The following is a 144179-nucleotide window of genomic DNA, read 5'->3' on the forward strand; positions in this document are numbered from 1 at the left end:
CCCAGAGCTAAGTTCCGTCGGTTCAACCATAGGTTGAAGACCTTTTCTGCTTACTTAAAAAAAAAACACTTCCAACCTCCTCCAACCTGGCTGGAATGGTATTTATTTAAATGTAATTACCCCCTGTTTCAGGCTCCACAATCCCTCACTTATGAACTCACATTGTTAATCAGATATAATAAAACAGAGTATAAGTTTACTTAGTTACAGTTCTATTTAAAATGGGGATATTGTTTAGTCATTTATTCATAAAATTCCTAACACAAATCAAAATATATTATTATTTGAGAATCTTCAATGTAGCCACTCTTTGCCTTGATGACAGCTTTGCACACTGTTGGGATTTTCTCAACCAGCTTCATTAGGTAGCCACCTGGAATGTATTTCAATAACAGGTGTGCCTTGTTAAAAGTGTGCCTTAATAACAAAACTGTATGCCATCTGTACATATGAATACAATTGTTGAATTACAAGCCTTGTTGGTTAAGGCTAGCGCTAGCGGGACAACGGTTGACAACTTCCTCTGATTTGCAATCCAAAGGGTCCCAGCTACAACATGTATGGTCGTTTTGTTAGATAAAATCCTTTGAAAATCTGAAAACGTAGCTAGCTAACGTTAGACTATCTTACCTGTATATATCAACATGCATCATGGAAGTGTCTCCATGTCAGGAATGCCATAGCACGGTTGCCCTTAGTTTGAAGATGTAATCCGGAGACAGGTGTTTTCTCCATCTCTTTAGCTTTCATACTCTAATTCCACTGATTTAAAACTTGATCCTCCTGAAAGAGGAGAGCAACACTTTTGCAGCTCCAATACACAATACATTTTTTTTAAAGCAGTGTTCGACAGGATTACCAACACAGAATGACGAGCTCAAATACACAGAAACCTTCTATATGGAAGACCAATCCGAACTACTCTCTCGGCATGTCCAGTCCACTCATTATCTCAGCCAATCATGGCTAGTGGGAAGGTTGCTGGCTTTTTCTGTGGATTAACCAACAAGACTCATAATTTAACCATTTTATTTAAATTTACAGATGGCATACAATTATATTATTAAGGGACATGAAAGGTCACATGTTCGAGAAGACATTTCTGACAAAAAACGCATTTGGATTAAAAAAATGTCTCTCCTGTGAAATCGTAACTTGCGACATACGCCTAGTTTCCTGAATCGGGTCACTGTCACTGCTCTCGTTCTACCTCCCTGATACAGAGGTACTGTCACTGCTCTCGTTCTACCTCCCTGATACAGAGGTACTGTCACTGCTCTCGTTCTACCTCCCTGATACAGAGGTACTGTCACTGCTCTCGATCTACCTCCCTGATACAGAGGTACTGTCACTGCTCTCGTTCTACCTCCCTGATACAGAGGTACTGTCACTGCTCTCGATCTACCTCCCTGATACAGAGGTACTGTCACTGCTCTCGATCTACCTCCCTGATACAGAGGTACTGTCACTGCTCTCGTTCTACCTCCCTGATACAGAGGTACTGTCACTGCTCTCGTTCTACCTCCCTGATACAGAGGTACTGTCACTGCTCTCGTTCTACCTCCCTGATACAGAGGTACTGTCACTGCTCTCGTTCTACCTCCCTGATACAGAGGTACTGTCACTGCTCTCGTTCTACCTCCCTGATACAGAGGTACTGTCACTGCTCTCGATCTACCTCCCTGATACAGAGGTACTGTCACTGCTCTCGTTCTACCTCCCTGATACAGAGGTACTGTCACTGCTCTCGATCTACCTCCCTGATACAGAGGTACTGTCACTGCTCTCGATCTACCTCCCTGATACAGAGGTACTGTCACTGCTCTCGTTCTACCTCCCTGATACAGAGGTACTGTCACTGCTCTCGTTCTACCTCCCTGATACAGAGGTACTGTCACTGCTCTCGTTCTACCTCCCTGATACAGAGGTACTGTCACTGCTCTCGTTCTACCTCCCTGATACAGAGGTACTGTCACTGCTCTCGTTCTACCTCCCTGATACAGAGGTACTGTCACTGCTCTCGATCTACCTCCCTGATACAGAGGTACTGTCACTGCTCTCGTTCTACCTCCCTGATACAGAGGTACTGTCACTGCTCTCGTTCTACCTCCCTGATCAAGAGGTACTGTCACTGCTCTCGTTCTACCTCCCTGATACAGAGGTACTGTCACTGCTCTCGTTCTACCTCCCTGATACAGAGGTACTGTCACTGCTCTCGTTCTACCTCCCTGATACAGAGGTACTGTCACTGCTCTCGTTCTAGATACAGAGTACTGTCACTGCTCTCGTTCTACCTCCCTGATACAGAGGTACTGTCACTGCTCTCGTTCTACCTCCCTGATACAGAGGTACTGTCACTGCTCTCGTTCTACCTCCCTGATACAGAGGTACTGTCACTGCTCTCGTTCTACCTCCCTGATACAGAGGTACTGTCACTGCTCTCGTTCTACCTCCCTGATACAGAGGTACTGTCACTGCTCTCGTTCTACCTCCCTGATACAGAGGTACTGTCACTGCTCTCGTTCTACCTCCCTGATACAGAGGTACTGTCACTGCTCTCGTTCTACCTCCCTGATCAAGAGGTACTGTCACTGCTCTCGTTCTACCTCCCTGATACAGAGGTACTGTCACTGCTCTCGTTCTACCTCCCTGATATAGAGGTACTGTCACTGCTCTCGATCTACCTCCCTGATACAGAGGTACTGTCACTGCTCTCGTTCTACCTCCCTGATACAGAGGTACTGTCACTGCTCTCGATCTACCTCCCTGATACAGAGGTACTGTCACTGCTCTCGTTCTACCTCCCTGATACAGAGGTACTGTCACTGCTCTCGTTCTACCTCCCTGATACAGAGGTACTGTCACTGCTCTCGTTCTACCTCCCTGATACAGAGGTACTGTCACTGCTCTCGATCTACCTCCCTGATACAGAGGTACTGTCACTGCTCTCGATCTACCTCCCTGATACAGAGGTACTGTCACTGCTCTCGTTCTACCTCCCTGATACAGAGGTACTGTCACTGCTCTCGTTCTACCTCCCTGATACAGAGGTACTGTCACTGCTCTCGTTCTACCTCCCTGATACAGAGGTACTGTCACTGCTCTCGATCTACCTCCCTGATACAGAGGTACTGTCACTGCTCTAGTTCTACCTCCCTGATACAGAGGTACTGTCACTGCTCTCGTTCTACCTCCCTGATACAGAGGTACTGTCACTGCTCTTGTTCTATAATAATAATATAATAATATATCCCATTTAGCAGACGCTTTTGTCCAAAGCGACTTACAAGTCGGCTGGGGCCACTACTTTTACATATGGGTGGCCCCAGCGGGAATCGAACCCACGACGCTTGGCGTTGCAAGCGCCATGCTCTACCGACTGAGCCACACAGGACCCTCCCTGATATAGAGGTACTGTCACTGCTCTCGTTCTACCTCCCTGATACAGAGGTACTGTCACTGCTCTCGTTCTACCTCCCTGATACAGAGGTACTGTCACTGCTCTCGATCTACCTCCCTGATACAGAGGTACTGTCACTGCTCTCGTTCTACCTCCCTGATACAGAGGTACTGTCACTGCTCTCGATCTACCTCCCTGATACAGAGGTACTGTCACTGCTCTCGTTCTACCTCCCTGATACAGAGGTACTGTCACTGCTCTCGTTCTACCTCCCTGATACAGAGGTACTGTCACTGCTCTCGTTCTACCTCCCTGATACAGAGGTACTGTCACTGCTCTCGTTCTAACTCCCTGATACAGAGGTACTGTCACTGCTCTCGATCTACCTCCCTGATACAGAGGTACTGTCACTGCTCTCGTTCTACCTCCCTGATACAGAGGTACTGTCACTGCTCTCGTTCTACCTCCCTGATACAGAGGTACTGTCACTGCTCTCGTTCTACCTCCCTGATACAGAGGTACTGTCACTGCTCTCGTTCTACCTCCCTGATACAGAGGTACTGTCACTGCTCTCGATCTACCTCCCTGATACAGAGGTACTGTCACTGCTCTCGTTCTACCTCCCTGATACAGAGGTACTGTCACTGCTCTCGATCTACCTCCCTGATACAGAGGTACTGTCACTGCTCTCGTTCTACCTCCCTGATACAGAGGTACTGTCACTGCTCTCGTTCTACCTCCCTGATACAGAGGTACTGTCACTGCTCTCGTTCTACCTCCCTGATACAGAGGTACTGTCACTGCTCTCGATGTACCTCCCTGATACAGAGGTACTGTCACTGCTCTCGATCTACCTCCCTGATACAGAGGTACTGTCACTGCTCTCGTTCTACCTCCCTGATACAGAGGTACTGTCACTGCTCTCGTTCTACCTCCCTGATACAGAGGTACTGTCACTGCTCTCGATCTACCTCCCTGATACAGAGGTACTGTCACTGCTCTAGTTCTACCTCCCTGATACAGAGGTACTGTCACTGCTCTCGTTCTACCTCCCTGATACAGAGGTACTGTCACTGCTCTTGTTCTATAATAATAATATAATAATATATCCCATTTAGCAGACGCTTTTGTCCAAAGCGACTTACAAGTCGGCTGGGGCCACTACTTTTACATATGGGTGGCCCCAGCGGGAATCGAACCCACGACGCTTGGCGTTGCAAGCGCCATGCTCTACCGACTGAGCCACACAGGACCCTCCCTGATATAGAGGTACTGTCACTGCTCTCGTTCTACCTCCCTGATACAGAGGTACTGTCACTGCTCTCGTTCTACCTCCCTGATACAGAGGTACTGTCACTGCTCTCGATCTACCTCCCTGATACAGAGGTACTGTCACTGCTCTCGTTCTACCTCCCTGATACAGAGGTACTGTCACTGCTCTCGATCTACCTCCCTGATACAGAGGTACTGTCACTGCTCTCGTTCTACCTCCCTGATACAGAGGTACTGTCACTGCTCTCGTTCTACCTCCCTGATACAGAGGTACTGTCACTGCTCTCGTTCTACCTCCCTGATACAGAGGTACTGTCACTCCCTGATACAGAGGTACTGTCACTCTCTAACTCCCTGATACAGAGGTACTGTCACTGCTCTCGTTCTACCTCCCTGATACAGAGGTACTGTCACTGCTCTCGTTCTACCTCCCTGATACAGAGGTACTGTCACTGCTCTCGTTCTACCTCCCTGATACAGAGGTACTGTCACTGCTCTCGTTCTACCTCCCTGATACAGAGGTACTGTCACTGCTCTCGTTCTACCTCCCTGATACAGAGGTACTGTCACTGCTCTCGTTCTACCTCCCTGATACAGAGGTACTGTCACTGCTCTCGTCTACCTCCCTGATTCTACCTCCCTGATACAGAGGTACTGTCACTGCTCTCGTTCTACCTCCCTGATACAGAGGTCACTGTCACTGATACAGAGGTCTGTCACTGCTCTCGTTCTACCTCCCTGATACAGAGGTACTGTCACTGCTCTCGTTCTACCTCCCTGATACAGAGGTACTGTCACTGCTCTCGTTCTACCTCCCTGATACAGAGGTACTGTCACTGCTCTCGTTCTACCTCCCTGATACAGAGGTACTGTCACTGCTCACTGCCTCCCTGATACAGAGGTACTGTCACTACCTCCCTGATACAGAGGTACTGTCACTGCTCTCGTTCTACCTCCCTGATACAGAGGTACTGTCACTGCTCTCGTTCTACCTCCCTGATACAGAGGTACTGTCACTGCTCTCGTTCTACCTCCCTGATACAGAGGTACTGTCACTGCTCTCGTTCTACCTCCCTGATACAGAGGTACTGTCACTGCTCTCGTTCTACCTCCCTGATACAGAGGTACTGTCACTGCTCTCGTTCTACCTCCCTGATACAGAGGTACTGTCACTGCTCTCGTTCTACCTCCCTGATACAGAGGTACTGTCACTGCTCTCGTTCTACCTCCCTGATACAGAGGTACTGTCACTGCTCTCGTTCTACCTCCCTGATACAGAGGTACTGTCACTGCTCTCGTTCTACCTCCCTGATACAGAGGTACTGTCACTGCTCTCGTTCTACCTCCCTGATACAGAGGTACTGTCACTGCTCTCGTTCTACCTCCCTGATCAAGAGGTACTGTCACTGCTCTCGTTCTACCTCCCTGATACAGAGGTACTGTCACTGCTCTCGTTCTACCTCCCTGATACAGAGGTACTGTCACTGCTCTCGTTCTACCTCCCTGATCAGAGGTACTGTCTCCCTGATACAGAGGTACTGTCACTGCTCTCGTTCTACCTCCCTGATACAGAGGTACTGTCACTGCTCTCGTTCTACCTCCCTGATCAAGAGGTACTGTCACTGCTCTCGTTCTACCTCCCTGATATAGAGGTACTGTCACTGCTCTCGTTCTACCTCCCTGATACAGAGGTACTGTCACTGCTCTCGTTCTACCTCCCTGATACAGAGGTACTGTCACTGCTCTCGATCTACCTCCCTGATACAGAGGTACTGTCACTGCTCTCGTTCTACCTCCCTGATACAGAGGTACTGTCACTGCTCTCGATCTACCTCCCTGATACAGAGGTACTGTCACTGCTCTCGTTCTACCTCCCTGATACAGAGGTACTGTCACTGCTCTCGTTCTACCTCCCTGATACAGAGGTACTGTCACTGCTCTCGTTCTACCTCCCTGATACAGAGGTACTGTCACTGCTCTCGTTCTACCTCCCTGATACAGAGGTACTGTCACTGCTCTCGTTCTACCTCCCTGATACAGAGGTACTGTCACTGCTCTCGTTCTACCTCCCTGATACAGAGGTACTGTCACTGCTCTCGTTCTACCTCCCTGATACAGAGGTACTGTCACTGCTCTCGTTCTACCTCCCTGATACAGAGGTACTGTCACTGCTCTCGTTCTACCTCCCTGATACAGAGGTACTGTCACTGCTCTCGTTCTACCTCCCTGATACAGAGGTACTGTCACTGCTCTCGTTCTACCTCCCTGACACAGAGGTACTGTCACTGCTCTCGTTCTACCTCCCTGATACAGAGGTACTGTCACTGCTCTCGTTCTACCTCCCTGATACAGAGGTACTGTCACTGCTCTCGTTCTACCTCCCTGATACAGAGGTACTGTCACTGCTCTCGTTCTACCTCCCTGATACAGAGGTACTGTCACTGCTCTCGTTCTACCTCCCTGATACAGAGGTACTGTCACTGCTCTCGTTCTACCTCCCTGATACAGAGGTACTGTCACTGCTCTCGTTCTACCTCCCTGATCAAGATGTACTGTCACTGCTCTCGTTCTACCTCCCTGATACAGAGGTATTGTCACTGCTCTCGTTCTACCTCCCTGATACAGAGGTACTGTCACTGCTCTCGATCTACCTCCCTGATACAGAGGTACTGTCACTGCTCTCGTTCTACCTCCCTGATACAGAGGTACTGTCACTGCTCTCGATCTACCTCCCTGATACAGAGGTACTGTCACTGCTCTCGTTCTACCTCCCTGATACAGAGGTACTGTCACTGCTCTCGTTCTACCTCCCTGATCAAGAGGTACTGTCACTGCTCTCGTTCTACCTCCCTGATACAGAGGTACTGTCACTGCTCTCGTTCTACCTCCCTGATACAGAGGTACTGTCACTGCTCTCGTTCTACCTCCCTGATATAGAGGTACTGTCACTGCTCTCGTTCTACCTCCCTGATACAGAGGTACTGTCACTGCTCTCGTTCTACCTCCCTGATACAGAGGTACTGTCACTGCTCTCGTTCTACCTCCCTGATACAGAGGTACTGTCACTGCTCTCGTTCTAACTCCCTGATACAGAGGTACTGTCACTGCTCTCGATCTACCTCCCTGATACAGAGGTACTGTCACTGCTCTCGTTCTACCTCCCTGATACAGAGGTACTGTCACTGCTCTCGATCTACCTCCCTGATACAGAGGTACTGTCACTGCTCTCGATCTACCTCCCTGATATAGAGGTACTGTCACTGCTCTTGTTCTACCTCCCTAATATAGAGGTACTGTCATTGTCACTGCTCCCATTCTACCTCCCTGATATAGAGGTACTGTCACTGCTCCCGTTCTACCTCCCCTGATATAGAGGTACTGTCACTGCTCCCATTCTACCTCCCTTGATATAGAGGTACTGTCATTGTCAATGCTCCTGTTCTACCTCCCCTAATATAGAGGTACTGTCACTACTCCCATTCTACCTCCCCTGATATAGAGGTACTGTCATTGTCACTGCTCCCATTCTACCTCCCCTGATATAGAGGTTCTGTCATTGTCACTGCTCCCATTCTACCTCCCCTGATATAGAGATACTGTCATTGTCACTGCTCCCATTCTACCTCCCCTGATATAGAGGTACTGTTATTGTCACTGCTCCCATTCTACCTCCCCTGATATGGAGGCACTGTCATTGTCACTGCTCCCGTTCTACCTCCCCTGATATAGAGGTACTGTCACTGCTCCCGTTCTACCTCCCCTGATATAGAGGTACTGTACCTACTCCCGTTCTACCTCCCCTGATATAGAGATACTGTCACTGCTCCCATTCTACCTCCCCTGATATATAGTTACTGTCATTGTCACTGCTCCCATTCTACCTCCCCTGATACAGAGGTACTGTCACTGCTCTCGTTCCACCTCCCTGATATAGAGGTACTGTCATTGTCACTGCTCCCGTTCTACCTCCCCCGATACAAAGGCACTGTCACTGCTCCCGTTCTACCTCCCCTGATTTAGAGGTACTGTCACTGCTCCAGCTCCACCTCCCCTGATTCAGAGGTACTGTCACTGCTCTCGTTCCACCTCCCCTGATATAGAGGTACTGTCACTGCTTGCGTTCTACCTCCCCTGATACAGAGGTACTGTCATTGTCACTGCGCCGGTTCTACCTCCAGCGATACAGAGGTACTGTCATTGTCACTGCTCCCATTCTACCTCCCCTGAGATAGAGGTACTGTCACTGCTCCCGTTCTACCTCCCCTGATACAGAGGTACTCTCACTGTCACTGCTCTCTTTCTACCTCCCCTGAAACAGAGGTACTGTCACTGCTCCCGTTCTACCTCCCCTGATACAGAGGTACTGTCACTTCTCCCGTTCTACCTCCCCTGATACAGAGGTACTGTCACTGCTCCCGTTCTACCTCCCCTGATATAGAGGTACTGTCATTGTCACTGCTCCCGTTCTACCTCTACTGATACTGAGGTACTGTCATTGTCACTGCTCCCGTTCTAGCTCCCCTGATATAGAGGTACTGTCACTGCTCTCGTTCTACCTCCACTGATACTGAGGTACTGTCATTGTCACTGCTCCCGCTCTACCTCCCCTTATATAGAGGTACTGTCACTGCTCCCGTTCTACCTCCTCTGATATAGAGGTACTGTCATTGTCACTGCTCCCGTTCTACCTCCCCTGATATAGAGGTACTGTCACTGCTCCCATTCTACGTCCCCTGATACAGAGGTACTGTCACTGCTCCCGTTCTACCTCCACTGATATATAGGTACTGTCACTGCTCCCGTTCTACCTCCCCTGATATAGAGGTACTGTAAATGTCAACTGCTACCGTTCTACCTCCCCTGATATATAGGTACTGTCATTGTCACTGCTCCCGTAATACCTCCCCTGATACAGAGGTACTGTCACTGCTCCCGTTCTACCTCCCCTGATATAGAGGTACTGTAACTGCTCCCATTCTACCTCCCCTGATATAGAGGTACTGCCATTGTCACTGCTCCCGTAATACCTCCCCTGATACAGAGGTACTGTCACTGCTCCCATTCTACCTCCCCTGATATAGAGGTACTGTCATTGTCACTGCTCCCGTTCTACCTCTACTGATACTGAGGTACTGTCATTGTCACTGCTCCCGTTCTACCTCTACTGATATAGAGGTACTGTCATTGTCACTGCTCCCGTTCTACCTCCACTGATACTGAGGTACTGTCATTGTCACTGCTCCCGTTTTAGCTCCCCTGATATAGAGGTACTGTCATTGTCACTGCTCCCGTTCTACCTCCACTGATACTGAGGTACTGTCATTGTCACTGCTCCCATTCTACCTCCCCTGATACAGAGGTACTGTCACTGCTCCCGTTCTACCTCCCCTGATATAAAGGTACTGTCACTGCTCCCATTCTACCTCCCCTGATATAGAGGTACTGTAACTGCTCCCGTTCTACCTCCACTGATACTGAGGTACTGTCACTGCTCCCATTCTACCTCCCCTGATACAGAGGTACTGTCACTGCTCCCGTTCTACCTCCCCTGATATAAAGGTACTGTCACTGCTCCCGTTCTACCTCCCCTGATATAGAGGTACTGTCACTGCTCCCGTTCTACCTCCACTGATACTGAGGTACTGTCATTGTCACTGCTCCCATTCTACCTCCCCTGATATAGAGGTACTGTCACTGCTCCCGTTCTACCTCCCCTGATATAGAGGTACTGTCATTGTCACTGCTCCCGTTCTACCTCTACTGATACTGAGGTACTGTCATTGTCACTGCTCCCGTTCTACCTCTACTGATATAGAGGTACTGTCATTGTCACTGCTCCCGTTCTACCTCTACTGATATAGAGGTACTGTCATTGTCACTGCTCCCGTTCTACCTCCACTGATACTGAGGTACTGTCATTGTCACTGCTCCCGTTCTAGCTCCCCTGATATAGAGGTACTGTCATTGTCACTGCTCCCATTATACCTCCACTGACACTGAGGTACTGTCATTGTCACTGCTCCCATTCTACCTCCCCTGATATAGAGGTACTGTCACTGCTCCCGTTCTACCTCCCCTGATACATAGGTACTGTCACTGTCACTGCTCCCGTTCTACCTCCACTGATACAGAGGTACTCTCATTGTCACTTCTCCCATTCTACCTCCCCTGATATAGAGGTACTGTCACTGCTCCCTTCTAACTCCCCTTCCTCCTCTTCTACTTCCTCTCTACCTCCTCCACCATCTCCTCCTCTCCCTCCTGCACCTCTACCTCTACTTCCGCCTCTATATTCCCCCCTCCCTTCTTACCCCCTCTACCTCTACATCCTCCTTTACCTCATCCTCCTCTATATCCTTACCTCCTCTACTTCCCCCTCTACCTCCTTACCCCCCTTACCTCCTCCTCTACCACCTCCTTTACCTCCTTTCCCCCCTCTACCTCTACATTCTCCTTTACCTCCTCTACCTCCTTACCCCCTCCTCTTCCACCTCCTCTGCCTCCTTTCCCCCTCTACCTCTACATTCTCCTCTACTACCTCCTTACCTCCTCTACTTCCTCCTCTACCTCCTTCCCCCTCTACCTCTACATTCTCCTCTACCTCCTCCTCTTCTACCTACTTACCCCCTCTACCTCTACATTCTCCTCTACCTCCTCCTCTTCTACCTCCTTACCTTCTCTACAGCCTCCTCTACCTCCTTACCCCCTCAATCTCTACATTCTCCTCTACCTTCTCCTCCTCTACCACCTTACCCACTCTACCTCTACATTCTCCTCCACCTCCTCCTCCTCTACTTCCTCCTCTACCTCCTTACCCCCTCTACATTCTCCTCTACATCCTCCTCCTCTACCTCCTTACCCCCTCTACCTCTGCATTCTCCTCTACCTCCTACTCTTCTACCTCCTTACCTCCTCCTTTACCTTCTCCTCTACATCCTACTTTACCTCCTCCTCTATATCCTCCTCTACCTCCTTACCCCCTCTACCTCTACATCCTCCTCTCCCTCCTAACCTCCTTACCCCCTCTACCTCTACATCCTACTCCTCTACCTCCTAAACTCCTTTTTCCTTCTCCTCTACATCCTACTTTACCTCCTCCTCTACCTCCTTACCCCCTCTACCTCTACATCCTCCTCTACCTCCTCCCTCCTAACCTCCTCTACCTCCTTACCCCCTCTACCTCTACATCCTCCTCTCCCTCCTATCCTCCTCTACCTCCTTACCCCCTCTACTTCTACATCCTCCTCTACCTCCTCCCCCTCTCCCTCCTATCCTCCTCTACCTCCTTACCCCCTCTACCTCTACATCCTCCTCTCCCTCCTATCCTCCTCTACCTCCTTACCCCCTCTACCTCTACATCCCCCTCTACCTCCTACCCCTCTCCCTCCTTACACCCTCTACCTCCTCCTTCTCTACCTCCTCCTTCTCTACCTCCTTTACCTACTCCTCTACATCCTCCTCTACCTCCTTACCCCCTCTACCTCTACATCCTCCTCTCCCTCCTAACCTCCTTTACCTCCTCCTCTACGTCCTTACCCCCTCTACCTCTACATCCTCCTCCCCCTCTCCCTCCTATCCTCCTCTACCTCCTTACCCCCTCTACCTCTACATCCTCCTCTCCCTCCTATCCTCCTCTCCCTCCTATCCTCCTCTACCTCTTTACCCCCTCTACCTCTACATCCTCCTCTACCTCCTCCCCCTCTCCCTCCTATCCTCCTCTACCTCCTTACCCCCTCAACCTCTACATCCTCCTCTCCCTCCTATCCTCCTCTACCTCCTTACCCCCTCTACCTCTACATCCTCCTCTCCCTCCTAACCTTTACCTCCTCCTCTACATCCTACTTTACCTCATCCTCCTCCTTCTCTACCTCCTCCTTCTCTACCTCCTTTACCTACTCCTCTACATCCTCCTCTACTTCCTCCTCTACCTCCTTACCCCCTCTACCTCTACATCCTCCTCTACTTCCTTGTCTACCTCCTTACCTCCTGTACCTCCTCCTTTACCTTCTCCTCTACATCCTACTTTACCTCCTCCTCTATATCCTCCTCTACCTCCTTACCCCCTCTACCTCTACATCCTCCTCTCCCTCCTAACCTCCTTTACCTCCTCCTCTCCCTCCTAACCTCCTTACCCCCTCTACCTCCTCCTCTACCTCCTAACCTCCTTACCCCCTCTACCTCTACATCCTCCTCTACCTCCTACCCTCCTCTACCTCCTTACCCCCTCTACCTCTACATCCTCCTCTCACTCCTATCCTCCTCTACCTCCTTACCCCCTCTACCTCTACATCCTCCTCTCCCTCCTAACCTCCTTTACCTCATCCTCTACATCCTACTTTACCTCATCCTCCTCTACCTCCTCCTTCTCTACCTCATCCTTCTCTACCTCCTTTACCTTCTCCTCTACATCCTCCTCTACTTCCTCCTCTACCTCCTTACACCCTCTACCTCCTCCTTCTCTACCTCCTTACCTCCTCCTTCTCTACCTCCTCCTTCTCTACCTCCTTTACCTACTCCTCTACATCCTCCTCTACCTCCTTACCCCCTCTACCTCTACATCCTCCTCTACTTCCTCTTCTACCTCCTTACCTCCTGTACCTCCTCCTTTACCTTCTCCTCTACATCCTACTTTGCCTCCTCCTCTACCTCCTTACCCCCTCTATCTCTACATCCTCCTCTACTTCCTCTTCTACCTCCTTACCTCCTGTACCTCCTCCTTTACCTTCTCCTCTACATCCTACTTTACCTCCTCCTCTACCTCCTTACCCCCTCTACCTCTACATCCTCCTCTCCCTCCTAACCTCCTCTACCTCTACAGCCTCCTCTCCCTCCTTTACCTCCTCCTCTATCTCCTCCTCCTCTACCTCTATGTCCATCCAAGAGCAAACATTGTCAATGCAGCTGATATAATTTTTTACGTAATCTAAAACTCTGAATGATTTTACTGTCTAACCCTGTTTCCTAAATCTGTATAAATCTACCTGCTCCTCCTCCACCTACTCCTCCACCTCCTTTACCTCTTCCTCCTCCTCTAACCCCTTTACCTCTTCCTCCTCCTCCTTTACCTCCTCCTCCTCTACCTTTGTCCTCTACCTCCCTACCTCCTTCTCCTACTCTGTCTCCCACTGTCCAACTGGGTGAGTCAGTAGCACTAAACACCATCAGTCCACAACGTGTTTGACTATGTGAAAAGACAAACAGAAACGTCACCCACCGACAGTTGAAGTCAGAAGTTTACATATACTTAGGTTGGAGTCATTAAAACTCGTTTTTCAACCACTCCACAAATTTCTTGTTAACAAACTATAGTTTTGGCAAGTTGGTTAGGACATCAACTTTGTGCATGACACAAGTCATTTTTCCAACAATAGTTTACAGACAGATTATTTCACTTATAATTCACTGTATCACAATTCCAGTGGGTCAGAAGTTTACATACACTAAGTTGACTGTGCCTTTAAACAGCTTGGAAAATTCCAGAAAATTATGTCATGGCATTAGAAGCTTCTGATAGGCTAATTGACGTAGTTTGAGTCAATTGGAGGTGTATCTGTGGATGTATTTCAAGGCCTACCTTCAAACTCAGTGCCTCTTTGCTTGACATCATGGGAAAATCAAAAGGAATCGGCCAACGTTCAACTGTACACGTTCAACAAACAATAGTACGCAAGTATAAACACCATGGGACCCCACAGCCACCATACAGCTCAGGCAGGAGACGCGTTCTGTCTCCTAGAGATGAACGTACTTTGGTGCGATAAGTGCACATCAATCCCAGAACAGCAGGAAAGGACCTTGTGAAGATGCTGCAGGAAACAGGTATAACAGTATCTTTATCCACAGTAAAACGAGTCCTATATCAACATAACCTGAAAGGCCGCTCAGTAAAGGAAGAAGCCACTGCTCCAAAAACGCCATAAAAAAAAGCCAGACTACGGTTTGCAACTGCACATGGGGACAAGGATCGTACTTTTTGGAGAAATGTCCGCTGGTCTGATGAAACAAAAATATAATTATTTGGCCATAATGACCATTGTTATGTTTGGAGGAAAAAGGGGGAAGCTTGCAAGCTGAAGAACACCATCCCAATCGTGAAGCACGGGGGTGGCAGCATAGCATCATGTTGTGGGGGTGATTTGCTGCAGGAGGGACTGGGTGCACTTCACAAAATCATCATGAGGATGGAAAATTCTGCAGATATATTGAAACAACATCTCAAGACATCAGTCAGGAAGTTAAAGCTTGGTCGCAAATGGGTCATCCAAATGGACAATGATCCCAAGCATACTTCCAAAGTTGTGGCAAAATGGATTAAGGACAACAAGGTCAAAGTATATTAGTGGTCATCACAAAGCCTTGACCTCAATTCTATGGAAGATTTTTTGTCAGAACTGAAAAAGGGTGTGCGAGCAGGGAGGCCTACAAATCTGACTCATTTACACCAGCTCTGTCAGGAGGAATGGGACAAAATTCACCCAACTTATTGTGGGAAGCTTGTGGAAGGCTACCCGAAACATTTGACCCAAGTAAAACAATTTAAAGGCAATGCTACCAAATCCTAATTGAGTGTATGTAAACTTCTGACCCACTGGGAATGTGAAGAAAGAAATAAAAGCTGAAATAAATCACTCTCTACTATTATTCTGACATTTCACATTCTGAAAATAAAGTGGTGATCCTAACTGACCTAAAACAGGGAATTTTTACTAGGATTGAATGCCAGTAATTGTGATAGACTGAGTTTAAATGTATTTGGCTAAGGTGTATGTAAACTTCCGACTTCAACTGTACCTCTCTTCTGAGCTACATTCCTGGTGTTCCGTATCAGACAGGGAAATCCTTGTTTGGCACCATGCCAGTTAAAATAGTTTTGAAATACTAGATGAGGTGGACAAACAAGGATATGAGTCAATGTTTGACGGTCAATGACGGAAAGCTAGAACAATATTACATCCTTGATTGGCCGATTACCAGGTTGTGATCATACATTGTTTATTGAGGATGTCCGCCCTGACTGACGTACTTTGTAACTTAATTTCAACTCCCTCAATGAACTGGCTTTCACTAATGCATTGACATCAACATGTGCGTTTAACCAGAGAGAGAGCCCAGAACACTAATGCATTGACATCAACATGTGCGTTTAACCAGAGAGAGAGACCAGAACACTACTCCTCTCACTGGGAAGAGAGCCCAGAACACTATTAGAACACGACCAGAACACTAATGCATTGACATCAACATGTGCGTTTATATTTATCTGGCAGGGGAGACACTTTCATCACAAAAGAGGTCCACCCAAGGCGAGGCTTGGCCATTACACTCTGGTTGTGCTGACCCCTGAAGTAGTAATGGTAGTAGAGGTAATGGTAATAGTAGAAGTACTGAGGCTTGGCCATTACACTCTGGTTGTGCTGACCCCTGCTAAAAAACAATACATTAAATAAATAACTAGGAAAGGACACTTCCTGAAGGAAATAATGGTAGTAGTAGTAATGGTAGTAATGGTAGTAGTAGTGGTTGTAATTGTAGTAGTAGTAATGGTAGTAGTAGAAGTACTGAGGCTTGGCCATTACACTCTGGTTGTGCTGACCCCTGCTAAAAAACAATACATTAAATAAATAACTAGGAAAGGACACTCACTGAAGGAAATGTGGTGTGCATGCTGGTCCTGAAGTAATTATGGACATAAAATAGTAGTAGTAGTGGTAGTGACAGCAGAGTATTGGTAGTAGTAGTAATAGTAGTAATGGTAGGCCTGATCACCGACAACAACGAGACAGACTATAGGGAGGAGGTCAAAGACCTGGCAGTGTGGTGCCAGGAGAACAACCTCTCTCTCTCAACATGATCAAGACTAAGGTGATGATTGTGGACTACAGGAAAAAGAGGACCGAGCACGCCCCTATTAACATCGACAGTGCGGTAGTGAAGCAGGTTGGGAGATTCAAGTTCCTTGGTGTCCACATCACCAACAAACTAACATGGTCCAAGCACACCAAGACAGTCGTGAAGAGGGCACAACAAAACCTATTCCCCCTCAGGAGACTGAAAAGATTTGGCATGGGTCCTCAGTTCCTCAAAATGTTCTACAGCTGCACCATCGAGAGCATCCTGACTGGTTGCATCAATGCCTGCCTGGTATGGCAACTGCTCGATCTCCGACCGCAAAGCACTACAGAGTGTAGTGCATATGGCCCAGTACATCACTGGGGCCAAGCTTCCTGCCGTCCAGGACCTCTATACAAGGCAGTGTGACTGTTTGAGGTTGTGGACAGGTGTCTTTTATACTGATAACAAGTTCAAACAGGTGCCATTAATACAGGTAACGAGTGGAGGACAGAGGAGCCTCTTAAAGAAGAAGTTACAGGTCTGTGAGAGCCAGAAATCTTGCTTGTTTGTAGGTGACCAAATACTTATTTTCCACCATCATTTGCAAATAAATTAATAAAAAATCCTACAATGTGATTTTCTGGATTGTACCTATGATGAAAATTACAGGCCTCTCTCATCTTTTTAAGTGGGAGACCTTGCACAATTGGTGGCTGACTAAATACTTTTTTGCCCCACTGTATGTCATGCAATAAAATGCAAAATAATTACTTAAAAATCATACAACGTGATTTTCTGAATTTTTTTTATATATATTTTTTTAGATTCTGTCTCTCACAGTTGAAGTGTACCTATGATAAAAAAAATTACAGGCCTCTACATGCTTTGTAAGTAGGCAAACCTGCAAAATCGGTAGTGTTTCAAATACTTGTTCTCCCCACTGTATGTTACATGTTTTATTCTCAACCTAGTTTCTAAACAGGTTCCAGAGAAGAAAGAGGAAGTTGATATTTCACCTGAAACCCCACCTCTTCAAGGAATACCTAGGATAGGATAAGTAATCCTTCTCACCACCCCCCCCCCCCCCTTAATGATTTAGATGCACTATTGTAAAGTGGCTGTTCCACTGGATGTCAGAAGGTGAATTCACCAATTTGTAAGTCGCTCTGGATAAGAGCGTCTGCTAAATGACTTAAATGTAAATGTAAATATTTCTGCTTACTCTACTTGACACTTTCAGTGTCAATGTGCTACTAACGTGTCACGATGTGGATGAGGAAACTATCCACATACAGGTACCACAAGTTGAGCCACTCCGCGTGGACACAGTACGTTTCTACCAACTGGTGTAAACACCGTGCCTATAGACCATGCCCACTAAAGTTAATGATCACACCTCTCCTTTTAAACTGAGGTGTAAGAGATGTGAGTCATTTACTTGAGCTGAGGTCGAGTTGAGACACATTCAGTTGAGCAGTAGTCTTCTTTGCGGTGGTTTCCATTGATACTAATATCAGATAAAGAATAATAACAAGACATCATAGAAAGAGAATACCAGACTAGTAATGGCTGCAGTTTCCTTGTCCAGATCTCAGAGAGTGTTCAGGAACTTGTCTCTGATTCTATTGAGTGGATCAGTCTCTCTGCTCCTGTGGATGGCTCTCAGACATCCGCTGGGCTCAGACAGGGGTCCTCTCCCCGCTACAGACCTCCTCCCCTCGGACTACGCTGCCGACCTGCAGGCCTGCTCAGCCATAATCCGAGGAGACATGGAGGGTCTGGAGAGGGAGCAGCTCAGCCTCCTGCTGAAGACCAAGAAGAAGCAGCAGCTGCTTTCAGAGGAGTTCTACCACAACGTAACTCAGGACTGTCAGAGGTACGTTGCAGACAGAGGGTTCATCACTGTTCCTCTGAGCCAGGAGGAAAAGGAGTTCCCCATCGCCTACTCCATGGTCATCCACGAGAAGATTGAGATGTTTGAGAGGCTCCTGCGTGCTTTGTACACTCCTCAGAACGTCTACTGCGTCCACATCGACCAGAAATCATCCGAGGACTTCAGGAGTGCAGTGAGAGCTATCGTGTCCTGCCTACCCAATGTGTTTGTGGCCAGTAAGATAGAGAGCGTCATCTATGCCTCCTGGTCCAGAGTGCAGGCTGACCTGAACTGCATGGAGGACCTGCTAAAGTCACCTGTCCAGTGGAGGTACCTTCTCAACACCTGTGGAACCGACTTCCCCATTAAGACCAATGCTGAGATGGTTCAGGCCCTCAAACTGCTGAACGGGAAAAACAGCATGGAGTCAGAGGTCACCAACGGCTACAAGAAGGGCAGATGGCAGTTCCACCACAACGTCACCAACACCGTGGTCAGGACAGCGGTTAAGAAGACCCCTCCACCAATCAACACCCCTATGTTCTCTGGCAACGCCTACTTCGTGGTATCCAGGGCCTTCGTCCGTCACGTGATGAAGAGTCAGGAGGTCCGGGTTCTGCTGGAGTGGGAGAAGGACACCTATAGCCCTGATGAACACCTGTGGGCCACTCTGCAGCGCATGCCCGCTGTCCCAGGCTCCAACCCCCCCAACAGTAAGTACCAGCAGTCTGATATGAACTCCATGGCCAGGGTAGTGAGGTGGAGCTACCTGGCTGGGGACGTGAGGAGTGGAGCCCCCTACCCCCACTGCTCCGGGACCTACAGGAGAGCTGTGTGTGTCTATGGAGCTGGAGACCTGCAGTGGCTCCTAAACCAACACCACCTTATCGCTAACAAGTTTGACCCTGAGGTGGATGATGTGGCGATCAGGTGTCTGGAGTCGTACCTGCGCTTTAAAGCAACGTACAGTGTATCAGTAAGGACAGTGGAATCTGGGAATATCTTACAAAAACTATGAAGGTAGTAAATACAATCGTGTAGCTGTTTTTACCCCTTGAACTCTATTCTCAAACAGAGAGAGCGTGTTTTATTTCTGATTATACTGTATATTTCTGATGTTAATGTAAGAGGGTTGTAAATAAAATGTAGTTTTTCTTAGATGTTGGGGTTGCACTGTATCGTTGTGATTGCCATGAATATTCCAGACATACACCCTCCTGTAGTCTTGAATTAGTACTGCATCTAGTCCAATGGCTAGTTTCACTGAACACATCAGTTCTGTAACAGTTATAACCATCGTTATTACAGTTCTACATGTAGTCAACAATGCCAGGCTATAAAGTTTTATAACATTATATATACATACTTGGTGTATGAGGGAACGACAAAACCTATGTGTATATATGACTAGTGTGCCTGGAGTCTTTCATGATTTTTAGGGCCTTCCTCTGCACCACTACCTGCTATGACAACTGCTCGGCCTCCTACAGAGGGTAGTGCGTACGGCCCAGTACATCACTGGGGCCAAGCTTCCTGCCATCCAGGACATCTATACCAGGTGGTGTCAGAGGAAGACCATAAAAATTGTCAAAGACTCCAGCCACCCCAGGCAGACTGTTCTCTGTGCTACCGCACGGCAAGCGGTACCGGAGCACCAAGTCTAGGTTCAAGAGGCTACTAAACAGCTTCTACCCCCAAGCCATTAGACTGCTGAACAGCTTCTACCTCCAAGCCATAAGACTGCTGAACAGCTTCTACCTCCAAGCCATACGACTGCTGAACAGCTTCTACCCCCAAGCCATCAGACTGCTGAACAGCTTCTACCCCCAAGCCATCAGACTGCTGAACAGCTTCTACCCCCAAGCCATAAGACTGCTGAACAGCTTCTACCCCCAAGCCATAAGACTGCTGAACAGCTTCTACCCCCAAGCCATATAACTGCTGAACATCTAATCAAATGGCTACCCAGACTATTTGCATCCCCCCCATTTACACTGCTGCTACTCTGTTATTATCTATGCATAGTCACTTTAATAACTCCTAATACCTACATATTACATCAATTACCTTGACTAACCGGTGCTCCCTGTCTATCGCCTCCACATTGTTACGTCACTGCTGCTCTTTCATTATCTGTTACTTTTATTTAGTTATATTTTTCTTAAAACGGCATTATTGGTTAGCGCCTGTAAGTAAGCATTTCACTGTAAGGTCTACACATGTTGTATTCGGTGCATGCGACAAATAAAAGCTGATTTATGTATTTTATAAAAACATGCACATATATACACATACACTGAACTATAATTCATATAAAACCAACATGCAACAATTTCAATTATTTTAATGTACAGTTCATAGAAGAAATTCAGTCAATTGAAATTAAATCAGTCAACTCATTAAGCCCTAACCTATGGATTTCACATGGTGGGCAGAGGCGCAACCATGGGTGCTCATCCAATCAGAAGGAATTTTTCCCCACAAAAGGGCTTTATTACAGACAGAAAAAGCCCTCAGTTTCCCGCAGGTGAAGAAGCCGGATGTGGAGGTCCCGGGCTGGCATGGTTACACGTGGTCTGATGTGGAGGTCCCGGGCTGGCATGGTTACACGTGGTCTGATGTGGAGGTCCCGGGCTGGCATGGTTACACGTGGTCTGATGTGGAGGTCCCGGGCTGGCATGGTTACACGTGGTCTGATGTGGAGGTCCCGGGCTGGCATGGTTACACGTGGTCTGATGTGGAGGTCCTGGGCTGGCATGGTTACACGTGGTCTGATGTGGAGGTCCCGGGCTGGCATGGTTACACGTGGTCTGATGTGGAGGTCCTGGGCTGGCATGGTTACACGTGGTCTGATGTGGAGGTCCCGGGCTGGCATGGTTACACGTGGTCTGATGTGGAGGTCCTGGGCTGGCATGGTTACACGTGGTCTGATGTGGAGGTCCCGGGCTGGCATGGTTACACGTGGTCTGATGTGGAGGTCCTGGGCTGGCATGGTTACACGTGGTCTGATGTGGAGGTCCCGGGCTGGCATGGTTACACGTGGTCTGATGTGGAGGTCCCGGGCTGGCATGGTTACACGTGGTCTGATGTGGAGGTCCTGGGCTGGCATGGTTACACGTGGTCTGATGTGGAGGTCCCGGGCTGGCATGGTTACACGTGGTCTGATGTGGAGGTCCCGGGCTGGCATGGTTACACGTGGTCTGATGTGGAGGTCCTGGGCTGGCATGGTTACACGTGGTCTGATGTGGAGGTCCCGGGCTGGCATGGTTACACGTGGTCTGATGTGGAGGTCCTGGGCTGGCATGGTTACACGTGGTCTGATGTGGAGGTCCCGGGCTGGCATGGTTACACGTGGTCTGATGTGGAGGTCCCGGGCTGGCATGGTTACACGTGGTCTGATGTGGAGGTCCTGGGCTGGCATGGTTACACGTGGTCTGATGTGGAGGTCCCGGGCTGGCATGGTTACACGTGGTCTGATGTGGAGGTCCCGGGCTGGCATGGTTACACGTGGTCTGATGTGGAGGTCCTGGGCTGGCATGGTTACACGTGGTCTGATGTGGAGGTCCCGGGCTGGCATGGTTACACGTGGTCTGATGTGGAGGTCCTGGGCTGGCATGGTTACACGTGGTCTGATGTGGAGGTCCCGGGCTGGCATGGTTACACGTGGTCTGATGTGGAGGTCCCGGGCTGGCATGGTTACACGTGGTCTGATGTGGAGGTCCCGGGCTGGCATGGTTACACGTGGTCTGATGTGGAGGTCCTGGGCTGGCATGGTTACACGTGGTCTGATGTGGAGGTCCCGGGCTGGCATGGTTACACGTGGTCTGATGTGGAGGTCCTGGGCTGGCATGGTTACACGTGGTCTGTGGTTGTGAGGTCTGTTGGAAGTACTTCCACATTCTCTAAAACAACATTGGGAAGCAGCTTGTGGTAGAGAAATTAACATTCACTCTGGAAATAGCTCATTCCTGAAGTCAGCATGCCAATTGCACGCTCCCTCAAAATTGAGACATTTGTGGCATTGTGTTGTGTGACAAAACTGCACATTTTAGTGTGGCCATTTATTGTCCCCAGCACAAGGTGCACCTGTGTAATGATCATGCTGTTAAATAAGCTTCTTGATGTACCCGTCAGGTGGATGGATTATCTTGGCAAAAGAGAAATGCTCACTAACAGATGTAAAAATTTGCGCACACAATTTGAGGGAAATAATATTTTTGTGCGTATGGAAAATGTCTGGGATCTTGTACTTCAGCTCAAGAAACCAACACTTTACATGTTGAGTTGATATTTTGTGTTCAGTATATTTATATATAGATTGAACATAAATCTGCCATTCAGCACACGCCTTTATGCAAAGTGGCTTTACAGTCAGAAATGTTCTAACTTACTCATTTAGAAGCAGCTCATCTTCTCGGTGTTTTAATTAAAGCCGCTCTAATGTAAAACAATATCTTAAGTAACACCAAGGTATTGAGGCAGCTTTTTCTTTTGACTCCTCATTTAAGAGTAGTTTTTTTGTTGGAACCATGCCATTTTTACTGTAGAATACCTTAGACATGATTGTAACTAATTTGAGTCAAACATGAAACTAAACCCAGTCTTACCATGTAATGTATGGTTAGTATAGTATATCATGTATTAACAATATGTTTTGTATGCCAACTACTGTGGTAAGTATGTGTGTTTTTCTGTTGTACTTGAAAAATTCTTCCTAATGAATAAAGACACATTTGGATTTGGATTTTACTTTAGAGAAATAATGTACAAGAACGTCCCCTCCAAAAACACAGAAACCAACATCCTGATTGACAGTAAGACATTCCAGCATCAACCAATATCTCTTAGGTACTCTGTTTTCACAACGTATACTTTGTTGTCGCTACAAACAGACAGAATCTGGTCCTTCCAGACAGATGACAGAAACTTTTTCATGTAGGATTCTTTCAAAGACATTAGCAGTAAACCGTTTCCAGGTCATGTGAAACCTGCTCTATTTAACATCACTCTGTGGGGTCATGTGACCTAAAATAAGGATCAAAAAAAACAACAACATAAAAATATATATTAATCTTTGTCCTTTCTCACCTGTTGAATATAAATATATATTTAAATGTAATGAAGAACAAGCATCAACCCTCAGTAACAGAGTGCCTTAAATACATTGCAGATACAAAAAGTAACTATGACATCAACATTTCTATGTTTGGCTTGATACATAAAAGGTTACAGAGCACGGTGGAGAGATTGACCAGAGAGAGAGAGGGTCGCAACAATGAGAGAGGGAGAGAGAGGGTCGCAACAATGAGAGAGGGAGAGAGAGGGTCGTAACAATGACAAAAAGAGAGTTAGAGGGTTGTAACAAAGTAACAGGGAGAATGGTCTCAGAAAGGCACTCATCTTCTCCTGCACCTGGGCTCTCTAAGTCTCTCGAGTTGCAACACCTATTATCAACAGTAAAGGCTGATCAGCTGTGGTTCTGAACATTCGTCATCGGTCTGGAGCTGTGCAGGGCAGACAGAGCAGAGCTAGCAAGCCGCCCAGGTAGTCTTACTCTGTCTCTGGCATGGCTGCCATCTCCACTCTGACGGGTTTCTCCTGGTCGAGCCTGAGGAAAGAGAATAATTGTCAGAGCTCTGGGACTGGAACCAAACCCCTAACTGGCCTCCACTATACTAAGAAGTAGAACACCATGAGGACTGGAACCAAACCCCTAACTGGCCTCCACTATACTAAGAAGTAGAACACCATGAGGACTGGAACCAAACCCCTAACTGGCATCCACTATACTAAGAAGTAGAACACCATGAGGACTGGAACCTAACCCCTAACTGGCCTCCACTATACTAAGAAGTAGAACACCATGAGGACTGGAACCTAACCCCTAACTGGCCTCCACTATACTAAGTAGAACACCATGAGGACTGGAACCAAACCCTAACTGGCCTCCACTATACTAAGTAGAACACCATGAGGACTGGAACCTAACCCCTAACTGGCCTCCACTATACTAAGAAGTAGAACACCATGAGGACTGGAACCTAACCCCTAACTGGCCTCCACTATACTAAGTAGAACACCATGAGGACTGGAACCAAACCCCTAACTGGCCTCCACTATACTAAGTAGAACACCATGAGGACTGGAACCTAACCCCTAACTGGCCTCCACTATACTAAGAAGTAGAACACCATGAGGACTGGAACCTAACCCCTAACTGGCCTCCACTATACTAAGTAGAACACCATGAGGACTGGAACCAAACCCCTAACTGGCCTCCACTATACTAAGTAGAACACCATGAGGACTGGAACCTAACCCCTAACTGGACTCCACTATACTAAGAAGTAGAACACCATGAGGACTGGAACCAAACCCCTAACTGGCCTCCACTATACTAAGAAGTAGAACACCATGAGGACTGGAACCAAACCCCTAACTGGCATCCACTATACTAAGAAGTAGAACACCATGAGGACTGGAACCTAACCCCTAACTGGCCTCCACTATACTAAGAAGTAGAACACCATGAGGACTGGAACCTAACCCCTAACTGGCCTCCACTATACTAAGTAGAACACCATGAGGACTGGAACCAAACCCTAACTGGCCTCCACTATACTAAGTAGAACACCATGAGGACTGGAAACTAACCCCTAACTGGCCTCCACTATACTAAGAAGTAGAACACCATGAGGACTGGAACCTAACCCCTAACTGGCCTCCACTATACTAAGTAGAACACCATGAGGACTGGAACCAAACCCCTAACTGGCCTCCACTATACTGAGTAGAACACCATGAGGACTGGAACCTAACCCCTAACTGGCCTCCACTATACTAAGAAGTAGAACACCATGAGGACTGGAACCTAACCCCTAACTGGCCTCCACTATACTAAGTAGAACACCATGAGGACTGGAACCAAACCCCTAACTGGCCTCCACTATACTAAGTAGAACACCATGAGGACTGGAACCTAACCCCTAACTGGCCTCCACTATACTAAGAAGTAGAACACCATGAGGACTGAAACCTAACCAACCTCCAGTATACTAAGAAGTAAACACCATGAGGAGTGGAACCAAACCCCTAACTGGCCTCCACTATACTAAGAAGTAGAACATCATGAGGACTGGAACCAAACCCCTAACTGACCTCCACTATACTAAGTATAACACCATGAGGACTGGAACAAAACCCCTAACTGACCCCCACTATACTAAGAAGTAGAACACCATGGGGACTGGAACCAAACCCCTAACTGACCCCCACTATACTAAGAAGTAGAACACCATGAGGACTGGAACCAAACCCCTAACTGGCCTCCACTATACTAAGAAGTAGAACACCATGAGGACTGGAACCTAACCCCTAACTGGCCTCCACTATACTAAGAAGTAGAACACCATGAGGACTGGAACCTAACCCCTAACTGGCCTCCACTATACTAAGTAGAACACCATGAGGACTGGAACCAAATCCCTAACTGGCCTCCACTATACTAAGAACAGTGCTCCGGGCAGCCGAGCGGAAATGGAGGAAAACTCGCCTCCCTGCGGACCTGGCATCCTTTCACTCCCTCCTCTCTACATTTTCCTCCTCTGTCTCTGCTGCTAAAGCCACTTTCTACCACTCTAAATTCCAAGCATCTGCCTCTAACCCAAGGAAGCTCTTTGCCACCTTCTCCTCCCTCCTGAATCCTCCTCCCCCTCCCCCCCCTCCTCCCTCTCTGCAGATGACTTCGTCAACCATTTTGAAAAGAAGGTCGACGACATCCGATCCTCGTTTGCTAAGTCAAACGACACCGCTGGTTCTGCTCACACTGCCCTACCCTGTGCTCTGACCTCTTTCTCCCCTCTCTCTCCAGATGAAATCTCGCTTCTTGTGACGGCCGGCCGCCCAACAACCTGCCCGCTTGACCCTATCCCCTCCTCTCTTCTCCAGACCATTTCCGGAGACCTTCTCCCTTACCTCACCTCGCTCATCAACTCATCCCTGACCGCTGGCTACGTCCCTTCCGTCTTCAAGAGAGCGAGAGTTGCACCCCTTCTGAAAAAACCTACACTCGATCCCTCCGATGTCAACAACTACAGACCAGTATCCCTTCTTTCTTTTCTCTCCAAAACGCTTGAACGTGCCGTCCTTGGCCAGCTCTCCCGCTATCTCTCTCAGAATGACCTTCTTGATCCAAATCAGTCAGGTTTCAAGACTAGTCATTCAACTGAGACTGCTCTTCTCTGTATCACGGAGGCGCTCCGCACTGCTAAAGCTAACTCTCTCTCCTCTGCTCTCATCCTTCTAGACCTATCGGCTGCCTTCGATACTGTGAACCATCAGATCCTCCTCTCCACCCTCTCCGAGTTGGGCATCTCCGGCGCGGCCCACGCTTGGATTGCGTCCTACCTGACAGGTCTCTCCTACCAGGTGGCGTGGCGAGAATCTGTCTCCTCGCCACGCGCTCTCACCACTGGTGTCCCCCAGGGCTCTGTTCTAGGCCCTCTCCTATTCTCGCTATACACCAAGTCACTTGGCTCTGTCATAACCTCACATGGTCTCTCCTATCATTGCTATGCAGACGACACACAATTAATCTTCTCCTTTCCCCTTCTGATGACCAGGTGGCGAATCGCATCTCTGCATGTCTGGCAGACATATCAGTGTGGATGACGGATCACCACCTCAAGCTGAACCTCGACAAGACGGAGCTGCTCCTCCTCCCGGGGAAGGACTGCCCGTTCCATGATCTCGCCATCACGGTTGACAACTCCATTGTGTCCTCCTCCCAGAGCGCTAAGAACCTTGGCGTGATCCTGGACAACACCCTGTCGTTCTCAACTAACATCAAGGCGGTGGCCCGTTCCTGTAGGTTCATGCTCTACAACATCCGCAGAGTACGACCCTGCCTCACACAGGAAGCGGCACAGGTCCTAATCCAGGCACTTGTCATCTCCCGTCTGGATTACTGCAACTCGCTGTTGGCTGGGCTCCCTGCCTGTGCCATTAAACCCCTACAACTCATCCAGAACGCCGCAGCCCGTCTGGTGTTCAACCTTCCCAAGTTCTCTCACGTCAACCCGCTCCTCCGCTCTCTCCACTGGCTTCCAGTTGAAGCTCGCATCCGCTACAAGACCATGGTGCTTGCCTACGGAGCTGTGAGGGGAACGGCACCGCAGTACCTCCAGGCTCTGATCAGGCCCTACACCCAAACAAGGGCACTGCGTTCATCCACCTCTGGCCTGCTCGCCTCCCTACCACTGAGGAAGTACAGTTCCCGCTCAGCCCAGTCAAAACTGTTCGCTGCTCTGGCCCCCCAATGGTGGAACAAACTCCCTCACGACGCCAGGACAGCGGAGTCAATCACCACCTTCCGGAGACACCTGAAACCCCACCTCTTCAAGGAATACCTAGGATAGGATAAAGTGGTCCTTCTCACCCCCCCCTTAAATGATTTAGATGCACTATTGTAAAGTGGCTGTTCCACTGGATGTCAGAAGGTGAATTCACCAATTTGTAAGTCGCTCTGGATAAGAGCGTCTGCTAAATGACTTAAATGTAATGTAAATGTAAGTAGAACACCATGAGGACTGGAACCTAACCCCTAACTGGCCTCCACTATACTAAGTAGAACACCATGAGGACTGGAACCTAACCCCTAACTGGCCTCCACTATACTAAGAAGTAGAACACCATGAGGACTGAAACCTAACCAACCTCCAGTATACTAAGAAGTAAACACCATGAGGAGTGGAACCAAACCCCTAACTGGCCTCCACTATACTAAGAAGTAGAACACCATGAGGACTGGAACCAAACCCCTAACTGAACTCCACTATACTAAGTATAACACCATGAGGACTGGAACAAAACCCCTAACTGACCCCCACTATACTAAGAAGTAGAACACCATGGGGACTGGAACCAAACCCCTAACTGACCCCCACTATACTAAGAAGTAAAACACCATGAGGACTGGAACCAAACCCCTAACTGGCCTCCAATATACTAAGAAGTAGAACACCATGAGGACTGGAACCTAACCCCTAACTGGCCTCCACTATACTAAGAAGTAGAACACCATGAGGACTGGAACCTAACCAACCTCCACTATACTAAGTAGTAAACACGGTCAGGACTGGAAGCAAACCCCTAACTGACCCCCACTATACTAAGAAGTAGAACACCATGGGGACTGGAACCAAACCCCTAACTGGCCTCCACTATACTAATAAGTAGAACACCATGAGGACTGGAACCTAACCAACCTCCACTATACTAAGAAGTAAACACGGTCAGGACTGGAAGCAAAGCCCCTAACTGACCCCCACTATACTAAGTAGAACACTGTGAGTACTGGAACCAAACCCCTAACTGACCCCCACGATACTAAGAAGTAGAACACCATGAGGACTGGAACCAAACCCCTAACTGACCTCCACTATACTAAGAAGTAAACACGGTCAGGACTGGAAGCAAAGCCCCTAACTGACCCCCACTATACTAAGTAGAACACTGTGAGTACTGGAACCAAACCCCTAACTGACCCCCACGATACTAAGAAGTAGAACACCATGAGGACTGGAACCAAACCCCTAACTGACCTCCACTATACTAAGAAGTAAACACGGTCAGGACTGGAAGCAAAGCCCCTAACTGACCCCCACTATACTAAGTAGAACACTGTGAGTACTGGAACCAAACCCCTAACTGACCCCCACGATACTAAGAAGTAGAACACCATGAGGACTGGAACCAAACCCCTAACTGACCTCCACTATACTAAGAAGTAAACACGGTCAGGACTGGAACCAAACCCCTAACCGACCTCCACTATACTAAGTAGAACACTGAGTACTGGAACCAAACCCCTAACTGTCCCCCACGATACTAAGTATAACACCATGCATACTGGAACCAAACCCCTAACTGACCCCCACTATACTAAGAAGTAGAACACCGTGGGGACTGGAACCAAACCCCTAACCGACCTCCACTATACGAAGTATAACACCGTGGGGACTGGAACCTAACAGTCGTGGCCAAAAGTTCTGAGAATGAGTTTTGAGAATGGGACAAATATTCATTTTCACAAAGTCTGCTGCCTCAGTTTGTATGATGGCAATTTGCATATAGTCCAGAATGTTATGAAGAGTGATCAGATGAATTGCAATTAATTGCAAAGTCCATCCGTCAATTAAATGAACTGAATCCCCACGAAACATTTCCACTGCATTTCAGCCCTGCCACAAAAGGACCAGCTGACATCATGTCAGTGGTTCTCTTGTTAACACAGGTGTGAGTGTTGACAAGGACAAGGCTGGAGATCACTCTGTCATGCCGATTGAGTTCGAATAACAGACTGGAAGCTTCAAATGGAGGGTGGTGCTTGGAATCATTGTTCTTCCTCTGTCAACCATGGTTACCTGCATTGAAACACGCCTTCATCATTGCGTTGCACAAAAAGGGCTTCACAGGCAAGGATATTGCTGCCAGCAAGATTGCACCTGAATCAACCATTTATCAGATCATCAAGAACTTCAAGGAGAGCGGTTCATTTGTTGTGAAGAAGGCTTCAGGGCGCCCGAGAAAGTCCAGCAAGCGCTAGGACCGTCTCCTAAAGTTGATTCAGCTGCGGGATCGGGGCACCACCAGTACAAAGCTTGCTCAAGAATGGCAGCAGGCAGGTGTGAGTGCATCTGCACGCACAGCGAGGTGAAGACTTTTGGAGAATGGCCTGGTGTCAAGAAGGGCAGCAAAGAAGCCACTTCTCTCCAGGAAAAACATCAGGGACAGACTGATATTCTGCAAAAGGTACAGGGATTGGACTGCTGAGGACTGGGGTAAAGTCATTTTCTCTGATGAATCCCCTTTCCAATTGTTTGGGACATCTGGAAAAATGCTTGTCCGGAGAAGACAAGGTGAGCGCTACCATCAGTCCTGTGTCATGCCAACAGTTAAGCATCCTGAGACCATTCATGTGTGGGGTTGCTTCTCAGCCAAGGGAGTGGGCTCACTCACAATTTTGCCTAAGAACACAGCCATGAATAAAGAATGGTACCAACACATCCTTCGAGAGCAACTTCTCCCAACCACCCAGGAACAGTTTGGTGACGAACAATGCCTTTTCCAGCATGATGGAACACCTTGCCATAAGGCAAAAGTGATAACTAAGTGGCTCTGGGAACAAAACATTGATATTTTGGGTGCATGGCCAGGAAACTCCCTAGACCTTAATCCCATTGAGAACTTGTGATCATTCCTCAAGAGGCGGGTGGACAAACAAAACCCCACAAATTCTGACAAACTCCAAGCAATGACTACGCAAGAATGGGCTGCCATCAGTCAGGTCTTGAAGAAGAGGGGTCACTGCAAATATTGACTCTTTGCATCAACTTAATTTAATTGTCAATACAAGCCTTTGACACTTACGCAATGCTTGTAATTATACTTCAGTATTCCATAGTAACATCTGACAAAAATATCTAAAGACACTGAAGCAGCAAACTTTGTGGAAATTAATATTAGTGTCATTCTCAAAACATTTGGTCACGACTGTAGAGAGAATGATTTATTTCAGCTTTTATTTCTTTCATCACATTCCCAGTGGGTCAGAATTTTACATACACTCAATTAGTATTTGGTAGCATTACCTTTAAATTGTTTAATGCAGTCTGTTACAGAGATATACTACATAGACCTAATCTTTAATGCAGTCTGGTATAGAGCTATACTACATAGACCTAATCTTTAATGCAGTCTGGTATAGAGCTATACTACATAGACCTACTCTTTAATGCAGTCTGGTATAGAGATAGACCTAATCTTTAATGCAGTCTGGTATAGAGATATACTACATAGACCTAATCTTTAATGCAGTCTGGTATAGAGCTATACTACATAGACCTACTCTTTAATGCAGTCTGGTATAGAGATAGACCTAATCTTTAATGCAGTCTGGTATAGAGATATACTACACAGACCTAATCTTTAATGCAGTCTGGTATAGAGATAGACCTACTCTTTAATGCAGTCTGGTATAGAGATATACTACATAGACCTAATCTTTAATGCAGTCTGGTATAGAGATAGACCTACTCTTTAATGCAGTCTGGTATAGAGATATGCTACATAGACCTACTCTTTAATGCAGTCTGGTATAGATAGACCTACTCTTTAATGCAGTCTGGTATAGAGATAGACCTACTCTTTAATGCAGTCTGGTATAGAGATATACTACATAGACCTACTCTTTAATGCAGTCTGGTATCGAGATAGACCTACTCTTTAATGCAGTCTGGTATAGAGATATGCTACATAGACCTACTCTTTAATGCACTCTGGTATAGATAGACCTACTCTTTAATGCTGTCTGGTATAGAGATATGCTACATAGACCTACTCTTTAATGCACTCTGGTATAGATAGACCTACTCTTTAATGCAGTCTGGTATAGAGATATACTACATAGACATACTCTTTAATGCAGTCTGGTATAGATAGACCTACTCTTTAATGCAGTCTGGTATAGAGCTATACTACATAGACCTACTCTTTAATGCAGTCTGGTATAGAGATATACTACATAGACCTACTCTTTAATGCAGTCTGGTATAGAGATAGACCTACTCTTTAATGCAGTCTGGTATAGAGATATGCTACATAGACCTAATCTTTAATGCAGTCTGGTATAGATAGACCTACTCTTTAATGCAGTCTGGTATAGAGATATACTACATAGACATACTCTTTAATGCAGTCTGGTATAGATAGACCTACTCTTTAATGCAGTCTGGTATAGAGATATACTACATAGACCTACTCTTTAATGCAGTCTGGTATAGAGATATGCTACATAGACCTACTCTTTAATGCAGTCTGGTATAGATAGACCTACTCTTTAATGCAGTCTGGTATAGAGATATACTACATAGACCTACTCTTTAATGCAGTCTGGTATAGAGATAGACCTACTCTTTAATGCAGTCTGGTATAGAGATATGCTACATAGACCTACTCTTTAATGCAGTCTGGTATAGATAGACCTACTCTTTAATGCAGTCTGGTATAGAGCTATACTACATAGACCTACTCTTTAATGCAGTCTGGTATAGAGATATACTACATAGACCTACTCTTTAATGCAGTCTGGTATAGAGATAGACCTACTCTTTAATGCAGTCTGGTATAGAGATATGCTACATAGACCTACTCTTTAATGCAGTCTGGTATAGATAGACCTACTCTTTAATGCAGTCTGGTATAGAGATAGACCTACTCTTTAATGCAGTCTGGTATAGAGATATGCTACATAGACCTACTCTTTAATGCAGTCTGGTATAGATAGACCTACTCTTTAATGCAGTCTGGTATAGAGCTATACTACATAGACCTACTCTTTAATGCAGTCTGGTATAGAGATATGCTACATAGACCTACTCTTTAATGCAGTCTGGTATAGATAGACCTACTCTTTAATGCAGTCTGGTATAGAGCTATACTACATAGACCTACTCTTTAATGCAGTCTGGTATAGAGATATACTACATAGACCTACTCTTTAATGCAGTCTGGTATAGAGATAGACCTACTCTTTAATGCAGTCTGGTATAGAGATATGCTACATAGACCTACTCTTTAATGCAGTCTGGTATAGATAGACCTACTCTTTAATGCAGTCTGGTATAGAGATAGACCTACTCTTTAATGCAGTCTGGTATAGAGATATGCTACATAGACCTACTCTTTAATGCAGTCTGGTATAGATAGACCTACTCTTTAATGCAGTCTGGTATAGAGCTATACTACATAGACCTACTCTTTAATGCAGTCTGGTATAGAGATATGCTACATAGACCTACTCTTTAATGCAGTCTGGTATAGATAGACCTACTCTTTAATGCAGTCTGGTATAGAGCTATACTACATAGACCTACTCTTTAATGCAGTCTGGTATAGAGCTATACTACATAGACCTACTCTTTAATGCAGTCTGGTATAGAGATATACTACATAGACCTACTCTTTAATGCAGTCTGGTATAGATAGACCTACTCTTTAATGCAGTCTGGTATAGAGCTATACTACATAGACCTACTCTTTAATGCAGTCTGGTATAGAGATAGACCTACTCTTTAATGCAGTCTGGTATAGAGATATGCTACATAGACCTACTCTTTAATGCAGTCTGGTATAGATAGACCTACTCTTTAATGCAGTCTGGTATAGAGCTATACTACATAGACCTACTCTTTAATGCAGTCTGGTATAGAGATATACTACATAGACCTACTCTTTAATGCAGTCTGGTATAGAGATAGACCTACTCTTTAATGCAGTCTGGTATAGAGATATGCTACATAGACCTACTCTTTAATGCAGTCTGGTATAGATAGACCTACTCTTTAATGCAGTCTGGTATAGAGCTATACTACATAGACCTACTCTTTAATGCAGTCTGGTATAGAGATATGCTACATAGACCTACTCTTTAATGCAGTCTGGTATAGATAGACCTACTCTTTAATGCAGTCTGGTATAGAGCTATACTACATAGACCTACTCTTTAATGCAGTCTGGTATAGAGCTATACTACATAGACCTACTCTTTAATGCAGTCTGGTATAGAGATATACTACATAGACCTACTCTTTAATGCAGTCTGGTATAGATAGACCTACTCTTTAATGCAGTCTGGTATAGAGCTATACTACATAGACCTACTCTTTAATGCAGTCTGGTATAGAGATATACTACATAAACCTACTCTTCAATGCAGTCTGGTATAGAGATATACTACATAGACCTACTCTTCAATGCAGTCTGGTATAGTACTATACTACATAGACCTACTCTTTAATGCAGTCTGGTATAGAGATATACTACATAGACCTACTCTTTAATGCAGTCTGGAATAGAGACGTATTCCATAGGAACCAGTTCCGAAAGGTCTGTCAAGTTGAACACAAATTGGATCTTCTGGCTGAACTTTGAGCTGAAACAAGGAAAGCAGAAGACATTTAGGGAATGATCTGATAGGTCTTTATTTTCCAACATCTTAATTATGAAAACACAGAGGCACCTGCTGTACCTTATGAAAGATTATTACCTAACTTAGGAAGTGTTTGGTGACGGTTATGAAGAAGAGTTATAAACACATGACCACCTACCTTATAAAGGGTTTGGTAAGGGCCAGGAGGGTGCGGATAAACCAGGAGGGGTGGACAATAATCAACGACTTCAAATTCTTCCTTAACCTGAAAGAGGAGAAAGGGCATGTCCATAGTGAACATCCAATGGTTCGGCAACGGGCATCCCCGGCTGCTTAGGGCAACGGGCATCCCCGGCTGCTTAGGGCATCCCCGGCTGCTTAGGGCATCCCCGGCTGCTTAGGGCATCCCCGGCTGCTTAGGGCATCCCCGGCTGCTTAGGGCATCCCCGGCTGCTTAGGGCATCCCCGGCTGCTTAGGGCATCCCCGGCTGCTTAGGGCATCCCCGGCTGCTTAGGGCAACGGGCATCCCCGGCTGCTTAGGGCAACGGGCATCCCCGGCTGCTTATGCAACGGGCATCACCGGTTGCTTAGGCAACGGGCATCACCGGTTGCTTAGGCAACGGGCATCACCGGTTGCTTAGGCAACGGGCATCACCAGTTGCTTAGGCAACGGGCATCACCAGTTGCTTATGCAACGGGCATGGACTGAATGCCAAATCTTTGATAGGTGTAAGTAATATATTTTTTTACATTTATTTTTTATTTCACCTTTATTTAACCAGGTTGGCCAGTTGAGAACAAGTTCTCATTTACAACTGTGACCTGGCCAAGATAAAGCAAAGCAATGCGACACAAACAACAGAGTTAAACAAACAAACATACAGTCAATAACACAATAGAAAAATCTATGTACAGAGTGTGCAAATGTAGAAGAGTAGGGGGGTACAGCAAAAAATAGGCCATAGAGGTGAAAATAATTACAATTTAGCAACTAAACAGGGGAGTGATAGATGTGCAGAAGATGTGCAAGTGGAGATACTGGGGTGCAAAAGAGCAAGAACCTAAATAACAATATGGGAATGAGGTAGTTGGGTGGGTTATTTACAGATTGGCTGTGTACAGGTACAGTGATCGGTAAGCTTCGCTGATGCTTAAAGTTAGAGAGGGAGATGTAAGTCTCCAGCTTCAGTGATTTTTGCAATTCGTTCCAGTCATTGGCAGCAGAGAACTGGAAGGAAGGGCGGCCAAAGGAAGTGTTGGCTTTGGGGGTGACCAGTGAAATACACCTGCTGGAGCGCATACTACAGGTGGGTGTTGCTGTGGTGACCAGTGAGCTGAGATAAGGCGGTATCTTCACCTAGCAATGACTTGTAGATGACCTGGAGCCAGTGGGTTTGGCGACGAATATGTAGCGAGAGCCAGCCAACGAGAACATACAGGTCACAGTGTATACAGGTCATTCGTAGTATATGGGGCTTTGGTGATGAAACGGATGGCACTGTGATAGCAAACTGGATGTAGTCTGAGTAGAGTGTTGGAGGATATTTTGTAAATGAGCCAAAAGCCAATGCTAGATTTCATTTTGGATTGTAGATGTTTAATGCGAGTCTGAAAGGAGAGTTTACAGTCTAACCAGACACCTAGGTATTTGTAGTTGTCCACATATTCTAAGTCAGAACCGTCCAGAGTAATGATGCTAGTGGGGCGGGCGGGTAAGGGCAGCAGTCGGTTGAAGAGCATGCATTTAGTTTTACTAGCGTTTAAGAGTAGTTGGAGGCCACGGAAGGAGAGTTGTATGGCATTGAAGCTCGTTTTGAGGTTAGTTAACACAGTGTCCAAAGAAGGGCCAGAGGTATACAGAATGGTGTCGTCTACGTAGAGGTGGATCAGAGACTCACCAGCAGCAAGAGCGACATCATTGATGTATACAGAGAAAAGAGTCAGCCCGAGAATTGAACCCTGTGGCACCTCCATAGAGACTGCCAGAGGTCCGGAAAACAGGCACTCTGATTTGACACACTGAACTCTATTTGAGAAGAAGTTGGTGAACCTGGCGAGGCAGTCATTTGAGAAAGGATATTGTGTATGCCGATAAGAACACGGTGATTGACAGAGTCGAAAGCCTTGGCCAGGTTGATGAAGACGGCTGCACAGTACTGTCTTTTATCGATGGCGGTTATGATATCATTTAGGACCTTGAGCGTGGCTGATGTGCACCCATGACCAGTTCGGAAACCAGATTCAAAATGGTTGGTGATCTGTTTTTTAACTTGGCTTTCGAAGATTTAAAAAAAGGCAGGGTAGGAGAGATATAGGTCTGTAGCAGTTTGGGTCTAAAGTGTCTCCAACATTGAAGAGGGGAATGCCCGCGGCAGCTTTCCAATCTCAGACAATATGAAAGAGTTTGAACAGGCTAGTAATAGGGGTTGCAACAATGGACATTACACACATACACCACTTATCTTTGCAAACTGGAATCCACACATCCTGAGGCTGCATTCATTGTAGCTGGGGATTTTAATAAGGCTAATCTGAAAACAAGACTCCCTAAATTCTATCAGCATATCGATTGCGCAACCAGGGCTGGTAAAACCTTGGATCATTGCTATTCTAACTTCCGCGATGCATATAAGGCCCTCCCCCGCCCTCCATTCGGAAAAGCTGACCACGACTCCATTTTGTTGATCCCTGCCTACAGACAGAAGCTAAAACAAGAAACTCCCACGCTGAGGTCTGTTCAACGCTGGTTCGACCAATCTGATTCCACGCTCCAAGACTGCTTCCATCACGTGGACTGAGATATGTTTCGTATTGCGTCAAACAACAATATTGACGAATACGCTGATTCGGTGAGCGAGTCCTTTAGAACGTGCGTTGAAGATGTCATTCGCATAGCAACGATTAAAACATTCCCAAACCAGAAACCGTGGATTGATGGAAGCATTCGCGTGAAACTGAAAGCGCGAACCACTGCTTTTAATCAGGGCAAGGTGACCGGAAACATGACCGAATACAAACTGTGTAGCTATTCTCTCCGCAAGGCAATCAAACAAGCTAAGCGTCAGTATAGAGACAAAGTAGAGTCGCAATTCAACGGCTCAGACACAAGAGGAATGTGGCAGGGTCTACAGTCAATCAAGGATTACAAAAAGAAAACCAGCCCAGTCACGGACCAGGATGCCTTGCTCACAGGCAGACTAAATAACTTTTTTGCCCGCTTTGAGGACAATACAGTGCCACTGACACGGCCTGCAACGGAAACATGCGGTCTCTCCTTCACTACAGCCGAGGTGAGTAAAACATTTAAACGTGTTAACCCTCGCAAGGCTGCAGGCCCAGACGGCATCCCCAGCCGCGCCCTCAGAGCATGCGCAGACCAGCTGGCTGGTGTGTTTACGGACATATTCAATCAATCCCTATACCAGTCTGCTGTTCCCACATGCTTCAAGAGGGCCACCATTGTTCCCAAGAAAGCTAAGGTAACTGAGCTAAATGACTACCGCCCCGTAGCAGTCACTTCCGTCATCAAGTGCTTTGAGAGACTAGTCAAGGACCATATCACCTCCACCCTACCTGACACCCTAGACCCACTCCAATTTGCTTACCGCCCAAATAGGTCCACAGACGATGCAATCTCAACCACACTGCCCTAACCCATCTGGACAAGTGGAATACCTATGTGAGAATGCTGTTCATCGACTACAGCTCAGCATTTAACACCATAGTACCCTCCAAACTCGTCATCAAGCTCGAGACCCTGGGTCTCGACCCCGCCCTGTGCAACTTGGTACTGGACTTCCTGACGGGCCGCCCCAAGGTGGTGAGGCTAGGTAACAACATCTCCACCCCGCTGATCCTCAACACTGGGGCCCCACAAGGGTGCGTTCTGAGCCCTCTCCTGTACTCCCCGTTCACCCACGACTGCGTGGCCACGCACGCCTCCAACTCAATCATCAAGTTTGTGGACGACAACAGTGGTAGGCATGATTACCAACAATGATGAGACGGCCTACAGGGAGGAGGTGAGGGCCCTCGGAGTGTGGTGTCAGGAAAATAACCTCACACTCAACAAAACTAAGGAGATGATTGTGGACTTCAGGAAACAGCAGAGGGAACACCCCCCTATCCACATCGATGGAACAGTAGTGGAGAGGGTAGTAAGTTTTAAGTTCCTCGGCGTACACATCACAGACAAACTGAATTGGTCCACCCACACAGACAGCATTGTGAAGGCGGCGCAGCAGCGCCTCTTCAACCTCAGGAGGCTGAAGAAATTCGGCTTGTCAGCAAAATCACTCACAAACTACAGATGCACAATCGAGAGCATCCTGGCGGGCTGTATCACCGCCTGGTACGGCAACTGCTCCGCCCACAACCGTAAGGCTCTCCAGAGGGTAGTGAGGTCTGCACAACACATCACCGGGGGCAAACTACCTGCCCTCCAGGACACCTACACCACCCGATGTCACAGGAAGGCCATAAAGATCATCAAGGACAACAACCACCCGAGCCACTGCCTGTTCACCCCGCTATCATCCAGAAGGCGAGGTCAGTACAGGTGCATCAAAGCTGGGACCGAGAGACTGAAAAACAGCTTCTATCTCAAGGCCATCAGACTGTTAAACAGCCACCACTAACATTGAGTGGCTGCTGCCAACACACTGACTCTACTCCAGCCACTTTAATAATGGGAATTGATGTAAAATATATCACTAGCCGCTTTAAACAATGCTACTTAATAGAATGTTTACATACCCTACATTATTTATCTCATATGTATACATATATACTGTACTCTATATAATCTACTGCATCTTTACATAATACATGTATCACTAGCCACTTTAAACTATGCCACTTTGTTTACATACTCATCTCATATGTATATACTGTACTCGATACCATTTACTGCATCTTGCCTATGCCGCTCTGTACCATCACTAATTCATATATTTTTATGTACATATTCTTTATCCCTTTACACTTATGTGTATAAGGTAGTAGTTTTGGAATTGTTAGCTAGATTACTCATTGGTTATTACTGCATTGTCGGAACTAGAAGCACAAGCATTTCGCTACACTCGCATTAACATCTGCTAACCATGTGTATGTGACAAATAAAATTTGATTTGATTTGATTTCTTAACGGTGTATGTTGTGGTAGAGTAGTGTGTTGTATTGTAGATATGTTGTGGTAGAGCAGTGCGTTGTATTGTAGATGCAGTTGAAGTCAGAAGTTTACATACACTTAGTATGGAGTCATTAAAACTAATTTTTCAACCACTCCACAAATTTCTTGTTAACCTCTCTGCGCACGGAACCCGGTAGCGGGATGAAATTCGACAACATACGGTGATCGCTACATAAATAGTCATCTTGCTAATCCAACTGAATTGTCAGATTTAAAAAATGATTTACTGCGAAAGAATACGATGCGATTATCTGAGGATAGAGTCCCATAAAAAACAACTATTTCAACCAGCACAAACTGCAATAAAATAAATGGTTTACCTTTGACGATCTTCCTCTGTTTGCAATCCCAATGCTCATTGTTACACAATGAATGGTCTTTTGTTTGATGAAATCCATTTTTATAGCCTAACACGAAACATTTTGTGAACCGCTTGTCTCATATACCATTTTCAATGACACACTCGAGGTAAATACACACGGAACGTTTACATTTACATTTAAGTCATTTAGCAGACGCTCTTATCCAGAGCGACTTACAAATTGGTGAATTCACCTTCTGACATCCAGTGGAACAGCCACTTTACAATAGTGCATCTAAATCATTAAGGGGGAGGGGGGGTGAGAAGGATTACTTATCCTATCCTAGGTATTCCTTGAAGAGGTGGGGTTTCAGGTGTCTCCGGAAGGTGGTGATTGACTCCGCTGTCCTGGCGTCGTGAGGGAGTTTGTTCCACCATTGGGGGCCAGAGCAGCGAACAGTTTTGACTGGGCTGAGCGGGAACTGTACTTCCTCAGTGGTAGGGAGGCGAGCAGGCCAGAGGTGGATGAACGCAGTGCCCTTGTTTGGGTGTAGGGCCTGATCAGAGCCTGGAGGTACTGCGGTGCCGTTCCCCTCACAGCTCCGTAGGCAAGCACCATGGTCTTGTAGCGGATGCGAGCTTCAACTGGAAGCCAGTGGAGAGAGCGGAGGAGCGGGGTGACGTGAGAGAACTTGGGAAGGTTGAACACCAGACGGGCTGCGGCGTTCTGGATGAGTTGTAGGGGTTTGATGGCACAGGCAGGGAGCCCAGCCAACAGCGAGTTGCAGTAATCCAGACGGGAGATGACAAGTGCCTGGATTAGGACCTGCGCCGCTTCCTGTGTGAGGCAGGGGCGTACTCTGCGGATGTTGTAGAGCATGAACCTACAGGAACGGGCCACCGCCTTGATGTTAGTTGAGAACGACAGGGTGTTGTCCAGGATCACTCCAAGGTTCTTAGCGCTCTGGGAGGAGGAAACAATGGAGTTGTCAACCGTGATGGCGAGATCATGGAACGGGCAGTCCTTCCCCGGGAGGAAGAGCAGCTCCGTCTTGCCGAGGTTCAGCTTGAGGTGGTGATCCGTCATCCACACTGATATGTCTGCCAGACATGAAGAGATGCGATTCGCCACCTGGTCATCAGAAGGGGGAAAGGAGAAGATTAATTGTGTGTCGTCTGCATAGCAATGATAGGAGAGACCATGTGAGGTTATGACAGAGCCAAGTGACTTGGTGTATAGCGAGAATAGGAGAGGGCCTAGAACAGAGCCCTGGGGGACACCAGTGGTGAGAGCGCGTGGCGAGGAGACAGATTCTGTCAGGTAGGACGCAATCCAAGCGTGGGCCGCGCCGGAGATGCCCAACTCGGAGAGGGTGGAGAGGAGGATCTGATGGTTCACAGTGTCGAAGGCAGCCGATAGGTCTAGAAGGATGAGAGCAGAGGAGAGAGAGTTAGCTTTAGCAGTGCGGAGCGCCTCCGTGATACAGAGAAGAGCAGTCTCAGTTGAATGACTAGTCTTGAAACCTGACTGATTTGGATCAAGAAGGTCATTCTGAGAGAGATAGCGGGAGAGCTGGCCAAGGACGGCACGTTCAAGAGTTTTGGAGAGAAAAGAAAGAAGGGATACTGGTCTGTAGTTGTTGACATCGGAGGGATCGAGTGTAGGTTTTTTCAGAAGGGGTGCAACTCTCGCTCTCTTGAAGACGGAAGGGACGTAGCCAGCGGTCAGAGATGAGTTGATGAGAGGGGGGAGGTAAGGGAGAAGGTCTCCGGAAATGGTCTGGAGAAGAGAGGAGGGGATAGGGTCAAGCGGGCAGGTTGTTGGGCGGCCGGCCGTCACAAGAAGCGAGATTTCATCTGGAGAGAGAGGGGAGAAAGAGGTCAGAGCACAGGGTAGGGCAGTGTGAGCAGAACCAGCGGTGTCGTTTGACTTAGCAAACGAGGATCGGATGTCGTCGACCTTCTTTTCAAAATGGTTGACGAAGTCATCTGCAGAGAGGGAGGAGGGGGGAGGGGAGGAGGATTCAGGAGGGAGGAGAAGGTGGCAAAGAGCTTCCTAGGGTTAGAGGCAGATGCTTGGAATTTAGAGTGGAAGAAAGTGGCTTTAGCAGCAGAGACAGAGGAGGAAAATGTAGAGAGGAGGGAGTGAAAGGATGCCAGGTCCGCAGGGAGGCGAGTTTTCCTCCATTTCCGCTCGGCTGCCCGGAGCACTGTTCTGTGAGCTCGCAGTGAGTCGTCGAGTCGCGGAGCGGGAGGGGAGGACCGAGCCGGCCTGGAGGATAGGGGACATAGAGAGTCAAAGGATGCAGAAAGGGAAGAGAGGAGGGTTGAGGAGGCAGAATCAGGAGATAGGTTGGAGAAGGTATGAGCAGAGGGAAGAGATGATAGGATGGAAGAGGAGAGAGTAGCGGGGGAGAGAGAGCGAAGGTTGGGACGGCGCGATACCATCCGAGTAGGGGCAGTGTGGGAAGTGTTGGATGAGAGCGAGAGGGAAAAGGATACAAGGTAGTGGTCGGAGACTTGGAGGGGAGTTGCAATGAGGTTAGTGGAAGAACAGCATCTAGTAAAGATGAGGTCGAGCGTATTGCCTGCCTTGTGAGTAGGGGGAAGGTGAGAGGGTGAGGTCAAAAGAGGAGAGGAGTGGAAAGAAGGAGGCAGAGAGGAATGAGTCAAAGGTAGACGTGGGGAGGTTAAAGTCGCCCAGGACTGTGAGAGGTGAGCCGTCCTCAGGAAAGGAGCTTATCAAGGCATCAAGCTCATTGATGAACTCTCCGAGGGAACCTGGAGGGCGATAAATGATAAGGATGTTAAGCTTGAAAGGGCTGGTAACTGTGACAGCATGGAATTCAAAGGAGGCGATAGACAGATGGGTAAGGGGAGAAAGAGAGAATGACCACTTGGGAGAGATGAGGATCCCGGTGCCACCACCCCGCTGACCAGAAGCTCTCGGGGTGTGCGAGAACACGTGGGCGGACGAAGAGAGAGAGCTGTTTCGTTGATTGGCTGTATTTTGTCGCTCTGTCGTAACCGGCTGCGACCGGGAGGTCCGTGGGGTGACGCACAATTGGCCCAGCGTCGTCCGGGTTAGGGAGGGCTTGGGCGGTAGGGATGTCCTTGTCTCATCGCGCACCAGCGACTCCTGTGGCGGGCCGGGCGCAGTGCATGCTAACCAAGGTTGCCAGGTGCACGGTGTTTCCTCCGGCTGGCTTCCGGGTTGGATGTGTGCTGTGTTAAGAAGCAGTGCGGCTTGGTTGGGTTGTGTATCGGAGGATGCATGGCTTTCAACCTTCGTCTCTCCCGAGCCCGTACGGGAGTTGTAGCGATGAGACAAGGTATTAGCTACTAAACAATTGGATACCATGAAATTGGGGAGAAAAAGGGGTAAAATTCAACAACAACAAATTAACATCTTGAATCTATGGGGGCGCTATTTCATTATTGGATAAAAAAACGTGCCCGTTTTATGCTCAATATTTTGTCACAAAAAGATGCTCGACTATGCAATGGAAAGAAAACACTGACGTTTCCAAACTGCAAAACCTCAGCTGCAAGTATTTTCCCATGTGATTCAGAGAAGAAAGCAGGCTTCCACGAACGATATATCAATGAAGAGATATGTGAAAAACACCTTGAGGATTGATTCTAAACAACGTTTGCCATGTTTCAGTCGATATTACGGAGTTAATTTGCAAAAAAGTTCGGCCTTTTAGTGACTGAATTTTCGGTTTGTTTTGGTAGCCAAAAGTGATGTACAAAACAGAGAATCTTTCAGGAAAAACTGAACATTTGCTATCTAACTGAGAGTCTCCTCATTGAAAACATCCGAAGTTCTTCAAAGGTAAATGATTTTATTTGAATGCTTTTCTGGTTTTTCTGAAAATGTTGCCCGCTAAATGCTACGCTAAATGCTAAGCTAGCTATCAATACTCTTACACAAATGCTTGTTTTGCTATGGTTGAAAAGCATATTTTGAAAATCTGAGATGACAGTGTTGTTAAGAAAAGGCTAAGCTTGAGAGATAGCATATTTATTTCATTTCATTTGCGATTTTCATAAATAGTTAAAGTTACGTTATGCTAATGAGCTTGAGGCTACAGGTTTTTTCATAGCCAAACGTGAACAAAACGGAGCGTTTGTCCTACACAAATATTTTTTGAAAAACTGAACATTTGCTATCTAACAGAGTATCTTCATTGAAAACATCTGAAGTTCTTCAAAGGTAAATGATTTTATTTGAATGCTTTTCTTGTTTTTGTGAAAATGTTGCTGGCTGAATTCTAGGCTTATAGCTATGCTAGCTATCAATACTCTTACACAAATGCTTGTTTAGCTATGGTTGAAAAGCATATTTTGAAAATCTGAGATGACAGTGTTGTTAACAAAAGTCTAAGCTTGAGAGCAAATATATTTATTTCATTTGCGATTTTCATGAATAGTTAACGTTGCGGTATGCTAATGAGCTTGAGGCTGTAAATAGGATCCCGGATCCGGGATTGCTCGACGCAAGAAGTTAATAATATAAAATATTATTTGTGATTTTTTTTTTAATTTTAGAAGCAATATATAAAAATGTAATGTGATGAAATTGTGTAATGTACTGTAATGAAGTGATGAAATGTGTCTGCCGCCCCACCCCAACCCACATGAAATAGCCTATTTGAGACTGTTGAGGGGAGGGCAGGCCCACAACAATGGCCAAAGTGAAATGGAGACAGTAGATACAGCTGGTCTGTTGTAATATAATAAAGACAGTAGATCTGGCTGGTCTGTCATAATATAATAGAGACAGTAGATCTGGCTGGTCTGTCATAATATAATAGAGACAGTAGATCTAGCTGAAATGTCATAATATAATAGAGACAGTAGATCTAGCTGAAATGTCATAATATAAAAGAGACAGTAGATCGATAATAATAATAATTATATATATATATATATATATATATATATATATATATATATATTATCTCAGCAGAACAATATTGTGTAGAGCTTTGGCAAAGTGGGTGGGGTTATATCCTTCCTGTTTGGCCCTGTCCGGGGGTCTCATCGGATGGAGTCACAGTGTCTCCTGTCCCTCCTGTCTCAGCCTCCAGTATTTATGCTGCAGTAGTTTGTGTGTTCGGCGGCTGGGGTCAGTTTGTTATATCTGGAGTACTTCTTCTGTCTTATCTGGTGTCCTGTGTGAATTTAAGTACGCTCTCTCTAATTCTCTCTCTCGGAGGACCTGAGCCCTAGGACCATGCGTCAGGACTACCTGGCATGATGACTCCTTGCTGTCCCCAATTCACCTGGGCTTGCTGCTGTTCCAGTTTCAACTGTTCTGCCTGCGGCTATGGAACCCTAAACTGTTCATATTTACTCTTGAGGTGCTGTCCTGTTGCATCCTCTACAACTCCTGTGATTATTATTATTTGATCCTGCTGGTCATCTATGAACGTTTGAAAATCTCGGCCATGTTCTGTTCTAATCTCCACCCGGCACAGCCAGAAGAGGACTGGCTACCCCACATAGCCTGGTTCCTCTAGGTTTCTTCCTAGGTTTTGCCCATTCTAGGGAGTTTTTCCGAGCCACCGTGCTTCTACACCTGCATTGCTTGCTGTTTGGGGTTTTAGGCTGGGTTTCTGTACAGCACTTTGAGATATCAGCTGATGTACGAAGGGCTATATAAATGAATTTGATTTGATTTTGATTGGTCTACTGGGTAACTGGTCTACTGGGTAACTGGTCTACTGGGTAACTGGTCTACTGGGTACCAGAGTAACTGGTCTACTGGGTAACTGGTCTACTGGGTAACTGGTCTACTGGGTACCAGAGTAACTGGTCTACTGGGTACCAGAGTAACTGGTCTACTGGGTACCAGAGTAACTGGTCTACTGGGTACCAGAGTAATTGGTCTACTGGGTACCAGAGTAACTGGTCTACTGGGTACCAGAGTAACTGGTCTACTGGGTACCAGAGTAACTGGTCTACTGGGTACCAGAGTAACTGGTCTACTGCGCAACAGGTCTACTGGGCACCATGGTAACAAAATAACTGGGCTACTGGGTAACAGGTCTACTGGGTACCAGAGTAACTAGGCTACTGTGTCTCACCTGCGGTCGATCTGCTGATAGCACTTCCTGAGCCAGCCCACACTGGGCATCTTCTTCCTGGACGTGGCGCCGTTCAGATACACTATCATATAGTTCTCTGCTACCAAGAGCTCCAAAGTGCCGATCACATACCTGATAACACACAACAACAACAGAGAGGTGCGAGGGTTAGGTTACAGAGAGGGGTGAGGGTTAGGTTAAAGAGATGGGCGAGGGTTAGGTTACAGAGAGGGGTGAGGGTTAAGTTATAGAGATAATTGTCCACATCTGTTCAGCTGTAGGAGACGTGAGCGTTAAATGCGTCAGGTTATTGACTGAATATAGGCCTATAGCACTAGGGATCCACTGCATATTAATATTAAATATATACAGATGCCGGCTACCACTACCACTATTCCTATACAGATATAGGCTACCACTACTACTATTCCTATACAGACACCGGCTACCACTATTCCTATACAGACACCGGCTACCACTATTCCTATACAGACACCGGCTACCACTATTCCTATACAGACACCGGCTACCACTATTCCTATACAGACACCGGCTACCACTATTCCTATACAGACACCGGCTACCACTATTCCTATACAGACACCGGCTACCACTATTCCTATACAGACACCGGCTACCACTATTCCTATACAGACACCGGCTACCACTATTCCTATACAGACACCGGCTACCACTATTCCTATACAGACACCGGCTACCACTATTCCTATACAGACACCGGCTACCACTATTCCTATACAGACACCGGCTACCACTATTCCTATACAGACACCGGCTACCACTATTTCTATACAGACACCGGCTACTACTACTACTACTGCTATAGGCTACTACTACTATACAGACACCGGCTACCAATACTACTATTCCTATACAGACACCGGCTACCACTACTACTATTCCTATACAGATATAGGATACCACTACTACTATTCCTATACAGACACCGGCTACCACTACCACTATTCCTATACAGATACAGGCTACCACTATTCCTATACAGACACCGGCTACCACTACTACTATTCCTATACAGACACCGGCTACCACTACTACTATTCCTATACAGACACCGGCTACCACTACTACTATTCCTATACAGATACAAGCTACCACTATTCCTATACAGATACAGGCTACTACTACTACTACTGCTATAGGCTACCACTACTACTATTCCTATACAGACACCGGCTACCACTATTCCTATACAGACACCGGCTACCACTATTCCTATACAGACACCGGCTACCACTATTCCTATACAGACACCGGCTACCACTACTACTATTCCTATACAGACACCGGCTACCACTATTCCTATACAGACACCGGCTACCACTATTCCTATACAGACACCGGCTACCACTATTCCTATACAGACACCGGCTACCACTATTTCTATACAGACACCGGCTACTACTACTACTACTGCTATAGGCTACTACTACTATACAGACACCGGCTACCAATACTACTATTCCTATACAGACACCGGCTACCACTACTACTATTCCTATACAGATATAGGATACCACTACTACTATTCCTATACAGACACCGGCTACCACTACCACTATTCCTATACAGACACCGGCTACCACTACTACTATTCCTATACAGATACAGGCTACCACTATTCCTATACAGACACCGGCTACCACTACTACTATTCCTATACAGACACCGGCTACCACTACTACTATTCCTATACAGATACAGGCTACCACTATTCCTATACAGACACCGGCTACCACTACTACTATTCCTATACAGACACCGGCTACCACTACTACTATTCCTATACAGACACCGGCTACCACTACTACTATTCCTATACAGACACAAGCTACCACTATTCCTATACAGATAGAGGCTACTACTACTACTACAACTGCTATACAGATACAGGCTACTACTACAACTGCTATACAGATACAGGCTACTACTACAACTGCTATACAGATACAGGCTACTACTACTACAACTGCTATACAGATACAGGCTACTACTACTACAACTGCTATACAGATACAGGCTACTACTACTACAACTGCTATACAGATACAGGCTACTACTACTACTGCTATACAGATACAGGCTACTACTACTACTGCTATACAGATACAGGCTACTACTACTACTACAACTGCTATACAGATACAGGCTACTACTACTACAACTGCTATACAGATACATGCTACTACTACTACTACTACTACTACTGGTATACAGATACAGGCTACTACTACTACTGGTATACAGATACACGCAACTACTACTACTGGTATGCAGATACACGCAACTACTACTTCTACTACTACTATTACTATACAGATACAGGCTACTACCAATACTATACAGATATAGGCTACTACTACTACTACTATACAGATATAGGCTACTACCAATACTATACAGATATAGGCTACTACTACTACTACTACCAGTACTGCTATACAGATACAGGCTACTACTACTACTACTACTATACAGATACAGGCTACTACTACTACTACTACTACTACTACTACTACTACTACTACCACACAGATACAGGCTACTACTACTACTACTACTATTATACAGATATAGGCTACTACTATACAGATACAGGCTACTACTACTACTACTACTACTACTACTACTATTATACAGATATAGGCTACTACTATACAGATACACAGGCTACTACTTCAAATCAAATACTACTACGGCTATACAGATACAGGCTACTACCAATACTATACAGATATAGGATACTACTACTACTACACAGATACAGATGCTACTACTACTACTACTACACAGATACAGAGGCTACTACTACACAGATACAGAGGCTACTACTACACAGATACAGAGGCTACTACTACTACTACTACTACTACTATTATACAGATATAGGCTACTACTACTACTACTATACAGATATAGGCTACTACTATACAGATACACAGGCTACTACTTCAAATCAAATACTACTACGGCTATACAGATACAGGCTACTACCAATACTATACAGATATAGGCTACTACTACTACTACCAATACTATACAGATATAGGATACTACTACTACTACTACACAGATACAGAAGCTACTACTACTACTACTACACAGATAGAGGCTACTACTACACCGATACAGAGGCTACTACTACACAGATACAGAGGCTACTACTACTACTACTACTACTATACAGATGTACAGATTGAGGCTAATTCGTTAACTTTATATCAGAATATATTTTTCATAACGATAAGCATTATATTGTTAAATTAAAGTGGTAACTCTGGTTGGCCAAAAACAATCTCTCACCTCCCGTCCAACTGTCGGAGTCAGTTGGAGCACTGGTATGCACTGCCTTCCTAGGCCTTCATAGCTAAGCCTAATAATAGCCAGCCGGTGGTCACTGCCTTCATAGCTAATCCTAATAATAGCCAGCCGGTGGTCACTGCCTTCAGAGGCCTGCATAGCTAATCCTAATAATAGCCAGCCGGTGGTCACTGCCTTCATAGGCCTGCATAGCTAATCCTAATAATAGCCAGCCGGTGGTCACTGCCTTCAGAGGCCTGCATAGCTAAGCCTAATAATAGCCAGCCGGTGGTCACTGCCTTCATAGCTAAGCCTAATAATAGCCAGCCGGTGGTCACTGCCTTCATAGCTAAGCCTAATAATAGCCAGCCGGTGGTCACTGCCTTCATAGCTAATCCTAATAATAGCCAGCCGGTGGTCACTGCCTTCAGAGGCCTGCATAGCTAATCCTAATAATAGCCAGCCGGTGGTCACTGCCTTCATAGGCCTGCATAGCTAAGCCTAATAATAGCCAGCCGGTGGTCACTGCCTTCAGAGGCCTGCATAGCTAAGCCTAATAATAGCCAGCCGGTGGTCACTGCCTTCATAGGCCTGCATAGCTAAGCCTAATAATAGCCAGCCGGTGGTCACTGCCTTCATAGCTAATCCTAATAATAGCCAGCCGGTGGTCACTGCCTTCATAGGCCTGCATAGCTAATCCTAATAATAGCCAGCCGGTGGTCACTGCCTTCAGAGGCCTGCATAGCTAATCCTAATAATAGCCAGCCGGTGGTCACTGCCTTCATAGGCCTGCATAGCTAAGCCTAATAATAGCCAGCCGGTGGTCACTGCCTTCAGAGGCCTGCATAGCTAAGCCTAATAATAGCCAGCCGGTGGTCACTGCCTTCATAGGCCTGCATAGCTAAGCCTAATAATAGCCAGCCGGTGGTCACTGCCTTCATAGCTAATCCTAATAATAGCCAGCCGGTGGTCACTGCCTTCATAGGCCTGCATAGCTAATCCTAATAATAGCCAGCCGGTGGTCACTGCCTTCAGAGGCCTGCATAGCTAATCCTAATAATAGCCAGCCGGTGGTCACTGCCTTCAGAGGCCTGCATAGCTAAGCCTAATAATAGCCAGCCGGTGGTCACTGCCTAAAATATAAAAATACCAGGTTACTCAGGAGAAAAGTGATTTATTCTCAGGATTGAACATTTGTAAAATAGTGGGAAAATATTAAATATATTTTTAGCATTGGTGTCCAAAAACCAACACAAGTCAATATTCCGTTTCGCAGGGTTTGCAGCAGGGATTGCACCAGTAGGACTCACTTGAAGAGGTTGTCCATGATGTAGCGGTAGTTGGGTTGGTTGCTCTCAGGCATGTAACACACGGCAAACACTATGATGGCATTCAGGCCATCTCCATAGTAACCTGGAACACATCACAGAGGTTCAAACACGCCACAACACAACCTGCTCTGCATGGGGCATTGTTACTGTAAAAATGTTTTTTTTTTTTTATATATAAATTGGTCCAATACCCTCTTGTAGGACTAGGGTTGTGTGTTAGGGTCTGGGGTCACCTCCGTGGTTGATAACCCAAGTCCTACAAGAGGGTCATGAGTTAGGGTCTGGGGTTACCTCTGTGGTTGATGACCCTCTTGTAGGACGAGGTTTATGGGTTAGGGGTCAGGGGTTACCTCCATGGTTGATGACCCTCTTGTAGGACTAGGGTTATGTGTTAGGGCCTGGGGTCAGGGGTTACCTCCGTGGTTGATGACCCTCTTGTAGGGTTCTATTGCCTTCATGTCGACTTTGTGTTCCTGGTCTCCTATACGGAACACTCTCCAACGCCGCCCCTCCTCCCGCTCCTCGGAGGCCGAGTACACCTGGACCGACTCCACCCCCTTCTGCAGAACCTCCGTGGTCTTGGGCTTCGGCAGGTCGTCTGAGAAGAGAGGTTCTTTTTAACTCTTTTCCTACCTTCCCTTTATGCAATAACACTCCATTTCTATTTGAAACGCTTCGTATTGTGGGGAATTATGACATGCTGAGTGCAACAAATAACCATTTAAATATAATATATGCCCCTGATCAACAGTAATGGCCAATCAGACAAACGATTCAGACATTGATCATACGAATGGTACATCAAACATGCAATAATCAAAACGGAGGAATAATATGGAGGATTTGGTCTTCACATTGTGGACAGACAATGACATGGCATTGGCGCTCAACACTCAAGAAACACCTCACTACAAAATAGACTGCCTTTTATTTAAGTCTAAGCCCTGTCTAAAGCGGGGGAATATGAAACATATAAAAAATATATAATTTACCCTTAACCTATTAGCCCATACAAACACATTGAATAACAGATTCACTACATGGAACAACATAAAAAAATCTAAAGGAAGTTTGTTCTGAAGAGTCTGTCCTATATGTGATAGAAGTCGTACGAGTGATACAAGAAAGATCAGGAAACATGTATTTTTTACATGTATTTAACCCCTTACTTTTGTCACTAAAGTGTCTGCATATATACTTCCATAAATTATTTTGACTGGTACCAGAGGACCTTCAGTCGAGTCTTGTGAGACCTGAGGGCGTCCTAGAGCAAAACATGTACGCGTTCATGAGCGTCTCACCTTTCCACAGAAGGGTCATAGTGGTTTGTAGGCCAAATCGTTCGGCCGCTACAGACGATTTGGTGAGAAGACCCATTTTGGGGATGTCACATGGTCTGACAAACACAGATCTAGCTCTGTCACCGCAAATGCAGAAGTGTTACATAGGCATATGCGGTGGATTGAGATGCATCCAATGCAAAACAAATCACTTGCTTAAACTGACTGATTAACGGGATTAGATTTATGCAGGCATCTACCTTCGGGGGTTAAACATCCGTCCTAGTACCAGGATGCAACAGCATTCCAAAACGGCACCTGTTTTCCTTTTAATATGTCACATCATAGAAACAAAGCTAAATAAGAATAAGAACATGCTTGTACATGACCAACAATGGACACAAAAATGACTCAAAACAGAAGAAATATCCCTTGATTTGTTCACGGTAAAACAGAAGAAATATCCCTTGATTTGTTACCGGTAAAACAGAAGAAATATCCCTTGATTTGTTACCGGTAAAACAGAAGAAATATCCCTTGATTTGTTCACATAGTTGATGCAAAGAAGCAAAAGTATATTTGGTTGAATGACCAGGCAGTATGTCCATGAGACCTTACCACACTTGTTGTTGACCTGGGAACTGTTGCCAAGACAAGGGTAACAGTCCTTCCAGATGACAGAGGCCGGCAGCAGAGCGGAAACACAGAAACAACACAACACCATTTAAACCTGAACCATTTAACTACAGTTAACTGGTTCCCATATCTTGTGTTAGTTATAAAAATCTTCGGTGGTGGCGTCTCATAAAAATGTACGAGCGCCGCGCTCTCTCCTCAGCATCATGAACAACCGAACACCCAAATAATTGTATGATATATGGGACAGTCAGCAGGTCCCTTACACCTAGGGAGTTCTTTCTGGCCACTGTGCTTCTGCACTGCTTTCTCTTCAGGGTCTAGACCGGGTCTCTGTCAAGCACTTTGTGACAACTGTTGATGTAAAAAGGGCTTTATAAAATATGTTTGATTGATTGATTGATTGAACTGGCCCCATACAACTGTCAGTGTTAGGTTCAACCATTTAAACCTTATTGGACTTAACTGGCCCCAGAAATATTGAACCAGGCTTAGTGGTGTCAGCTCCTAGGACAGACCAGTGTCCTGTCCTGGGATAGACTATGTCCTGTCTTGGTTGAGGTACCCAGGCAGTTAGCTGGATAGGTTGAGGTACCCAGGCAGTTAGCTGGATAGGTTGAGGTACCCAGGCAGTTAGCTGGATAGGTTGAGGTACCCAGGCAGTTAGCTGGATAGGTTGAGGTACCCAGGCAGTTAGCTGGATAGGTTGAGGTACCCAGGCAGTTAGCTGGATAGGTTGAGGTACCCAGGCAGTTAGCTGGATAGGTGTATGTACCCAGGCAGTTAGCTGGATAGGTGTATGTACCCAGGCAGTTAGCTGGATAGGTTTACAGTGGGGAGAACAAGTATTTGATACACTGCCAATTTTGCAGGTTTTCCTACTTACAAAGCATGTAGATATTTTTAACATGGCAGTTAGCGGGAGGGCCTTTTTCAACTCTAATGGCTAGGGTTGGATCCTCTGGGGTCCTAAAGCTGAGGGAGAACTTCACTGAGACTCACACACTACTACTATTTTCCCAGGTTAGGACATACAAAGTTGATTTACTATTTAACAGATTTATTTACTTTTAATTGAGGTGAGCGAGCAATTTTTATTTTATTTTTTAAGCATTATTAAAAATAAAGAAATGTGGACCCCTTGTAAATATGAATTTGTTCTTAACTGACTTGCCTAGTTAAAATAAAGGTTGAATAAATACATAAAAATAATCATTATCATGCTGAAACATGAGGTGATGGAGGTGGCTGAATGGCACGACAATGGGCCTCAGGGTCGTCACGTTATCTCTGTTCATTCAAATTGCCATCGTTAAAATGCAATTGTGTTAGTTGTCCGTAGCTTATGCTCTGTACTCTGTTCAAATCGTTGACATCAGCAAGCCTACCCGACGCCATCTGCCTGGTAGAGTTGAGAGAACAGTTTATGAATTGGGTGGCTGGGGTCTAACAATTTTTAGGGTCATCCTCTGACACAGGCTGGTATAGAGGTCCTGGATGGCAGGAAGCTTGGCCCCAGTGATGTACTGGACCGTACGCGCTACCTTCTGACGCGCCCTGCGGTCGGATGCCGAGCAGTTGCCATACCAGGCAGCCAGTCAAGATGCTCAGCTGTAGAACTTTGAGGATCTGAGGTTCCATACCAAATCTTTTCAGCATCCTGGGGGGGAAGAGGAGTTGTCGTGCCCTCTTCACAACTGTGTTTGTCTGCTTGGACCATGGTAGATACTTAGTGATGTGGACACAGAGGAACTTGAAGCTCTCAACCCACTCCATTACAGCCTCGTCAATGTGAAAGGGGGCGTGTTTGGCCCTCCATTTCCTGTAGTCCACAATCATCTCCTTTGTCTTGCTCACGTTAAGGGAGAGGTTGTTGTTCTGGCACCACACTGCCAGGGTTCTGACCTCCTCCCTATAGGCTGTCTCATCGTCATCGGTGGTCAGGCCCACCACCGTTGTGTCGTCTGCAAACTCAATGATGGTGTTGGGAGATTGAATGGCTGTATGCTCAACTTAATACACCTGTCAGCAATGGGGATGGCTGAAATAGCCAAATCCATTAATCTGAAGGTGTGTCCACATACTTTTGTATATATAGTGTACTTTGAACAAGGTTTTAGTTTCAATTAATCGAAAATGTGAAAAGGCAATCTGCATAAAAGCAAAAAGGGCATTTTGAAACAAGGGATGAGCTTTCCTTTAATCTACTTGTGTATAAGTGAAGCTTTTAGAGAGAGGTTTAGTGCTTTTATATTTAATAATCTCAACCCACCCAGTTCATATTCATTATATAGATTGTCTGGGATGCTAAACCAGCCTAAGTGAAACAAAATGGAGCTCATATGATTTGAAAAGCGAATCAGTAGTAGGCAGTAAGTGGGTAAACCGATATGCGGTAGGCAGTAAGTGGGTAAACCGATATGCGGTAGGCAGTAAGTGGGTAAACCGATATGCAGTAGGCAGTAAGTGGGTAAACCGATATGCGGTAGGCAGTAAGTGGGTAAACCGATATGCGGTAGGCAGTAAGTGGGTAAACCGATATGCGGTAGGCAGTAAGTGGGTAAACCGATATGCGGTAGGCAGTAAGTGGGTAAACCGATATGCGGTAGGCAGTAAGTGGGTAAACCGATATGCGGTAGGCAGTAAGTGGGTAAACCGATATGCGGTAGGCAGTAAGTGGGTAAACCGATATGCGGTAGGCAGTAAGTGGGTAAACCGATATGACTAGGCAGTAAGTGGGTAAACCGATATGACTAGGCAGTAAGTGGGTAAACCGATATGACTAGGCAGTAAGTGGGTAAACCGATATGCGGTAGGCAGTAAGTGGGTAAACCGATATGCGGTAGGCAGTAAGTAGGTAAACCGATATGCGGTAGGCAGTAAGTGGGTAAACCGATATGCGGTAGGCAGTAAGTGGGTAAACCGATATGCGGTAGGCAGTAAGTGGGTAAACCGATATGCGGTAGGCAGTAAGTGGGTAAACCGATATGCGGTAGGCAGTAAGTGGGTAAACCGATATGACTAGGCAGTAAGTGGGTAAACCGATATGACTAGGCAGTAAGTGGGTAAACCGATATGACTAGGCAGTAAGTGGGTAAACCGATATGCTGTAGGCAGTAAGTGGGTAAACCGATATGCGGTAGGCAGTAAGTGGGTAAACCGATATGCGGTAGGCAGTAAGTGGGTAAACCGATATGCGGTAGGCAGTAAGTGGGTAAACCGATATGCGGTAGGCAGTAAGTGGGTAAACCGATATGCGGTAGGCAGTAAGTGGGTAAACCGATATGCGGTAGGCAGTAAGTGGGTAAACCGATATGCGGTAGGCAGTAAGTGGGTAAACCGATATGCGGTAGGCAGTAAGTGGGTAAACCGATATGCGGTAGGCAGTAAGTGGGTAAACCGATATGACTAGGCAGTAAGTGGGTAAACCGATATGCGGTAGGCAGTAAGTGGGTAAACCGATATGCGGTAGGCAGTAAGTGGGTAAACCGATATGCGGTAGGCAGTAAGTGGGTAAACCGATATGCGGTAGGCAGTAAGTGGGTAAACCGATATGCGGTAGGCAGTAAGTGGGTAAACCGATATGCGGTAGGCAGTAAGTGGGTAAACCGATATGCGGTAGGCAGTAAGTGGGTAAACCGATATGCGGTAGGCAGTAAGTAGGTAAACCGATATGTGGTAGGCAGTAAGTGGGTAAACCGATATGTGGTAGGCAGTAAGTGGGTAAACCGATATGACTAGGCAGTAAGTGGGTAAACCGATATGCGGTAGGCAGTAAGTAGGTAAACCGATATGCGGTAGGCAGTAAGTGGGTAAACCGATATGCAGTAGGCAGTAAGTGGGTAAACCGATATGCGGTAGGCAGTAAGTGGGTAAACCGATATGCGGTAGGCAGTAAGTGGGTAAACCGATATGCGGTAGGCAGTAAGTGGGTAAACCGATATGCGGTAGGCAGTAAGTGGGTAAACCGATATGCGGTAGGCAGTAAGTAGGTAAACCGATATGCGGTAGGCAGTAAGTGGGTAAACCGATATGACTAGGCAGTAAGTGGGTAAACCGATATGACTAGGCAGTAAGTGGGTAAACCGATATGACTAGGCAGTAAGTGGGTAAACCGATATGACTAGGCAGTAAGTGGGTAAACCGATATGCGGTAGGCAGTAAGTGGGTAAACCGATATGACTAGGGAGTAAGTGGGTAAACCGATATGACTAGGCAGTAAGTGGGTAAACCGATATGACTAGGCAGTAAGTGGGTAAACCGATATGACTAGGCAGTAAGTGGGTAAACCGATATGACTAGGCAGTAAGTGGGTAAACCGATATGACTAGGCAGTAAGTAGGTAAACTGATATGACTAGGCAGTAAGTGGGTAAACCGATATGACTAGGCAGTAAGTGGGTAAACCGATATGACTAGGCAGTAAGTAGGTAAACTGATATGACTAGGCAGTAAGTGGGTAAACCGATATGACTAGGCAGTAAGTGGGTAAACCGATATGCGGTAGGCAGTAAGTGGGTAAACCGATATGACTAGGCAGTAAGTGGGTAAACCGATATGACTAGGGAGTAAGTGGGTAAACCGATATGACTAGGGAGTAAGTGGGTAAACCGATATGACTAGGCAGTAAGTGGGTAAACCGATATGACTAGGCAGTAAGTGGGTAAACCGATATGACTAGGCAGTAAGTAGGTAAACTGATATGACTAGGCAGTAAGTGGGTAAACCGATATGACTAGGCAGTAAGTGGGTAAACCGATATGCGGTAGGCAGTAAGTGGGTAAACCGATATGACTAGGCAGTAAGTGGGTAAACCGATATGACTAGGCAGTAAGTGGGTAAACCGATATGACTAGGCAGTAAGGGGATAAACCGATATGACTAGGCAGTAAGGGGATAAACCGATATGACTAGGCAGTAAGTGGGTAAACCGATATGACTAGGGAGTAAGTGGGTAAACCGATATGACTAGGGAGTAAGTGGGTAAACCGATATGACTAGGCAGTAAGTGGGTAAACCGATATGACTAGGGAGTAAGTGGGTAAACCGATATGACTAGGCAGTAAGTGGGTAAACCGATATGCGGTAGGCAGTAAGTGGGTAAACCGATATGACTAGGCAGTAAGTGGGTAAACCGATATGACTAGGCAGTAAGTGGGTAAACCGATATGACTAGGCAGTAAGTGGGTAAACCGATATGACTAGGGAGTAAGTGGGTAAACCGATATGACTAGGGAGTAAGTGGGTAAACCGATATGACTAGGCAGTAAGTGGGTAAACCGATATGACTAGGGAGTAAGTGGGTAAACCGATATGACTAGGCAGTAAGTGGGTAAACCGATATGCGGTAGGCAGTAAGTGGGTAAACCGATATGACTAGGCAGTAAGTGGGTAAACTGATATGACTAGGCAGTAAGTGGGTAAACCGATATGACTAGGCAGTAAGTGGGTAAACCGATATGCGGTAGGCAGTAAGTAGGTAAACCGATATGACTAGGCAGTAAGTGGGTAAACCGATATGACTAGGCAGTAAGTGGGTAAACCGATATGACTAGGGAGTAAGTGGGTAAACCGATATGACTAGGGAGTAAGTGGGTAAACCGATATGACTAGGCAGTAAGTGGGTAAACCGATATGACTAGGCAGTAAGTGGGTAAACCGATATGCGGTAGGCAGTAAGTGGGTAAACCGATATGACTAGGCAGTAAGTGGGTAAACCGATATGACTAGGGAGTAAGTGGATAAACCGATATGACTAGGCAGTAAGTGGGTAAACCGATATGACTAGGCAGTAAGTGGGTAAACCGATATGACTAGGCAGTAAGTGGGTAAACCGATATGACTAGGGAGTAAGTGGATAAACCGATATGACTAGGCAGTAAGTGGGTAAACCGATATGACTAGGCAGTAAGTAGGTAAACCGATATGACTAGGCAGTAAGTGGGTAAACTGATATGACTAGGCAGTAAGTGGGTAAACCGATATGACTAGGGAGTAAGTGGGTAAACCGATATGACTAGGCAGTAAGTGGGTAAACCGATATGACTAGGCAGTAAGTGGGTAAACCGATATGACTAGGGAGTTAATCGGTGTAATTGTTCTATAAATAAACCGGTATTTACCTCTCCGTGGTTGCAGGATGTCTATTTTTACTAGCTCATTTATATATATTTTGCAGTGGTGTAAAGTACTTAAGTAAAAAATACTTTAAAGTACTACTTAAGTAGTGTTTTGGGGTGTGTACTTTACTATTTATAGTTTTGACTACTTTTACTTGACTACATTCCTAAGGAAATAATGTACTTTTTACTCCATACATGTTACCTGACACCTAAAAGTACTCGATGCTTAGCAGGACAGGATGCTTAGCAGGACAGGAAAATGGACTGATTCATGGACTTATCAAGGCAACACACGGTCTTCCCTTCTGCTTGGCGGACTCACTAAACACAAACGCATCTTTTGTCAATGATGTCTGAGTGTTGGAGTGTGCCCCTGGCTATCCATACATTTTAAAAACAAGAAAAATCTGCTTTACTTTTGATACTGAAGTATATTTTAGCAATTACATTTACTTTTGATGAAGTATACTTAGAAGCGAATACCTTTAGACTTACTCAAGTAGTATTTTACTGGGTGACTTTCACTTGAGAAACTTTCTATTAAAAAGGTATGTTTACTTTTACTCAAGTATGACAATTGGGTACTTATTCCCACCACTGATCTTTTCGGATATGATTATCAAGTACAGTGTATTCAGAAAGTATTCAGACCCCTTGACGTTTTCCACATTGTTACGTTACAGCCTTATTCAAATTATATTTTTTTAAACTCAATTTACACACAATACCCCCATAAAGACAAAGCGAAAACAGGTTTTATGAAATTTTTGGAAATGTATAAATAAAAACACCGAAATATCTTACTTTTATAAGTATTCAGTATCCCTTTGCCATGAGACTTGAAATTGAGCTCAGGTGCATCGTTTCCATTGATCATCCTTGAGATGTTTTTACAACTGGATTGGAGTCCACCTGTGGTAAATTCAATTGATTGGACATGATTTGGAAAGGCACACACCTGTCTATATAAAAGGTACCACAGTTCACAGTCTATGTCAGACCAAGCCATGAGGTCAAAGGAATTGACCGTAGAGCTCCGAGACAGGATTCTGTTGAGGCACAGATGTGGGGAAGGGTACCAAGAACACTGTGGCCTCCATCATTCTTAAATGGAAGAAGTTTAGAAGCACCAAGACTCTCCCTTGAGCTGGCCACCCGGACAAACTGAGCAATTGGGGGAGAAGAGCCTTGGTCAGGGAGGTGACCAAGAATCCGATGGTAGCTCTGTGGAGATGGGAGAACTTTCCAGAGGGACAACCAGCTCTGCAGCACTCCACCAATCAGGCCTTTCTGGAAGAGTGGCAAGACGGAAGTCACTCCTCAGTAAAAGGCACATGACAGCCGCTTGTCAAAAGGCATCTAAAGAACTCTCAGACCATGAGAAACAAGTTTCTCTGGTCTGATTAAACCAAGATTGAACTCTTTGGCATGAATGCCAAGTGTCACATGGTGGTGGCAGCCTCATGCTGTGGGGATGTTTCTCAGCGGCAGGGACTGGGAGACTAGTCAGGATTGAGGGAAAGATGAAGAGAGCAAAGTTCAGAAAGATGCTTGATGAAAACTGTCTCCAGAGCACTCAGGATCTCTGGGGTGGGGCGAAGGTTCACCTTCCAATAGAACAACGACACTAAGCACACAGCCAAGACAACGCAGGAATGGCTTCAGGACAAGTCCCTGAATGTCCTTGAGTGGCCCAGCCAGAGCCTGGACTTGAAACCGATCGGACATCTCTGGGGACCTGAAAATAACTGTGCAGCAACGCTCCCCATCCAACCTGACAGAGCTTGAGATGATCTGCAAGGAAGTATGGGAGAAACTCCCCAAATACAGGTGTGCTAAGCTTGTAGCGTCATACCAAAGGAGACTTGACGCTGTAATCACTGCCAAAGGTGCTTCAACAAAAGTACTGAGTAAAGGGTCTTGATACTTATGTAAATGTAATAAAATGCATATGTATGTATGTATGTAAGTGTATATATATATATATATACATATATACATATACATATACATATATATATATATATATATATATATATATATATATATATATATATATACACACACATACATACATACACACACATATACATATACACATATACATATATATATATGGTAGTGTGTGCAGATTGATGATATATCTATAGAATACATTTTTTTATAAAAATAAATACATTTTAGAATAATACTAACTTTCCGAATGCAGTGTAATGTCTACTTCACCGTCAGCCCATTTTATAGGTAAACTGCAGGGTAATGTAAAAGATCCAATACGTAATTCAGTAAACTTATCTTAATTAGGTTTTAGTCCAGAGAGACCAGAAAAGTGAACTAGATCTTAAATGCAGGGATCTAGCTTGGGGACTTAACATAACGAGTCATCGGTATACATGTACACCTTTCTATAAGCCAAAAGAACAGAGGGTAGAGGCGATTTATTCACTCCCCGCGCAGTTGTCTCATCAAGGTTACCGTGCACCGGCCTCTATAGCGCCGCCTTCTCCTTCTTCGAGTGTCGGGAACTTGGGCCTGGTCCGGGATAATCAACGTTTGACCAGTTTCATGAAACTGGGTGTATGACGTGGGTCACTACTTCATACGAGAGACATTTGAATGCCTTTAAAAAAAAAATCTAAATGCGTTTTTTTTTTTTGCAGAAATTCTCAAACGTGAACTTTTATGTTCCTTAATAACAAACTTGTATGCCATCAGTAAATATGAATAGAATTGTGAAATTACGAGCCTTGTTGGTATAGCCACAGAAAAAGGCAGCAACCTTGCTGCTAGCCATGAATGGCTGAGATAATGAGTGGGCTGGGCAGAGAGAGGAGTCCGTGTTGGTCTGACATATAGCACGCTTCTGTCTATTTGAGCTGGTTAGTATGTGTAGTATGTCTAACATATATATATTTAAAAAAAGATTATATATATATATATATATATATATATATAAACATTTAAAAGCTATATATTGTTTAGAAGAACTGCACTTTCTGGAGAACCGAGTTTGGAAATCTGTGGAATTAGAGTAGGATGAGAAAACACGAGGATCTGGATTACATCTTCAAACTAAGGGCAGCCATGGCTTACGTGACAGGGAGAAGTGTCCAACCATGATGTATATGGGTAAGATGGTCTAGCTAGCTACATTTTCAGATATTACACAATTCTAATTTTGACAAAGTTGTTTCCTTTCCAAGTTAAAGTGTGCTGTTAGCTAGCTAGCTTACGTGTATGCTCTTATTATTCTTATCTCAGAGGTCTTTGCATGGCTAGCTAAAGCCTGATGTTAGCTAGCAACATTGAACCTGATTGGTTATGCAAGTAACCATTTCGGGTACATTCGTAAATTCAGTCTGGCCATGTACTCCGATTTTAGAGCACTCTCGTCTGAGTGTGCCAGAGTGCAGAATAACTGATAAATGTACGCATGCTGAATACCCATTAAATATGGCCAGTGTCAGTAAACGTCGGCAAAAAAGCGTTACTAAAATGTTGCCAGCAGCAACATTGGATAAAATGAAAAAATGAAAACAGCCTAACCAGCTCTGCTAGGGCAGGTAAAATGGTCAGAGTGGGGTGTTCTCTCATTTGAGTCTAGCTATCTAGCCAATTAGCTTGGGTGCTTGACTGCCGTTGGGAGGTCAAAACGTTCGGATCACCCCTACACAAAAAGGCCAGGGTTGGGTGGCACCATACTGGAGCATTCACATTATGTTACAAGTACCTCATGTTATACAAGTACATCATGTTACAGGTCCATACCTTCCCATTCAAACTCATTACTGTTGTCAGATGGTGTGTCTATATCATCCAGGTCTAGCTCTGTACTCTCCTCCTCCAGCTCATCAGACAGCAGAGATCCTTCACTCCGATCCAGAGTCAGGCTGATGTCTGGGGCAGCCAGCTTCTTCTTAGTCTTCTTACCACCACTCAGAGCAGAATAGCCCCCTGCAGAAGCTGGGAGAGGAGAGAGAAGTTGGATATAGGCTAGCAAAGATACCTTACCCCTCTCAGAAGCTAGAGAAAATATATACACATTACATAGCCTGCAGAAGCTGGAGAAAATAAACTCAGCAAAAAAAGAAAGGTCCCCTTTCCAGGACCCTGTCTTTCAAAGAATTTGTATAAATCCAAATAACTTCACAGATCTTCATTGTAAAGGGTTTAACACTGTTTCCCATGCTTGTTCAATTAACCATAAACAATTAATAAACATGCACCTGTGGAACGGTCATTAAGACACCAAAAGCTTACAGACGGTAGGCAATTAAGGTCACAGTTATGACAACTTAGGACACTAAAGAGGCCTTTCTACTGACTGAAAAAACACCAAAATAAAGATGCCCAGTGTCCCTGCTCATCTGGGTGAACATGCCTTAGGCATGCTGCAAGGAGGCATGGGGACTGCAGATGTGGCCAAGGCAATAAACTGCAATGTCTGTACCGTGAGACGCCTAAGACAGCGCTACAGGGAGACAGGACAGACAGCAGATCGTCCTTGCAGTGGCAGAACACATGTAACAACACCTGCACCGGATCAGTACATCCGAACATCACACCTGCGGGACAGGTACAGGATGGCAACAACAACTGCCTGAGTTACACCAAGAACGCACAATCCCTCCATCAGTGCTCAGACGGTCCGCAATAGGCTGGGAGAAGCTGGACTGAGGGGCTGTAGGCCTGTTGTAAGACAGGTCCTCAGACATCACCGGCAACAACGTCGCCTATGGGCACAAACCCACCGTCACTGATGAGTAGTGGTTTTGTCTCACCAGGGTTGATGGTCGGATTCGCGTTTATCGTCAAAGGAATGAGCGTTACACCGAGGCCTGTACTTTGGAGCGGGATCGATTTGGAGGTGGAGGGTCCGTCATGGTCTGGGGCGGTGTGTCACCGCTTCATTGGACTGAGCTTGTTGTCATTGCAGGCAATCTCAACGCTGTGCGTTACAGGGAAGACATCCTTCTCCCTCATGTGGTACCCTTCCTGCAGGCTCATCCTGACATGACCCTCCAGTATGACAATGCTACCAGCCATACAGCTCGTTCTGTGTATGATTTCCTGCAAGGTGGGAATGTCAGTCTTCTGGCATGGCCAGCGAAGAGCCTGGATCTCAATCCCATTGAGCACATCTGGGACCTGTTGGATCGGAGGGTGAGGGCTAGGGCCATTCCCCCCAGAAATGTCTGGAACTTTCAGGTGCCTTGGTAGAAGAGTGGGGTAACATCTCACAGCAAGAACAGGCAAATCTGGTGCAGACCATGAGGAAATGCACTGCAGTACTTAATGCAGCTGGTGGCCACACCAGATACTGACTGTTACTTTTGATTTTGACGCCACCCTTTGTTCAGGGACACCTCATTCCATTTCTGTTAGTCACATGTCTGTGGAACTTGTTCAGTTTGTCTCAGTTGTTGAATCGTGCTATGTTCATGCAAATATTTACACATGTTAAGTTAGCTGAAAACAAACGCCTCTGACAGTGAGAGGACGTTTATTTTTTTGCTGAGTTTATTTCCTGTTTAAATTTAGTTAATATTGGTCTTACTTTTTAACTCTGCATTGTTGTGAACGGGCTCATAAGTACCATTTCACGTAAAGGTCTACACCGGTTGTATTCAGCATTTCACTGTAAGGTCTACTAGACCTGTTGTATTCATCATTTCACTGTAAGGTCTACTAGACCTGTTGTATTCAGCATTTCACTGTAAGGTCTACTACACCTGTTGTATTCAGCATTTCACATAAAGGTCTACACCTGATGTATTCAGCATTTCACTGTGAGGTCTACTACACCTGTTGTAGTCAGCATTTCACTGTAACATATCATTCCAAAAGCATGGGCATCAATATGGAGTCGGTACCCCCTTTGCTGCTATAACAGCCTCCACCCTCCTGGGAAGGCTTTCCAGTCAGGGCTCTGTGCAGGCCAGTCAAGTTATTCCACACCAATCTCAACAAAAATATTTTTTCACATTTTCAAACGGTCCATTTATATTTTCCAACGAGGCTATACATCTGGGTGAGTTTTTTCCCTCGCCTGAGTAGCCTTGTTTCACTGCCGAAAATCAAATTAAACCATCTAGTGTTCAGTGAAATAACAACAATGTCAAATACAGGAAGCCTAGTCAAATAATGAACATCCAATCACATTAACCATTACTCTCTCGCAGGAATTCCACTAACGGTCTGCATGTAGCCAAACGTAGCTGCTGCTCATTCCGTTTGCTCTAAAATTGATAAATGGTTAAAAATAAGTAAGGCCCGCGTCTATCAAGACACATATCAGCTCTACTAGTAGTACTGCTACTACCAGCAGTACGTCAACTGCACCTATCGATGACAAGTTGTTCTGCTTCCACGAGCACATCCAATGTAGATTTACTGATGCTAGCATTTGTTGTTAGTTCAGCTAGCATGGACAGTTGTGAATCTGATGCAGCCGAAGAGCTAGTGCCCCCTTACCCAGGAAAGCCCTGAACAACAGACAGGGACATTGGACCATCGAAGAGGCACAAATATGATGAGAACTGCATTGATTTGGGGTTCACTTAGATTGGGAGAAGTGCCTTTCCTCAGCCAGAGCATTTTATATGTGCAAAAGTACTCTCACAACTCTTGCGCAGACATTTAAAAACACATGGCAATTCGAAAAATAAACCACAGGAGTTTTTTGAGCAATAATTAAGACGACTTTCGATTAGTAAGACATGTATAAAAGCAACATATATCATTAGTAAGAAGGGGATAGAAGCGTTTTATATGGTGAGCTACCGAGTGGCTAGGACACGCAATCCCCATACTATTGTGGAGGACTTAATTATTCCTGCTGCCGAGAATATGGCAGGGGAAAAGGTCCAAAAAACTATACAGACAAACACTGTTACACAACGCATCAGTGACATGGCAGGAGATGTTTTGAAACAATTAATGCTTCGCATACAAGCCAGTGAATTGGCAGGACTGGCACAGCTCCTGGTATATGTCCGTTACATTTATGGGGGGTCAGTTAAGGAAGACATCCTCTTCTGCAAACCACAACAACAGGAAAGGATATTGTTTTAAGTACTGGACAGCTTTGTGACATCAAATGGACATTGGTGGTCAAGATGTGTTTGTATCTGTACTGATGGGGCAAAAGCCATGACAGGGAGACATAGTGGAGCGGTAACGTGTGTGCAAGCAGTTGCTCCCAACGCAACTTGGGTCCACTGCAACAACCATCGAGAGGCTCTTGCTGCTAAGGGAATGCTTTCAGACAGACTCTCTCCAATACAACCCAACATTGCAGAGTTATGTGCATCCTTTCAAGCACACCCTTCTCATTAACCTGTGGTGAGTTATTCACAATTTTCTATGAACAAATAGGGTTTTATATGTAAGATGGTTAAATAAAGAGCAAAATTATTGATTATTATTATATTAGTATTTGTGAAATGGTCCTATAAGAGCTCTGTGTCAATTCCCATGAGCCGGGTTGTGACAAAAACTCACTCATTCTTATGTTTAATAAATGTATCATATAGTGTGTGTGTGGCAGGCTTACAATGACGGCAAAAAACAACATTTGAGAGTGTGCTGACCCTGGTGCTAGAGGGGGTACGCTGACCCTGGTGCTAGAGGGGGTACGCTGACCCTGGTGCTAGAGGGGGTACGCTGACCCTGGTGCTAGAGGGGGTACGCTGACCCTGGTGCTAGAGGGGGTACGCTGACCCTGGTGCTAGAGGGGGTACCCTGACCCTGGTGCTAGAGGGGGTACGCAGCAGGAGGTTGAATGTTTGAAGGGGTACGGGACTATAAAAAGTTTGGGAACCACTGATCTCCGGACAAACAGTTCTTGTGCTGATGTTGCTTCCACAGCCAGTTTGGAACTCGGTAGTGAGTGTTGCTTCCACAGCCAGTTTGGAACTCGGTAGTGAGTGTTGCTTCCACAGCCAGTTTGGAACTCGGTAGTGAGTGTTGCTTCCACAGCCAGTTTGGAACTCGGTAGTGAGTGTTGCTTCCACAGCCAGTTTGGAACTCGGTAGTGAGTGTTGCTTCCACAGGCAGTTTGGAACTCGGTAGTGAGTGTTGCTTCCACAGCCAGTTTGGAACTCGGTAGTGAGTGTTGCATCCGAGGACAGGCGAGTTTCATTTGGCCACATACAATATATACACAAAAATATATAGACATTACATAGCCTGCAGAAAATATATAGACATTACATAGCCTGTAGAAAATATATAGACATTACATAGCCTGTAGAAAATATATAGACATTACATAGCCTGTAGAAAATATATAGACATTACATAGCCTGTAGAAAATATATACACATTAAATAGCCTGTAGAAAATATATACACATTAAATAGCCTGTAGAAAATATATAGACATTAAATAGCCTGTAGAAAATATATACACATTAAATAGCCTGTAGAAAATATATACACATTACATAGCCTGCAGAGCTGGAGATGAGGAGAGAGCAGTTTGATATAGGCCTGACATCACATACATTAGCTTGAAGAGGCTGGGATATAGCAGAGGTGCGGCAGCCCATAACCTAGAGATGCGGCAGCCCATAACCTAGAGATGCGGCAGCCCATAACCTAGAGATGCGGCAGCCCATAACCTAGAGATGCGGCAGCCCATAACCTAGAGATGCGGCAGCCCATAACCTAGAGATGCGGCAGCCCATAACCTAGAGATGCGGCAGCCCATAACCTAGAGATGCGGCAGCCCATAACCTAGAGATGCGGCAGCCCATAACCTAGAGATGCGGCAGCCCATAACCTAGTGATGCGGCAGCCCATAACCTAGTGATGCGGCAGCCCATAACCTAGTGATGCGGCAGCCCATAACCTAGTGATGCGGCAGCCCATAACCTAGTGATGCGGCAGCCCATAACCTAGTGATGCGGCAGCCCATAACCTAGAGATGCGGCAGCCCATAACCTAGTGATGCGGCAGCACATAACCTAGTGATGTGGCAGCACAGCCAAATGATGACATGAACAACATGCAACATCTGAGGTTTGGCAGATACTGATGAGCAGAGATACTGAATGGCTTTCTTACCAGACTGTCCTTCTCCAGAGGGTCCAGTGAAGAGATCTTCACCCAGCTGAATGTCCTCCTCTTCCTCCTCAGGTAGGGGCCTACAGACACACAACAGGTCATATATAACCCTTGCTCCTCACACAACAACAGTAGAGGATATAGCTGCTATTACCGCTACTAACTAACTGCTCGTTCAGTGTTGAAAGCATTATAATAACATATGCACTACAAGTATGTGGACACCCCTTCAAATTAGTGGATTTGTCTAACATTGGGAGTATAATAGCCTTACTGAAGAGCTCGTGACTTTTCAAATGTATACCCCGGTCAACTGTGTTGTTATTGTGGAAACGTCTAGCAGCAACAACGGACAGTAGTAGGCCTCACAAGCTCACAGAATGGGACCGCCGAGTGCTGAAGCCTGTAAAAACCCTCCGTCCTCGGTTGCAACACTCACTTCAGTGTTCCAAACTGCCTCTGGAAGCAACGTCAGTACAATAACGTTTTGTCGCCCTTTAGTTCCAGTGAAGGGAATTCTTAACGCTACAGCATACAATGATGACCTTCTAGACAATTTTGTGCTTCCAACTTAGTGGAAGGCCCTTTCATATTTCAGCATGACAATGCCACCGTGCACAAAGCGAGGTCAATACATAAATGGTTTGTTGAGATTGGTGTGGAAGAAATTGACTGGCCTGCACAGAGCCCTGATCTCAACCCCATCAAACACCTTTGGGATGAATTGGAATGCTGACTGCGAGCCTAATCACCCAACATCAGTGTCTCACTAATGCTCTGGTGGCTGAATGGAAGCAAGTCCACCTGCAGCAGTGTTCCCACATCTAGTGGAAAGCCTTCCCAGAAGAGTGGAGGCTGTTATAGCAGCAATGTTCCAACATCTAGTGGAAAGCCTTCCCTGAAGAGTGGAGGCTGTTATAGCAGTAATGTTCCAACATCTAGTGGAAAGCCATCCCAGAAGAGTGGAGGCTGTTATAGCAGCAATGTTCCTACATCTAGTGGAAAGCCTTCCCAGGAGAGTGGAGGCTGTTATAGCAGCAATGTTCCTACATCTAGTGGAAAGCCTTCCCAGGAGAGTGGAGGCTGTTACAGCAGCAATGTTCCAACATCTAGTGGAATGCCTTCCCTGAAGAGTGGAGGCTGTTATAGCAGCAATGTTCCTACATCTAGTGGAAAGCCTTCCCAGGAGAGTGGAGGCTGTTACAGCAGCAATGTTCCTACATCTAGTGGAATGCCTTCCCTGAAGAGTGGAGGCTGTTATAGCAGCAATGTTCCAACATCTAATGGAAAGCCTTCCCAGAAGAGTGGAGGCTGTTATAGCAGCAGTGTTCCAACATCTAGTGGAAAGCCTTCCCAGAAGAGTGGAGGCTGTTATAGCAGCAATGTTCCAACATCTAGTGGAAAGCCTTCCCAGAAGAGTGGAGGCTGTTATAGCAGCAATGTTCCAACATCTAGTGGAAAGCCTTCCCAGAAGAGTGGAGGCTGTTATAGCAGCAATGTTCCAACATCTAGTGGAAAGCCTTCCCAGAAGAGTGGAGGCTGTTATAGCAGCAATGTTCCAACATCTAGTGGAAAGCCTTCCCAGAAGAGTGGAGGCTGTTATAGCAGCAATGTTCCAACATCTAGTGGAAAGCCTTCCCAGAAGAGTGGAGGCTGTTATAGCAGCAATGTTCCAACATCTAGTGGAAAGCCTTCCCAGAAGAGTGGAGGCTGTTATAGCAGCAATGTTCCAACATCTAGTGGAAAGCCTTCCCAGAAGAGTGGAGGCTGTTATAGCAGCAATGTTCCAACATCTAGTGGAAAGCCTTCCCAGAAGAGTGGAGGCTGTTATAGCAGCAATGTTCCAACATCTAGTGGAAAGCCTTCCCAGAAGAGTGGAGGCTGTTATAGCAGCAATGTTCCAACATCTAGTGGAAAGCCTTCCCAGAAGAGTGGAGGCTGTTATAGCAGCAATGTTCCAACATCTAGTGGAAAGCCTTCCCAGAAGAGTGGAGGCTGTTATAGCAGCAATGTTCCAACATCTAGTGGAAAGCCTTCCCTGAAGAGTGGAGGCTGTTATAGCAGCAATGTACCAACATCTAGTGGAAAGCCTTTCCAGAAGACTGGAGGTTGTTATAGCAACAAAGAAGGGACCAACTCCATATTAATGGCCATGATTTTGGAATGATATGTTGGACGAGCAGGTGTCCACATACTTTTGGTCATGTAGTGTGCAAGACTACTACCCAGAAAAGAGAATACTGCCTGGAAATCAGAGGGTTTATGAGTATTGACTGAGGTGCCTCTAATTACCACAGCTAAAGTCAGGTTGTTAGGTATGCCTGGTTGTCGGAAGACGCGTGTTACCTGGGGAAGTCCTCGTCCTGCCACTCCTCTTTAAGTTCCACCCCCTCCATGCGGAGACGAGCCTCGGTGGTCGCAACAGACTCCTGGCGCTCCAGACTGCAGAGAGAGAGAGACAGGTCAGAACTGTTTAATGCTACAAACTGCAGAGAGAGAGAGACAGGTCAGAACTGTTTAATGCTACAAACTGCAGAGAGAGAGAGACAGGTCAGAACAGTTTAATGTTACAGACTGCAGAGAGACAGAACAGTTTAATGTTACAGACTGCAGAGAGAGAGACAGAACAGTTTAATGTTACAGACTGCAGGGAGAGAGAGACAGGTCAGAACAGTTTAATGTTACAGACTGCAGAGAGAGAGACAGAACAGTTTAATGTTACAGACTGCAGAGAGAGAGAGACAGGTCAGAACAGTTTAATGTTACAGACTGCAGAGAGAGAGACAGAACAGTTTAATGTTACAGACTGCAGAGAGAGAGAGACAGGTCAGAACAGTTTAATTTTACAGACTGCAGAGAGAGAGAGAGACAGGTCAGAACAGTTTGTTACAGACTGCAGAGAGAGAGAGAGACAGGTCAGAACAGTTTAATGTTACAGACTGCAGAGAGAGAGAGAGACAGGTCAGAACAGTTTAATGTTACAGACTGCAGAGAGAGAGACAGAACAGTTTAATGTTACAGACTGCAGAGAGAGAGAGAGACAGGTCAGAACAGTTTAATGTTACAGACTGCAGAGAGAGAGAGAGACAGGTCAGAACAGTTTAATGTTACAGACTGCAGAGAGACAGAACAGTTTAATGTTACAGACTGCAGAGAGACAGAACAGTTTAATGCTACAGACTGCAGAGAGAGAGACAGAACAGTTTAATGTTACACACTGCAGAGAGAGAGACAGAACAGTTTAATGTTACAGACTGCAGAGAGAGACAGAACAGTTTAATGCTACAGACTGCAGAGAGACAGACAGAACAGTTTAATGCTACAGACTGCAGAGAGACAGACAGAACAGTTTAATGCTACAGACTGCAGAGAGAGAGACAGAACAGTTTAATGCTACAGACTGCAGAGAGAGAGAGACAGGTCAGAACAGTTTAATGCTACAGACTGCAGAGAGAGAGAACAGTTTAATGCTACAGACTGCAGAGAGACAGAACAGTTTAATGCTACAGACTGCAGAGAGACAGAACAGTTTAATGCTACAGACTGCAGAGAGAGAGACAGAACAGTTTAATGCTACAGACTGCAGAGAGAGAGAGGCAGGTCAGAACAGTTTAATGCTACAGACTGCAGAGAGAGAGAACAGTTTAATGCTACAGACTGCAGAGAGACAGACAGAACAGTTTAATGCTACAGACTGCAGAGAGAGAGAGGCAGGTCAGAACAGTTTAATGCTACAGACTGCAGAGAGAGAGAACAGTTTAATGCTACAGACTGCAGAGAGACAGAACAGTTTAATGTTACAGACTGCAGAGAGAGACAGAACAGTTTAATGTTACAGACTGCAGAGAGAGAGAGACAGAACAGTTTAATGCTACAGACTGCAGAGAGACAGAACAGTTTAATGTTACAGACTGCAGAGAGACAGAACAGTTTAATGTAACAGACTGCAGAGAGAGAGACAGAACAGTTTAATGCTACAGACTGCAGAGAGAGAGACAGAACAGTTTAATGCTACAGACTGCAGAGAGAGAGACAGAACAGTTTAATGCTACAGACTGCAGAGAGAGAGAACAGTTTAATGCTACAGACTGCAGAGAGAGAGAACAGTTTAATGCTACAGACTGCAGAGAGACAGAACAGTTTAATGCTACAGACTGCAGAGAGACAGAACAGTTTAATGCTACAGACTGCAGAGAGAGAGACAGAACAGTTTAATGCTACAGACTGCAGAGAGAGAGACAGAACAGTTTAATGCTACAGACTGCAGAGAGAGAGACAGAACAGTTTAATGTTACAGACTGCAGAGAGAGAGACAGAACAGTTTAATGTTACAGACTGCAGAGAGAGACAGAACAGTTTAATGCTACAGACTGCAGAGAGAGACAGAACAGTTTAATGTTACAGACTGCAGAGAGAGAGACAGAACAGTTTAATGCTACAGACTGCAGAGAGAGAGACAGGTCAGAACAGTTTAATGCTACAGACTGCAGAGAGAGACAGAACAGTTTAATGTTACAGACTGCAGAGAGAGAGAGAACAGTTTAATGCTACAGACTGCAGAGAGAGAGAACAGTTTAATGCTACAGACTGCAGAGAGAGAGAACAGTTTAATGCTACAGACTGCAGAGAGAGAGACAGAACAGTTTAATGCTACAGACTGCAGAGAGACAGAACAGTTTAATGTTACAGACTGCAGAGAGACAGAACAGTTTAATGTTACAGACTGCAGAGAGAGAGACAGAACAGTTTAATGTTACAGACTGCAGAGAGAGACCGAACAGTTTAATGCTACAGACTGCAGAGAGAGAGACAGAACAGTTTAATGTTACAGACTGCAGAGAGAGAGACAGAACAGTTTAATGTTACAGACTGCAGAGAGAGAGACAGAACAGTTTAATGTTACAGACTGCAGAGAGAGACAGAACAGTTTAATGTTACAGACTGCAGAGAGAGACAGAACAGTTTAATGTTACAGACTGCAGAGAGAGACAGAACAGTTTAATGTTACAGACTGCAGAGAGAGAGACAGAACAGTTTAATGTTACAGACTGCAGGGAGAGACAGGTCAGAACAGTTTAATGTTACAGACTGCAGAGAGACAGAACTGTTTAATGTTCCAGACTGCAGGGAGAGTCAGGTCAGAACTGTTTAATGTTACAGACTGCAGAGAGAGAGACAGAACAGTTTAATGTTACAGACTGCAGGGAGAGAGAGACAGGTCAGAACAGTTTAATGTTACAGACTGCAGAGAGAGAGAGACAGAACTGTTTAATGTTCCAGACTGCAGGAGAAGACAGGTCAGAACTGTTTAATGCTACAGACTGCAGAGAGAGAGACATAACTGTTTAATGTTCCAGACTGCAGGGAGAGTCAGGTCAGAACAGTTTGTTCCAGACTGCAGGGAGAGAAAGCGGGTCATCATGTTTTAGAAAGGAAGCACACCAGTACTATGAACGGTTCCAGACTGCAGGAGAAGACAGGTCAGAACAGTTGAATATCCTTTCAAAAGACCTCTCTGTGTTCCAGTCAGTGAACAGCAGCAAGCCAAGGAGTCAGAGATAATCTGACACAGAAAGCGTAACAACACAATCAGTTATCTGTACTGTGACTGGTAGCTCAATATCCTAGACATGATGGCAGTTCTCAGTTCATCCTACAACAGACGGAACCAAGAGATCCTCCACCCAACTGCCGCAACTGACCCTCAATAGATGGTTTGTGTACTTGGCTGTGTGCGTGTGGCTGTGTGCGTGTGGCTGTGTGCGTGTGGCTGTGTGCGTGTGGGCGTGTGGCTGTGCTAATGCAAATCAAAATTATTCACAGTCTGAGTAAAAATGTATTAAATACCATTTATTCTCACATCTACACACAAAACCCCATAAAGAAAAAGTGAAAGAAAAAGTGAAAGTTTTTTATGTTTGCAAATGTATTGAAAATTACAGAAATATCTAATTTACATAAGTATTGATACCCCTGAGTCGATACATTTTAGAAACGCCTTTGGCAGCAATTACAGCTGTGAGTCTTTCTGGGTAAGTCTCTAAGATTGGGATTGTGCAATATTTGCCCATTATTATTTTCAAAATTCTTCAAGCTCATTCACATTGGTTGTTGATCATTGCTAGACAACCATTTTTCAGGTCTTGCCATAGATTTAAGTCACAACTTTAACTCGGACACTTACGAACATTCAGACTCTTCTTGGTAAGCAACTCCTTTGTATGCATCGTGGAAGTTAGAGTAGCAATGATCCAGAATGCTGCCAGCCCGGGGCGAGCATTCGATACGCTGATAACATTTCGGGAGCATTGTTTTCAGAATAGCTTTGTAAAAATCCCCAACTACAATAAATGCAGCCTCAGGATAGTCCAATGAAGTTCTTTCAGGGCCGTTGAGGTGTCTGCTTGGGGGGATATACACAAGTGTGATTATGATCAAAGAGAATTCTCTTGGTAGAGTAGTCAAAGACCATATCACCTCCTCCATCCCAACACACTCAACCGTCAACCCGCCTACCGCACTGACAGATCCATGGATGACGCAATCACCACTGCACTGCACACGGCCCTTACCCACCTGGACAAAAGGAATGCATATGTGAGGATGCTGTTCATCGACTACAGCTCAGCCTTATCCATTTTTTTATTTTACCAGGTATGTTGACTGAGAACACATTCTCATTTACAGCAACAACCTGGGGAATAGTTACAGGGGAGAGGAAGGGTGATGAATGAGCTAATTGTAAACTGGGGATGATTAGGTGACCATGATATACCCAGATTGGGTATTGAGTCAGGACATCGGGGTTAACACCCCTACTCTTACGATAAGTGACATGGGATCTTTAGTGACCACAGAAAGTCAGGACACCGAAAGACAGTACCCTACACAGTGCAACGTCCTCAATCACTGCCCTGGGGCAATGGGATAATTTATTTAGACCAGAGGAAAGGGTGCCTCCTACTGGCCCTCCAACACCACTTCCTGCAGAATCTGGTCTCACATCCAGGGACCGACCAGGACCAACCCTCCTTAGCATTTGAAGCAAGCCAGCAGTGGGATGCAGGGTGGTATGCTGTTACTGGGTCTTGGACATCCTGACGGACCACCCCAGGTGGTGAAGGTAGGCAACATTAACTCCTCAAAATTCATTCTCAAAACAGGGGCCCAACAAGGGTGTGTCCTCAGTCCCCTAATGTACTCCCTGTATACTCACGACTATACAGGGAATATAGTAGTACAGTTCGCTGTCGACAACAGTAGTAGACCTGATTACCAACAACAACGAGACAGCCTACAGGGAGGAGCTAGGCACTCTGTGTTGTGCCAGGTAAACAACCTCTCGCTCAACATTAGCAAACCTAAGGAGCTGATTGTGGAGTTTAGGAGCAACCAGGCTGGACTCACCCCATCAACGCGGCCGCCAAGGAGATCGTCAATAACTTCCAAAGTCCTCAGCATATACATCTTAGAGAAGCTGAAATGGTCTAACCACACGGACACCGTGGTGAAGAAGGCAGATCAGCGACTCTTCCATCTCAGGATGCTGAGAAATTGGGTGCACACTGCCTGCCCTACAACAGCAGATGTCACAGGAAGGCCAAGAAAATCATCAGGGACCCCAGCCATGTCCTGTTCTCCCCGTGTCCATCACTCAGACGCGTTCAGTACAGGAACATCATGGCAAAAACTGTCAAGACTGGCCAATAGCTTCTACCCTCAAACCATCAGGCAGCTTAATAGCCATCACTAGTCTGATACCTGCCCCCCGCCCTATGGACATTTCCCCCCACACCAGTCACTTACTTTACCTGCTGCTCCCCCTATGGTCATTCCCCCACAATGGTCACACTGCTCCCCCTATGGTCATCCCCCCCTCAACAGTCACGGCCATTCCCCCCTCAACAGTCACGGCCATTCCCCCTCAACAGTCACGGCCATTCCCCCCTCAACAGTCACTCTGCTCCCCCCACGGCCATTCCCCCTCAACAGTCACTCTGCTCCCCCTACGGTCATTCCCCCTCAACAGTCACGGCCATACCCCCTCAACAGTCACGACCATCCCCCCTCAACAGTCACGACCATCCCCCTCAACAGTCACGGCCATCCCCCCTCAACAGTCACGGCCATCCCCCCCCTCAACAGTCACTCTGCTCCCCCTACGGGCATTCCCCCTCAACAGTCACTCTGCTCCCCCTACGGGCATTCCCCCTCAACAGTCACTCTGCTCCCCCACGGCCATTCCCCCTCAACAGTCACGGCCATTCCCCCCTCAACAGTCACGGCCATTCCCCCCTCAACAGTCATTCCCCCTCAACAGTCATTCTGCTCCCCCTATGGTCATTCTTCCAAATCCAGGGTCCGAAATTAACACCCGCCAAGCGCCAAATGAGGGTAGATTTTCCGTTTGGTGAGTAAATTTCCGAAGGCTATCCGCCACACTGGCGGGTTAATGACCAGAGGAAAGAGTGCCTCCTGCTGGCCCTCCAACACCACTTCCAGCAGCATGTGGACTCCCATCCAGGGACTGACCAGGACCAACCAACACTGGCGGGTAAATGTTTGAACCAAAATAGTCATGTGATAAAATATCCGGCATGATGGCGGAGGAAACGACTCCTGTTTGCCAGCCAGAGACTGAGTGCTCCTAGCTTCCGGCACTTACCATACGGGACATCAGCTACTCGACATCGCTCACTTGCCACGGTTCTGCTGCTCGCTACCGTTCATTAAATAGCTGTTATGTGACGACATTTACCTGGAGTAAGCAAACCTTTGAAACAAAAACCCACTGACAGAAGAGGAAGACACATCACACATTAAAAAAGTTTTGTGAGAAATAGAGGTTTGGAGATAAAGGAGTTTCAAGAGGCTGGCTACAGTATGATGTTGAGGCTGTGGTGATGAGTTGTTAAGCGTGTCACCAATATGATGAAGATAAAAGCAGAAACAACTTGATTGTCATCCGAAATAAAACGATGAAGCTGGAGAACATTCGTGACCATGAACACAACAAGTGTCACATTGCCTGCGTGCCTGTGACACCGGGCTCAATCGGAGCCTCTCCACTTGACACCCTCTGTGATGGCGCTAATGGAAATGTCAGAGCAGACCAGCAGGAAGACACGGTTTAGGACTGTGCATGCCATTGGCAAGAAGGCGAGACCACTTTCTGACTTGGAGTGGATGTATGAGTAAGTGAAAATGTTGTTAGTCTTGTAGCTAGACTAGTACTGTTGTAGTTAGTTTTTACAAGTCTATTTAGCAGACGTGGTCCAGTATTGGAGGTGGGGCCATCAGAGACATCATGGAGGGAGTGTGTGATGAGTGGAGCCATCAGAGACATCATGGAGGGAGTGTGTGATGACCGGAGCCAAGAATGGTGTGGTCAGCTGGGTGTAGGGGGACAGGGCCGACATCATTGGCATCAACTGTATGGCACACCGTCTTGAACTGACCTGTTCTGATGCCATCCGGTCCAACGTGATTTTTCAGAAAGTAGAAGACCTCAGTGGGCTCTACACTTTCTTCCACACCAGTCCACAGGGCAAACCTGGTGAACAGCTTCCAGGCTCTTGGGCACACACCACTGGTGCCCACCAGAAATGGCGGGACCCTACGGTCAAACCTTCTCAACGGTCAAGGCGCTCCCCCTACGGTCATTACCCAAAAACGGTCACACCTCCCCCCCTACGGTCATTACCCCAAAACGGTCACGCCTCCCCCCCTACGGTCATTACCCCAAAACGGTCACGCCTCCCCCCTTACGGTCATTACCCCAAAACGGTCACGCCTCCCCCCCTACGGTCATTACCCCAAAACGGTCACGCCTCCCCCCCTACGGTCATTACCCCAAAACGGTCACGCCTCCCCCCCTACGGTCATTACCCCAAAACGGTCACGCCTCCCCCTACAGTCATTACCCCAAAACGGTCACGCCTCCCCCCCTACGGTCATTACCCCAAAACGGTCACGCCTCCCCCCTACGGTCATTACCCCAAAACGGTCACGCCTCCCCCTACGGTCATTACCCCAAAACGGTCACGCCTCCCCCCTTACGGTCATTACCCCAAAACGGTCACGCCTCCCCCGCTACGGTCATTACCCCAAAACGGTCACGCCTCCCCCTACGGTCATTACCCCAAAACGGTCACGCCTCCCCCCCTACTGTCCTTACCCCAAAACGGTCACGCCTCCCCCCTTACTGTCATTACCCCAAAACAGTCATGCCTCCCCCTACAGTCATTACCCCAACAGTTAGTGCTCTTTCTGTTCATACTGTTGGGTTTTTTATTACCATTTTCATTATTTCATGTAACTTAGTCCTGCAAGTTGGAGCTTGGAGCATAAGATTTTCACTGTACCCTGCAATCATACATGTACAGGGTTGCAGGTGACTATTAAACACTGCACCCTGCAATCATACCTGCAACCCTGTACATGTGACTATTAAACACTGCACCCTGCAATCATACCTGCAACCCTGTACATGTGACTATTAAACATTGAATCTGAAATCGCACCAGGAAGAGATGGACTCAACCATGACAGCCTCTAATGTGATTCTCTAAAACTAACTGTATAAATGCTGAGTAAATGACAGTTCAGTCTGCCAATTAATGAACTAAACTTAATGAAGTCAGAGACCTGTTTATTCAGCAGGCCTAATGTTATACACAGCAAGAGAAATCAGTGGTAGACAAGAGTAAACTGATGCTGTCCACCATGGTAGTATGTAGTAGTGTTGCTCATTGTGTGGTCTTGTTCTTCTATCCTCATGGGGAAATGAAATCTTCAAAGGTCTCCAGAAGGATAGTTAAACAAGGAAAATCATCCCTGTGGGGTTGGGTTTAGGGTTACAATTAGGGTTAGAGTTTGGGGTTGGGTTTTGGAGTTAGGTTTTGGGGAAAATAGGATTTTGAATGGATGTGTGTAGGTATTTGGCAGGTTTTGTTGCAATTTCCTGGGATAGCTGGCTGCTATATCAGTAACATGCATAATATTGATGCCATCATGCTGACAATAAAGGACATCAGCACAATAACATTGATAATAAGCAGTTCTAGGCAGACTGCAGTCTTCCTGTATAGGTATTGACATAAAACTGTTCTAACTAAAGTGTACAAGATAGCACAGTGGTGAGAAAGAAGTGAGCGCATACCTTCCATTATGTCCAGAGGTCGAGTATGTCTGGGGCATTCTGACGGGAGTGGAGCATGGCACCACCTCCATCCCTTCCTCCTGTTTTTCTCCATTGTCTGGAGTCACCGTTTCCTGCGGCGGACCTCCTGTTTGGGTTGGCCTCTGTAGCGCTGCTCCTGCGGCCTCTTCGCCATTTTCAAATGAAAGCTCTGTTCTGCTGTTTTGCAGGTCTTCTAAATCTTCTTCCTCTTCTCCTCCTGACACTGCCGAAGACGAAGGGCTCGGAGTGCCTCTGATATCTCCTCCCAGGCTCTCATAAATCCTGGGTGTGTCTAGGTCTGGGCTATTGTTCAGACTCATATCGTTATCACCCGCAGCCTTCAACACTACCTCACTCTCGATCATATCTGTAGCCATCACAGCTGATCTGCTGCTGCCTTTCCAACAGGGTCTGGATTCAAATGCTTCAAACCCCAAAGCAACAGTTTATGAATATGATAATCTTGCTGGTTTGTTAGCTGATAGCTCTAGTAGTAGCTAAATACAACAACAAAAAAAGTCATACATTCACAATTATTTTCTTTGAAGATAGTTGTCAAACTGAGTGAGTCAGGTATAAAGAAACAACGTAACTAAGTTAGCTAAGTTACTAGCTAACAGCCCGCTAGCCGAGCAGTGCGTCAACTGTTCCCCTTCCTTCCTCCGTTGGAGCAAAAAGATAATGCTAACCACAATGCTAGCTAGTTAGCCAACTGTCCTTAGCAGTGCCAACTTAGATAAAGTGGATTTTGACGATGTCTTACGAGCCATGAAGACCGAATCAAACACATTCAATCTCTTTCCGTTAGATGTTTAGCATGATACACGTTGATGTCCGACGGTTCATAATGAATCTCTTGTGGTTTGAGAGTCCCAATCCGTCTTCGCTCCCCGTTATTAAGATACACGTCGTCATCCCCCTCTCCCCCTCAGAGCTGACACATTCTCCCACAATGCCCTATGTTGGTTAGGGCCAGTGTTTCACAAAACTCCCCGAGTAGGCTACCCCTGCAAGTCTAATTATTTTATTTTTTCAATTTACATGTATTTTATTTTAGTCATTTAGTAGACGCTCTAGGAGTATGATTTATAATACCCATACAACCTAGTGGTCAAACTCGGAAATGGTTCCAATCGTTTTTCCACACCATTATTTTAGAAACACTTCCATGTACTGTATGCTTTGTTATTTTGATTTCCGAGTCAAAACGGAGAATGGAAAAACGACACATTTTTAATTTTCTGTTTCTAAATTTGAAAAACAACCCTTACAAAAATGTTCCACAGGATTCTTGCATGATTCTTCTGCAGGAGTCCTTCAGGAAATCCTACAGGATTTTTGTGATCATTTTCCTGTCAGACAACCATCAGGATTCCTGCAGGAATGGTTTTGCAGGACCAATCCTGCCCGATTCTTACAATTCCTGCAGGATTCCTACACATAATTATTGCAGGAAGTCCCTCAGAATTTAGTTTAGATGATTTCTGCAGGAATGGTTTTGCAAGACCAATTCTGCACGAGTCTTACTGTTCCTACAGGAATCATACACATAATACCTGCATTCTAATAATTTTTCTCGTAGGACTAACCTACAGGAGCAATATTGCACAATAATTTTATTTCTGCAGGATTGAAACTCAAATGTTTCCGCCTCTACCAAGGATCATATCACCTCTACCTTACCTGACACCCTAGACCCAATTCAATTTGCATACCGCCCCAATAGATCCACAGATGATGCAATCACCATTGCACTGCACACTGCCCTATCCAATATGAACAAGAGGAATACCTATGTAAGAATGCTGTTCATTGACTATAGCTCAGCCTTCAACGCCATAGTATCCTCCAAGCTCATCTTTAAGCCCGGGGCCCTGGGTCTGAACCCCGCCCCATGCAACTGCGTCCTGGACTTCCTGACGGGCCGCCCCAGCTGGTGAAGGTAGAAAACAACACCTCCACTTCACTGATCCTCAACACAGGGGCCCCACAAGGGTGCGTGCTCAGCCCCCTCCTGTGCTCCCTGTTCACCCATGACTGCGTGGCCACGCACGCCTCCAACTCAATCATCAAGTTTGCAGATGGCACAACAGTAGTAAGCCTGATTACCAACAATGACGAGACAGCCTACAGGGAGGAGGTGAGGGCCCTGGCAGAGTGGTGCCAGGAAAATAACCTCTCCCTTATTGTCAACAAAATTAAGGAGCTCATTGTGGACTTCAGGAAACAGCAGCGGGAGCACGTCCCTTTCCACATCAACGGGACTGCAGTGAAGAAGGTGAAAAGCTTCAAGTTCCTCGACGTCCACATCACAGACAATCTGAAATGTTCCAACCACACAGACAGTGAGGTGAAGAAGGCACAATAGCCCCTCTCCAACCTCAGAGGGCTGAAGAAATTTGGCTTGACCCGTAAGACCCTCACAAACTTTTACAGATGCACAATCGAGAGCATCCTGTCAGGCTGTTTCACCGCCTGGTACGGCCGCCTGGTACGCCCACAACTGTAAGGCTCTCAAGAGGGTGATGCGGTCTGCCAAACTCATCACTGGGGGCACACTGCCAGCACTCCAGGACACCTACAGCACCCGATGTCACAGGAAGGCCAAAAAGATCACCAAGGACATCAACCACCCGAACCACGGCCTGTTCACCCCGATGGCATCCAGAAAGCGAGGTCAGTACAGGTGCATCAAAGCTGGGACAGACAGGGAGACTGAAAAACAGCTTCTATCGCAAGGCCATCAGACTGTTAAATAGCCATCACTAGCTGGCTACCACCCGGTTACTCAACCCTGCACCCCATTGAATCACTGGTCACTTTAATAATGTTTATGTACTGCTTTACTAATTTCTAATGTGCATACTGTATTCTATTCTAATGTATTTTAGTCAATGCCACTCTGACATTGCTCGTCCTAATATTTATATATTTCTTAATTCCATTCTTTTACTTTTAGATGTGTGTATTGTTGTGAATTGTTAGATACTACTGCGCTGTTGATGCTAGGAACACAAGCATTTCACTACAACCACAATAACATCTGTTATATGACAACCTAAGAGACACTACAACTTCAGGGATTTTTGCAATTCGTTCCAGTCACAGGCAGCAGAGAACTGGAACGAAAGGCGGCCAAATGAGGTGTTGGCTTTAGGGATGATCAGTGAGATACACCTGCTGGAGCGTGTGCTACGGGTGGGTCTTGCCATCGTGACCAGTGAACTGAGATAAGGCGGAGCTTTACCTAGCATGAACTTGTAGATGACCTGGAGCCAGTGGGTCTGGCGACGAATATGTAGCGAGGGCCAACCGACTAGAGCATACAGGTCGCAGTGGTGGATGGTATAAGGTGCTTTAGTGACAAAACGGATGGCACTGTGATAAACTGCAGTAGAGTGTTGGAAGCTATTTTGTAGATGACATCGCCGAAGTCGAGGATCGGTAGGATAGTCAGTTTTACTAGGATAAGTTTGGCGGGGTGAGTGAAGGAGGCTTTGTTGCGGAATAGAAAGCCGACTCTAGATTTGATTTTAGATTGGAGATGTTTGATATGAGTGTGGAAGGAGAGTTTACAGTCTAGCCAGACACCTAGGTACTTATAGATGTCCACATATTCAAGTTCGGAACCATCTAGGGTGGTGATGCAAGTCAGGCGTGCGGGTGCAGGCAGCGAACGGTTGAAAAGCATGCATTTGGTTTTACTAGCATTTAAGAGCAGTTGGAGGACACGGAAGGAGTGTTGTATGGCATTGAAGCTCGTTTGGAGGTTAGATAGCACAGTGTCCAAGGACGGGCCGGAAGTATATAGAATGGTGTCGTCTGCGTAGAGGTGGATCAGCGAATCGCCCGCAGCAAGAGCAACATCATTGATATATACAGAGAAAAGAGTCGGCCCGAGAATTGAACCCTGTGGCACCCCCATAGAGACTGCCAGAGGACCGGACAGCATGCCCTCCGATTTGACACACTGAACTCTGTCTGCAAAGTAGTTGGTGAACCAGGCACGGCAGTCATCAGAAAAACCGAGGCTACTGAGTCTGCCGATAAGAATATGGTGATTGACAGAGTCGAAAGCCTTGGCAAGGTCGATGAAGACGGCTGCACAGTACTGTCTTTTATCAATGGCGGTTATGATATCGTTTAGTACCTTGAGCGTGGCTGAGGTGCACCCGTGACCGGCTCGGAAACCAGATTGCACAACGGAGAAGGTACGGTGTGATTCGAGATGGTCAGTGACCTGTTTGTTGACTTGGCTTTCGAAGACCTTAGATAGGCAGTGCAGGATGGATATAGGTCTGTAACAGTTTGGGTCCAGGGCGTCTCCCCCTTTGAAGAGGGGGATGACTGCGGCAGCTTTCCAATCCTTGGGGATCTCAGACGATATGAAAGAGAGGTTGAACAGGCTGGTAATAGGGGTTGCGACAATGGCGGCGGATAGTTTCAGAAATAGAGGGTCCAGATTGTCAAGCCCAGCTGATTTGTACGGGTCCAGGTTTTGCAGCTCTTTCAGATCCTTGGTTGGGGTCTAAGCAGATTATTTGTTGCAATTGCAAACGTAATAAAATGGTGGTTCTATAGTCCAGGATTATGAGGAAAAATATAAAAATCCACAATATTTATTCCACGGGACAAAACTAGGTCCAGAGTATGACCGTGGCAGTGAGTAGGTCCGGAGACATGTTGGACAAAAACCCATTGAGTCAATGATGGCTCTGAAAGCCTTTTCGAGTGGGTCCGTGGACTTTTCCATGTGAATATTAAAGTCCCCAAAAATGTGAATGTTATCTGTCACGACTATCAGGTCCGATAGGAATTCAGGGAACTCAATGAGGAACGCTGTATACAGCCCAGATGGCCTGTAAACAGAAGCTATAAAAAGTGATTGAGTCGGCAGCATAGATTTCATTACTAGATGCCCAAAAGATGAAAACGCAGTCTTTTTTTTTGTAAATCGAAATTTGCTATCATAAATGTTAGCCACACCTTCACCTTTGCGGGATGCACGGGGGATATGGTCACTAGTGTAACCAGGAGGTGAGGTCTCATTTATCACTGTAAATTCATCAGGCTTAAGCCATGTTTCAGTCAGGCCAATCACATTATGATCAGTGATTAGTTCATTGACTATAACTTCCTTGGAAGTGATGGATTAAGTAGACCTATTTTTAGATGTGAGATTTCACAATCTCTTTCAGTAATAACAGGAATGAAGGAGGTCTTTACTCCAGTGAGATTGCTAAAGCGAACACCGCCATGTTTTGTTTTGCTCAACCTAGGTCGAGGCACAGACACGGTCTCAATGGGGATAGCTGAGCTGACTACACTGACTGTGTTAGTGGCAGACTCCACTAAACTGGCAGGCTGGCTAACAGCCTGCTGCCTGGCCTGCACCCCATCTCAGTTTGGAGCTAGAGGGGTTAGAGCCCTGTCTATGTTGGTAGATAAGATGAGAGCACCCCTCCAGCTAGGATGGAGTCCGTCACTCCTCAGCAGGTCAGGCTTGGTCCTGTTTGTGGATGAGTCCCAGAAAGAGGGCCAATTATCTACAAATTCTATCTTTTGGGAGGGGCAGAAAAGTTTTCAACCAGCGATTGAGTTGTGCTGTAGAGCTCATTACTGCTGTAGAGCTCATCACTGCTGTAGAGCTCATCACTCCCCCTAACTAGCCTATCTTCAGCCAGCACCATCTTCAGATTAGCCTTAACGTCGGTAGCCCTGCCCCAGTTTTAGCCTTAGCCAGCACCATCTTCAGATTAGCCTTAACGTCGGTAGCCCTGCCCCAGTTTTAGCCTTAGCCAGCACCATCTTCAGATTAGCCTTAACGTCGGTAGCCCTGCCCCAGTTTTAGCCTTAGCCAGCACCATCTTCAGATTAGCCTTAACGTCGGTAGCCCTGCCCCAGTTTTAGCCTTAGCCAGCACCATCTTCAGATTAGCCTTAACGTCGGTAGCCCTGCCCCAGTTTTAGCTTTAGCCAGCACCATCTTCAGATTAGCCTTAACGTCAGTAGCCCTGCCCCAGTTTTAGCCTTAGCCAGCACCATCTTCAGATTAGCCTTAACGTCAGTAGCCCTGCCTCAGTTTTATCTTCAGCCAGCACCATCTTCAGATTAGCCTTAACGTCGGTAGCCCTGCCCCAGTTTTAGCCTTAGCCAGCACCATCTTCAGATTAGCCTTAACGTCAGTAGCCCTGCCCCAGTTTTAGCCTTAGCCAGCACCATCTTCAGATTAGCCTTAACGTCAGTAGCCCTGCCCCAGTTTTATCTTCAGCCAGCACCATCTTCAGATTAGCCTTAACGTCAGTAGCCCTGCCCCAGTTTTAGCTTTAGCCAGCACCATCTTCAGATTAGCCTTGTCATGTCAGTAGCCCTGCCCCAGTTTTATCTTCAGCCAGCACCATCTTCAGATTAGCCTTAACGTCGGTAGCCCTGCCCCAGTTTTAGCCTTAGCCAGCACCATCTTCAGATTAGCCTTAACGTCAGTAGCCCTGCCCCAGTTTTAGCCTTAGCCAGCACCATCTTCAGATTAGCCTTAACGTCAGTAGCCCTGCCCCAGTTTTATCTTCAGCCAGCACCATCTTCAGATTAGCCTTAACGTCGGTAGCCCTGCCCCAGTTTTAGCTTTAGCCAGCACCATCTTCAGATTAGCCTTAACGTCAGTAGCCCTGCCCCAGTTTTAGCCTTAGCCAGCACCATCTTCAGATTAGCCTTAACGTCAGTAGCCCTGCCCCAGTTTTATCTTCAGCCAGCACCATCTTCAGATTAGCCTTGTCATGTCAGTAGCCCTGCCCCAGTTTTAGCTTTAGCCAGCACCATCTTCAGATTAGCCTTAACGTCAGTAGCCCTGCCCCAGTTTTAGCTTCAGCCAGCACCATCTTCAGATTAGCCTTGTCATGTCAGTAGCCCTGCCCCAGTTTTATCTTTAGCCAGCACCATCTTCAGATTAGCCTTGTCATGTCAGTAGCCCTGCCCCAGTTTTATCTTCAGCCAGCACCATCTTCAGATTAGCCTTGTCATGTCAGTAGCCCTGCCCCATTTTTAGCTTTAGCCAGCACCATCTTCAGATTAGCCTTGTCATGTCAGTAGCCCTGCCCCAGTTTTAGCTTTAGCCAGCACCATCTTCAGATTAACCTTAACGTCAGTAGCCCTGCCCCAGTTTTATCTTCAGCCAGCACCATCTTGGGGTGGCAGTGTAGCCTAGTGGTTAGAGCATTGGACTAGTAACCGAAAGGTTGCAAGTTCAAATCCCCGAGCTGACAAGGTACAAAATCTGTCGTTCTGCCCCTGAACAGGCAGTTAACCCACTGTTCCTAGGCTGTCATTGAAAATAAGAATTTGTTCTTAACTGACTTGCCTAGTAAAATGAAGGTAAAAAAAAATAAAAAAAATCTTCAGATTAGCCTTAACGTTGGTAGCCCTGGTAAACAGTGTTGATAGCTGGATGATTATTTTTAATCATTGCTTAATGAGGAGAACCGGTTGAAAGTTTGTCGGTTGAATGGTCAAAACCGGTTTAACATCCTGACTGCATTTCCTTCCAGAAACCGTGAGAAAGTTGTCTGGCTGCAGGGACTGTGCCAGGGGATTTATACTACTATCTGTACTTATTGGTGGCACAGACGCTGTTTCATCATTTCCTACACTGAAATCTAATTTACCACAGGTGTACTCTAATGAAGGTGTAGAAACATCGAGGATGATCAATGGAAACAGCTCAGTTTCTAGTCCCAGAGCAAAGGGTCTGAATACTTATGTAAATAAGAAATTTCTGTTTAATTTTACTTGATAAATTAGCAAAAGATTCTAAAAACCTGTTTTCGCTTTGTCATTATGGGTATTGTGTGCAGATTGATGAGGAAAAATATACATTTTATCAATTGAATGCACTGTATATACTTTCATTTACAATCATAATACTGTATATTATATATTTTCTTGAATAAAATAAATATTTTATATTCAAGAATAGATATTTAGTATTGTATCATGATATATTCTATGTATAATTTTGAGTGGTTGTCTATGGTCCTATAGCAGCAATTTAAACCCAATGTCTCGGTTCTTTAGTAGAGCAGTGAATTGACATGGCAGCGCCATAACAGTTTAATGTCTTCCTATTGGTTGAGTGACTCTGAGCAAACCAGCGTGCATAATTACCAGCGAATGCGACGTCCCCCGAGTCAGCCTGTCGTCTTTATTAGCTAGTTGTAATGCTGCAATGTTTTAATTGGCCGCTTTATTGTTGACCAAATTAGAGAACATGATATGCTAGAATTTTTTTCCCCATGACCTGTTAATATTGTAAATAAAAGGCTCAGAGAGGTGAGCACCAGAACATCCTGTCTGTCTCCTCACTGTCCAATCCACCGCACCAGAACATCCTGTCTGTCTCCTCACTGTCCAATCCGCCGCACCAGAACATCCTGTCTGTCTCCTCACTGTCCAATCCACCACACAAGAACATCCTGTCTCTCTCCTCACTGTCCAATCCACCGCACCAGAACATCCTGTCTGTCTCCTCACTGTCCAATCCGCCGCACCAGAACATCCTGTCTCTCTCCTCACTGTCCAATCCGCCGCACCAGAACATCCTGTCTCTCTCCTCACTGTCCAATCCACCGCACCAGAACATCCTGTCTGTCTCCTCACTGTCCAATCCACCGCACCAGAACATCCTGTCTGTCTCCTCACTGTCCAATCCGCCGCACCAGAACATCCTGTCTGTCTCCTCACTGTCCAATCCGCAGCATTGGTTTCTTCTTCACACACTGTACACCAAGACAGTCCTGTCTATTGTTGTAGTAGCAGTACCACTGTACACCGAGACAGTCCTGTCTATGGTTGTAGTAGTAGTACCACTGTACACCGAGAAAGTCCTGTCTATGGTTGTAGTAGCAGTACCACTGTACACCGAGACAGTCCTGTCTATGGTTGTAGTAGCAGTACACCGAGACAGTCCTGTCTATGGTTGTAGTAGCAGTATACCGAGACAGTCCTGTCTATGGTTGTAGTAGCAGTATACCGAGACAGTCCTGTCTATGGTTGTAGTAGCAGTACACCGAGACATTCCTGTCTATGGTTGTAGTAGCAGTACACCGAGACAGTCCTGTATATGGTTGTAGTAGCAGTACACCGAGACAGTCCTGTCTATGGTTGTAGTAGCAGTATACCGAGACATTCCTGTCTATGGTTGTAGTAGCAGTACCACTGTATACTGAGACTGTCCTGTCTATGTTTGTAGTAGCAGTATACCGAGACAGTCCTGTCTATGGTTGTAGTAGCAGTACCACTGTATACTGAGACTGTCCTGTCTATGGTTGTAGTAGCAGTACCACTGTATACTGAGACTGTCCTGTCTATGTTTGTAGTAGCAGTATACCGAGACATTCCTGTCTATGGTTGTAGTAGCAGTACCACTGTATACTGAGACTGTCCTGTCTATGTTTGTAGTAGCAGTACACCGAGACAGTCCTGTCTATGGTTGTAGTAGCAGTACCACTGTATACTGAGACTGTCCTGTCTATGTTTGTAGTAGCAGTATACCGAGACAGTCCTGTCTATGGTTGTAGTAGCAGTATACCGAGACAGTCCTGTCTATGGTTGTAGTAGCAGTACCACTGTACACCGAGACAGTCCTGTCTATGGTTGTAGTAGCAGTATACCGAGACAGTCCTGTCTATGGTTGTAGTAGCAGTACACCGAGACAGTCCTGTCTATGGTTGTAGTAGCAGTACACCGAGACATTCCTGTCTATGGTTGTAGTAGCAGTACACCGAGACATTCCTGTATATGGTTGTAGTAGCAGTACACCGAGACATTCCTGTCTATGGTTGTAGTAGCAGTACACCTAGACATTCCTGTATATGGTTGTAGTAGCAGTACACCGAGACATTCCTGTATATGGTTGTAGTAGCAGTATACCGAGACAGTCCTGTCTATGGTTGTAGTAGCAGTACACCGAGACAGTCCTGTCTATGGTTGTAGTAGCAGTACACCGAGACAGTCCTGTCTATGGTTGTAGTAGCAGTACACCGAGACAGTCCTGTCTATGGTTGTAGTAGCAGTACACCAAGACAGTCCTGTCTATGGTTGTAGTAGCAGTACCACTGTATACTGAGACTGTCCTGTCTATGTTTGTAGTAGCAGTATACCGAGACAGTCCTGTCTATGGTTGTAGTAGCAGTACACCGAGACAGTCCTGTCTATGGTTGTAGTAGCAGTACCACTGTATACTGAGACTGTCCTGTCTATGTTTGTAGTAGCAGTATACCGAGACAGTCCTGTCTATGGTTGTAGTAGCAGTACACCGAGACAGACCTGTCTATGGTTGTAGTAGCAGTACACTGAGACAGTCCTGTCTATGGTTGTAGTAGCAGTACCACTGTATACTGAGACTGTCCTGTCTATGTTTGTAGTAGCAGTACACCGAGACAGTCCTGTCTATGGTTGTAGTAGCAGTACACCGAGACAGTCCTGTCTATGGTTGTAGTAGCAGTACCACTGTATACTGAGACTGTCCTGTCTATGTTTGTAGTAGCAGTATACCGAGACAGTCCTGTCTATGGTTGTAGTAGCAGTACACCGAGACAGACCTGTCTATGGTTGTAGTAGCAGTACACTGAGACAGTCCTGTCTATGGTTGTAGTAGCAGTACCACTGTATACTGAGACTGTCCTGTCTATGTTTGTAGTAGCAGTACACCGAGACAGTCCTGTCTATGGTTGTAGTAGCAGTACCACTGTATACTGAGACTGTCCTGTCTATGTTTGTAGTAGCAGTATACCGAGACAGTCCTGTCTATGGTTGTAGTAGCAGTACACCGAGACAGTCCTGTCTATGGTTGAAGTAGCAGTACCACTGTACACCGAGACAGTCCTGTCTATGGTTGAAGTAGCAGTATACCGAGACAGTCCTGTCTATGGTTGTAGTAGCAGTACACCGAGACAGTCCTGTCTATGGTTGAAGTAGCAGTACACCGAGACAGTCCTGTCTATGGTTGTAGTAGCAGTACACCGAGACATTCCTGTCTATGGTTGTAGTAGTAGTACCACTGTACACCGAGACAGTCCTGTCTATGGTTGTAGTAGCAGTACCACTGTACACTGAGACAGTCCTGTCTATGGTTGTAGTAGCAGAACCACTGTACACCGAGACAGTCCTGTCTATGGTTGTAGTGGCAGTACCACTGTACACCAAGACTGTCCTGTCTATGGTTGTAGTAGCAGTACCACTGTACACCGAGACAGTCCTGTCTATGGTTGTAGTAGCAGTACACCGAGACAGTCCTGTCTATGGTTGTAGTAGCAGTATACCGAGACAGTCCTGTCTATGGTTGTAGTAGCAGTACACCGAGACAGTCCTGTCTATGTTTGTAGTAGCAGTACACCGAGACAGTCCTGTCTATGGTTGTAGTAGCAGTACACCGAGACTGTCCTGTCTATGGTTGTAGTAGCAGTATACCGAGACAGTCCTGTCTATGGTTGTAGTAGCTGTACACCGAGACTGTCCTGTCTATGGTTGTAGTAGCAGTACACCGAGACAGTCCTGTCTATGGTTGTAGTAGCTGTACACCGAGACTGTCCTGTCTATGGTTGTAGTAGCTGTATACCGAGACAGTCCTGTCTATGTTTGTAGTAGCAGTACACCGAGACAGTCCTGTCTATGTTTGTAGTAGCAGTACACCGAGACAGTCCTGTCTATGGTTGTAGTAGCAGTACACCGAGACAGTCCTGTCTATGGTTGTAGTAGCAGTACACCGAGACAGTCCTGTCTATGGTTGTAGTAGCAGTATACCGAGACAGTCCTGTCTATGGTTGTAGTAGCTGTACACCGAGACTGTCCTGTCTATGGTTGTCGTAGCAGGACACCGAGACAGTCCTGTCTATGGTTGTAGTAGCAGTACCACTGTACACCGAGACAGTCCTGTCTATGGTTGCAGTAGTAGTACCACTGTACACCGAGACAGTCCTGTCTATGGTTGTAGTAGCAGTACCACTGTACACCGAGACAGTCCTGTCTATGGTTGTAGTAGCAGGAGACCGAGACAGTCCTGTCTATGGTTGTAGTAGCAGTACACCGAGACAGTCCTGTCTATGGTTGTAGTAGCAGTACCACTGTACACTGAGACAGTCCTGTCTATGGTTGAAGTAGCAGTACACCGAGACAGTCCTGTCTATGGATGTAGTAGCAGTACCACTGTACACCGAGACAGTCCTGTCTATGGTTGTAGTAGCAGTACCACTGTATACTGAGACTGTCCTGTCTATGGTTGTAGTAGCAGTACCACTGTACACCGAGACTGTCCTGTCTATGGTTGTAGTAGCAGTACCACTGTACACCGAGACAGTCCTGTCTATGGTTGTAGTAGCAGTACCACTGTATACCGAGACTGTCCTGTCTATGGTTGTAGTAGCAGGACACCGAGACAGTCCTGTCTATGGTTGTCGTAGCAGGACACCGAGACAGTCCTGTCTATGGTTGTAGTAGCAGTACACTGAGACAGTCCTGTCTATGGTTGTAGTAAGAGTACCACTGTACACCGAGACAGTCCTGTCTATGGTTGAAGTAGCAGTACACCGAGACAGTCCTGTCCATGGTTGTAGTAGCAGTACCACTGTACACCGAGACAGTCCTGTCTATGGTTGTCGTAGCAGGACACCGAGACAGTCCTGTCTATGTTTGTAGTAGCAGTACCACTGTACACCGAGACTGTCCTGTCTATGGTTGTAGTAGCAGAACCACTGTACACCGAGACAGTCCTGTCTATGGTTGTAGTGGCAGTACCACTGTACACCAAGACTGTCCTGTCTATGGTTGTAGTAGCAGTACCACTGTACACCGAGACAGTCCTGTCTATGGTTGTAGTAGCAGTACACCGAGACTGTCCTGTCTATGGTTGTAGTAGCAGTATACCGAGACAGTCCTGTCTATGGTTGTAGTAGCAGTATACCGAGACAGTCCTGTCTATGGTTGTAGTAGCAGTACACCGAGACAGTCCTGTCTATGGTTGTAGTAGCAGTACCACTGTACACCGAGACAGTCCTGTCTATGGTTGCAGTAGTAGTACCACTGTACACCGAGACAGTCCTGTCTATGGTTGTAGTAGCAGTACCACTGTACACCGAGACAGTCCTGTCTATGGTTGTAGTAGCAGGAGACCGAGACAGTCCTGTCTATGGTTGTAGTAGCAGTACACCGAGACAGTCCTGTCTATGGTTGTAGTAGCAGTATACCGAGACAGTCCTGTCTATGGTTGTAGTAGCAGTATACCGAGGCAGTCCTGTCTATGGTTGTAGTAGCAGTACACCAAGACAGTCCTGTCTATGGTTGTAGTAGCAGTACCACTGTACACTGAGACAGTCCTGTCTATGGTTGTAGTAGCAGTACCACTGTACACTGAGACAGTCCTGTCTATGGTTGTAGTAGCAGTACCACTGTACACTGAGACAGTCCTGTCTATGGTTGTAGTAGCAGTATTCCGAGACAGTCCTGTCTATGGATGTAGTAGCAGTACCACTGTACACCGAGACAGTCCTGTCTATGGTTGTAGTAGCAGTACCACTGTACACCGAGACAGTCCTGTCTATGGTTGTAGTAGCAGTACCACTGTACACTGAGACAGTCCTGTCTATGGTTGTAGTAGCAGTATTCCGAGACAGTCCTGTCTATGGATGTAGTAGCAGTACCACTGTACACCGAGACAGTCCTGTCTATGGTTGTAGTAGCAGTACCACTGTATACTGAGACTGTCCTGTCTATGTTTGTAGTAGCAGTACACCGAGACAGTCCTGTCTGTGGTTGAAGTAGCAGTACACCGAGACAGTCCTGTCTATGGTTGTAGTAGCAGTACACCGAGACAGTCCAGTCTATGGTTGTAGTAGTAGTACCACTGTATACCGAGACAGTCCTGTCTATGGTTGTAGTAGCAGTACCACTGTACACCGAGACTGTCCTGTCTATGGTTGTAGTAGCAGTACCACTGTACACCGAGACAGTCCTGTCTATGGTTGTAGTAGCAGTACCACTGTATACCGAGACTGTCCTGTCTATGGTTGTAGTAGCAGTACACCGAGACAGTCCTGTCTATAGTTGTAGTAGCAGGACACCGAGACAGTCCTGTCTATGGTTGTAGTAGCAGTACCACTGTACACCGAGACAGTCCTGTCTATGGTTGAAGTAGCAGTACACCGAGACAGTCCTGTCCATGGTTGTAGTAGCAGTACCACTGTACACCGAGACAGTCCTGTCTATGGTTGTCGTAGCAGGACACCGAGACAGTCCTGTCTATGTTTGTAGTAGCAGTACCACTGTACACCGAGACTGTCCTGTCTATGGTTGTAGTAGCAGTACCACTGTACACCGAGACAGTCCTGTCTATGGTTGAAGTAGCAGTACACCGAGACAGGCCTGTCCATGGTTGTAGTAGCAGTACCACTGTACACCGAGACAGTCCTGTCTATGGTTGTAGTAGCAGGACACCGAGACAGTCCTGTCTATGGTTGTAGTAGTAGTAGTACCATTCTGTGTTCCACAATAAAGTAGCTGGAAGTGATGATGACTCTGGGATTCTCAAGGACATGCTCTTTTCCCAGATCAAACAACATTCAGTCTGGCCCGCTAATATCCAGCTCTTCCTGGCTTTTCCCCCAATCCTCATTCCAACCACCTTTACTCCACACACAGAGATGCGTAAAAAGCTCTCCTGAACCCTCCATTTTGCAAATCTGACCATAATTCTATCCTCCTGATTCCTGCTTTCAAGCAAAAATTAAAGCAGGAAGCACCAATGACTCAGTCAATAAAAAATTGGTCAGATGAAGCAGATGCTAAGCTACTGGACTGTTTTGCTAGCACAGACTGGAATATGTTCCGGGATTCTTCTGATGTCATTGAGGAGTACATCACATCATTCACTGGCTTCATCAATAAGTGCATCGATGAAATTGTCCCCACAGTGACCGTACGTACATACCCCAACCAGAAGCCATGGATTACAGGCAACATCCGCACTGAGCTAAAGGGTAGAGCTGCCGCTTTCAAGGAACGAGACTCTAACTTGGAAGCTTATAAGAAATCCCGCTATGCACTCCGATGAACCATCGAACAGGCAAAGCATCAAAACAGGACTAAGATTGAATCATACTACACCGGCTCCAATGCTCGTCGGATGTGGCAGGGCTTGCAAACTATTACAGACTACAATGCGAAGCACAGAGCTGCCCAGTGACACGAGCCAACCAGACGAGCTAAATTACTTCTATGCTCGCTTCGAGACAAGTAACACCAAAACATGCATGAGAGCACCAGTTGTTCCCGGAAGACTGTGTGATCACGCTCTCCGCAGCCGATGTGAGTAAAACCTTTAACCTCTCTCGTACAGGTGGAAATAGCGATTCAATTAATCATTAACCTTTGATGATCTTCATCAGATGGCACTCATAGGACTTCATGTTACACAATACATGTATGTTTTGTTCTATAAAGTTCATATTTATATCCAAAAATCTCAGTTTACATTGGCACGTTATGTTCAGAAATGCATTGTCTCAAACAACCATCCTGTGAAAGTGCAGAGAGACCCCTGTATATAGCCTCCACATTGACTCTGTACCGATACCCCCTGTATATAGCCTCATTACTAACCTGTACCCCCTGTATATAGCCTCATTACTAACCTGTACCCCCTGTATATAGCCTCATTACTAACCTGTACCCCGTACATTGACTCTGTACCGGTACCCCTGGTATAGAGCCTCATTACTAACCTGTACCCCCTGTATATAGCCTCGTTACTAACCTGTACCCCTGTATATAACCTCATTACTAACCTGTATCCCCTGTATATAGCCTCATTACTAAACTGTACCCCCTGTATATAGCCTCATTACTAACCTGTACCCCCTGTATATTGCCTCATTACTAACCTGTACCCCCTGTATATAGCCTCATTACTAATCGGTACCCCCTGTAAATAGCCTCATTACTGACCTGTACTATAGCCTCATTAAATCAAATCAAATTTTATTTGTCACATACACATGGTAAGCAGATGTTAATGCGAGTGTAGCGAAATACTTGTGCTTCTAGTTCCGACAATGCAGTAATAACCAACGAGTAATCGAGCTAACAATTCCAAAACTACTACCTTATACACACAAGTGTAAAGAGATAAAGAATATGTACATAAAGATATATGAATGAGTGATGGTACAGAGCGGCATAGGCAAGATGCAGTAGATGGTATCGAGTACAGTATATACATATGAGATGAGAATGTAAACATAGTGGCATAGTTTAATGTGGCTAGTGATACATGTATTACATAAAGATGCAGTAGATGATATAGAGTACAGTATATACGTATACATATGAGATGAATAATGTAGGGTATGTAAACATTATATTAAGTAGCATTGTTTAAAGTGGCAAGTGATATATTTTATATCAATTCCCATCAATTCCCATTATTAAAGTGGCTGGAGTTGAGTCAGTGTGTTGGCAGCAGCCACTCAATGTTAGTGGTGGCTGTTTAACAGTCTGGTGACCTTGAGATAGAAGCTGTTTTTCAGTCTCTCGGTCCCAGTTTTGATGCACCTGCACTAACCTGTACCCCCTGTATATAGCCTCATTACTTTTTATTTTTTTATTTTACCTTTATTTTACCTTTATTTTACGAGGCAAGTCAGTTAAGAACAAATTCTTATTTTCAATGACGGCCTAAGAACAGTGGGTTAACTGCCTGTTCAGGGGCAGAACGACAGATTTGTACCTTGTCAGCTCGGGGATTCGAACTTGCAACCTTTCAGTTACTAGTCCAACAGTCTAACCACCAGAATACCCTTACTAACCTGTACCCCCTGTATATAGTCTCATTACTAACCGGTACCCCCTGTATATAGCCTCCACATTGACACTGTACCGGTACCCCCCTGTATATAGCCTCCACATTGACTCTGTACTGTTACCCCCTGTATATAGCCTCCACATTGACTCTGTACCGGTACCCCCTGTATATAGCCTCCACATTGACTCTGCACCGGTACCCCCTGTATATAGCCTCATTACTAACCTGCACCTCCAACATTGACTCTGTACCGGTACCCCCTGTATATAGCCTCATTACTAACCTGTACCCCCTGTTTATAGCCTCATTACTAACCTGTACCCCACACATTGTATATAGCCTCCACATTGACTCTGTACTGGTACCCCCTGTATATAGCCACCACATTGACTCTGTACCGGTACCCCCTGTATATAGCCTCCACATTGACTCTGTACCAGTACCCCCTGTATATAGCCTCCACATTGACTCTGTACCAGTACCCCCTGTATATAGCCTCCACATTGACTCTGTACCAGTACCCCCTGTATATAGCCTCCACATTGACTCTGTACCGGTACCCCCTGTATATAGCCTCCACATTGACTCTGTACCGTTAGCCCCTGTATATAGCCTCCACATTGACTCTGTACCGGTACCCCCTGTATATAGCCTCCACATTGACTCTGTACCGGTACCCCCTGTATATAGCCTCCACATTGATACTGTACCAGTACCCCCTGTATATAGCCTCCACATTGACTCTGTACCAGTACCCCCTGTATATAGCCTCCACATTGACTCTGTACTGGTACCCCCTGTATATAGCCTCCACATTGACTCTGTACCGGTACCCCCTGTATATAGCCTCCACATTGACTCTGTACCGGTACCCCCTGTATATAGCCTCCACATTGACTCTGTACCGGTACCCCCTGTATATAGCCTCCACATTGACTCTGTACCGGTACCCCCTGTATATAGCCTCCACATTGATACTGTACCAGTACCCCCTGTATATAGCCTCCACATTGACTCTGTACCGGTACCCCCTGTATATAGCCTCCACATTGACTCTGTACCAGTACCCCCTGTATATAGCCTCCACATTGACTCTGTACCAGTACCCCATAGTATATAGCCTCCATATTGACTCTGTACCTGTACCCCCTGTATATAGCTTCCACATTGACTCTGTACCGGTACCCCCTGTATATAGCCTCCACATTGACTCTGTGCCGGTACCCCCTGTATATAGCCTCCACATTGACTCTGTACCGGTACCCCCTGTATATAGCCTCCACATTGACTCTGTACCGGTACCCCCTGTATATAGCCTCCACATTGACTCTGTACCAGTACCCCCTGTATATAGCCTCCACATTGACTCTGTACCAGTACCCCCTGTATATAGCCTCCACATTGACTCTGTACTGGTACCCCCTGTATATAGTCTCCACATTGACTCTATACCGGTACACCCTGTATATAGCCTCCACATTGACTCTGTACCTGTACCCCCTGTATATAGCCTCCACATTGACTCTGTACCGGTACCCCCTGTATATAGCCTCCACATTGACTCTGTACCGGTACCCCCTGTATATAGCCTCCACATTGACTCTGTACCAGTACCCCCTGTATATAGCCTCCACATTGACTCTGTACCAGTACCCCCTGTATATAGCCTCCACATTGACTCTGTATTGGTACACCCTGTATATAGCCTCCACATTGACTCTATACCGGTACACCCTGTATATAGCCTCCACATTGACTCTGTACCAGTACCCCCTGTATATAGTCTCCACATTGACTCTGTACCGTTAGCCCCTGTATATAGCCTCCACATTGACTCTGTACCGGTAGCCCCTGTATATAGCCTCCACATTGACTCTGTACCAGTACCCCCTGTATACAGCCTCCACATTGACTCTGTACCGGTACCCCCTGTATATAGTCTCCACATTGACTCTGTACCGGTACCCCCTGTATACAGCCTCCACATTGACTCTGTACTGGTATCCCCTGTATATAGCCTCCACATTGACTCTGTACCAGTACCCCCTGTATATAGCCTCCACATTGACTCTGTACCAGTACACCCTGTATATAGCCTCCACATTGACTCTGTACTGGTACCCCCTGTATATAGCCTCCACATTGACTCTGTACCGGTAGCCCCTGTATATAGCCTCCACATTGACTCTGTACCAGTACCCCCTGTATACAGCCTCCACATTGACTCTGTACCGGTACCCCCTGTATATAGTCTCCACATTGACTCTGTACCGGTACCCCCTGTATACAGCCTCCACATTGACTCTGTACTGGTATCCCCTGTATATAGCCTCCACATTGACTCTGTACCAGTACCCCTGTATATAGCCTCCACATTGACTCTGTACCAGTACACCCTGTATATAGCCTCCACATTGACTCTGTACCGGTACCCCCTGTATATAGCCTCCACATTGACTCTGTACCGGTACCCCCTGTATATAGCCTCCACATTGACTCTGTACCAGTACCCCCTGTATATAGCCTCCACATTGACTCTGTACCAGTACACCCTGTATATAGCCTCCACATTGACTCTGTACCGGTACCCCCTGTATATAGCCTCCACATTGACTCTGTACCGGTACCCCCTGTATATAGCCTCCACATTGACTCTGTACCGGTAGCCCATGTATATAGCCTCGTTATTGTTATTTTTATTGTGTTACTTTTGATTATTTTTTACTATTTGTACTTTATTTTATTTTATTTAGTAAATATTTTTCTTAACTCTTTCGTGAACTGCATTGTTGGTTTAGGGTTTGTAAGAAAACATTCCACGGTAAGGTCTACACCTGTTGTATTCAGCGCATGTGACAAATAACTATTGATTTAATTTGATAATCCTGATCTACATGTTAAAACCTCTTCATCCAAACTCACTAATCCTGATCTACATGTTAAAACCTCACTAATCCTGATCTACATGTTACAACCTCACTAATCCTGATCTACATGTTAAAACCTCACTAATCCTGATCTACATGTTAAAACCTCACTAATCCTGATCTACATGTTAAAACCTCACTAATCCTGATCTACATGTAAAACTCACTAATCCAGATCTACATGTTATAACCTCACTAATCCTGATCTACATGTTATAACCTCACTAATCCTGATCTACATGTAAAACTCACTAATCCTGATCTACATGTTAAAACCTCACTAATCCTGATCTACATGTTAAAACCTCTTCATCTAAGATCACTAATCCTGATCTACATGTAAAAACCTCACTAATCCTGATCTACATGTTACAACCTCACTAATCCTGATCTACATGTTAAAACCTCACTAATCCTGATCTACATGTTACAACCTCACTAATCCTGATCTACATGTTAAAACCTCACTAATCCTGATCTACATGTTAAAACCTCACTAATCCTGATCTACATGATAAAACCTCACTAATCCTGATCTACATGTTACAACCTCACTAATCCTGATCTACATGTTAAAACCTTTTCATACAACCTCACTAATCCTGATCTACATGTAAAACCTCACTAATCCTGATCTACATGTTACAACCTCACTAATCCTGATCTACATGTTAAAACCTCTTCATCTAAGATCACTAATCCTGATCTACATGTTAAAACCTCACTAATCCTGATCTACATGTTACAACCTCACTAATCCTGATCTACATGTTAAAACCTCACTAATCCTGATCTTCATGTTAAAACCTCACTAATCCTGATCTACATGTTACAACCTCACTAATCCTGATCTACATGTTAAAACCTCTTCATCTAAGATCACTAATCCTGATCTACTTGTTAAAACCTCACTAATCCTGATCTACATGTTAAAACCTCACTAATCCTGATCTACATGTTAAAACCTCACTAATCCTGATCTACACGTTAAAACCTCACTAATCCTGATCTACATGTTACAACCTCACTAATCCTGATCTACATGTTAAAACCTCACTAATCCTGATCTACATGTTACAACCTCACTAATCCTGATCTACATGTTAAAACCTCTTCATACAACCTCACTAATCCTGATCTACATGTAAAACCTCACTAATCCTGATCTACATGTTAAAACCTCTTCATCTAAAATCACTTATCTGATCTACATGTTGAAACCTCACTAATCCTGATCTACATATTAAAACCTCTTCATCCAAACTCACTAATCCTGATCTTCATGTTAAAACCTCACTAATCCTGATCTTCATGTTAAAACCTCACTAATCCTGATCTACATGATAAAACCTCTTCATCTAAGATCACTAATCCTGATCTACATGTTGAAACGTTTTCATCCAAACTCACTAATCCTGTTCTACATGTTAAAACCTCACTAATCCTGATCTACATGTTAAAACCTCACTAATCCTGATCTACATGTTAAAACCTCACTAATCCTGATCTACATGTTAAAACCTCACTAATCCTGATCTACATGATAAAACCTCTTCATCTAAGATCACTAATACTGATCTACATGTTAAAACCTCACTAATCCTGATCTACATGTTAAAACTTCACTAATCCTGATCTACATGTTAAAACCTCACTAATCCTGATCTACATGTTAAAACCTCACTAATCCTGATCTACATGATAAAACCTCTTCATCTAAGATCACTAATCCTGATCTACATGTTAAAACCTCACTAATCCTGATCTACATGTTAAAATCTCTTCACCTAAGATCACTAATCCAGATCTACATGTTATAACCTCACTAATCCTGATCTACATGTTAAAACCTCACTAATCCTGATCTACATGTTAAAATCTCACTAATCCTGATCTACATGTTTAAACTTCACTAATCCTGATCTACATGTTGAAACCTCTTCATCCAAACTCACTAATCCTGATCTACATGTTAAAACCTCACTAATCCTGATCTACATGTTAAAACCTCTTCATCTAAACTCACTAATCCTGATCTACATGTTAAAATCTCACTAATCCTGATCTACATGTTAAAACCTCACTAATCCTGATCTGCATGTTAAAACCTCTTCATCTAAGATCACTAATCCGGATCTACATGTTATAACCTCACTAATCCTGATCTACATTTTAAAACCTCACTAATCCTGATCTACATATAAAACCTCACTAATCCTGATCTACATGTAAAACCTCACTAATCCTGATCTACATGTTAAAACCTCACTAATCCTGATCTACATGATAAAACCTCTTCATCTAAGATCACTAATCCTGATCTACATGTTAAAACCTCACTAATCCTGATCTACATGTTAAAACTTCACTAATCCTGATCTACATGTTAAAACCTCACTAATCCTGCTCTACATGATAAAACCTCTTCATCTAAGATCACTAATCCTGATCTACATGTTAAAACCTCACTAATCCTGATCTACATGTTAAAACCTCACTAATCCTGATCTACATGTTAAAATCTCTTCACCTAAGATCACTAATCCAGATCTACATGTTATAACCTCACTAATCCTGATCTACATGTTAAAACCTCACTAATCCTGATCTACATGTTAAAATCTCACTAATCCTGATCTACATGTTACAATCTCACTAATCCTGATCTACATGTTTAAACTTCACTAATCCTGATCTACATGTTGAAACCTCACTAATCCTGATCTACATGTTGAAACCTCACTAATCCTGATCTACATGTTGAAACCTCACTAATCCTGATCTACATGTTAAAACCTCTTCATCCAAACTCACTAATCCTGATCTACATGTTAAAACCTCACTAATCCTGATCTACATGTTAAAACCTCTTCATCTAAACTCACTAATCCTGATCTACATGTTAAAATCTCACTAATCCTGATCTACATGTTAAAACCTCACTAATCCTGATCTGCATGTTAAAACCTCTTCATCTAAGATCACTAATCCGGATCTACATGTTTTAACCTCACTAATCCTGATCTACATTTTAAAACCTCACTAATCCTGATCTACATATAAAACCTCACTAATCCTGATCTACATGTTAAAACCTCACTAATCCTGATCTACATGATAAAACCTCTTCATCTAAGATCACTAATCCTGATCTACATGTTAATACCTCTTCATCTAAGATCACTAATCCTGATCTACATGTTAAAACCTCACTAATCCTGATCTACATGTTAAAACCTCTTCATCTAAACTCACTAATCCTGATCTACATGTTAAAATCTCACTAATCCTGATCTACATGTTAAAACCTCACTAATCCTGATCTGCATGTTAAAACCTCTTCATCTAAGATCTCTAATCCGGATCTACATGTTTTAACCTCACTAATCCTGATCTACATTTTAAAACCTCACTAATCCTGATCTACATATAAAACCTCACTAATCCTGATCTACATGTTAAAACCTCACTAATCCTGATCTACATGATAAAACCTCTTCATCTAAGATCACTAATCCTGATCTACATGTTAATACCTCTTCATCTAAGATCACTAATCCTGATCTACATGTTAAAACCTCACTAATCCTGATCTACATGTTAAAACCTCACTAATCCTGATCTACATGATAAAACCTCTTCATCTAAGATCACTAATCCTGATATACATGTAAAACCTCACTAATCCAGATCTACATGTTAAAATTTCACTAATCCTGATCTACATGTTAAAACCTCACTAATCCTGATCTACATGTTATTATTTTTTTTTAATCTTTATATAACTAGGCAAGTCAGTTAAGAACAAATTCTTATTTTCAATGACGGCCTAGGAACAGTGGGTTAACTGCCTGTTCAGGGGCAGAACGACAGATTTGTACCTTGTCAGCTGGGGGGTTAGAACTTGCAACCTTCCGGTTACTAGTCCAACTCTCTAACCACTAGGCTACCCTGTTAAAACCTCACTAATCCTGATCTACATGTTGAAACCTCGGCCAATCTCTGATGCCTTTTAACGAAATAGAGACATTAAACTGGGACCTTTTACAAGATTAACTCAATAAATCTGAATAAATTAACAAGGCATTACTAAAACTTTTACATAACATTTACATAGTGTGTTTAATGAATATGCAACAGCAAGTGAAAAGGTCTGCTACTGTGAACCCTGTGAATTATCATAACTCCTTCCAGCATGTTTCTTAAATAATGCTCTCATTTGCACGTCATTGAGTTGGCTAATTCTAACTCTAGTAATAGTAACTCTAGTAATTAAGACTCAAGGTTTTATTTTTAATTACGTTTGTGTTACATCCATCCTGACAGTAACAAGGAGGCTCCTAATAATTAAATTACCTAACCAGTTAGAGGGATAATAACTCCTGGGAGATATTACATGACTCATTATTAATTCAACTGGCTCACTTAACTACTGTCCTACTGCTGGGCAGAATACTGTCTCTGACTAGGGGAGAGTCCCAAAATGGCACCCTATTCCCTATATAGTGTACTACGTTTGACCAGAGCTCTATGGGGAAACAGGGTACCATTTTTTGGAGGCATCCTTGAAGGTGTCAGTTTAGTTTTGTGTTAGATTAATCATGTTGACACCTATGATGCGTCTTATTGGTGTGTCTTTATTGGTCTGTATTACATGAGTGCGTTTGTGGCCTGGAGAAGTTCATAGATGGGGTTGAGGGACGTAAACATAGTGATGATTGAGCGGCACAAATATTATTTTCACATCAGAGGATTGAGTTGTATAATGTAGCAGAGCCGAGTTAGGGCATTACCTCTCAGTAAAGATTTTTTTTTAAACACTTGCAGCGTTAAACACTTTTTTGTTAAACGGATCGAGAAAACCCCTTTGATAATGGATAATGAAACACATTTTATAATGGATAATGGAAACCCCTTTGATAATGGATAATGGAAACCCCTTTGATAATGGATAATGGAAACCCCTTTGATAATGAATAATGGAAACCCCTTTTATAATGGATAATGGAAACCTCTTTTATATAATGAATAATGGAAACCCCTTTACACAAACAAAAAAATACCTTCGGTCTGCTTTAGGACCATGCGGATGCCTCAGAGCGGTCGGGATGGCAGTTTGGCTGTTTTAACGGTGGATTTAGGAACTGCCTGACACCACAGAGCATGCAGGTAGGCAGTGTGAAGGCAAAGCTTCTGAAGTTGTAAAAGCAAGCAAATCAGAAACTGGCTGCTCTTAATTTGACTGACGTAGCTGGCAAGGTAACTGCTGTTTGACTTAACAGAATGTTTGTTTCTTTATTCCCAGTGCTGAGCTAGTAGTGTAACTGACATGTAATGTTAGCTAATGTTCCATCCCCTCTCGACGGACGTTTTGTCTGAAGAGAATTAGCATGTAGCAGTATCTAACAGCTGTATGGAAATGTTTTGTGGCCTTTTTTGTCCCATTTCAACAGAAGTAAATGAACTTGGCTAGTTTTCGCCAGTTGATATACCATCAGAGCTAGCCAAAAATGTTAGCTAGCTAGCTCACAAACCTTTGTTCAATCACACTAGACCTAAATCAAACTATGAATCCAGCGGCCAAACGATTGAAGATTGATATTCAGAATTTCTTTGACAACGCAATGTGAATTTTTATTAGATTCAGTATAGCAATGTAACGTTATCAATCTGTCAGTTTCCCGAACGAATTCCTTACTTTTCATACTGACACGGTATAAACAGTTCTACAGGCTACACTGTCATGGTGCAGTCAATTCACAACACAGGATCAGATGGTGACAGGTGTCCCAGCAGGGTCAGACAGCCAGGGAAGACCAGTCTACGGGGCTCGGGTGATTTAAAAAAATATATAATAACAATTAGTGAATGGATACTAAATTCCATCTTGATTTGATGGGTAGAATTTCAATTATTGAACTATTAATTATATTCACGGATAATATAATGTATAAATGTACACCAAGGTAAATCTTTGTCATGCCTCATCTGAGCAGGCTCAGATGGTGACAGGGATGGTGACAGACCAGGGAAGGCCAGTCTGTGATGGCGCTGAGGTGAACTTCTGCAGATACAACACTTTATTATATCTGTGCAGTGAACACTGGACAAGATAGTGTAACGGCGTTCTTCGTTTGTTGAATGAGAGCCGGACCGAAATGCAGCGTGTTGGTTACTCATGTTTTTTAATGAAGAAAAAACTGAACTATACATGAAATAACTAATAAATACAAAACAACAAAACGGAACGTGAAACCTAATTACAGCCTATCTGGTGAAACTACACAGAGACAGGAACAATCACCCACGAAATACACAGTGAAACCCAGGCTACCTAAATACGGTTCCCTATCAGAGACAACAAGAATCACCTGACTCTGATTGAGAACCGCCTCAGGCAGCCAAACCTAAACTAAACACACCCCTAATCAACCACAATCCCAATGCCTACAAAAAAACCAATACGACAACACAATAACATAAACCCATGTCACACCTGTCAGGACCCGGTTACGAACCCGGGTCTACAGAGTGAGAAACAGTCACTTAAACAACTGAGCCACGAATAGTCAGCAGAACCCAGAAGATGAGGCAGACACAGCAGTACTTGAGACGGTGTATTTAATAAAGTAAAAAGTGAAGTCCTTCAGGAAAACATGTAACTCCACAACCTCAAAAGGAATTCCACAAGAACAAGGTAATCCACAAGGTAATCCTCCAAGACAAAAAGGTAAATCCACAAGGTGGTAGGTAAAGCATAAAAAGCCTCAAAAGATACTCAAAAATAAATAAACAAGAACAAAAAACAGAATTCCACAAGAGCGTCCACCGGGATCAACAAGAGTACACAGAATACTAGGGCTGGGTGCTAACATACAAACACAGAGCAAAGAACTGAGGGAACCTAAGGGTTTAAATACAATCAGGTGAAACGAGGCACAGGTGCAAATAATAATGGGGATCAAGGGAAAGCAAAAGGTCAAAAAGCACAATGGGGGCATCTAGTGACCAAAAACCGGAACAACCCTGGCCAAATCCTGACAACACCCTGGCCTGACCAACTAATTAACTAAAACACAAAATACTAAGACCAAGGCGTGACAGATAGAGCATTTATTTAGTATTTGGGGAGAAGGGCCTTGGTCAGGGAGGTGACCAAGAAACCGATGGTCACCCTGACAGAGCTCTAGAGTTACTTTGAGATGGGAGAACCTTCCAGGCACCTAAAGGCACCTAAAGACTCTCAGAAAATGAGAAACAAGATTCTCTGGTCTGAAGTAATTAAGATTTAACTCTTTAGCCTAAATGCCAAGCATCACATCTGGAGGAAACATGTCACCATCCCTACAGTGAAGCATGGTGGTCGCAGCATCATGCTGTGGGTATGTTTTTCAGCGTCAGGGACTGGGAGACTAGTCAGGATCGAGGCACAGATGAACAGAGCAATGTACAGAGAGATCCTTGATGAAAACCTGTTCCAGAGCGCTCAGGACCTCAGACGGGGGTGAAGGTTCACCTTCCAACAGGACACGGCCCTAAGCACACAGCCAAGACAACGCAGGAGTTGCTTTGGGACAAGTCTCTATGTCCTTGAGTGGCCCAGCCAGAGTCCTGACTTGAACCCGATCAGACATCTCTGGAGAGACCTGAAAATAGCTGTGCAGCAATGCTCCCCATCCAAACTGACAGAGCTTTAGAGGATCTGCAAAGAATGGGAGAATCTCCTCAAATACAGGTGTGTAGCAACATACCCAAGAAGACTGTCACGTAGAGTAGGCCAGAAGACTAAACTGGAAAACCTAACCTCTATCAAAATAAAAATATGGCTTACCCGCAAAAGTTCTTCTGTGCTTCAGGGTGTTTATTTACAAAGTGATTCCTGAACAAAAACAACAGTACTGCCATCAAACATATACCTTATGGGACAGCTAAACACAATGCTGCCCCATTCACAGCTCAATCCAAAATGGCCTCTTCATGAACTGAAAGAGAGGCTCCTTTTGTAGGGCTAGCCTCCCCTCAGAACAATTAACACCAATTAATTAAGCAATTAACTCGTCAAACCTCGTCAAACCAACATTAGATAGCCAGCTAACGTTAGCTAATTAACAATACACTTTAACTTGAAATGAAAATGACTTTCTGTCAAATGTCGAAACATTCACATGCAGCTAGCTAGACTATCTTACCCGTGCTCTGAAATTGGAGTAGATAGCCAGAGAATTTACCAGCTACGTCTTTCAACAGTTGTTGCAGTGACATTCTATTGAAATGGACACCTGCAGAGTGGTGTATTTTGTTAACTAGCTAAACAATGAACCATGAAACTCGTGACGTTACTACCTTACATGAATCTGGCTATAACATTAGGCTATAACTAGCAAAGCAAATGGTTTTGAGAAACGAATAATAAGATCATACACGTAACCTTAGATAGCGAGCCAGCCAAATCAAATCAAACTTTATTTGTCCAGTGGCGAATACAACAAGTGTAGACCTTACCGTAGAATGCTTACATACAAGCCCTTAACCAATTTTATCAGAAATCAAGATAAGACCCAGATGCAGACACGTTGAATAAACAATGGTTAATAGTCCAAGGTGCAGGCAAGAGACAGGTCAAAGCAGGCAGGGGTCAATAATCCAGAGAAGGGGCAAGGGTACAGGTCGGCAGGCAGGGTCAGGGGCAGGCAGAGTGGTCAGGCAGGCGGGTACAGAGATGGGACAGGCGAGGGTCAAAACCAGGAGTGCGAGAAAAAGAGAGGCTAGGAAAAAACAGGAACTGACAGGACAAATGCTGGTAAGTTTGACAAACAAGACGATCTGGCAACAGACAAATAGAGCACACAGGAATAAATACACAGGGGATAATGGGGAAGATGGGCGACACCTGGAGGGGGGTGGAGACCTGCACAAAGACAGGTGAAATAGATCAGGGCCTGACAAACAGTGCAGTTCAAGAAGAGTATTTATCAAATATTTACCAAATAAACTATTATAGCTTGAACCTCCATCAGCAGCTAGCCATCAGATGCTAACCAGCAATTAGCTACTGGCTATTTAGTCATTGTTAGCCACTGGTAGAGGACTTTACCTTTAGCTCAGACCCCAGCCGCTTTTAGCCTGAATAATACCCGCCAGTCTGCACAGCGAAACCTTGAGCATATCGGACTGCTTTTCTCCACTACATCCCCAGATTCCTGCCGTGAGCTCTGGACCATTACTCCAGATCATCACAGCTAGCTAGCGACCGAGTGACCCAGCCCCGAAGCTAGCCTTGTGCCAGGCCCATCTCCCGGCCTGCTCAGTGGACCCTATGATCACTCGGCTACACAGCTGATGCCTCCTGGACTCTTCACTAACATGACTGGAAGCCACTACATCACCGGATTCCTGCTGTAAGCTCTGGAACTTTGCATCGGATCATCGCAGCTCGCTGGCTGCTACCGAGGGGCTATAGTGGCTAACGCCCTTGTCCTGAATGCTAGCATCAGTTAGCCTCGAGCCAGGCGCATCTCCCAGCTAGCAAACGAAATTACTCCAGCTACAATACCTCTTTTGCCAACTAGCCTGGACCCTTTGTCGACACGGAGCCCCGCCAATCCATCACGACTGGTCTGTCGACGTAATTCCGTCCGATGTGCCCTCAATCGGCCTTTGTCAGAAGTCGGTGAAGACGCTTCTACTAGCCCCAGCCTGCTAACTTTAGGAACACCGTGTCTCCCGCATGTTAGCGTATTAATGACTACCTACCTTCCCTGTTTCATCTATTGCTGTTCACTGGACCCTAATCAGTTGGCTACTTCGCTGATGCCTGCTGGACTGTTCATTACTAATCACGGTACTCCATTTTTGTTTATTTTGTTTATCTGTCAGCCCCAGCCTCAAACTCTGGCCCTGTGTGTAGTTAAAACTCACCCTATTTGCCCGTTCATTGCCATTTTGCCTGTTGTTGCTGTCTTAGCTGATTAGCTGTTGTTGTCTTACCCGTTGTTGTCTTAGCTAGCTCTCCCAATCAACACTTGTGAATGCTTTATGCCTCGCTTTGTCTCTCTAATGTCAATATGCCTTGTATACTGTTGTTTAGGGTAGTTGTCATTGTTTTTATTTTACTGCAGAGCCTCTAGCCCCACTCAACATGCCTCAGATACCTCTTTTGTCCCATCTCCCACACATGCGGTGACCTCACCTAGCATAACTAGTGCCTCCAGAGATGCAACCTCTTTTCATCACTAAATGCCTAGGTTTACCTCCACTGTACCTGCACCCTACCCTACCCCTGTCTGTACATTATCCCTGAATCTATTCTACCACGCCCAGAAATCTGCTCCTTTTATTCTCTGTCCCCAACGCACCAGATGACCAGTCTTGATAGCCTTTAGCCGTACCCTCATCTTACTCCTCCTCTGTTCCTCAGCTGATGTAGAGGTTAACCCAGGCCCTGTGTGTCCCCAGGCAATCTCATTTATTGACTTCTGTAACCATAAAAGCCTTGGTTTCATGCATGTTAACATCAGAAGCCTCCTCCTTAAGTTTGTTTTACTCACTGCTTTAGCACACTCCGCCAACCCAGATGCCCTTGCCGTGTCTGAATCCTGGCTTAGGAAGGCCACCAAAAATTCGGAGATTTCCAACCCCAACGTTTTCCGCAAGATAGAACTGCCAAAGGGGGAGGAGTTGCAATCTACTGCAGTGATAGCCTGCAAAGTTCTGTCCCACTTTCCAGGTCTGTGCCCAAACAGTTCGAGCTTCTAATTTTAAAAAATGAATCTCTCCAGAAATAAGTCTCTCACTGTTGCCACCTGTTATAGCCCCCCCCCCCCCTCAGCTAGCAGCTGCGCCCTGGACACCATATGTGAATTAATTATCCTCCATCTATCTTCGGAGTTCGTTCTGTTAGATGACCTAAACTGGGATATGCTTAACACAACGGCTGTCCTACAATCTAAGCTAGATGCCCTCAATATCACTCAAATCATCAAGGAACCCACCGGGTACAACCCTAAATATATAAACATGGGCACCCTCATAGATATCATCCTGACCAACTTGCCCTCCAAATACACCCCCGCTGTTTTCAATCAGGATCTCAGCGATCAATGCCTCATTGCCTGCATCCGTAATGGGTCCGCGGTCAAACCACCACCCCTCATCACTATCAAACGCTCCCTAAAACACTTCTGCGAGCAAGCCTTTCTAAATGACCTGGCCTGGGCATTGACCTCATCCCGTCAGTAGGGGATGCCTGGTTATTCGTTAAAAGTAATTTCCTCACCATCTTAAACAAGCATGCCCCTTTCAAAAAAATGTATAACTAACAGAGTTTGTTCTGTTAGATGACCTAAACTGGGATATGCTTAACACCACGGCTGTCCTACAATCTAAGCTAGATGCCCTCAATATCACTCAAATCATCAAGGAACCCACCGGGTACAACCCTAAATATATAAACATGGGCACCCTCATAGATATCATCCTGACCAACTTGCCCTCCAAATACACCCCCGCTGTTTTCAGTAATAGCCCTTGGTTCACTCCAGACCTGACTGCCCTCAACCAGCACAAAAACATCCTGTGACTGACTGCAATAGCATCGAATAGTCCCCGCGATATGCAACTGTTCAGGGAATTGGTCAGGAACCAATACACACAGTCAGTCAGGAAAGCAAAGGCTAGATTTTTCAAACAGAAATTTGCATCCTGTAGCTCTAACTCCTAAAGTTCTGGGACACTGTAAAGTCCACCTCCTCCCAGCTGCCCATTGCACTGAGGCTGGGAAACACTGTCACACCAGATAAATCCACGATAATCGAGAATTTCAATAAGCATTTCTCTATGACTGGCCATGCTTTCCTCCTGGCTACCCCAACCCCGGCCAACAGCTCCGCACCCCCCGCAGCTACTTGCCCAAGCCTCCCCAGCTTCTCCTTCACCCAAATTCAGATAGCAGAAGTTCTGAAAGAGCTGCAAAACCTGGACCCGTACAATCCAGCTGGGCTTGATAATCTGGACTCTCTCTTTCTAAAATTATCCGCCAAAATTGTTGCAAGCCCTATTACTAGCCAGTTCAACCTCTCTTTCGTATCGTCTGAGTTCACCAAAGATTGGAAAGCTGCCGCGGTCAGCCCCCTCTTCAAAGGGGAAGATACTCTAGACCCAAACTGCTACAGACCTATATTTACATTTACATTTAAGTCATTTAGCAGACGCTCTTATCCCATCCTGCCCTGCCTTTCTAAGGTCTCCGAAAGCCAAATTAACAAACAGATCACCGACCATTTCGAATCCCACCGTACCTTCTCTGCTACGCAATCGAGTTTCCGAGCTGGTCATGGGTGCACTTCATTGTGCACCCATGGGGCGGCAGGGTAGCCTAGTGGTTAGAGGGTTGGACTAGCAACCGAAGGGTTGCAAGTTCAAATCCCCGAGCTGACAAGGTCATTCTGTCGTTCTGCCCCTGAACAGGCAGTTAACCCACTGTTCCTAGGCCATCATTGAAAATAAGAATTTGTTCTTAACTGACTTGCCTAGTTAAATAAAGGTAAACAAACACTTGGGACAGAGCACAGATCATTTGAGCGCTGGTGTGCCATCCTGATCAAATGCTCTATTGATTTAATGACATTAACTGTTGACCAGTTGAAGAAGGATTTTATTGAAATGGATAACACGATTAAAGAAAAACGCACAGCTCTACAAACAGCTGTTAATGATGATGGCATATTCAATGAACTGATGAAAACTAACCAAGCGCTCCAGGACAAGTTGTCTACAGAAATAAAGGAACTTAAAATCAAGAAATTCAACCAAGACAAAAAAAACAAGGCCGAGGATAAAGTCTAGTCCTGGAGAAACCCTGACAGGAGGTCCTGCTCCTCCTCTCCATGGCAGACGCAGGAGGGATGGCACTTACTTCGATCCACCGCTGTCTGATCAACGCTCCACAACCAGCGCCTCATCGGCTTCCAGCGGTAGTTTTTTATCCAAGGAGAGACTGGACGGACGGAAGGGCGGAGGAGGCCGCAGGCACGCGCATCGACGAGATGTCGCACCCGACGGGGTAAGAAGAAACGACTATCAGAGGCAAAGGAGACCGTTCACACGGTCCCAGAACCCACGGGACTGAGTGTCTTTAATTTATCAAGCAAGATATTGGGCCCTGCCCATGTCTCTTTGCTTAATAAAGGGTTATCTTTTGTGCCTACAACCCAGTGCAATGATTTTGATGTTAAGGTGTGTTTTTTAGAAACATTCGTTTAAGGAATACTTTAGCACCCTAATTCTGACACTTCTATTGAACCAGTAGGTTGCTCTCCTGCACATACTCCGACTCCTTTTAGAAGCAAGAGTTATTTTATACCTCCAGCCAATCGCAATCACTCTATTGAGACATATTGCAGACTTGTGGAAAAAGTTGGACATCTCTTTAAGAATACACAGGGGTCCAAATCTTTCCATAATTTACCTAATGATGAAAAACAAGCTTTGCTTGATTTACAATCTGATACTTCAGTCCTTATTCGTCCTGCTGATAAGGGTGGGTTGGTTGTACTCATGGATAGGACAGCTTATGTACATGAGTGTCATAGACATCTGCTTGACAACACCTTTTACAAGAAACTCAGAGTGACCCCACTTCCCAATTTCAGAATACTATCTTGACTGTCCTAGATGGGTATTTAAGTTCTGGTCAGATAACCAAAAAAGAACACGACTTTTTGGCTATTCAACACCCTAAAATTGCCACTTTCTATACTTTGCCAAAATTACACAAGAATGTTACAAAACCTCCAGGGCGCCCTATTGTAGCGGGCATTGATGCAGTAACGGACCTCTATCTACTTCTGTTGACTTTTTTATTAGACTACTCGCAGAACAGCTCCCCTCCTTTGTAAAGGACACCAGCCGTATGATCCCTATCATTGAATCTCTTGATCCTCTCCCTGAGAATACCTTGTTAGTTACTTTTGATGTTGAGTCGTTATACACTAATATTCCACACGAGGGCAGTATTGAAGCTATGGAACATTTTCTTCTGCAACGTGACCCGAAGGAACTACCTTCCAGTGCATGCATTATAACATTGGCTGAAATAGTACTCACACACAACTATTTAATGTTTCTAAATTGTTTCTTTCTTCAGACAAAGGGTACTGCTATGGGATCCCCCATGGCTCCTAACTATGTAATTTGTATGTGGGTTACATGGAGAAACAGTCTATTTTCAATCCTCTCAAAACTGTTTTCTTGCCTAACATCATTATTTTTAAACGGTATATTGATGATGTTTTTGTTCTATGGAGGAGTGATGCCAAACAGCTCCAGGCGTTCCATGCTTTTCTTCACTCCTGTTCTGAGCATCTGAGATTTACTGTACTTTCTGATACGTCAAATCAGTTCTTGATTTTCTGATCTTGTGTGAAGATAATGTTCTATACACTGATCTTTACAGGAAGCCTACTGGTCGTAAGTTTGTTGAGGGCTGATAGTTGTCACCCACTTCCCTTGAAAAATAGTTTGCCCTACAGCCAATACTGCAATTGAGAAAATTCAAAACAAAACATGACCTTTTTCAAGGTCAGTCTCGCAAAAAGACGCATTCTTGTGTTCTAACTACCCGCTATTCAAAGTGCTCTGAACAAATTAAGGGAATCGTTCACAAACATTGGCACATTCTAAAATCCATGATAGTCTCGGTAATGTGTTTTCGGACCGTCCCTTGGTCGTATTCCTGCGGCGCAGAAATCCCAGAGACCAATTGGTACACTCTGATTTACCAAGATATTCCTGAACGAATGTACAAATGTAATGGCTGTGCTCAATGCAATGGCACTTATAAATGTAGATCCTTCAGACACCCACAAACAGGGAAATCGAACCCAATCAAAGGTGTTATTACGTGCTCCACTAAGGCAGTTATTTATCTTATAACTTATCCTTGTGGTAAATAATATGTGGGTAAAACAAAGCGCAAATTAAAAGTACGTATCTCAGAGCATCGTAGCACCATAATGTGTAAAACCTTTACTTACCCAGTTGCGGCCCAGTTCTTGGAGGCAGGCCACTCGATTTCGTCTCTGCGTTATATTGGCATCTAACATGTCACCCTCCCTAGGAGAGGGGTTGACCTTGATAATTTATTGTTAAAACGAGAGGCTGCCTGGATCCTTAACTTAAAGACCCTTGCTCCTGTCGGTCTCAACGTAGACTTTGATCTGAAGCCATTCTTGTGATTATTGTAACTTTGTCATTGTAATTGTTTGTAAGCTTGTGTAGTCAAAATGTAATTTATGATCGTATGCTATCCATTTGTTGTTTGTATGCCATTTTAATATTTGATGATTAACCAATGACATTAGGCCACTCTTGGCTATGATTACAGACACCTGTGTCTTTTGACACTATATAAATGAGTCATCCCGCAGTGTTTGTGATTATACCCTGATGAAGACAGCTTGGCTGTCGAAACGTTGGTAATTACATTTTTGCATCTAAGCTCCTAGAGTGTGCGGCTCTTTTATTTTCAAGTTTTCTACTCCGCTAGCCAGCACCTCGCCTAAATAGGTGTGCGTTTCTTTTTCTTCTACATGGGTGCACTACAGCCACGCTCAAGGTCCTCAACGATATCATAACCGCCGTTGATAAGAGACAATACTGTGCAGCTGTATTCATCGACCTGGCCAAGGCTTTCGACTCTGTCAATCACCACATTCTCATCAGCAGACGCAACAGCCTTGGTTTCTCAAATGACTGCCTCGCCTGGTTCACCAACGACTTCTCAGACAGAGTTCAGTGTCTCAAATCGGAGGGCCTGTTGTCCGGACCTCTGGCTGTCTCTATGGGGGCGCCACAGGGTTCAATTCTCGGACCGACTCTCTTCTCTATATACATCAATGATGTCTCTCTTGCTGCTGGTGATTCTCTGATCCACCTCTACGCAGACGACACCATGCTGTATACTTCTGGCCCTTCTTTGGACACTGTGTTAACCTACCTCCAGACGAGCTTCAATGCCATACAACTCTCCTTCCATGGCCTCCAACTGTTCTTAAATGCAAGTAAAACTAAATGCATGCTCTTCAACCGATCGGTGCCCGCACCTGCCTGCCCATCCACTGCTCTGGACGGGTCTGACTTAGAATATGTGGACAACTACAAATACTTAGGTGTCTGGTTAGATTCTGTAAACTCTCCTTCCAGACTCACATTAAACATCTCCAATCCAAAATTAAATCTTGAAATCGGCGTCCTATTTCGCAACAAAGCGTCCTTCACTCATGCTGCCAAACATACTCTCGTAAAACTGCCTATCCTACCGATCCTTGACTTCGGCGATGTCATTTACAAAATAGTGCCATCCGTTTTGTCACCAAAGCCCCATACACTACCCACTAGAGGTTGACCGATTAATCGGAATGGCCGATTTAATTAGGGCCGATTTCAAGTTTTCATAATCAGAAATCGGTAATTTTGCCAAATGTTTTTTTTTTTTTTACACCTTTATTTAATCTTTATTTAACTAGAGTACAGTACCTTTATTTAACTAGGCAAGTCAGTTAAGAACATATTCTTATTTTCAATGACGGCCTAGGAATGGTGGGGTAACTGCCTATTCAGGGGCAGAACGACAGATTTTTACCTTGTCAGCTCAGGGATTCAATCTTGCAACCTTACGGTTAACTAGTCCAACGCTCTAACCACCCGCCTCACCAGGAGCCCGCCTGTTATGCAAATGCAGTAAGAAGCCAAGGTAAGTTGCTAGCTGGCATTAAACTTAATCAATCATAATTACTAGTTAACTATACATGGTTCATGATATTACTAGTTTATCTAGTGTGTCCTGCGTTGTATATAATCGATGCAGTGCTCATTCGCGAAAAAGGATGGTCATTGCTCCAACGTGTACCTAACCATAAACACCAATGCCTTTCTTCAAATCAACACACAGAAGTATGTATTTTTATACCTGCATATTTAGCTAAAAGACATCCAGGTTAGCAGGTAATATCAACCAGGTGAAATTGTCACTTCTCTTGCGTTCATTGCACGCAGAGTCAGTGTATATGCAACAGTTTGGGCCGCCTGGCTCATTGCAAACTAATTTGCCAGAATTGTATGTAATTATGACATAACATTGAAGGTTGTGCAATGTAACAGGAATATTTAGACTGATGGATGCCACCCGTTAGATAAAATACGGAATGGTTCCGTATTTCACTGAAAGAATAAAAGTCTTGTTTTCGAGATGATATTTTCCGGATTCTACCATATTAATGACCTAAGGGTCAAAATTCTGTGTGTTATTATGTTATAATTAAGTCTATGATTTGATAGAGCAGTTTGACTGAGCGATGGTAGGCACCAGCAGGCTCGTAAGCATTCATTCAAACAGCACTTTCATGTGTTAATATGTTATAACTAAGTCTATGATTTGATAGAGCAGTCTGACTGAGCGATGGTAGCCACCAGCAGGCTCGTAAGCATTCATTCAAACAGCACTTTAGTGTGTTATGTTATAATTAAGTCTATGATGTGATAGAGCGATGGTAGGCACCAGCAGGCTCATAACTATTAATTCAAACAGCACTTTCCTGCGTTTTGCCAGCAGCTCTGCTGTTTGACTTCAAGCCTATCAACTCCCGAGATGAGGCTGGTGTAACAATGTGATGTGAAATGGCTAGCTAGTCATGGGGGGGGCGTTTCAAACATCACTCGCTCTGAGATTTAGAGTAGTTGTTCCCCTTGCTCTGCATGGGTAACGCTGCTTTGAGGGTGGCTGTTGTCGTTGTGTTCCTGGTTCGAGCCCAGGTCGGGACAAGGAGAGGGATGGAAGCTATACTGTTACACTGGAAGCTATACTGTTACACTAAAGTGCCTATATGAACATCCAATAGTCAAAGGTATATGAAATACAAATGGTATAGAGAGAAATAGTCCTATAATTCCTATAATAACTACAACCTACAACTTCTTACCTGTGAATATTGAAGACTCATGTTAAAACTTTTTGGTGACGGGGCAGTATTTTGAAATGCATGCCCAAATTCAACTGCCTGCTACTCATCCCCAGAAGATAAGAAATGCATATTATTAGTAGATTTGGGTAGAAAACACTCTGACGTTTCCAAAACTGTCTGAATCATGTCTGTGAGTATAACAGAACATATGTAGCATGCGAAACCCCGAGGTAAAACCATTCAGATTTTTTTTTTAGGTCACTCTTTTCAATGGTTTTCATTGGGAATCCAGATTTCTAAGGGACCCTCTTGCAGTTCCTACCGATTCCACTGGATGTCACCAGACTTTAGAAATTGGTTGAGGTTTTTCCTTTGTGTAATGAAGAAGTAGCCCTGTTCAAAACGAGGGTCACTTCAAGTGTACTGTTTGTTAGAGACGCGTGACCAGAAAGGTAGCGTCAGTTGGTTTTCTTCCTGTATTGAACACAGATCATCCCATCTTCAATTTGATTGATTATTTACTTTAAAAAATAACTAAAGTTGTATTACAAAAGTAGTTTGAAATGTTTTGGCAAAGTTTACAGCTTTTTTTACAACTTGAGATATTTTGTAGTCACGTTGCGCAAGTTGGAACAGGTGTTTTTCTGGATCAAACGCTCCAAATAAATGGACATTTTGGATATATATCGATGGAATTAATCGAACAAAGGACCATTTGTAATGTTTATGGGACATATTGGAGTGCCAACAGGAGAAGGCATGATTTATATTTTTATTTCTGCGTTTTGTGTCTTTTTGAAATCTGACATGTTGGCTGGATTCATGTTGCTTTAATTTGTTTCTTACATGTGTGATTTCATGAAAGTTTGAAATTTATATTAATTTATTTGAATTTGGCACTCTGCAATTTCTCTGGCTTTTGGCCAGGTGAGACGCTAGCGTCCCACATATCCCAGAGAGGTTTTAAGTTCAAATAAGTGGTCATTCAGTATTGTTGTAATTGTCATTATTACAAATACATTTTAAAAATCGGCCAATGACTGGAAAGAATTGCAAAAATCACTGAAGCTGGAGACTCATATCTCCCCCACTAACTTTATGCACCAGCTGTCAGAACAGCTCACAGATCACTGCACCTGTACAGAGCCCATCTGTAAATAGCCCATCCAACTACCTCATCCCCATACTGGTTTTTATTTATTTTGCTCCATTGTACCCCAGTATCTCTATTTGCACATTCATCTTCTGCACATCTATCACTCCAGTGTTTAATTGCTATATTGCAATTATTTTGCCACTATGGCCTATTTATTGCCTTACCTCCCTTATCCTACCTCATTTGCAGACAGTGTATATGGATTTTTTTATTGTGTTATTGACTATGTTTGTTTACTCCATGTGTAACTGTGTTGTTGTTTTTTGTCGCACTACTTATCTACTTTATCTATTTTTTCCCCCACTACTTTATCTTGACCAGGTCGCAGTAGCAAATGAGAACTTGTTCTCAACTCGCCTACCTGGTTAAATAAAGGTGGGGGAAAAAATGGAGGTCTCGAGGTAGAGTACCTCATGATAAGTTGTAGACCACACTATCTACCAAGAGAGTTTTCATCCATATTTTTTGTAGCCGTCTATTTACCACCACACACGGATGCTGGCACGAAGACCGCACTCAACGAGCTGTATAAGGCCATAAGCAAACAAGTAAATCTCATCCAGAAGCATCACTCCTAGTGGCCGTGGACTATAATGCAGGCTAACTTAAATCTGTTTTACCTAATTTCTACCAGCACGTCACATGTGCAACCAGAGGGGGAAAAAACTCTAGACCACCTTTACTACACTCACGGAGATGCATACAAAGCTCTCCCTTGCCTTCAATTTGTCAAATCTGACCAGAATCATATCCTCCTGATTCCTGCTTACAAGTAAAAACTAAAGCAGGAAGTACTTGTCACACGTTTTGCTAGCATGTCCCGGGACTCATCCAATAACATTGAGGAGTATGCCACCTGTCACGCCCAGGTCGTATTATATTGTGCTTGTCTTCATTTATTTGGTCAGGCCAGGGTGTGACATGGGTTTATTGTGGTGTGCTTTGTCTTGGGGGTGTCTAGCATAGTCTATGGCTGCCTGAGGCGGTTCTCAATCAGAGTCAGGTGATTATCGTTGTCCCTGATTGGGAACCATATTTAGGCAGCCATATTTTTGAGTATTTCGTGGGTGATTGTTCCTGTCTCTGTGTTTGTTGTCACCAGATTTCCTGTATAGGTTTTCACGTTCCGTTTGTTGTTTTGTATATTTAAGTTATTTCATGTCTAGTTCATTTCTCATTAAAGAACATGAGTAACCACCACGCTGCATTTTGGTCCGCTTCTCCTTCAACAGACGAACGCCGTTACACCACCTCAGTCACCGGCTTCATCAATAAGTGCATCGGCGATGTCATCCCCACAGTGACCGTACGTACATATCACAACCAGAAGCCATGGATTACAGGCAACACCCGCACAAAGCTAAAGGCTAGAACTGCCGCTTTCAAGGAGCAGGACACTAAGCCACACGCTTATAAGAAATCCCGCTATGCCCTCAGACAAACCATCAAACAGGCAAAGCAACAATACAGGACTAAGATTGAATCCCACTACACAGGCTCAGATGCTTGTCAGATGTGGCAGGGCTTACAAACTATTACAGGCTACAAAGGGAAACTCACCCGAGAGCTGCCCAGTGACGTGAGCCTACCGGACGACGAGCTAAATGCCTTTTAATGCTCGCTTCGAGGCAAGCAACACTGAAATATGCATCAGAGCACCAGCTGTTCTGGATGACTGTGTGATCAAGCTCTCTATATCTGATGTGAGCAAGATCTTTAAACAGATCAACATTCACAAGGCCGAGGGGCCAGACGGATTACCAGGACATGTACTCAGAGCATTCGTTGACCAACTGGCAAGTGTCTTCACTGACATTTTCAACCTCTCCCTGACTGAGTCTGTAATACTTACATGTTTCAAGTACACCAACATAGTCTCTGTGGTGGTTTGATGACGCAATCTCAATTGCACTCCACACTGCCCTTATCCACCTGGACAAACGTAACACCTACAGTGGGGCAAAAAAGTATTTAGTCAGCCACCAATTGTGCAAGTTCTCCCACTTAAAAAGATGAGAGGCCTGCAATTTTCATCATAGATACACTTCAACTATGACAGACAAAATGAGAAATAAAAATCCAGAAAATCACATTGTAGGATTTTTAATTTATTTATTTACAAATGCGGACGTTTAGTAAGAGGTCGTCCATTTGCCAAATTAAATTTCTTATCAATCATATGGCCGGTGCCGCAGATGTTCCTTATGTAGGGCAAGCAGGTTGGGAGGGAGTGTGGGCCTAGAGGCCTGAAGGTCTGGACTTAAGCTATGGAGAGGGAAGAACATGTAGCTTCATGGAGGTAAGCTGAACTGTGAGGCCCAAAGAGAGTGCATGCAGGCTGGCAGGGAGTGAGTGTATGCATAGAGACCTGGTGGTCTGGAGCTCCATAGGATGTAAGCAGAACTCTGAGACCCAGAGAAGCCCTTTTATTTACTCTGAGACCCAGAGAGGCCCTTTTATTTACTCTGAGACCCAGAGAAGCCCTTTTATTTACTCTGAGACCCAGAGAGGCCCTTTTATTTACCCTGAGACCCAGAGAAGCCCTTTTATTTACCCTGAGACCCAGAGAGGCCCTTTTATTTACTCTGAGACACAGAGAGAGGGCAGGCAGGCTGTCATTTGTCTACTTTGTCCCAAAATGTTGAATAGAATCCTTTTATTTATTTTTTTACGCCTTTTTCTCCCCAATTGTGTGGTATCCAATTGGTTGTTACAGTCTTGTCCCATCACTGCAACTCCCGTATGGACTCGGGACAGGCGAAGGTCGAGAGCTGTGCGTTCTCCGAAACACAACCAAACCAAGCCGCACTGCTTCTTGACACAATGCCCGCTTAACCCGGAAGCCAGCCGCACCAATGTGTCAGAGGAAGCACCGTACACCTAACAACTGTATCAGCGTGCATTGCACCCGTCCCCCCACAGGAGTCGCTAGTGCATGATGGGACAAGAACATCCCTGCCGGCCAAACCCTCCCCTAACCCGGACGACGCTGGGCCAATTGTGCGCCGCCCCACGCGTCTCCTGATCGCGGCCGGCTGCGACAGAGCCTGGACTCTAGTGGCACAAAGATGCAGTGCCTTAGACCAGCGGTCCCCAACCTTATTTGCACCATGGACCGTTCTCATATAGACAATATTTTCCCAGACCAGATCAGAATATCGATTAGGCCTATAAGTTTAGTATAGCAGCTTTTCCATAACATTTTAGTTTAAGTAGGTCTAACCTGATGATATTATAAAAACATAAAGTGCATATTTTTCTCTAATGACCATATCATAAAAATGTAAAATAACAAACTCACAATTTCGCTGAATCAGTGGGAGCCCTGAGCTTGTTTCCCAGCAACACGACTGTCCATCTAGGGTTAGTTGCCGTCATTGCGGAAAACCCTGCTTAGCAGAGATAGGATGTTGGAAATGTAGGCATTTTTTTCAGTGCTTTTGTGGCTATCTCAGGATATTCAGCATTAATTTTAAGGTCGGCAGAGATGATGTTCTCAAACATACTTAAGGCCACCGTCATTTGCAATCTCAAGGAGTTGATCTCTTCAACCGATTTCTGCCTGCACCTGCCCGCCTGTCCAACATCACTACTCTGGACGGCTCTGACTTAGAATACGTGGACAACTACAAATACTTAGGTGTCTGGTTAGACTGTAAACTCTCCTTCCAGACCCACATCAAACATCTCCAATCCAAAGTTAAATCTAGAATTGGCTTCCTATTTCGCAACAAAGCATCCTTCAATCATGCTGCGAAACATACCCTTGTAAAACTGACCATCCTACCAATCCTCGACTTCGGCGATGTCATTTACAAAATAGCCTCCAATACCCTACTCAACAAATTGGATGCAGTCTATCACAGTGCAATCCGTTTTGTCACCAAAGCCCCATATACTACCCACCATTGCGACCTGTACGCTCTCGTTGGCTGGCCCTCGCTTCATACTCGTCGCCAAGCCCACTGGCTCCATGTCATCTACAAGACCCTGCTAGGTAAAGTCCCCCCTTATCTCAGCTCGCTGGTCACCATAGCATCTCCCACCTGTAGCACACGCTCCAGCAGGTATATCTCTCTAGTCACCCCCAAAACAAATTCTTTCTTTGGCCGCCTCTCCTTCCAGTTCTCTGCTGCCAATGACTGGAACGAACTACAAAAATCAAAAAAATATTCTTCATGCATGGACATGGGCGATTCACCACCTGGGACATTCACAAATGGGTCCCAGATCCATTCCTTCTCCTTCGTGGGTCTTTGGCATTTGGGAAATATTGCTCGAACTCCATTGACAGCGAAGCTAGGGGATTGTGCACCAGCTGGGAGAAAGACGGCCCAGTCTCAGTCTCTCCCAAAATCCTGCTAACGTTTGGAACATGTCAAATGTGCCCCTGTCCACTCGCCATCCCCACAGTTCCAGTTTGGCTTTGATTGCAGCCACTTTATATGACAACTTAAAGACTGTTGTCATTCTCCCCTGAAGTGACAGGTTGAGTTCGTTGAGCAGGTTGAATATGTCACAGGTAAGCGACCCATTCCTCGTCATTGAAATGTGCTGCCAGTGGGGACTTTTCTTCTGAAAGAAATCTCTGCAGCGGCTCTCGTAACTCAAACACTTTGGCAAGCCATCTCCCCCTGGATAGCTTCGTTAGATAGCTATCTCCACATACTACACACTGGGGGCTTGGAGCATGCAAGTCACCTGTCGCAATAAAGCCATATTTTAGGTAGGACTCATCATGTTTTCTATTGAATGAGGCTTTCTTTTTTTGCAGTTTGTTGTTTATATTCATGTCAGTTAACGTAGCTAGCTACTACAAAGTTGGCGGGCCACACAGCTCACGCAGACTGTGATGAACTCTCGGCGCGCGCATTACTCAAGTTCAAAACCTGTAAACTGTTGTGGGCGTGACAGAGATATTAGAGTGGTGAGAAAAGGACAGACTGCACCAAGGAACGACAGACTGCACCAAGGACCGACAGACTGCACCAAGGACCGACAGACTGCACCAAGGACCGAGAGACTGCACCAAGGACCGACAGACATGTTTAATGTAATTACTGCACAAACAGCATATGATTGTATATAATTATTTTATTTTACTGATTAAATGAATGTAAATAAATTATTTATCCTTTCCGTCTGGCCCGGTAGCGAATGTGTACTGGCCCGGTGGTTGGGGACAGCTGTGCCACTAATTAGGCCCGTTGAATAGAATTCTATGGGAAAGACATCCATTTCTGGTGCTTTTCTCCATGCTATTGTTTTAACACAATCTATTTTTAGTGATTCTTTACAGCCTTATTCCAAAAACGAAAACATCTCTCATCAATCTACACACAATACCCCATAATGAAAAAGCAAAAACAGGCTTTTTGAAAATTTTGCAAATGTATTAAAAAGAAAAAAACGTAAATATCATATTTACATAAGTATTCAGACCCTTTACTTAGTACTTTGATGAAGCACATTTGGGGAGCGTTGCTGCACAGCTACATTCATGTCTCTCCAAAGATGTTAGATCGGGTTTAAGTCGGTGCTCTGGCTGGGCCATTCAAGCTACTCCTGCGTTGTTTGGTAGTGGGCTTAGGATTGTCGTCCTGTTGGAAGGTGAACCTTCGCCCCTGAGCGCTCTGGAGCAGGTTTTCATCAAGGATTTCTCTGTACTTTGTTCTGTTCATCTTTCACTCGACCCTGACTAGTCTCCCAGTCTCTGCTGCTGAAAACATCCCCACAGCATGATGCTGCCACTATGCTTGTGACTATGCTTGTGACCAGAACCTGAGTGACCATCAGGTTCTGACCAAGGCCACTCTCCCCCAATTGTTCAGTTTGGCCGGGCAGCCAGCTCTAGGAGAGTCTTGTTTGTTCCAAACTTCTTCCATTTAGGAATGATGAAGGCACTGTGTTCTTGAGGACCTTCAATGATGCAGAATTGATTTGGTACCCTTCCCCAGGTCTGTGCCTCAACACAATCCTGTCTCTAAGCTCTATGGACAATACCTTTTACCTCATTGCTTGGTTTTTGCTCTGACATGCACTGTCAAATGTGGGACCTTATATAGACAGGTGTGTGTCTTTCCAAATCATGTCCAATCAATTGAATTTACCACAGGTGGACTCCAATCAATTTGTAAAAACATCTCAAGGATGATCAATGGAAACAAGGATCCATAATAAATACAAATAGAAAATCTATTTTAATAATTTCGCTGAATTTAAAATTACACAATTAAAATCTGACCTATCACAAGAAATGCACATTGATTTCTAATGTTTGAAAGGATCACAAGAATGTCAATATACAGTGCCTTCGGGAAGTATTCAGACACAGCCTTATTCTAAAATAGATATATATATTTTTTAAGTTCTCAGCATTCTACACACAATACCCCATAATGACACAGCGAAAACAGGTTTATTGAAATGTTTGCAAATGTATAAAAAAACAAACATAAATATCTTATTTACATAAGTATTCAGACCCATTGCAATGAGACTCAAAATTGAGCTCAGGTGCATCCCATTAGCTGCTGCCTACTCTTCCTGGGGTTTATTATGGATCCCCATTAGTTCCTGCTGAGGCAACAGCTACTCTTCCTGGGGTTTATTATGGATCCCCATTAGTTCCTGCTGAGGCAACAGCTACTCTTCCTGGGGTTTATTATGGATTCCCATTAGTTCCTGCTGAGGCAACAGCTACTCTTCCTGGGGTTTATTATGGACCCCCATTAGTTCCTGCTGAGGCAACAGCTACTCTTCCTGGGGTTTATTATGGATCCCCATTAGTTCCTACCAAGGCAGCAGCTACTCTTCCTGGGGTTTATTATGGATTCCCATTAGTTCCTGCCAAGGCAGCAGCTACTCTTCCTGGGGTTTATTATAGATCCCCATTAGTTCCTGTCAAGGCAGCAGCTACTCTTCCTGGGGTTTATTATGGATCCCCATTAGTTCCTACCAAGGCAGCAGCTACTCTTCCTGGGGTTTATTATGGATTCCCATTAGTTCCTGCCAAGGCAGCAGCTACTCTTCCTGGGGTCCAGCAAAATTAACGCAGTTTACATAATTTTAAAAACATTACAATACATTCACAGATTTCACAACACTCTGTGTACCCTCAGGCCCCTCCTCCACCACTACCACATATCTACAGTACTAAATCCATGTCTATGTGTGTGTATAGTGAGTATGTTATCGTGTGTGTTATCATGTGTCTGTGCCAATGTTTGTGTTGCTTCAAAGTCCCCGCTGTTCCATAAGGTGTTTTTTTAATCAGTTTTTTTAATTCTGATTCTACTGCTGCATCAGTTACCTGATGTGGAATAGAGTTCCATGTAGTCATGTCTCTATGTAGTACTGTGGAATAGAGTTCCATGTAGTCATGGCTCTATGTAGTACTGTGGAATAGAGTCCCATGTAGTCATGTCTCTATGTAGTACTGTGGAATAGAGTTCCATGTAGTCATGGCTCTATGTAGTACTGTGGAATAGAGTTCCATGTAGTCATGTCTCTATGTAGTGCTGTGAAATAGAGTTCCATATAGTCATGTCTCTATGTAGTGCTGTGGAATAGAGTTCCATATAGTCATGTCTCTATGTAGTACTGTGGAATAGAGTTCCATGTAGTCATGTCTCTATGTAGTACTGTGTGCCTCCCATAGTCTGTTCTGGACTTGGGGACTGTGAAGAGACCTCTTGTGGCATGTCTTGTGGGGTATGCATGGGTGTCCGAGCTGTGTGCTAGTAGTTTAGACACACAGTTCAGTGCATTCAACAACCTCTCACAAATACAAGTAGTGATAAAGTCAATCTCTCCTCCACTTTGTGCCAGGAGAGATTGACATGCATTTATTAATATTAGATCTCTGTGTACATCCAAGGGCCAGCCATGCTGCCCTGTTCTGATTCAATTGCAAATCCTTTTTTGTGGCACCTGTCCACACGACTGAAGAGCAGTCAAGGTGTGACAAAACTAGGGCCTGTAGGACCTGCCTTGTTGTTAATGCCATTAAGAAGGCAGAGCAGCGTTTTATTATGGACAGACCTCCCCAGGATCTCTACTTGCACATTCATCTTCTGCACATCTATCACTCCAGTGTTTAATTGCTAAAATGTAATTATTTCGCCACTATGGCCTATTTATTGCCCTTCCTCCCTAATCTTACTGCATTTGCACACACTGTGTATAGACTTTTCTATTGTGTTATTGACTGTACATTTGTTTATTCCATGTGTAACTCTGCGTTGTTTCTGTAGCACTGCTTTGCTTTATCTTGGCCAGGTCGCAGTTGTAAATGAGAACTTGATCTCAACTGGCCTACCTGGTTAAATAAAGGTGAAATAAAATAAAATAAACATCTTAGCTGCTGTTGTATCAATATGTTTTGATCATGACAGATTACAACCCAGGGTTACTCCAAGCAGTTTAGTCACCTCAACTTGCTCAATTTCCACATTATTTATTGCAAAATTTAGTTGAGGTTTAGGGTTTAGAGAATTATTTGTCCCAAATACAATGCTTTTAGTTTTATAAATATTTAGGGCTAACTTATTCCTTGCCACTCACTCTGTAACTAAATGCATCTCTATGTTAAGTGTTGCAGTCATTTCAGTCACTGTAGTAGCTGTGTCACGCCCTGACCTGAGTATTCTTTTTTTCTTCATATATTTTGGTTAGGTCAGGGTGTGACATGGGTGATGTATGTTTTAGAACTGTCTAGGGGTTTTGTAGGTTTATGGGGTTGTTTACCATCTAGGTGTTTATGTATGTCTATGGTTGCCTAGATTGGTTCTCAATTAGAGGCAGCTGTTTATCGTTGTCTCTGATTGGGAACCATATTTAGGCAGCCATCTTCTTTGGGTATTTTGTGGGTAATTGCCTATGTGTTAGTTGCCTGTGTCTGCACTGATCATATATATATATATATATATATATATATATATATATATATAGCGGCACGTTGGTTTTGTAAGTTTGTTTAGTGTCTGTCTTCATTAAAAGTAGCATGTATTCACATCACGCTGCGCCTTGGTCTCCTCGGTACAACGAACGTGACAAGCTGACTTATATAGTGTTGAGTCAACCACATTTATAGACACTCTGGCTTTACTCAGTCAGTGGCATGTTGTTTGTAAAATTGAAAAAAATCAAGGGGCCTAACAGCCTCCCTGGGGAATTCCTGATTCTACCTGGATTATATTGGAGAGGCTTCCATTGAAGAACACCCTCTGTGTTCTGTTAGACAAGTAGCTCTTTATCCACATTATAGCAGGGTGTGTAAAGCCATAACACATACGTTTTTCCAGCAGTAGACTATGATCGATAATGTCAAAAGCTGTAATGAAGTCTAACAAGACAGCCCCCACAATCATTTGATCGTCAATTTCTCTCAGCCAATCATCAGTCATTTGTGTAAGTGCTGTGCTTGTTGAGTGTCCTTCCCTATAAGCATGCTGAAAGTCTGTTGTCAATCTGATTACTGTGAAATAGCATTGTATCTGGTCAAACACAATTCTTTCCAGAAGTTTACTAAGGGTTGGTATCAGGCTGATTGGTCGGCTATAGCGGAATGACTTTAGCGTCCCTCCAGGCCTGAGGGCACACTTTCTAGTAGGCTTAAATTGAAGATGTAGAAAATAGGAGTGGCAATATCGTCTGCTATTATCCTCAGTATTTTTCCATCTAGATTGTCCGACCCCATTGACTTGTCATTGTTGATTGTCCGACCCCATTGACTTGTCATTGTTGATAGACAACAATACTTTTTTTTACCTCTTCCACATTGATTTTACGGAATTCAAAAGTACAATGCTTGTTCTTCATAATTTGGTCAGATATACATGGATGTGTAGTGTCAGTGTTTGTTGCTGGTATGTCATCCCTAAGTTTGCCAATGAAAACGTAATTAAAGTAGTTGGCAATATCAGTGGGCTTTGTGATGAATAAGCCATCTGATTCAATGAATGATGGAGCTGAGTTGACATTTTTATGTGTTTTATATTGCCTATGATATTGTCTCTTGCATCCTTAGTGAATAACATGAAGATGCTGCTAATTATGTCTAATCGATTAGGCTTAACGTATCATGTTTTATAACACGAAAACATTACAATCCAAAGAATAAGATTATCCCTGTATAATAGTTATTAGATGGTTATTTGTTTGTATATGTAATATCTCTATTTTCCATGGTGGTTCTGTCATCATATTTGATATATTATCTCTATTTTCCACGGTGGTTCTGTCATCATATTTGATATATTATCTCTATTTTCCACGGTGGTTCTGTCATCATATTTGATATATTATCTCTATTTTCCACGGTGGTTCTGTCATCATATTTGATATATTATCTCTATTTTCCACGGTGGTTCTGTCATCATATTTGATATATTATCTCTATTTTCCACGGTGGTTCTGTCATCATTTTGATATATTATCTCTATTTTCCATGGTGGTTCTGTCATCATATTTGATATATTATCTCTATTTTCCACGGTGGTTCTGTCATCATATTGTGGGGTCTGGGAGGCAGCCGCATACCCCGAGTTGGTTCAGGCTGACAATATTGTGTGGCTATCATTTGCTGCTTTACAATGAATGGATTCGGTCCTCTTTTAACAACATTTGTTTCCTATTGTGAATTTCAGCATCAGCGGACTGATGACGTGTGACAGTGACAGTTTGATTCTCTTCTTCATCCGCGTGACCCGGGCTTTGTCCTGTGCGGCCCTGGGAATGTTCCGCCTCTCTTCTCGACCAAGAGATGCTTCAGAACGGCCCTTTGTCTTCTTCCCTTTTTAGGCTCTAGGCTCCTTAGATATATTACTATACTATAGAGGACACTTCAGACTGGGGCTCAGTTCACAAGTGCAATGCAATTTGGCTTAGCGCAACCTTTGTTCGGCGTGTACAAATGACTCAGCATCTCATACATTACAGCTGATCTACTGCCGCTGGAACCCAGGAGTTTGGGAGCAGCGAGACCGGCGACGTGATCCTTTCAGAGACAGAGTCATGGTGGCATTTTCAATGAGGCTGAAACTACAATAGATAAGCCAAAGTTAGCATATTGTAGAGCGGGGAAGTGGCACATATCTTCACAGAGATCTAACAAGCACTGCTCCTCCCAGCTCAATTCAGTTGGTTAACTGTTAACTCCGGTAACATCAGGATTATTTACAGCTGGACGGGGACTTTATCCTTGTGGTGTTTCATGTGGTTGGGGGGAGATATACTTTATATGCAAACCCCTTCAAATGAGTGGATTCGGCAATCTCCGTAGACAAACATTGGCAGTAGGATGGCCGTACTGAAGAGCTCAGTGACTTTCAATGTGGCACCGTCACAGGATGCCACCTTTCCAACAAGTCATTTTGTCAAATTTCTGCCCTGCTAGAGCTGCCCCGGTCAACTGTAAGTGCTGTTATTGTGAAGTGGAAATGTCTAGGAGCAACAACGGCTCAGACATTCACATAATGAGACCGCTGAGTGCTGAAACATGTAGCACGTAAAAATCGTATGTCCTCGGATGCAACACTCACTACCGAGTTCCAAACTGCTTCTGGAAGCAACGTCAGCACAAGAACTGTTCGTCTGGAGCTTCATGAAATGGGTTTCCATTGCCGAGCAGCCTCACACAAGCCTAAGATCACCATGCGCAAAGCGTTGGCTGGAGTGGTCCAAAGCTCGACGCCATTGGACTCTGGAGAAGTGGAAACGCTTCCTCTGGATTGATGAATCACACTTCACCAAATCCGGGATTGGCGGATGCCAGGAGAATGCTACCTGCCTAAATGCATAGTGCCAACTGTAAAGTTTGGTAGAGGAGGAATAATGGTCTGGGGCTGTGTTTCATGGTTCGGGTCCCTTAGTTCCAGTGAAGGGAAATTTTAGCTCCACAGCATACAATGACATTCTAGACGATACTTGCTTCCAACTTTGTAGCAACAGTTTGGGGAAGTCCTTTCCTGTTTCAGCATGACAATGACCCCGTCAAAAAGCGATGTCCATACAGAAATGGTTTGTTAAAATCAGTGTGATAGAACTTGACTGGCCTGCACAAAGCTCTGACTTCAACACCATCGAACACCTTTGGGATGAATTGGAACGCCGACTGGGAGCCAGGCCTAATTGCCCAACATCAGTGCTTGACCTCACTAATGCTCTTGTGACTGAATGGAAGCAAGTCCCCATAGCAATGTTCCGACATCTAGTGGAAAGCCTTCCCAGAAGAGTGGAGGCTGTTTTTAATTTATTTTTATTTCACCTTTATTTAACCAGGTAGGCTAGTTGAGAACAAGTTCTCATTTACAACTGTGACCTGGCCAAGATAAAGCCAAGCAGTGTGACACAAACAACAACACAGAGTTTCACAAACAAACATACAGTCAATAACACAATAGAAAAAAGTATATATACAGTGTGTGCAAATTAGGTAAGATGAGGTAAGGCAATAAATAGGCCATAGTGGCGAAATAATTACAATATAGCAATTAAACACGGGAAAGATGTGCAGAAGATGAATATGCAAGTAGAGATACTGGGGGGCAAAGGAGGCAAACAAAATGATTAAAATAAATAACAATATGGGGATGAGGGTAGTTGGATGGGCTATTTACAGATGGGCTATGTACAGGTACAGTGATCTGTGAGTTGCTCTGACAGCTGGTGCTTAAAGTTAGTGAGGGAGATATGAATCTCCAGCTTCAGTGATTTTCGGGGCTTTAGTAACAAAACGGATGGCACTGTGATAGACTGCATCCAATTTGCTGAGTAGAGTGTTGGAGGCTATTTTCTAAATGACATCGCCGAAGTCAAGGATAGGTAGGATAGTCAGTTTTACAAGGGTATGTTTTTGGCAGCATGAGTGAAGGATGCTTTGTTGCGAAATAGGAAGCAGATTCTAGATTTAATTTTGGATTGGAGATGTTTAATATGAGTCTGGATGGAGAGTTTACAGTTAACCAGACACCTAGTTATTTGTAGATGTCCACATATTCTAAGTCAGAACCGTCCAGAGTGCAGGCAGGTGCTGGTAGCGATCGGTTGAAGAGCATGCATTTAGTTTTGCTTGCATTTAAAAGCAGTTGGAGGCCATGGAAGGAGAGTTGTCTGGCATTGACGCTCGTGTCCAAAGAAGTGCCAGAAGTATACAGAATGGTGTCGTCTGCGTAGAGGTGGATCAGAGAATCACCAACAGCCAGAGCGACATCATTGATATATACAGAGAAAATAGTTGGCCCGAGAATTGAACCCTGTGGCACCCCCATAGAGACCGCCAGAGGGCCGGACAACACACCCTGTTATTGCAGCAAAGGGGGGACCAACGTCATAATAATGTCAATGATTTTGGAATGAAAGTTCGACTAGCAGGTGTCCACATACTTATGATCATGTAGTGTATTTGGTCTGGTTGTGGTGGAGACATGTGGTCTGATTGGGGTGGAGACATGTGGTCTGATTGGGGTGGAGACATGTGGTCTGATTGAGGTGGAGTACCGTGGTCTGATTGGGGTGGAGTAACGTGGTCTGATTGGGGTGGAGTAACGTGGTCTGATTGGGGTGGAGTTACGTGGTCTGATTGGGGTGGAGTAACGTGGTCTGATTGGGGTGGAGTAACGTGGTCTGATTGGGGTGGAGTAACGTGGTCTGATTGGGGTGGAGTTACGTGGTCTGATTGGGGTGGAGTAACGTGGTCTGATTGGGGTGGAGTAACGTGGTCTGATTGGGGTGGAGCAACGTGGTCTGATTGGGGTGGAGTAACGTGGTCTGATTGGGGTGGAGTTACGTGGTCTGATTGGGGTGGAGTTACGTGGTCTGATTGGGGTGGAGTAACGTGGTCTGATTGGGGTGGAGTTACGTGGTCTGATTGGGGTGGAGTAACGTGGTCTGATTGGGGTGGAGTTACGTGGTCTGATTGGGGTGGAGTTACGTGGTCTGATTGGGGTGAAGTAACGTGGTCTGATTGGGGTGGAGTAACGTGGTCTGATTGGGGTGGAGTTACGTGGTCTGATTGGGGTGGTCTTCCTTCAGGTTTCTACTGTGTCTTTCTGATCATAGTAAACTGTGATAATAATATGTCTGGAATTAGAATGCGTAACATTTTATATTATAGCCAGCCAAATATCAGTGTCAATTGTGTTATAGGTCTGGATTTGTGGTTAAAAATAAAATAACATAAAAACAGTTTCGATCCATTATATTTCAGGGGAACCTCAGGGACAAGAAGACTGTTGTTAATTTGATCACCTCTCAGTGGGGAAGATAAAGAGGAAGACCAGTGAAAGATGTGTCAGGCAATCAGAGTGGCAGGTTTATGTGTGAATACTGTTGTCATAAAGGATCCTCATGGACCCGGGGCGCTCCAAGGCTCCCAGACAGATCACACTCCTTTCTGCCGATCACCAATAGAGGAATGACAAGTTAAAAGAAGCTTTTCACGCGGAATAAAACCCCATGGAAATAAAAAGCTGCTTCCATGCGCAGCGTGGAACTGACTTCCTAAAGTCTATTTTCTGTGGCAACCAAGGAAACCTAACAGTTTGGTTGGTACTTTTATTAACAACTTGGAGAGGATTGTTTTATAACCATAGTTTCCTCGAGTTCTTGATTTCCTACAGTAGTCGACAGGCCCATAACTGTGACCATAGAGTCTTCCTTCCAGACCAGATTCTATTGCTAATCCGTCAGTCTGATGATGGACTGTATTGTGGATTTATGGAGCCTCATTAGCATAAATTATCACCAAATCCGCGTGCGCGTGTGTGGTCCCTGGCATTGGGAACCCGTCAAGCGGAAACGTGCTCCGTGGTGTGCCTGGTAAATAGTTTGAATGGCCATGTCTCAAAATTATATAATTTTGAGACATATAATTGACTTAACTATTTTATACAGTTTTCACCACGTTAGGTCAAAGGCTTTATTTGCATTTCTGAAGTACCTGTCGAATTTGTTTTACAAATACTAAAGTCACTTGCCTTTTCAGTTTAAACCCGCTTTCGTTGCTTTGTGGAAATACGTTTTCATAGACCACACTCCATCTCCTCTCATGTCCTGGACACGCAGGAAAATGGAGTAGGTTGAGGCAGGTTCAAGTTTCATAACATTTTAGTTTTATTCATTAATTACTATAAATCAATGCTGGTGGTTGTTTTTGGTTCAGTGAAGCATAATTGTGTAGGTCTATGGCATATTGCGATGATGATTTTATTTATGGTGCATTAATTAAATGGATGCAACATTTAACAGCAATATAATAATTTATTCGATATATTTGCAAGTGCTAAGTGTGCTTGCTAATTTGAAACGATTATTTTCCTGTCTGATTGTGGGTGGAAAAATGTACAGTTTCGCGTTTAAGCGGCATTACTCACCAATGTAAACCTTTACACACCTGCCTGAATGAATTGAACCCAGATTATCCGAACAGATCAGGTTGATAATATTCACACCGACTCACACTGAATACATTTATAGACGTACAGAAATACAATACACATGTCTTCAAATTGTAAAACATATTGTTTTGTAAAGAGCAAAATGATGGTCATTCAGCAGAAGGTTTTTAACATCCAACGTGATTTACAGAACTGTCAACATTGACAGTAGCATACAAAACAAAGGGAAAGTGATGTCATGAAACATTCTAACAATACAAACCACAGTGATAGTGCCCGAACTCTAACTCTAACCCAAACAGACAATTTCCATGTCAAACATCCCATAGCTCAGGAGCTCGAATTGTAGTGTGAATTGACGACTTTAAGCCCCCTGCGGAAATGTTAGCGAATACCTCCACACGGTTAGCTACGTAGTGCCCTCGCGGTTCAATTCAGGGTCCCGAGACTTTTTCCCTTTGCACTATCTTCAGATGGAAAAGATTTCTATTGGCCCAAGGTGTCCATGTAAATACAGTAGGTGTAAATGAAAACAGATTATGCATTTATCCCCCTCCCTGAGTGACTGTCATGTGATATGTGATATGAGGTGACACATTAGTGGAGCTGTCCAGCTGCTATAACCACAACCCACTATCCCACGGCACCACAACTCACTATCACACGGCAGTGAGAGGAGGACATGGAAGTATTGCTGCTACTTAGCTCATCCGGACGGGATGAGAAGGGGAGATGAGAACCGTTCCATTTAGCTTTCACGGAGAGAAAAGTTGACTGCCACTTTACTAAAGTCAAGACCACAGCTCACAGCTCGGCCAAGACAACCAGGCTGACTTTCCCAGGAAGAGAGAGCTGCAGCACAGAGTTCTGGAGAATGGATCGATATACCGCAACTTTCAAACGTTAAACTTTGTGTTTTTGATTGTATACATGCATAATATTTATTTTCATGTAGACTGCTGAGAAGTGTTCACCGCCGAGCCAAACTAAGCGGAACGAGTTATTTGAAGTGTGGTGAAAGAACACTGTCAGGATGCCCCGACCAGGGAGGAACACGTACAGCGACCAGAAACCTCCCTACTCCTACATTTCCCTTACCGCCATGGCCATCCAGTCCTGCCCGGAGAAGATGCTCCCTCTCAGCGAGATCTACAAGTTCATCATGGACAGGTTCCCTTACTACAGAGAGAACACCCAGCGATGGCAGAACTCCTTACGGCACAACCTGTCCTTCAACGACTGTTTCATCAAGATCCCGCGGCGTCCGGACCAGCCCGGGAAGGGTAGCTTCTGGGCTCTGCACCCCAGCTGCGGGGACATGTTCGAGAACGGGAGTTTCTTGCGGCGCCGAAAACGGTTCAAGGTGATGATGATCATGGCGGCGCAGGAGCACCTGGCTCAGTCCAAGCTGTCTGACGCGGCCCATTACCTCCAACAGCAGGCTAAACTCAGGCTTAGCGCCCTGGCTGCCACCGGCACACACCTTCCTCAGATCTCCAGCTATAACTTGGGAGTGTCGCAGCCATCAACTTTTAAACACCCATTTGCTATAGAGAACATCATCGCCAGAGAGTTTAAGGTGCCTGGGAGTCAGTCCATGTCTGCAGGCTACCCGATGCACAACCAGCTGACTGCGGCCTGGCCTCACATGTACAACACTATGGTGGACTCTGTTTCTCCTATCTCTATGCGCGGTGACTATGGGGCCTTCAGCATGCCCCTTAAATCAGTGTGTCACGGAGGACAGACCCTACCGGCCATCCCAGTGCCCATCAAACCCACCTCTACCCCGGTGGCTCTCCCGGGGGGGCTGACGCCCCACGTCCCCGCCTTCCTCTCCAACTCTTACCAGTCTCTGAGCCCCGCTTCCCCGCAGGCAACCACCAGCAGAAGCAGCCCCTCCACTCCCGGGGAGACTCACACCAACCCCACAGTGCAGTCCGTTGTGGTGCATTGACCAACAGAGCTATACTGAACCCTTTATGAATGAGACCAGCAGGCTCAGACCAAATCCTCAGTTTATTTTGACTCTTGCTGCTGACATCTTGCGCCGAGAATCCCTACGATCGAGACAATATAGTCCCGTCTTTAAAAACATTATTCCATTTGAATCTGGGCTTCCAATACTTTAATTGCACCTGACAAACTATGGTTACATTAGGTTGGTCATGTCAGACTTTTTTTACTACATTATTGCAGTTACTATCAAGGATCTCGAAGTTAGTTATAGTGATTATAATTGAACAATGCAAAGCCCCCTGAACTACAACCTGACTCGTTAGACAATGACATATCTGATGACAACAAACACTTGATTAGAATGTCAATGTGTGTCAAGCAGACGAACCTCTGAATTGATCTATTGTTTTTAACAGATTGGTATTTTTGATAGTGATTTGGTGGTTTCTGAATAACAAATATGTATTGCATTTATTTCAACCGTCTCTGTAAAAACAAACGGACAGAATTATTACACTTTTTTCAATCTTAAAAATCAGTAATGTTAAGGGAACTATAGGGTTATAGGGTCCTTGCTAAATGCAAAATAAATATGCGAATAAATGTGAATATTTGCGAATAACTTGAAATGACAATGTTGTAAAACGCACTTTTAAGCTGTTCTGTGAAGCGTTTAATTGAAAGCCCTGGTGACTAGTGGATTAAACGCTGTAAAAAATAAATAATTCTCTGTTAAAGGGACAGCATGCTCAACCCTAAACTATGTGTTTTTCTGACAGCATGCGTGCGTTATAAACATTTGCATATAATCTGCATTGAATTAAAAACATGGTCATCGAAATATTTTCTCATTAAAATGGTGTAAACTTTATTGTAATGGTTGGTGTATTCTGTGATGGTTAACAACTGGTATAATACTGTTATCATGCAGTTATTTATTTTAAAAAAGACTTCCAGACAAACAACATAATAACAGGTTAATTATAATAAAATAAGATGAATTATTATTACTAGTAATACATCGAATGCCTATTCATGTTCGAATATACCTATTTAATTTCAAGGTATATTGCAGTGTCTATCAGAGTACAGAACGTTGTGTACAGTGTCTCGGGTATATTGCTGTGTCTATCAGAGTACAGAACGCTGTGTACAGTGTCTCGGGTATATTGCTGTGTCTATCAGAGTACAGAACGCTGTGTAGAGTGTGTGGCTACACCAGAACCCACAGTGAGAGAGGATCTTCCTTATGTCGCTCCCACAGGAGCAGTCATAACAGAATGAACAGAGAACAGAACGAAGGAACGGCTGAATCAGAATCACAATACGGGTGCTTAGAATGCGTGGAGTTACTGCCATAGTCACAGCGCAGACAACCGGCCTCATTCATTCAGCTATACACTAATAGACACGTAGAGAAGAAAAACATTAACGCGAAGAGGAAACTAACTTAGGCTAATACTTAGTTATAACAACTTGAGATTTTGCTTAGAACTTCCCCAAAATATCAATCACAAACAGAGTAGGCCTAGCTCGTAATTATCGTAATTGTCATTTAAGACATTTTAGAATCTCATAACGTTTTAGTGTTTGCACTGACATAACTGCTACCAGTTAATTAAAGTTTCACTTTAAGGGCTATTTAGTAAGCCATCTCATAGCCTTTACAACACTGATATTATGGATTAGGTGGCAAGCAGATAGCAAGTGAACTCTCCTTGATGCACTATCAACGTGATGTGTGAGGCCGGATTCCCAGCCACGGTGCTTCTACATCTGCATTGCTTTCTGTTTGGGGTTTTAGGCTGGGTTTCTGTATAGCACTTTGTGACATCAGCTGATGTAAAAAGGGCTTTATAAATACATTTGATTGATTTATGTGTCTCTGCATATCTATGTTTTCACAATGCAATAATCAAAGTAGATTACTAAACATTTTAAATCTATTTAAATTACTAAAATAGACAAGTATTTCATATGTATTGTGTATATTCCTATTTATATACAAACTGTTCTAGTGTGATACATTTATATCTTGGTGTACTAAGGGGTAGCTTGCCCCTGGGGTAACTGCCCCACCTGTAATTCACTCTACACAGAAGACACCATTCTGTATACACCTGGCCCTTCTTTGGACACTGTGCTAACAAACCTCCAAATGAGCTTCAATGCCATACAACTGCTTTTAAATGCAAGTAAAACTAAATGCATGCTCTTCAACCGATCGCTGCCCGCACCCTCCGCCCGACTAGCATCACTACTCTGGACGGTTCTGACAATTACAAATACCTAGGTGTCTGGTTAGACTGTAAACTCTTCTTCCAGACTCACATTAAGCATCTCCAGTCCAAAATTAAATCTAGAATCAGCTTCCTATTTCGCAACAAAGCCTCCTTCACTCATGTGGCCAAACATACCCTCGTAAAACTGACTATCCTACCGATCCTTGACTTCGGTGATGTCATTTAGAAAATAGCCTCCAACATTCTACTCAGCAAATTGGATGCAGTCTATCACAGTGCCATCCGTTTTGTTACTAAAGCCCCATATACCACCCACCACTGCGACCTGTATGCTCTCTTTGGCTGGCCCTCGCTTCATACTCGTTGCCAAACCCACTGGCTCCAGGTAATCTATAAGTCTCTGCTAGGTAAAGCCCCACCTTATCTCAGCTCACTGGTCACCATAGCAACACCCACCTGTAGCACCCACCCCCAAAGCCAATTCCTGCTTTGGCCGCCTTTCATTACACTTCTCTGCTGCCAATGACTGGAACGACTGGAATTACTTACCCTCTTGCTTTTTTGCACCCCAGTATCTCTACTTGCACATCATCATCTGCACATCTATTACTCCAGTATTAATGCTAAATTGTAATTATTTTTGCCTGTAGGGCCTATTTATTGCCTTATCCCACTACTCTTCTACATTGGAACACACTGTACATATTTTTTTTCTATTGTATTATTGACTGTACGTTTGTTCATCCCACGTGTAACTCTGTGTTGTTGTTTGTGTCGCAATGCTTTGCTTTATCTTGGCCAGGTCACAGTTGTAAATGAGAACTTGATCTCAACTGGCCTACCTGGTTAAATAAAGGTGGAATAAAATACAAATAAAGACCAAAAGATGCCACCAAATGATTTTCCCAACACTTTCACTGGCTGCCACTGTTCTTGCTCAAACAATGTCCTCTGTGACATAACACGTTTTGGAGATGTTTCAACAAATTATTTTGTGGTAAATTAATCCTACAAAAATGTCTGTTTTAAAAAGTTGTAGATATATTCCAATGAAGTTAGATCTATAATAGTTTTTTTTAAATATACAAGTAGGAAAACATTTAGATAAATAATCCACTTGTTTTGAGAGAAAAATGTAGATCATTTTTGAGTAAAGTAGAAATATGTTGGATGAGTGTGTTTGGGGGCAACTTAATTGTAGTTGTAAATGTTTCCACTAGTGGCTGATAACCTTTCAGGTAATGTTACTTTAGAGCCTTTTAGATATTTTACACAGCATTTTATGTCTTATTGCTGGATAGCTAGCTACGTTTTTATGAGAGAGCTTTTCAGTCACAGGTGGTGGGGACAGGATTAGGTGTGAGCAGTGAAGGAGGTGGGCTCATGAGTTGTGCTCCAATCTGACTGGGGAGAGCTTTATTTGTGACCTATGTACAAATTAAAATTGTGCAATAGCAGAGCGTCAGAGATTTGCCACATCAATATTAAACTGTGTTAATTAGCTAAGTTATTGTTATTAAATGTTATAGTCCCATATTATTTAATGTTATTAGCTATATTCCATTCTAATTTTATATTCCAATTAATATGTTTTTTTAATGAATTAAAAACAATTGAAAACACTTTGCTCCTGAATGTCATTTTAAAAACTGCTGGGATTTAAACTCTTGCATTATTCATATACTATTTGGTGCAATTGGACATAATGGATTGTATGGAAAAGGAACAACAAAGAAAGAACAAAGAAAATGAATTTGCAGGTGAGTTAAAAAGAGGGACTTTGCATCACATCTCCTCATAGTGCTGCTATTAATGGTGACATGTGCAACACCATTTCCCCCCATATTTAAAAAATAATAATTCAAATTAGACAGCTAGACGTAGCTTTTAAGTATTACTTACTAAAGAATTTCTAGATAAAACTGATCAAATGGATTTTAACACAGTTGTGTGAAACTAAGAAACGGGCTAGGAGACCTAACCCTAATGTCTGACTAGGAAACTAGGAAACGGGCTAGGAGACCTAACCCTAATGTCTGACTGGGAAACGGGCTAGGAGACCTAACCCTAATGTCTGACTGGGAAACTAGGAAACGGGCTAGGAGACCTAACCCTAATGTCTGACTAGGAAACTAGGAAACGGGCTAGGAGACCTAACCCTAATGTCTGACTGGGAAACGGGCTAGGAGACCTAACCCTAATGTCTGACTGGGAAACGGGCTAGGAGACCTAACCCTAATGTCTGACTGGGAAATTAGAAAACGGGCTAGGAGACCTACCCCTAATGTCTGACTGGGAAACTAGGAAACGGGCTAGGAGACCTAACCCTAATGTCTGACTGGGAAACGGGCTAGGAGACCTAACCCTAATGTCTGACTAAGAAACGGGCTAGGAGACCTAACCCTAATGTCTGACTGGGAAACGGGCTAGGAGACCTAACCCTAATGTCTGACTGGGAAACTAGGAAACGGGCTAGGAGACCTAACCCTAATGTCTGACTGGGAAACGGGCTAGGAGACCTAACCCTAATGTCTGACTGGGAAACTAGGAAACGGGCTAGGAGACCTAACCCTAATGTCTGACTAGGAAACGGGCTAGGAGACCTAACCCTAATGTCTGACTGGGAAATGGGCTAGGAGACCTAACCCTAATGTCTGACTGGGAAACTAGGAAACGGGCTAGGAGACCTAACCCTAATGTCTGACTGGGAAACTAGGAAACGGGCTAGGAGACCTAACCCTAATGTCTGACTGGGAAACGGGCTAGGAGACCTAACCCTAATGTCTGACTAGGAAACTAGGAAACGGGCTAGGAGACCTAACCCTAATGTCTGACTGGGAAACTAGGAAACGGGCTAGGAGACCTAACCCTAATGTCTGACTAGGAAATGGGCTAGGAGACCTAACCCTAATGTCTGACTAGGAAACGGGCTAGGAGACCTAACCCTAATGTCTGTCTAGGAAACGGGCTAGGAGACCTAACCCTAATGTCTGACTGGGAAATGGGCTAGGAGACCTAACCCTAATGTCTGACTAGGAAACGGGCTAGGAGACCTAACCCTAATGTCTGACTGGGAAACGGGCTAGGAGACCTAACCCTAATGTCTGACAAGGAAACGGGCTAGGAGACCTAACCCTAATGTCTGACTAGGAAACGGGCTAGGAGACCTAACCCTAATGTCTGACAAGGAAACGGGCTAGGAGACCCCTTTGGAATTTAAATCCACCCCTCCCCTCCCCCTGACACCCTGTTTGCCCAACAGTGCACAGGGTTTCCTGTTCTGGCATTGTGGATACACATTCATGTTTATTAAAACACAAGCAGTGAATTCCTAATTTTCTGTTTGCAATCTATATGGCTGCGTTGACACAGGAGGCCCAATTCTGATATTTTGCCGAAGTATTGGCAAAATAGCTGATCTGATTGGTCAAAAGACCAATTACTGGAAAAATTATCAGATTTGGGCTGCCTTTGTAAATGCAGCCTACACTATGTTAATTGAATCTATTCACTCTTTATATTGAGTTCTATTGCTGTCAGTGTAACGGTCGTCGTTGGAAGAAGTTGAGGACCAAAGCGCAGCGTGGTACATGTTCATGTTATTTATTTCAACTGAACAACATCTAACAAAGAAACAAAAAAAGCACAACCGAAACAGCTCCGTCAGGTGCAACACACACTAAACAGAAAGTATAATCACCCACAACTCAAGGGTGAAAACAGGCTGCCTAAGTATGGTTCTCAATCAGGGACCATGATTGACAGCTGCTTCTGATTGAGAACCATACCAGGCCAAACACAGAAATACCAAATCATAGAAAAACTAACATAGACAACTCACGCCCTGACCATACTAAAACAAAGACATAACAAAAGAACTAAGGTCAGAACGTGACAGTCAGTTCTTTATCCTAGCCAGTCAATTCCCAACCTCATCTCATCTACTATTACAACTGCCAATTTGTTTCTTGCTTTCTACTGCAGTACATGAAAGATGAGTTAACATGTAAACCGGTTTAGAGTTGTACAGTATAGCCTATCTTACTCAGCCTCTGCCATGCTAATATAACGGTTTACATTAGATTACTGTTCCCACCAATTTACTTCCAGTTTATTTCTATCTGAAATAATGTTTAGAGAGGGATTATAATAAAAATATATTTGTATCCTGTCCAACTCACACACTTGTACACGTGTCATGCTGATGTGTTTCCGAAGAGTCTCTGTTTCTCAACTTGTATCAGATGCTGGTTTTGTACTCAGATTTCTAACTGTCTATTTTATGTTATTTCTAATCCTAGTTTAGATTTCTAATCCCAGTTTAGCCTGTAGTGAGAGCTTCTGTCACTGTATTAGCTACAACGTGAACTGCTGTCTTAATTGCATGCCACATACGACAGAGAGAATAAGGTCATGTCATATTATAGAGGATGAAATATAGACCACACACTTTACTAAACCACCATGTTGTCCTTAATTAACTAAGATCATCAATTAACGTGGAGCCCAATGCTAATAAGCATGTATAGTATAGGACGGTGTTAATGCAAGCAGGCGGCTCAGTGAGGCTCTAAAGGCCTTCGTCATAAACTCAAGCAGGCGGCTCTGTGAGGCTCTAATGGCCTCCATCATAAACTCAATTTAACCTCCGCTATAACAGACAGACAGACAGACTGTCGCTGATTTTTTCTTTGTGTTTACTATGGGTTGTTGTTATTTACTGCCTGTTTACTATGGGCTGTTGTTTTTTACTGCCTGTTTACTATGGACTGTTGTTTTTTACTGCCTGTTTACTATGGGCTGTTGTTATTTACTGCCTGTTTACTATGGTCTGTTTTTTCAATTAAAATCAAACATTATTTGTCACATGAGCCAACAGGTCTAGTAGACCTTACCGTGAAATGCTGAATACAACAGGTGTAGTAGACCTTACAGTGAAACGCTGAATACAACAGGTGTAGGTAGACCTGTTGATGTAAAATATATCACTAGCCACTAGCCACTTTAAACAATGCTACCTAATATAATGTTTACATACCCTACATTATTCATCTCATATGTATACGTATATACTGTACTCTATATAATCTACTGCATCTTTATGTAATACATGTATCACTAGCCACTTTAACTATGCCACTTTGTTTACATACTCATCTCATATGTATATACTGTACTCGATACCATCTACTGTATCTTGCCTATGCTGCTCTGTACCATTACTCATTCATATATCTTTATGTACATATTCTTATCCCCTTACACTTGTGTGTATAAGACAGTAGTTTTGGAATTGTTAGTTAGATTACTTGTTGGTTATTACTGCATTGTCGGAACTAGAAGCACAAGCATTTCGCTACACTCGCATTAACATCTGCTAACCATGTGTATGTGACAAATAACATTTGATTTGATTTGATTTGATTACTGTGAAATGCTGGATTACAACAGGTATCGGTAGACCTTACCTTGAAATGCTGAATACAACAGGTGTAGGTAGACCTTACCGTGAAATGCTGAACACAACAGGTGTAGGTAGACCTTACCGTGAAATGCTGAATATAACAGGTGTAGTAGACCTTACCGTGAACTGCTAAATTACAACAGGTGTAGGTAGACCTTACCGTGAAATGCTAAATTACAAATCAAATCAAATCAAATTTTATTTGTCACATACACATGGTTGTAATTTAGCAGTTCACGGTAAGGTCTACCTACACCTGTTGTTATCATATTTACATAAGTATTCAGACCCTTTACTTAGTACTTTGATGAAGCACATTTGGGGAGCGTTGCTGCACAGCTACGTTCAGGTCTCTCCAGAGATGTTAGATCGGGTTTAAGTCGGTGCTCTGGCTGGGCCATTCAAGCTACTCCTGCGTTGTTTGGTAGTGGGCTTAGGGTTGTCATCCTGTTGGAAGGTGAACCTTCGCCCCTGAGCGCTCTGGAGCAGGTTTTCATCAAGGATTTCTCTGTACTTTGTTCTGTTCATCTTTCACTCGACCCTGACTAGTCTCCCAGTCTCTGCTGCTGAAAACATCCCCACAGCATGATGCTGCCACCGCCATGCTCCACCGTAGGGATGGTGCCAGGTTTCCTCCAGACGTGATGCTTGGCATTCAGGCCAAAGAGTTGAATCTTGGTTTCATCAGACCAGATAATCTTGTGAGAGTCCTTTAGGTGCCTTTTGGCAAACTCCAAGCGGGCTGTCGTGCCTTTAACTGAGGAGTGACTTCCATCTGGCCACTGTGCCATAACGGCCTGATTGGTGGAGTGCTGCAGAGCTGGTTGTTCTTCTGGAAGGTTCTCCGATCTCCACAGAGGACGTCTGGAGCTCTGTCAGAGTGACCATCGGGTTCTTGGTCACCTTCCTGACCAAGGCCCTGCTCAGTTTGGCTGGGCAGTCAGCTCTAGGAAGAGTCTTGGTGGTTCTAAACTTCTTCCATTTCAGAATGATGGAGGCCACTGTGTTCTTGGGGACCTTTACTGTTGCAGAAATATTCTGTACCCTTCCCCAGATCTGTGCCTCGACATAGTCCTGTCTCGGAGCTATACGGATAATTCCTTCGACCTCATGGCTTGGTTTTTGCTCTGACATGCATTGTCAAGTGTGGGACCTTACATAGACCTAGACCTAGGTTTTGGCCTTTCTAGGGAGTTTTTCCTAGCCACCGTGCTTCTACACCTGCATTGCTTGCTGTTTGGGGTTTTAGGCTGGGTTTCTGTACAGCACTTTGAGATATCAGCTGATGTACGAAGGGCTATATAAATAAATTTGATTTGATTT

General features: G+C 44.8%; 4 protein-coding genes across 4 annotated transcripts; 3 read left to right on the forward strand and 1 right to left on the reverse strand.

Annotated features, from left to right (window-relative positions):
- Positions 1–17928: 17928 nt before the first annotated feature.
- Positions 17929–20744, forward strand: gcnt3 (glucosaminyl (N-acetyl) transferase 3, mucin type). Its single transcript, XM_064990252.1, has one exon. It carries the CDS (start codon positions 18070–18072, stop codon positions 19393–19395), a length of 1326 nt encoding a protein of 441 aa, XP_064846324.1. The 5' UTR covers positions 17929–18069; the 3' UTR covers positions 19396–20744.
- Positions 20745–20778: 34 nt separating this feature from the next.
- Positions 20779–23059, forward strand: LOC135556804 (uncharacterized). Its single transcript, XM_064990250.1, has 2 exons — positions 20779–21198; positions 21238–23059. The coding sequence occupies exons 1-2, from the start codon at positions 20791–20793 to the stop codon at positions 22309–22311; spliced, it is 1482 nt and encodes a 493-aa protein (XP_064846322.1). The 5' UTR covers positions 20779–20790; the 3' UTR covers positions 22312–23059.
- A 50-nt stretch (positions 23060–23109) lies between these two features.
- Positions 23110–79843, reverse strand: bnip2 (BCL2 interacting protein 2). Its single transcript, XM_064990251.1, has 10 exons — positions 78890–79843; positions 70075–70170; positions 67729–67808; positions 62429–62623; positions 51039–51221; positions 50603–50705; positions 45954–46085; positions 34544–34630; positions 34270–34368; positions 23110–23985 (listed from the first exon to the last, which is right to left on the reverse strand). Exons 1-10 carry the CDS (start codon positions 79285–79287, stop codon positions 23928–23930), a joined length of 1431 nt encoding a protein of 476 aa, XP_064846323.1. The 5' UTR covers positions 79288–79843; the 3' UTR covers positions 23110–23927.
- A 54344-nt stretch (positions 79844–134187) lies between these two features.
- foxb1a (forkhead box B1a) lies at positions 134188–135442 on the forward strand. Its single transcript, XM_064987525.1, has one exon. The coding sequence runs from the start codon at positions 134224–134226 to the stop codon at positions 135145–135147; it is 924 nt and encodes a 307-aa protein (XP_064843597.1). The 5' UTR covers positions 134188–134223; the 3' UTR covers positions 135148–135442.
- Positions 135443–144179: the final 8737 nt, after the last annotated feature.

The sequence above is a fragment of the Oncorhynchus masou genome, chromosome 15 (genome assembly GCF_036934945.1).
Source record: "Oncorhynchus masou masou isolate Uvic2021 chromosome 15, UVic_Omas_1.1, whole genome shotgun sequence".
In the NCBI taxonomy this organism is placed as follows: domain Eukaryota; kingdom Metazoa; phylum Chordata; class Actinopteri; order Salmoniformes; family Salmonidae; genus Oncorhynchus; species Oncorhynchus masou.

Coding starts and splice junctions, on each gene's coding strand:
- gcnt3 (XM_064990252.1), top strand. CDS start 18,070: ATGGCTGCAGTTTCCTTGTCCAGATCTCAGAGAGTGTTCAGGAACTTG.
- foxb1a (XM_064987525.1), top strand. CDS start 134,224: ATGCCCCGACCAGGGAGGAACACGTACAGCGACCAGAAACCTCCCTAC.
- bnip2 (XM_064990251.1), bottom strand. CDS start 79,287: ATGGCTACAGATATGATCGAGAGTGAGGTAGTGTTGAAGGCTGCGGGT. Junction 46,086..50,602: donor ATCATGGACAACCTCTTCAA/GTGAGTCCTACT, acceptor GTGTGTTATCAG/GTATGTGATCGGCACTTTGG. Junction 34,369..34,543: donor CTTACCAAACCCTTTATAAG/GTAGGTGGTCAT, acceptor TCCTTGTTTCAG/CTCAAAGTTCAGCCAGAAGA.
- LOC135556804 (XM_064990250.1), top strand. CDS start 20,791: ATGGATTTCACATGGTGGGCAGAGGCGCAACCATGGGTGCTCATCCAA. Junction 21,199..21,237: donor ACACGTGGTCTGATGTGGAG/GTCCTGGGCTGG, acceptor TCTGATGTGGAG/GTCCCGGGCTGGCATGGTTA.